Raw genomic sequence first — 144,179 nt, 5'->3', positions numbered from 1 at the left:
TGAAGGCGAGGAACACATGGAAGAGGAAGAGGTGATGGGCGAGCAAAAGTCAGAACATGAAGAGTATAATCATCCCCTCTCTGTTCGTGTTTGGTGGGAGGGGACGGAGGAAACAAGCATCAGAATTACCCAGCTGTCAACACCGCATGGGCTTGAACCTCATGAAAGAGCCGAACATATGAATGAGTTCTTGCTGCACTATCTGCAACATGATCCCAGTATAGATATGATTAAAAATAGTGCTTACTACTGGGTTGCCACTCTGTTAGATCCACATTATAAAAGTAAATTTTGCCAGATGCTTCCCGCCCTGCAAAAGGACCCACAAATGCTGGAGTATCGAAACATGCTTTTACACAACCTTAAAATAGGTTTCCCCCAAGCCAGCAGTGAGGCACACAGAGTTCATTGCAGCTCTACACTTTCAACCTCCGGCACGTCAATTCGTCAATGCCAAAATATTAGCAGCAGCAGTAGTGTAAGTGGCAGAAGCAATTTCTGTCAGTCCTTTCAGTCATTTTTTAGACCAGATCGTGCACCTGCACAACAGAGTACAAGTCTGACACATGGTGAATGACTGGAGAGGATGGTGCACTCCAGATTAAGTCTCCAGCTGCTGGGTTGGCTGTTGTTGAAGAGGTTTTGCTCTCCATTATACTACTTCTACTCTAGAGAAATTGATGCCACTTTGGTGGTTTTAGGCCTTAATTTATTTCACTTCTTGTCCGTTTTCGCCAACTCTGGGGGCTGTATACCCAGGCCTGTTATCTCTGACTTCTAGTCTGTTCCGCCACTCTGGGGGCTGTATACCCAGGCTCGTTCTTGTATCTTATTGCAGTAGCAGTTCCTGTCTGAACTGTATCCTAGCCTGTTACCTGTTTGTCTCTATGTCCGTACCTTCCCTTTTCCTGCAGTATCTGAACCTGCACCTACTCCAACTCGTTGTCTCTGTACTTCTGTTTGTGAGTTTTGTGTCCACTCGCTACTTCATAGTAAGTACCTTGTGTGTATTTGGTTCTGCTTGTCCCTTTTCCCTTCCTCCATATCTTCCTCCTGTGTTCTAGCCATCTTCCTGTATTTTCCAGTCTGTTCCATGTGAACAGAGCCCTGTCCTCTCTGCCTTGTCCACCGCACCTGCGGTTTCCCTCTGCTCTGCCTTACCCACCGCTCCGGTGGCTTCTCTCTGCTCTGACTGCCCACCGCTCCGGCGGCTTCTCTCTGCTCTGCCTTGCTCACTGCTTCGGCGGTTTCACTCTGCTCTGACTTGCCCACCGCTCCGGCGGCTTCCCTCTGCTCTGCCTTACCCACCACTCCGGCAGCTTCTCTCTGCTCTGACTTCCCCACCGCTCCAGCGGTTCCTCTCTGCTCTGACTTGCCCACCGCTCCGGCGGCTTCTCTCTGCTCTGCCTTGGCCACCGCTCCGGTGGCTTCTCTCTGCTCTGCCTTGCCCACCGCTCCGGCGGTTCCACTCTGCTCTGCCCTGTCCACCGCACCTGTGGTTTCTCTCTGCTCTGCCTTGTCCACCGCTCCAGCGGTTCCGCTCTGCTCTGCCTTGCCCACCGCACCTGTGGTTTTCGCTCCGCTCTGCTTGCTCACCGCACCAGCAGTTCCTCTCTGCTCTTCCTTGTCCCCCGCTCCAGCAGTTTCGCTTTACTCTGCTTGTCTATCGCATCTGCGGCTCTGTACCTGTCTCCCAGTCTGTACTGGACCCTATCCAGCCTGTGCTCCAACCTGCTAATACCTCCTTGTCTGCACTCCAGCCGTGCTTGCCAGTATCTCCCTGTCTGCATACCAGCCGTGCTTGCCAGTGCCCACCTGTCTGCATACCAGCCGTGCTTGCCAGTGCCCACCTGTCTGCATACCAGCCGTACTTGCCAATACCCACCTGCCGGTATGCCAGTTTAACCTGCCTGTTCCTGCATTCCCCAGTGTGGGTCAACAACTGTGACCGGGGTCTGACCTGGAGTCGCACCTGGTCCCTCTGCTCGGTTCCTCCTTGGTCCACGGAGTCGACTAAGCCGCCGTGCGACCTTGGTCGGATCGGGTTGATACTTAGTTACGCCCCTCCAGACACTCCTCGGTTCATGGTACAGTGGGATCACTAATCACGCTCACGCCAGTCAGTCTGGGAGGGAGCGTAACAACGCCGTGGAAAGTTACTCTAGTACTGGTAACTGGAAGTCTAAGAAACCGTGAGTAAACCCTGAGGACTGCATCTTACTGTCTCTGTGATCATTATCTGCGCCATCCTCTGCACTACACCACAGCAGCAACATCTACACTGCTCTGGAGCTAAGCACTACCTGTGGAGAGCTAAAACAACTCTGCTGCATTGACACCAGCTCCAGAGGACCTGCTCCGCAGCGGTGGCTCCCATTAGCCGCATACCACAGGTGGCGTCACAAACTCTGTACAAGAACTATAAATCCCCTGTAAATAATTCCCCTTTTGATTGACCGCCCTGGGTCACGGACTGGGTCACCGCCACTGTGACATCTCCTCTAGCAACGACCGGCCCGGCACCAAGTACCCCACGGCCCAGGGGGCGCGTCAATATTAGTAAATTATAGGCCTGCTATTTAAAACCATGGTTCTCTGTCAGACATATCACCTATAACAGTGTTCCAAAATCTGCCATTTTTGCCTTCCATTTCGTTACAGTGTGTCGGTCAAGCTATTCACACTAGGTCTCTGTGTAGAATAATATTAGTAAATTACAGGCCTGCTATTTAAAACCATGGTTCTCTGTCAGACATATCACCTATAACAGTGTTCCAAAATCAGCCATTTCTTCTGTTTTCATTTTGTTGCGGTGTGTCAGTCAAGCTATTCACACTAGGTCTCTGTGTAGAATAATATTAGTAAATTGCAGGCCTGCTATTTAAATCCGTGGTTCTCTGTCAGACATATCACCTATAACAGTGTTCCAAAATCAGCCATTTCTTCCATTTTCATTTCGTTGCAGTGTGTCAGTCAAGCTATTCACACTAGGTGTAGTATCGGCGTCTCTGTCCCCTGACAGGCAGAGACGCCATCCCCCTTACCGCCGCGCTCCCGGCCCGGCGTCTTCCGGCTCTCCTGCTGCTGCTGCCGTCACGTGCAGCTTCCCGGGCACTGTGCTTAGGGCACGCGCTCCCTCCATCTTAAAGGGGCCGCGCGCGCCGTCCTAAGGAGTCCCCGGCCAATGGCCGGAGGACCTCTCATATAAAAGGTACCTCCTCCAAAATGGAGGTGCCCGTGCAAGGTTGTAGCTTTGTGTCCTAAACTCTGCTTCAACCCTCAGACTGCTAGTCTGACTACAAGTCCAGTCCGCCAGCCTATCAGTCCAGTCCGCCAGCCTGACTACCAGTCCAGTCCGCCAGCCTGACTACCAGTCCAGACCACCAGCCTGACTACCAGTCCTGTCTGCCAGCCTGACTACCTGTCTCCGCCAGCCAAGTGCACTCTCCTGCCCAACGGTCTGCCTACTATCCAAACCCGCCAGTCTGTCTATGGGCCTGGCTTGCCTGCCTACCAGGAGAACGTACCAGTTACCTGCCGTGCCTATCAGCCAGCCTACCTGTAGGCTCCTACCAGTTACCTGCCGTGCCTATCAGTCAGCCTACCTGGAGGCTCCTACCAGTTACCTGCTGTGCCTACCCGGAGGCTCCTGCCAGTTACCCATGGGAGTCACCTGCTCTCATACAAGGACAGGCCCAGAGTAGCACCTGGTCCCTCTGCTCGGTCCTTCCCTGGTTCATGGAGTCGATTGTGCCACCGTGCGACCTTGGTCAGTCAGCACAGAGGTTCCACCACCCGGATCCGTAACAGTTTGCACGGGCCATGGAACCCGGTGGCGCCCAGGCTCCTTCGCTTACTGACCTGTACCAGGAGGTTTCTCGTCAGAGATCCCAACAGGAAACCATCCTGACCTACCTGCGGTCTATCAATACTCGCCTGGACACGCTGCCTGTCCCACCAGTGTCCGCCTCGAGTGTCACGCCCCTCTGGTCCCTCCTTGCACCGCAGCACAGAGGTTCCACCACCTGGATCCGTAACAGAGGGGCTGGGATATGCAAGGAAAGTAGGAAGGTAAGTAGGAGTAAAACATGTGCTAATAGTATTAAGTGTCTGCTGGCAAATGCAAGAAGTTTCACAAACAAAATGAATGAACTGGAGACTCTTATGTGGGTCACAGAATACGATGAAATGGGTATTACGGAAACCTGGGTGGATGAAATCCATGACTGGGTGACGAACCTAGAGGGCTACACTACATTTAGAAAGGACAGGAAAGACAGGTGATTTATAGAATGCAAGCAGTTGTTTATACATCGCATAGCAGACCCTGGGGAAATATACATCACATAGGATAGACAGACTTCTGTATATACATCATATAGAAGACTCTGAGGAAATATACATCACATTGGATACACAGACTTCTGTATATACATCACACAGGAGACACTGGGGCACATGCATCACATGTGACACCGGGACACATACACTGACGAACAAAAGGGTAACAATGTTTGAAACTATTGACTCTCAGGCTGCATATCGCACCATCCACTACTGCTTCTAATGTGAGACTACCATCATTTAATAGACAATCATCTTGGCTATCTCATACAAAAATTTGACTTACAACTATTAACATATGATTTGTTATGCAGATTCTTGTCATGTCACTGCATTGTTACTGTTTTGCTCCTGGTGGTCCAAACATCTTTTTCTTCCTATATAATACAAATACAACCTGTTCTCACATTCCCTAATAGCTCAGTGTGTCATTAGGTTGATTCCAAAGTGAAAGGTCACTGGAGACATGAAGATTTTCCAAGATATGAGAAACAACATCATCCAGCTCTTCAATAGTAGTATGGTGGCTCGTAAAAAGGTGAAGAAGTCTCGACTTCAATATCATCAAAAGAAGCTTTGGCTCGAGTTTGCAAAAAAGTACGAAAAGTGAACAGTAGAAGATTGGAAACGGGTGATTTGGAGCGATGAGACGAAAGTCAATAGACTAGGCTCTGATTAGTGCAAATGGGTCTGAAAAAAACATGGGAAAAAAGGAGATAACGGATCGAGAAATTGAAGGAACTGTCAAGTTTGGTGGAGGAAGCCTGTTAACATGGGGTTGTTTCACAACCAAAGGCATTGGGTAGTTGACCAGGATCCATGGTGGTCTCAATGCTGAACTATATGTGAGTATCCTACAAGAAGAATTAATTCGTACACTTGAATACTATAGGTATCAAAAGGACGACAAAAGTGTTCCAGCAGGACAATGACCAAAAGCATAAGTTGAGATTGGTGAAGAAATGGTTCAATGACAATGAAGTAGAGGTGCTGGATTGGCCCCCACAATCCCCAGACCTTAACCCAATTGAACACTTGTGGGTAGAGTTGAAGAAAAAGCAGTATACATACCCAAGTGAGTCAACGGGTATGCACCAACTTTAGAAACATGTAGAAGAGACCTGGGATCAGATTTTGGTCGCGACATGTTTGAATCTGTTCGAGATCATGCCCAGAAGGGTTCAGGCAATGTTGAAAGCCAAAACATGAATTTACAAAATGCTAACAAAATAATAAAAAATAAAATGTTGATTTTTAGGAGCAAAACAGTAACAATGTGTTATGCACACGCCCGGACTGACTGGCGTGTGCGTGATTTAGTGATTCCACTGTGCCATGAACCGGAGAATGCCTGGAGGGGCGTAACTAAGTATCCACCCGATCCGACCAAGGTCGCACGACGGCTATCGACGCTGTGCACCAAGGAGGAACCGAGCAGAGGGACGAGGTGCTACTCCAGGTCAGACCCCGGACACGGCTGTTGACCCACACCGGGGAATACAGGAACAGGCAGGTTAGGCTGGCACACAGACTGGTGGGTATAGGTAGGCACGGCTGGCGTACAGACCGGGAGGTACTGGCAAGCACGGCTGGTATGCAGACAGGGGGTACTGACAAGCACGGCTGGCGTGCAGACTGGATAGGGTCCAGTACAGACTGAGACTCAGGAACAGAACCGCAGATGCGGTAGACAAACAGAGCAGAGAGGAACCGCTGGAGCGGTGGGCAAGACAGAGCAGAGAGATACCGCCGGAGCGGTGAGCAAGACAGAGCAGAGAGGGACCGCCAGAGCGTGGGCAAGGCAGAGCAGAGAGGGGCCGCCGGAGCAGTGAACAAGGCAGAGCAGGCAGGAACCGCCTAAACGGTGAGAAAGGCAGAGCAGGCAGGAACCGCCGGAGCGGTGAGAAAGGCAGAGCAGGCAGTAACCGCCGGAGCGGTGAGCAAGGCAGAGCAGGCAGGAACCGCTGGAGCGGTGAGCAAGGCAGATCAGAGAAGACAGGGCTCTGTTCACATGGAACAGAAAGGAAGGGACAGGCAGAACCAGATACACACAAGGTACTTGCAATGAAGTAGCGAGTGGACTCTAAACTTCCAACAGAAGTACAGAGACATCGAGTGGGAGTTAGGTGCAGGTTCAGAGACTGTAGGAAAAGGGAAGGTACGGACACAGAGATAAACAGGCTAGGAGAGTGTACAGACAGGAACTGAGTGTTCAGACAGGAACTGACACTGCAGCGAGATACAAGAGCGAGTCTGCGTATGCAGCCCCCAGAATGGCAGACAAACAGACTAGAAGACACAGATAACAGATCTGGGTATACGGCCCCCAGAAGGCGGGACGAACAGGCTAGGAGCGTGTTCAGACAGGCCTGGGAATACAGCCTCCAGGAAGGCGGACAGGCAGGAAAAACAGAACGGGACCTGGCACATCAGAGGCTAGGATCTCTCTGAGGGTAAGAGTTGCTCAGGCACCTCCTAATGGGTGGAGGGGGTTTAAATATCCAGTGACTCACAGCAATAGGCTGGAGACGCATAAGGGGTGCGCCCACAGCAGCTATAAGAATCAGGAAGTAACCGGGCCGCCGCCCTAAGCAGTCAGTCAAGGGACATGCAAACAGCATGCACAGGAGCAGGAATAGCAGACTGGACAGACAGGTAAGATTGCGGTCTTGCATAGTGAGAGGTGGTGCACTATGCAAGTACGCCGCCAGGGATGTTACACAATGCAATGACATGACAAGAATCTGCATAACTAATCATATGATAAATAGTTGCAAGTGAAATTTATGTATGAGATATCCAAGATGATTGTCTATAAAATGATGGTAGTCTCATGTTTGAAGCAGTAGTGGATGGTGACATATGGAGCCTGAATTCAAAAGTACAAAATATTGTTACCCTTTTGCTTGTCAATGTACCTCTCATGGAGGGGTTGGGGGCATATATATATTATAGGAGAAGCTGAGGGCATATATTCACATCACAGGAGGGTCTGGGGAAAAATATACATCCACCACAAATCAGTGGTTCCCAGTGGAGCTCAGTTTGTACAGTAGTTATTTAAATTCTCCATAGTCAATGGGTAAGTCTCTTTCTCTTCTGTAGAGTGTAAGCTCTTATGATCAGTGGGGTTCTCTATCTCTTCTGAGTTAATGGGATCCTCGTTCTCTCTCTCCTGTGGAGTGTAAGCTCTTATGTTCAGTGAGGTTCTCTATCTCTCTCTCTTCTGTACAGTGTAAGCTGTTAAGATCAGTGGGGTTCGCTCTATCTCTTCTATAGAGTGTAAGCCCTTATGGTCTGCACGGTCCTCTAGCTCTCTTTTGAAGAGTGTAAGTGGGGTTCTTTCTCTCTCTCTCCTGTAGAGTGTGTGCAGTTATGGTCAGCGGGGTCCTCTATCTTTCTATCTTCTGTAGAGTGTAAGCTCTTATAGTCAGCGGGATCCTCTCTCCGATAGAGTGTAAGCTTTTATGGTCAGCGGGGTCCTCTCTCTCTCTTGTTGAGTGTAAGCGCTTATGGTCAACAGGTTCCTTTATCTCTCTCCTATAGAGAGTAAGCTCTTATGGTCAGCAGTGTCCTCTCTCTCTCTTCTCCCCCACATGTATTTTCTGAGCAATTACAAGCTTTCCAGTATTGAGATACACTGGAAATAATTTTTGGGGGGAAAATTCAGCAAAGCAGGCGAATTCGAATTTCAAAAGATCCACTCATCTCCAGTCATTATGACAATACTGGTGACTTGTCCTACTGTACAATACTGTCCTGTACGATACTGCTACACCTACAGTATTTGTCACTACCAATGGACAAAGACACAGGACTTCAGCCAATTCCAATGTTCCTTGCATGGGGCAAGGATGAAAATCAGAGTCTCTTTCATTCTGTCTGCATCTCACTCTAACCTTAAATAAACTAATTGTGTAACTTTTTAAAATATTACATAGCAGGAACAGTATATTAGAGAAATATAGTCATTAAGGGTGGAAAAATGCAAATATTTATGGCTAGTCACAAGGAAACTTCCGAATTTCCCACCAAGTGAATAAATTCATGTAATCTGCATCTCAATATAGCTCCACCATTAGTGAGGGGAGAGGTGTAGTCCGGCTTTACTTCTCAAGATTTGGTCTGCAGCTCTAACCCTTTATCTAAATGTCCTGACAGTGCCTTGTTTATGTCTAAATAAAACACTTTGGGGCCAAATCTTCAAGCCATTTTCACCAGAAAAGTGACCATCTGATTAAGATACTATGCACACAAAGAGGGGAAGAACCATGAAGCTCTTTGTCTCAACTCTAGGGCTAATTCAGACATTCATGCACATCGGTCTGATCTTGGACCACAATGCATGGACTGGCAGCGGGTCCAAGAGCTTTGGAGACAATTCATTAAGCCCTTTTCTTCAGAAAACTGTTCATCTGATTAAGAGACTATGCACACAAAGTAGGGAAGAACCATGAAGCTCTTTGCCTCTTAGCCTCAACTCAAGAGTAAAACCATTACATTTGTGTACCACTTAAAGAAGCATGTACCTCCAAAATTCCTGTGGTTGATTGTGAGAAAATAGTTTGAGACACTCCATGCATCTCTTGCACATACATTATATCGTGAAACGTCTATAAACGTTGATGATCTTCAGATCTTCCCTTTTGAAATGATAAGTAAGGTTTCTGCAGATTCAGGTTGGAAATATTTCCGATTATTGGCCATGGCTTTGGACTCGGAGGATAATTCGGGTGAACACGTTCCTTCTGTTTATGAGTAACAATTACCTGGAAGATAAATGTTATGAGAAAAAAGAACTGTGAGTGGATCGAGGGGCCACATGTCCTCAGAAGAACCTGCAATGGATAAATGAGTCTTACGTTGCAGTGAAAGATTTATAGCTGAGGGCATGTATCTCCATTACTTATCACAGGATTACGTTACATTTCAGATTCAGACATGCCTATATAAAAAAAAGAAAAAATCCTATTAAAGAAGGAAATACCAAATATTAAACGGTGCGTGCCCTAGAATACCTCTACAAACAGAAAAACCTACGAAAGTACTCACAACGAGCTTTTATTATTTAATGCAATCTTTATTAGAGAGAATATAAATGAAAAAATAAAAAATACATACACACATAGACACGAGGATATTTAAATATACATAAGTATATACACATACACTGTGTTCCAAATTATTATGCAAATAATATTTTCTCAGATTTTCCCAAATTACCTATATGAATTGCAGTCATTGTAATTTTCCAGTCAAATAACTATTAGAGTACAATTGAAAGGTTTTTGTACAAACTGCCTATGATAACAGTATATTTTTAAAAAAATAAAAAACTCAAACTGCACTCAAAATGCATGTTCCAAATTATTATGCACAGCAGAGTTTTCAACCTTTTCATTTTAATAAAGAACAAAAAAATTGTCATTTTTGAAATTATAAGCATTAGCAGGTTATTACAAACTGAAATCAAACAGTTTTCAACTCAAAACTTTATTCTAGGTGATGTTACATTTGCATATAGGACCCCTTGTTCGAAAGGAGCTTCTGAACTCTCTTGTCCATTGAATTCGTCAGGTTTTGGATGGTTTCTGCTTTAATTGTTTTGCACGAGGACAGAATACCCTCCCAGAGCTGTTGCTTAGATGTGAACTGCCTCCCGCCATCATAGACACTCCTTTTGATGATGCTCCAGAGGTTCTCAATGGGGTTGAGGTCAGGGGAGCATGGGTGCCACACCATAAGTTTGTCCCCTTTTATGCCCATAGCAGCCAGAGATGCAGATGTGTTATGTGCAGCATGAGACGGTGCATTATCATGCATGAAAATGATCTTGCTGCGGAATGCACGGTTCTTCTTCTTGAACCATGGAAGGAAGTGCTGTTTGAGAAACTCAACATACATTACGGTGTTCATCTTTACCCCTTCAGGCATCCTAAAAGGGCTGACAATCTCTCTCCCCATGATTCCAGCCCAAAACATTACTCCACCTCCTCCTTGTTAGCGCCGTAGCCGTGTTTGCATGGGGTGTCCATCAACCAGCCATCCTCCACTCCATCCATCTGGACCATCGAGATCATTTCATGCATGATAATGCCCCGTCTCATGCTGCACATAACACATCTGCATCTCTGGCTGCTATGGGCATAAAAGGGGACAAACTTATGGTGTGGCACCCATGCTCCCCTGACCTCAACCCCATTGAGAACCTCTGGAGCATCATCAAAAGGAGTGTCTATGATGGCGGGAGGCAGTTCACATCTAAGCAACAGCTCTGGGAGGGTATTCTGTCCTCGTGCAAAACAATTAAAGCAGAAACCATCCAAAACCTGACAAATTCAATGGACGAGAGAGTTCAGAAGCTCCTTTCGAACAAGGGGTCCTATGTGCAAATGTAACATCACCTAGAATAAAGTTTTGAGTTGAAAACTGTTTGATTTCAGTTTGTAATAACCTGCTAATGCTTGTAATTTCAAAAATGACCATTTTTTTGTTCTTTATTAAAATGAAAAGGTTGAAAACTCTGCTGTGCATAATAATTTGGAACATGCATTTTGAGTGCAGTTTGAGTTTTTTATTTTTTTAAAAATATACTGTTATCATAGGCAGTTTGTACAAAAACCTTTCAATTGTACTCTAATAGTTATTTGACTGGAAAATTACAATGACCGCAATTCATATAGGTAATTTGGGAAAATCTGAGAAAATATTACTTGCATAATAATTTGGAACACAGTGTATAAAAACAATGCGAGAGGGGGATGGGTATGTCCCAAACCAGTTCACAAATAATTATGTTATTACAAAAACCAGACTGGAAATTAATGCACTAGACACACAAAAAGCAGTGTTACCAAATTAGTTATATCATAAATATAAAATTCATTATAATTCATCCAAAATATGAGAGATATAATATATTTAATTGAATGTACAAATCCAAATATCAAATGCACTGAGTTCTACACCATATCATGAAATGCCATTCAATGTGATCGTAGAGTAAATTAATCAAAATATATTGTAAATGACACAGGGCCATAATTTACTCCATGTATCAGGAGTGAAATGCATTAATTTGCATGTTCAGTAGAGACATATAATAGAGCAGACATAAGCCGTCCTATGCTAATGTTACTCCACACATACGGAGTGCAGAGCATTAAATTGCATATTCAGATGAGGGCATACAAAATGTGCAGTGCAGGCATAAACAGTCCTATAGTAAATTAGCCAGAACCCCTTCACACCACTCCAACGCCGTTTCACTCCTGCTTCATCAGTTTGGGTTTTTAATAAGATAATTATTTGTGAACTGGTTCGGAACATACCCATCCCCCACTTGCATTGTTTTTATATGTGTATATATATATAGGTATTTTTACATGTCCTTGTGTCTGTGTGTGTATGTATTTTTTATTTTTTTATTTATATTCTCTCTAATATAGATTTATTTTTATATAGCGCCAACATATTCCGCAGCGCTTTTCACATACGTTATCATCGCTGTCCCCATTGTGGCTCACAATCTAAATTCCCTATCAGTATGTCTTTGGAGTGTGGGACGAAACTGGAGAACCCGGAAGAAAACCCATACAAACACGGGGAGAACATAAAAACTCCTTGCAGATGTTGTCCTTGGTTGGATTTGAACCCAGGACCCCAGCGCTGCAAAGCCCATTGTGAGTACTTTCATAGGTTTTTATGCCTATTATATAACCTGCAAATGGTGGAGCAGCTCAACTAACCTTTAAATAATTATGTGCTACTTATTAAAAGTTTATCTATGTTTTAGAAAGTTCATTCAATGGAAAAAACTCATTGGAAAACAAGTAGTGAAATAAAAGATATTCATAAAGGGTGGAAAAATGCAATTATTTTTGGTATTTGACCCTTAGACAGAGTAAAGGTTTTCCACTGTTAGGACTAAGGAGGAGTTGACTCTTGGGTCTTCAATAGTGATGAGCGTGCATGCTTGCTCCTGCTCTGTACTCGCCCGAGCATCTCACTGGTCAAGGTGCTGGGCGCTTGGCGAGTATTTCCGGGATGCTCAGGCGGATCTCGAGTCACCGCCCTGCATGTTTGGCGCTGTTTTAACAGCGAATAAACATGTGGGGATTGCCTGCCACTCACTGTAATGCCGCAGCCATGTTGGTTGTGGCATGACAGTGATTGGCTGGCCGCATAGCTTTATCGAGTCTATATCAGACACGGTGCCCCTATGCTCGTCACAGTCTACCCTTCCGACAGGCAGAGTAGGGACAGCTGCAAATGAGGGAGGAAGAGAATTGGCGGTTAATTAGTCAGGAATTAGATATTCCACAGCTATATAGACACATCTGAACTAACAGTCCTTCTAAAGACTAATGCAGCTGCTTATATTACTGGTGATGGCAGGAGTTAGGCAGGCAGAGTTTGTGGACACTGTATACAGCACAATAGGGTCCATTCCATGTGATGTCTGCTGCTGCTGTTACAGATATCCATAGCCCTACTTATCAGGGCTAATTTTTTTTGCTCTTAATCCTGATTATTTGCTTAAAAAACAATACAGTACTCCATGGTGAGACACACACTAGGGTCATTGATTCTTTTCTGAATATATCACTTCCGGCCGCACGGGGCATGTGTGAGCGTCACTTCCGGTGGTGCGTTCCAGCCTGGAATGCACGCCGCTAATGTCAGGCGCGCTCCTGTGTCCCTAATACAGAAAACACATGGGTGCATTATATGGCCACATGGCTGGGTTCTACTGCCCTACTATATGATTAATCGCACCTGAACTATTTCTATTTATATATCAGCACATGATCTGTCAGCACTTTACCCCTGAGGAAGCCACAGCAGTGGCATAACGCGTAGGGTCTGGCGTCCATTCCAGACTCTACTTTGAGATTGGAGACAATTTGCTGAGGTGTGTATGAGCATATATTTTATATGGCTATATATTTTTGAACTTAATCAATTCTTTATGTTTCTTATCAATTCCATATATATATACTAGAATCTCAGTTTGGAGGGTTCTTATACCATACAGACCCGTTAGCCTTCATATGCCCATACCCATGACTCCTATCTGTTTTCACACCAATAGGATCTCTAGAAGGGTGTCCCTTTTATAATCATCTATATTAGAAAACTGTTATGATTATTATACCTTTCTGTAAGGGGAATCTTTCACATGTTTTTTAATGGTTTTTAATATATGTGTGTCTTTTTCAATGAATAAAAACTATTTTGTATTATATTATTTTTTGTTGTTGTTATTATTCTATTGACATTAGGGTGTCTGGTGCCTTTTACATAATTTTTTCTTTCCTTGCAATACCATATCTCTAACGCCACCTAATAAAACCGTGGTCATCAGACGTGTTCCCATATTACTGCTGTAATAATCGTGACATTTTTTGGAGCATGCCAAATATTACACTCCAGTTAAAGTCTGCCAGTTGTGTGTTGTTCAACCTATTCACACTTAGTCACTGACCAATACCATATCTCTAATGCCACTGCCTAAAACCGTGGTCATCAGACGGGATCAGATATTACTGCGCTAATAATCCAGAATTTTTTGGTAGCGTGACAAATATTACACTCCACTTAAAGTCTGCCAATTGTGTGTTGTTCAAAACTATTTACACTTGGTCACTGGCCATTGCCAATACCATACTACAAGGCCACTGTACAAGGCCACTGCTTCCAGTCAGTTTGCCACCACCACCATCCTGTCTTCCACCCACACGGTCCAATCTCAGTAGCCCTGACTCTGGACCATATATTCCTCATCCTGATCCTCCTTCCTCCCACCTTGCCGAGTGCCCGGAGACAAGTGATTCCACACTTGGACACTCCGAAGAGCTGTTCACTTTCCCATTTATAGATTCGGGCCTTTCGCCTGGCCCGGTTCAAACGGGGCAAGAGGAGATCGCATGTAGTGATGCACAAATATTTGAGTAGCTACGGTCACACGAAGGCGACAGTGGGAAAGTGCAATTACTGTCGCAAGAGGTAGATGATGATGATGAGACAGAATTGCCAGCAAGTCAGGAGGAGGCCTAGGGTGCGTACATGGAAGACAAGGTGGTGGACGATTAAGTCACTGACCCAACCTGACAAGGTGACATGCATAGCGAAGACAGTACCACAGAGGGTGTGGGAGGCATAGCACCACAACAGGCAGGAACAAGCAGTGGGGTGGCCACAGACACAAGGCGGGCAACTGTTACCCGGAACACCAACAGGAGGAAAGTTGCAAGTCCAACTGTTAGGTCTTCCAGAGTCTGGCTCTTTTTTAAAGACTGTTCAGATAACCCCAAAAAGGCCATTTGCAACATCTGCTATACCAGCATCAGTAGGGGCAGCAAAACTACCAGCCTGACCACCACCACCATGCTTAGGCACATGACAGCAAAGCACTCGACTAGGTGGGCTGAAAACCTGAGTTCACAATCACTGTCTGTGGGAGACCCCACTGCCTGTTCCGCTGTTGTGCGTGCACGCCAATCCCCTGTCGAATGGCGCAGGCGAAGATGCCTCCCGCCCTGCACCTGTTATTGCACACTCGCAACCACGACCATCAGCAACTACGTCCACGTTCTTGTCCCAGTGCAGCGTTCAGTTGTCCCTACTCCAGTCTTTTGAAAGCAAGAGCAAATACGCAGCCAACTACCCACATTACACAGTGCTAAACTGCCACATTTCTCAAAAAATTGCACTTGAAATGTTGCCTTTTAGGCTCATGGAAACTGAATCTTTCCACAACCTTATGGCAGTGGCCGTCCCTCGGTAGCCAGTCCCAAGCCGCCACTATTTCTCCCGGTGTGCCTTCACTGCCATACACAAGCACGTGTCCCAGAACATTACCCGTGCCATCAATAACACAGTTACTCGGAAGGTCCACCTAACCATGGACACGTGGACAAGTGCTTGTGGCCAGGGATGGTACATCTCGCTGACGGCACATTAGTTTAATATAGTGGAAGCCGGGACCCAGTCAGACCCTGGGGCGGAACACGTCCTCCCGACGCCGAGGATTGTGGGCCCTGGGTCAATCAGGGTCACCCCCATATTATAAAGCTCCTGCACCTCCTCCTCCTCTTCAGCTTCCATCTCAGAAATGACCACATCAGTCGGAAGCTGGAAGCACTGCAGCACTGCCTCGGGCAAGTGGCAACAGGCTGTGCTGAAGCTAATATGCTTAGGGAACAAACTGCACACAGCTGAAGAGTTGTTGACAACTGTAACAGAGCAGGCAGATCTGTGGCTGTCACTGCTGAACCTTGAAGGGGCCGCGCGCGCCGTCCTAAGGAGTCCCCGGCCAATGGCCGGAGGACCTCACCATATATAAGGCACCTCCTCCAAAATGGACGTGACCGAGCAATGTTGTTGCAAAGCCTTTCAACTCTGCTTCAGCCCTCAGGTCCCGTTACCAGATACCTGCCAGATCTCTGCTTGATACCTTCCTGATTCCTGTCTATCTGCTTGCATACCTGCGGTCCGACAGTCTGCCTTCCAACACCTGTCAGTCTGTATATGGATCTGCCCGCCCGCTCACCTGGGAGCACTCACCTGCTACCTACCTGGAGGCTCCGCCGTCACTTGCCGTGACCACCTGCCTGTCCAGAGACTCTTGCCCGCTCACCTGGGAGCGCTCACCTGCTACCTGCCTGCTAGCCTACCTGGAGGCTCTGCCGTCGCTTGCCATGACCACCTGCCTGTCCAGAGACTCTTGCCCGCTCACCTGGGAGCGCTCACCTGCTACCTGCCTGCTAGCCTACCTGGAGGCTCTGCCGTCACTTGCCGTGACCACCTGCCTGTCCAGAGACTCTTGCCCGCTCACCTGGGAGCGCTCACCTGCTACCTGCCTGCTAGCCTATCTAGAGACTCTTTCCCTGCTGTCACTTGCCGTGACCACCTGCCTGTCTAGAGACTCTTACCCTGCTGTCACTTGCCGTGACCATCCGCCTGTCAAGAGACTGTCCCCGTCACTTGCCGTGACCTCCTGCCCTTCTACCCAGAGACTGTCCCTGTCACTTGCCGTGACTACCTGCCCTTCTACCCAGAGTCTGTCCCTATCACTTGCCGTGACTACCTGCCCGCCTTCCCTGGGAGCCACCCGCTTCCTTACAAGGACTGCCCCTTTGTATAGTTGCTCTGAGGTTCCACCTCCCAGACCCGTTACACGTGGCATGAACTGTCTCTCCATGTCTTGGAGGTCCTGGCCTGTCCTGCCGCTAGCGTTTTGTCAGAGTATGTTTTTAGAGTCGCCGGGGGCGCATCCACCCATCAACTGAAAATTCTGACAGGCTGACTCTTATCAAAATGAACTAGGGCTGGATTGGCTGAACCTTCAGCCAGGCATCGTCATGTGTGACAATGGCCGGACCCTGGTGGCGGCTCTGAAGCTAGAAAAGCTCGCACATGTACCATGCCTGGCCCATGTGCTCAACTTCGTGGCTCAGTGGTTTCTCAAAACCTACCTGAGATGCTTGTCAAAGTAAGCCATGTGTCTACCCATTTCAGAAAGTCAGCTACAGCTTCCTCCGCCCTCACCGCGCTTCAGCAGCGTTTGCAGCTTCCAGCTCACTGACTGGTGTTCGATGTCACCACGCATTGGAACTCAACCTTGCATATGTTGGGAAGGATTTGTGAGCAGCAGAGGGCAGTTGTTGAGTACCAGCTTCAACACGCCCATCAGTATTCAGGTCAGCCTCCCCACATAAGAGCTGATGAATGGGCATGGATGACTGACATCTGTGCCATCCTCCAAAACTTTGAGAACTTCACCAAGATGGTGAGCGGCGATGACACCATAATTAGCGTTACCATCCCACTTCTCTGTCTACTGAAACACTCGCTGCTCACAATTAAAGAGGAGGCATCACAGGGGGAGCACGATGAGATGGAGCAAGGAACTATGCAGGGTGATGTCACACAGCCCAACCTCATCTCAACATGGATTGGGTGATAATGAGGAGGAGGAGGAACAGCAGCTGGTTGCCTGCGCTACAGATGGTACTACCCAAATCACCTTCATACCATCTGTTCAGCGTAGATGGCCAGAAGATGAGCAAGAGAGGGAGAACGAGGAGGAGGACCGGGAGGAGAAGACAGACAGTCATTCTCTTGGTGAGCACAGGGAAGTCTTAGCTGTTGGCAGTCTGGCACACATGGCTGAGCTTATGTTCTGCTGCCTTTTACCGTGCCCCTCGCGTTGTACGCATTTTGACCAACACTAATTACTGGTTGGTCACCCTTCTAAACCTACACTACATGAAGAACTTTCCATCTCTCCTTCCAGTGGAGGAGAGGTCTAATACAATGTTGCAGTACCAGAAGGCCCTAGTTGAAGATTTATTTAAAAAATTCCCATCTGACAACGCTGGCGGCAGAGGCCACAGTTCCTTGGACAACCAAGTAGAGACAAGGGAGACACACACCAGATGCAGCAGAGGCAGGGGAACACTATAAAAGGTCTGGTACAGTTTTCTTAGACCCTCCCAGTGCTCAGGTCCTGCTGCGCGGGGTACACTGACAAGGAGGGAAAAGTTTTGAGAGATACTGAAGGAGTACCTTGGCAACTGTACCAGCATCCTCTGTGATTCTTCTGTGCCTTACAACTATTGGGTATCCAAGTAGAAAACAAAGAAATCCCAAACAAGCCACATCATAAGTAACCACAAAGACTCACGAATATCAAACCCTACAAAGCACCATTTTGAGTCAAATATAACCAGAATAACTCATAGCAATAATATAAAGATCTCATTTTATTAAATAACAAACTTACATTCATGAACATACATTAAAAAATTCACCGTGCTATTTAGCATTGGCGTATAAGGAAAATTCCTTTTTATTTAGACAAGGTATCAGCAACGGTTCACGACAAGAACAAGAGGACATATAGCGAGAAGCGAAAAATATCTGAGATTAATATATAGAACACAGATCAGGTACAGCTTGTCAAACAAAATGTCTATCAAAGTGCCACATGTAGTCACTATATCTATTGTAGTAGATCTAAAGGTCTCAATAATTAAGGCTGTCAGCCTACAATGTACACAATGGTCCATCAACCTATTGTCATAGCCAATTATGATAATCTGATTAGTCCTGGTAACTGTGTGACATGCCCCACAATATGAAATCCTTGTATACAATGTAATATGATCAACTAATCAGTATGTGTCAAAGTGATAAAGTGGAAAATGATAATCAATTGCACCACATCATTGTAATTATTACCTTCTCAGCGTCCTTCCCTGTCCAATTCAGAAGCACGCTGAGAAGGTAATAATTACAATGATGTGGTGCAACTGATAATCATTTTCAAAACTCACAATGAGTCACTATAACTTAGCGCAGTGCTTCACTATTGGGCTTTGACTAGTTGATTGCTGGATAGTCTCTGTGTTATACCCCTTGTATCCTTATCTCCTTACAGGAGATATTGGGTATCCAAGTTAGATATGTGGTGTAGCGTCGGCGTCCCTGCCTCCTGCTAGGCAGGGACACCGTACCCCTCACCTCTCCGCTCCGTGCCCGGCGGCTTCCTCCCGCTCTGCTGGCAGCGCGCGCTGCTTCCCGGCCTCTGTGCTTAGGGCGCGCGCGCTCCCCCTCTCTTAAAGGGGCCGCGCGCGCCGTCCTAAGGAGTCCCCGGCCAATGGCCGGAGGACCTCACCATATATAAGGCACCTCCTCCAAACTGGACGTGACCGAGCAATGTTGTTGCAAAGCCTTTCAACTCTGCTTCAGCCCTCAGGTCCCGTTACCAGATACCTGCCAGTTACCTGCCAGATCTCTGCTTGATACCTGCCTGATTCCTGTCTATCTGCTTGCATTCCTGCGGTCCGACAGTCTGCCTTCCAACACCTGTCAGTCTGTCTATGGATCTGCCCGCCCGCTCACCTGGGAGCACTCACCTGCTACCTACCTGGAGGCTCCGCCGTCACTTGCCGTGACCACCTGCCTGTCCAGAGACTCTTGCCCGCTCACCTGGGAGCGCTCACCTGCTACCTGCCTGCTAGCCTACCTGGAGGCTCTGCCGTCACTTGCCATGACCACCTGCCTGTCCAGAGACTCTTGCCCGCTCACCTGGGAGCGCTCACCTGCTACCTGCCTGCTAGCCTACCTGGAGGCTCTGCCGTCACTTGCCGTGACCACCTGCCTGTCCAGAGACTCTTGCCCGCTCACCTGGGAGCGCTCACCTGCTACCTGCCTGCTAGCCTATCTAGAGACTCTTTCCCTGCTGTCACTTGCCGTGACCACCTGCCTGTCTAGAGACTCTTACCCTGCTGTCACTTGCCGTGACCATCCGCCTGTCAAGAGACTGTCCCCGTCACTTGCCGTGACCTCCTGCCCTTCTACCCAGAGACTGTCCCTGTCACTTGCCGTGACTACCTGCCCTTCTACCCAGAGTCTGTCCCTATCACTTGCCGTGACTACCTACCCGCCTTCCCTGGGAGCCACCCGCTTCCTTACAAGGACTGCCCCTTTGTATAGTTACTCTGAGGTTCCACCTCCCAGACCCGTTACACGTGGCATGAACTGTCTCTCCATGTCTTGGAGGTCCTGGCCTGTCCTGCCGCTAGCGTTTTGTCAGAGTATGTTTTTAGTGTCGCCGGGGGCACATCCACCCATCAACTGAAAATTCTGACAGGCTGACTCTTATCAAAATGAACTAGGGCTGGATTGGGCCAAACTTCTCAACACCACCGGATGACTGCACCGGAACATAAACTGAAATCCAGTGGTTTTTTTGTTTTTTTTCTGGTGTATTCCAATCCAAATATGTGTGTCGTCTGCCTCCTTCTTCTCCTCCTCCTCCTCCACCACCATATCAACAGGGTGATCATGCTACCCTCGCTATAAATTTTTTAAGGATGTTTATGATGCCCGCATTAAGAATTTTGAGAGGCCTACCTCTAATATCCTTTGATTTATATATATGTATACCCCGCAAGGGGTAAATGTTTTTCAGCCTATGCACTTAGTGCATGAGGATTACTAGTTTAGGATACCCACTCCATAATAATGGGAAAAAATGTTTTCTGAGGCCCTCCACTATGTCTCTATAATGGAGTGCTTCCTTCTAATATTTGGCATCCCTTGCGCTTAGTGTACAGTCATGGCCAAAAGTATTGAGAATGAGACAAATAGTAATTTTTCCAAAGTTTACTGCTTCATTTTTTGTAATGGCAATTTGCATATACTCCTGAATGTCAAAGAGTGATCAGCTTAATAGCAATTACTGTACTTGCAAAGTCAATATTTGCCCAGAAAATGAACTTTAACCCCCAAAACACATTTCAACATCATTGCAGTCCTGCCTTAAAAGGAGCAGCTAACATCGTTTTAGTGATTGATCCATTAACACAGGTGTGGGTGTTGATGAGGACAGGGCTGGCGATCAATCAGTCATGATTAAGTAAGAATTACATCACTGGACACTTTAAAAGGAGGCTGGTTCTTGGTATCATTGTTTCTCTTCAGTTAACCATGGTTATGTCTAAAGAAACACGTGCAGCCATCATTGCACTGCACAGAAATGGCCTAACAGGGAAGAGTATCGCAGCTACAAAGATTGCACCTCAGTCAACAATCTATCGCATCATCAAGAACTTCAAGGAGAGAGCTTCCATTGTTGTCAAAAAGGCTCCAGGGCACCCAAGAAAGACCAACAAGCGCCAGGACCGTATCTTAAAACTGTTTCAGCTGCGGGATCGGACTACCAGCAGTGCCAAGCTTGCTCAGGAATGGCAGCAGGCTGGTGTGAGTGCTTCTGCATGCACTGTGAGGCGGAGACTCTTTGAGCAAGGGCTGGTTTCAAGGAGGGCAGCAAAGAAGCCACTTCTCTCCAGAAAAAACATCAGGGACCGACTGATATTCTGCAAAAGGTACAGGGAGTGGACTGCTGAGGACTGGGGCAAAGTCATTTTCTCTGATGAATCCCCTTTTCGATTGTTTGGGACATCTGGAAAACAGCTTATTCGGAGAAGAAGAGGTGAGCGCTACCACCAGTCTTGTCTCATGCCAACTGTAAAGCATCCTGAAACCATTCATGTGTGGGGTTGCTTCTCAGCCAAGGGAATCGGCTCACTCACAGTCTTGCCTAAAAACACAGCCATGAATAAAGAATGGTACCAGAATGTCCTCCAAGAGCAACTTCTCCCAACCGTCCAAGAGCAGTTTGGCGCCCAAAAATGCCTTTTCCAGCATGATGGAGCACCTTGCCATAAAGCAAAGGTGATAACAAAATGGCTCATGGAACAAAACATAGAGATTTTGGGTCCATGGCCTGGAAACTCCCCAGATCTTAATCCCATTGAGAACTTGTGGTCAATCATCAAGAGACAGGTGGACAAACAAAAACCAACAAATTCTGGCAAAATGCAAGCATTGATTATGCAAGAATGGACTGCTATCAGTCAGGATTTGGTCCAAAAGTTGAATTGCAGAGGTCTTGAAGAAGAAGTGGCAACACTGCAAATATTGACTTGCTGCATTAACTCATTCTAGCTGTCAATATAACCTATTGATACTCATAATATGATTGCAATTATATTTCTGTATGTGATATAAACATCAGACAAACACTAATAAAAACCAGAGGCCAGCAGATCATGTGAAAATATAATTTTGGTGTCATTCTCAAAACTTTTGGCCATGACTGTATACGATTTACCAGTCTAGGAGACCCACTCCTTAGTAATGGGAAAAAATGTAGTTGAGGGAACATTTTTTTGGAAACAAAAAGAGCCAGTGGATTTTATTAACCCCTTAAGGACACAGGATTTTCCATTTCTGCATTTTAGTTTTTTGCTCCCCTTGTTCCCAGAGCCATAGCGTTTTTATTTTTTGGTCAATATGGTTGTAAGAGGGCTTATTTTTTGCAGGGCGAGTTGTACTTTTGAACGACATTACTAGTTTTACCATATCGTGAACGGGAAAACGGGAAAAAAAATCCAAGTGCAGTGAAATTGCAAAAAAAGTGCAATACCACAGATGTTTTTTTTTTTTTTACCACGTTCACTGAATTCTAAAACTGACCTACCATTCTAATTCTCCGGGTCATTACAAGTTCGTAGATACCAAACATGTATAGGTTATTTTTTATTTAAGTGGTTAAAAAAAAATCCAAAGTATGCTTAAAAAAAAAAAAAAATGGCACCGTCTCCATTTTTCGGGATCTGGGACCGGGTGAGGGCTTATTTTTTGTGTGCCGAGCTGATGTTTTTATTGATACTATTTTGGGGCAGATCTGATGTTTTGAGCGCCCGTTATTGCATTTTATTGCAATGTTGCAGCTACCAAAAAACTTAATTCTGGCGTTTAGAATTTTTTTCTTGTTACGCCATTTTCCGTTCGGATTAATTCTTTCTTTATATTGATAGATCAGGCGATTCTGAACGTGGAGATACCAAATATGTGTATGTGGGTTTTTTTTTTTTAATTATTTTATTTTGAATGGTGCGAAAGAGGGGTGATTTAAACTTTTATATTTTTAAAAAAAAAATATATATTTTTAAAAACATTTTTTTTACACTTTTTGCATGCTTCTATAGTCTCCATAGGAGACTAGAAGCAGCAACTGTCCGATCACCTCTGCTCCATAGAGGTGATGAGCAGATCACCTCTATGTAGCAGAAATGCTCCTGTGCTATGAGCGCCGACCACTAGGTGGTGCCCATAGCGATCATTACATGACAACCATTGGGGTCTGCTGCAGACCCAGGGTTGTCATGCCCACCCATCAGTGACCCGTGATCATGTGGCGGGGTCACCGATGGGCGGGGTAAGTGACGCGCTTCCGGCAAGTCACTTACAGTGGCATTTAACTGGTTAACAGCCAGGGGTGGATCGCAATTCCACCCGCGGCTGCTGCGGGCACATGCCAGTTGTATAAATTAGCTGATATGTGCCCGGTTCAGTGCAGCCTCAGCGCCGGAGCCCTCACTGAACCAGGGGTGATGGCCTGAGGCATACTAATATGCCCCAGGCTTTAAAGGGGTTAATATATGATCCAGTGCCTTGTTGAGAGCTGTCAGGTGGTCGTCACATAGGGAATGCGCACACTGCTGATAGGATTTTACATCCGGGACAGGAGACTTTGTACAGAAAGTACAGAAAATCATGGTCTCCTCCACATCAGGCTGAGTAGATGCGAAATGCTCCACTGTATGCCCCAGCAGGGTTGATGAAATAACAGTCCTTGATGCTGCTATTTTACACTAAACTAATAGCTTTATTCAGGGATAATTCAAATAGATTATATTCTCTAATAATACTGCTCTTATCTGCAATTAGTGTAGGGTGAGCTGATAGCGCATTACAGGCATCTAGTCAGGGATTATTGCCTTCTAAATTATGATCCTTTCTTCTGCAACCTAACAAAAAAAATATCAAGGTAACATCTATTCTATTCCTTGTTAATACCACTGTTAGCTGCATTTAGTATAGGGATAGGTGCTCGGTATCATCTACTGGAAATAAGTTTTTATTCTGGTCTCATCTCTTCCACAGTCCATAACTTGATTGCTTTTTTCTATACACTCATTGACAGATTCATGTTTTTTACAGTGATCTGTACTCACAAATTCATCAAAGCAGGCAGGGTAGCTTGCGTTCCTCCAGAGTTTGTTACTGCCACGTACAAGAAAAAAAGCTTTTCAGGGCCGCTTCATTTCTATATTCTGCAATAGTACAGCTCTTAGCTGCAATTCATGTCGGATGAGCTGTCGCATGAGGGATAGCGTATTAAAGGCATCTATTCTATTCCCTATATATACTGCTGCTAGCTGAATTTAGTATAGGGATAGGAGCTGAGCATCATCTGCTGGAAATGAGCATTTATTCTAGTCACATACATCTCTTGCACATTCCATATCTTGATTGCTTTTTTTTCTCTACATTCATTGACAGATTTGTGATTTTTACAGTGATCTGTAAGAGGTAGTGGTGAGAGAGTTGACGCTGCAGGGGCTGAAATTCCACTTCAGAATTCTCCAGTGCTTTGTTTCCATCCATTTCTGTTTACTTCTTGAAGTATGTTTGGGGTCACTGTCCTGCTGGAAGACCCATGACCTAGGATGTCAACCCAGTTTTCTGACACTGGGTACTACATTGCGACCCTAAATCCTTTGGGAATCTTCACATTTCATGATGCCTTGTACACAGTCAAGGCACTCTGTGCCAGAGGCCGCAAAGCAACCCCAAAATATCTTTGAACCTCCTCCATATTTGACTGTAAGTACTGTGTTATTTTATTTGTAGGCTTCATTCCATTTACAGCAAACAGTAGAATGGTATGCTTTACCAAAAAGCTCTATCTTGGTTTCATCTGTCCACAAAACGCCTGTTGGCCCTCTAAAAATAGTGGATATAAAAAAGTAGGGAAAATGGAAAAGTCAACTCACCATAATACATTCAAGCTATTTTGCCAGGAAATTCTCAGAAATCTTCGCCCGGAGACATTCTAGTCTGGAAAGTAGGCACCACCCAGTTCAAAAAAAGAGAAAGAGAAAAATCCTCCAGCAAAAAAATAGATAAAATTTACACTCTTTATTAATCCATCAGGGGACAGTAAAAAACATGCAGACACCTCTTAGACATCCATGGAACACAATGAACCACCAAGTTTTCTTATAGATATACAAATGGAAATAAGAAGAGGTAGGGTAGCAATTAGGAATCACATGCACCTGAATTTAACCCTTGATTAGACAGAAAGCCTGAACAACTGGAACCAAGAAACAAACAAAAATAGTTAAAAAAGCACAAGCAATAATCAACATACATAAAAACCATGAATACATTAAAAAATAGTTAGTTATACTGTAAGATCAAATCTTGTCATTTATTTGAACCTAGGGGCACTCTAGTATGAAGTCTGAACATCCAAAACTTTCTTTGTTTCAAATTTTTCGTTTAAAGTTACTGTACCTCCTCTCTGAGGTCGATAGACCTTTTCAATCCCTAGAAATTTAAATGAATTTAAATCACCTCTGTGAACAGTAGAAAAATGTCTCGAAACTGCTGAAGTATTGAGTGCTGCCGGATTAACGGCATCCGATAGGTGTCTCCTTATTTTTTTCCAGCGGCCCCATCATGAAACCTACATATTGCACAGCACAATCAATACATTCCACCAGGTAAATTACTCCTGTTGCACAGCAATTAATGAAATTACGAATACCAAACTGCTGTTTGGACACAACAAATTTATTGTTTGTGTGATCAGCATATAAACAGGCTTTGCAATGATTATGACCAGACCTATCTAAACCTCTCAGAGTTAATCAGGTGGAAGATTTATTAGATCTTTTACTTTGAAAGTAACTGGGTGACAGAATATTAACTAATGTTAGTGTTGCACAGCTTCTGGATACCCACAGTTGCGGCATAAACTTCACAGAGCAGATTACATGGGATAACAAGCTTTTACTTCTCAGAACATGAGGTAAAGGAAAAAACGCACACAGTACTGCACCAGGAAGTAAAAGCAAAACAGAAAGTACAAGAGAGACTTTTTTTCTTTTACAATACAGTAAACAAGGAAACTTTACACAACATCGCCATCTACTGTCAGATCAGCATAAAGTCCTCCATCATACAAACAAAGAAGTCCACAACTGTTGCATATACCAACACCCTTTCTCAACAGTAAGGACTTATTCAGTCAAACCTAATTTCTTCATTAGTCTCTGATGTTTTTCAGAATTCAATGCCTTTGTGAAAATGTCTGCAGTCATATCTTCAGTTGGACAATATTCTAATTTCAGGATTCCTTGTTCCTGATGGTCCCTCAAGAAATGATACTTCACATATATGTGCTTGGTTCTTGGGTTAACTCTTTCCATCTGAGCAAGAACAAGACATCCCTGATTGTCCTCATTTATTTTTGTTGGTTCCAACTGAGCTTGTCCTAGGTCTGTTAGCAATTGTCTTAACCATAGAACTTCTTGACTCGCATGTGCTGCTGCAACATATTCTGCTTCTGTTGACGACAGCGTTACTATTGATTGTTTTTTACTAGTCCAACTAATTGGTCCACCTGAAAGACAGAAAAGATAGCCACTGGTAGATTTTCTGTCAGTTGGATCTCAAGCCCAATCTACATCAACGTATCCAGTTAAAATGCATTTATCACTTGTAGGCAGTTTCAGTTTAACATTGCTGGTTCCTTTCAAATAACGTATTACTCTCTTCTCAGCATTCCAATCAGCTTTATTTGGCTTGAACACTTTTCTACTCAGAATTCCTACTCCTGCTTCAATGTCTGGCCTTGTAACAGTCGCTAGTAACAGTAATTTTATGATCGCCATTCTGTACTCTTCATTATTTGGTAACACATTTTTCTCACTACTCATCTCTTTAAGATAATTAGTTTCCATTGGAGACTTTGCTGGTTTTGCATCCTTCAATCCAAATGTTTCGGTTATGTCTTGAATCATGTGATTTTGATTAAGTAGGAAACTTCCATCTTCTTCTCTTTCTATCTGTATTCCTAAGTACTGTTTCACATTTCCCAAGTCTTTGATCTCGAAATGTTGATTCAGGATTTTTAGTATGTCCTCTTTATCCCTTTCTTTTTCAAAACAAACTAAAATGTCATCAACATATATGAGTACATAGATCCATCTGTCCATTAGTCTTTTTTGTACAGGCAAGGATCAGCTTTGCTTCTTTTAAATTTTTCATTTGTGAGCACCTCCGTGATTTTATCATTCCACGCTTTAGCAGCTTGTTTTAAACCGTATATACTTTTCTGTAATTTGCAAACCATGTTTGGGTTACTTTCATCTTTGAATCCTGGAAGTTGTTCCAGGTCAATATCTTCTGTTCAACTTCCATTCAAAAATGCTGTCTTTATATCCAGATGTTTCAGTTCCATCTGTTTCATTGCTGCAACTGTAAGTAAAGTTCTTATTGTAGTATGTTTGACAACAGGAGCAAATGTTTCATCATAGTCTTCTCCATATTTTTGAGAATAACCTTTAGCTACGAGTCTTGCTCGGTATCGTTCAGCTGTGCCATCTGTTCGGTACTTTACTTTAAAAACCCGTTTACATCCTATAGCTTTTCTTCCTTCTGGTAATTCTGTTAGTGTCCATGTTTTTGAGTCATGCATGGATTTTATTTCTATTTCTGTTGCCTCTATCCATTTATTGGCTTCTTCTTCAGGAAGTCGAAATATGTCTTCCCAAAAGGTAGGCTCATAAATTTTACTTGTACTTGCCTTGTATGAAAGGCATATTGGTGGTTTTCCTTTGTTTTCTCTTATTGAACGTCTTGGTTCTGTGTCTGTTTGTAGTTGTATCTCTTCATTTTCAGTACTCTGTTTTTTTATTAATTTCAACTTCTTTTTCATCAGAAATTCCTTCAGCTATATCATTGCGGTTTTTCTCATTTTTTGTTTCCAGTGAAATAATAGTGTCTTCATTTAGATCCTCAATGAATGTCACACTGTTACTCACCATAACTCTGTCTGTTTTGGGATCTAGGATTCTATATCCTTTGCAATTTTCACTATATCCAAAAAATATTCCTTCCATGGACCTATTTTGAAGTTTGGAACGTTTTTCTGTTGGCATGAATACAAAAACTTTACAACTAAAAACTCTTAAATGATTTACACTTGGTTTCATACCTTGCCACAGTTCATATGTTGTTTTTTTTCAGTTTTCTAGAAAAAAGTCAGTTCTGTAGATAAGTAGCTGCCATTGCTGCTTCACCCCAATATTTATCTGATAGTTTGGAATCTGTCAGCATACACCTTATCATTTCAGTCAGAGTTCTGTTTTTCCTTTCTGCTACTCCATTTTGTTCAGGTGTGTATGGAACAGTCTTTTGATGCTTTATACCATTTTTTCTTAAGTAGTTTTCTATTTGGTGCCCTGTGAATTCACCTCCATTATAACTTCTAATGACAATTGGCTTCCTCTGAAACTTGTTATTCGACTCTGTCACGTAGTCTACTAGTTTATTGAAAACTTCGCTTTTGTTCTTGATCAAGTATGTGACTGTGTATCTTGAGTAGTCATCTATAAAAGTCACCATATATCTATTGCCTCCTGATCTAGTCACTTTCATGGGTCAGTATGCACCAAATCAAGTGGTCTTGTGCTTTTCATTTCACTTTCTTTAGGAATAGATATCCTTGTGGCTTTGGATTTTATACAACTTTCACATCTTATGGTAACTGAGCAATCAGATATCAATAGATCCTTTGTCAATTCTTTCCTTTGTAGCTCCATCATACTTTCAGGATGTCTGTGTCCTAGACGTCTATGCCACATGTGAATACAATTCTTGTGATCATGTGTACACAACTTCATCTGTTCCTTTAATGTGTCTAGATGATATAATTGTTCATCTGCCTTGACATTGGTTATTATTGTTTCCTGCTAGGATTGTACACTCATCATCAGTTTAGCATTCCTTGTCCAACACCTTCTGCAGTTATTTTGCTTCCATCTGCAAGTTAAATGGCTTCCTTTTTATTTAAATTACGTGCAGTAAAGAAATTTTTATTACTTTTCATGTGACTTGTTGCTCCTGAGTCAATAAACCAACCCAACGATGATTTCTTATCAGTCACTTTAAATGTGCCATTCCAATTACTTTCACATGAATCAGAAATTGTGTTTTTCACCTTCTGTGTATTCTCTTAATGATGTAATTTCTGTTGTTTTGCTTTCCATATAGTACAGTCTTTCTTTAAATGTCCTTTTTTCTTACATCTCTTTATTATAGGGTCTTTTTGATTCTGTAGCTTTTAGAGCATTTCCATTATCTTTTACAGTAGAAGAATCATTTGTTTGATATTCATCTATGAGTCTGGTCTTCACAAACTCTAATGTAATGTCTGTTTCAGGTCTTGTCTCTAGTGCATTTATCAAAGCAGTATATGAATCCGGTAAACTGCACAATAATATTGCTGCTACATGGCTTTCCTTAATATCTTCACCAATTGACCTCAGCTGTGATATCACTTCCATAATAGAGGATATATGCTTCTGCATGTCATAGTCTGCACTTAGTCTCATACTGTAAGGCTTTCTTAGCAGAAATAACTTGTGATTTAAGCTGGGTCTTTCATGTAGCTTTCTTAGTGCTTCCCACATTCACCAGACCTGAACCCAATCAAGATGGTTTGGGGTGAACTGGACCGCAGAGTGAAGGCAAAAGGGCCAACAAGTGCTAAACATCTCTGGGAACTCCTTCAAGATTGTTGGAAGACCATTTCCGGTGACTACCTCTTGAAGCTCATCAAGAGAATGCCAAGAGTGAGCAAAGCAGTCATCAAAGCAAATGGTGGCTACTTTGAAGAACCTAGAATATAAGACATATTTTCAGTTGTTTCACACTTTTTTGTTAAGTATATAATTCTACATGTGTTAATTCATAGTTTTGATGCCTTCAGTGTGAATGTACAATTTTCATAGTCATGAAAATACAGAAAAATCTTTAAATGAGAAGGTGTGTCCAAACTTTTGGTCTGTACTGTATATATATATATATATATATATATATATATATATATATATATATATATATATTATATGTAAATATATAAAACGATCAAATGCCCAAATTTATTATTGTCAGAAAAGAGATAACGTTCTTCCCATACTGCGACAACAATATTTGCCAAGGAGGGAGAACATTTTCCTCTCATACTCATCCCCCCTGGTCTGAAGAAAAAAATTAAAAGAAAAATAGTTATGTGACAACAGAAAAGAAACAGACATAAGTAAAAATGTCTGTATCTCATCCTTAGAAATACTATATTTCTTTAAGTAAAATTTCAGGCTAGAAATGGCTATATCGTGCGGTATCGAGGGATATAGATTGACCACATCACAACTAAGCCATTTGTAGTCTGTATGCCAAGAAAACTTATCCAGATATGTAACCAGAATTTTAGTATCCCTAAATAGACCCTGAATATTTTTGACAAGGGGCTGCAAGTAGAAATTGACCCATTCTCCCAGATTTTCATTAAGGCTCCCAATGCCTTCTATAATAGGTCTGAACAGGGGAGGGAAAACTAACTTATGCACCTTAGGGAGAGCATGATAGATCGGTATAACCGGATTAATATTGAAAAGATATCTTAACATCTATAGCTCCCAGAGAAACACCCTCACTCAATAATACCAATAATTCACTTTTAAATCTGGCTGTAGGATCTACTTGCAAAAGGATATAGGAATTAGTATTAGTATTTAGTATTTTTTTCTTCTTTTAATAATGATTTTTTTCTTCAGGCCAGGGCAGTGAGTATGGGAGGAAAATTTTCTCCCTACTTGGCAAATGTTGTTGTCGCAGTATGGGAAGAACGTTATCTCTTTTCTGACAATAATAAATTTGGGCATTTGATCGAATTTTACGGTCGTTATATAGATGATCTGGCCATAATATAGAAGGGTACAGAGGAGGAAGCTTCTAATTTTATGTCATATTCGTGCAATAATGAATTTAATCTGTCTGTTACACATACGTTTTCAATGAACAAAATGAATTATTAGGATGTGACTTTAGTAGGTATTTTATTATTATTGAACTGTTCAACGACATGGATAGGAAAATGCTCTTGCAAGAACATGATAAAACTAATCAAAGGAATATTTCTAGAACTTTTACGACACAATTTAGTCCCCTATTTTCTGATATTACGCTGTTTTAAGGGCATAATTAAGAAATATCTGCCTATGCTTAGTGAAGCTGCTAAAACAGCAGTGGTTTTGCAAAAAACAGACATCAGGTTTATAGCAACTAATGCACCATTATTAGCTAATATTCTGTCACCCAGTTACTTTCAAAGTAAAAGATCTAATAATTCTTCCACTTGGTTAACTCTGAGAAGTTTCTATAGGTGTGGTCATAATCCTTGCAAAGCCTGTTTATATGCTGATCACAGAAACAATAAATTTCAATTTGTTGTGTCCAAACAGAAGTTTGGTATTTGTAATTTCATTAATTGCTGTACAAAAGGAGTAATTTACCTGGTGGAATGTATTGATTGTGCTGTGCAATATGTAGGTTGCACGACGGGGCCGCTGAAAAAAAGAATAAGGAGACACCTATCGGATGCCATTAATCTGGCAGCACTCAATACTTCAGCAGTTTCGAGACATTTTTCTACTGTTCATAGAGGTGATTTAAGTTCATTTAAATTTCTAGGGATTGCAAAGGTCTATCGACCTCAGAGAGGAGGTAACTTTAAATGAAAAATTTTGAACAGAGAGAGTTTTTGGAAATTCAAACTTCATACTAGAGTGCCCTTAGGTTCAAATAAACGACAAGATTTGATCTTACAGTATAACTATTTATTAATGTATTCATGTTTTTTATGTATGTTGATTATTGCTTGTGCTTTTTTAACTTTTTGTTTGTTTTTTGGTTCCAGTTGTTCAGGCTTTCTGTCTAATCAACGGTTAAATTTCAGGTGCATGTGATTCCTAATTGCTACCCTACCTCTTCCTATTTCCATTTGTATATCTATAAGAAAGCTTGGTACTTCATTGTACACTTACCATGATTAAGGCATCCAGCTGAAACACGTCAGTCTGTGTTCCATGGATGTCTAAGAGGTGTATGCATGCTTTTTACTGTCCCCTGATGAATTAATAAAGATTGTACATTTTTATCAATTTTTTCGCTGGAGGATTTTTCTCTTCTCTATCTAAAAATAGTGGGGGCTGCCTGTTGGCTCTCTATAAATTGCGAGGGCCACCTGCTGGCTCTCCAAGTTTCAAACTTTACAATATTAATACGAAAAAGAAAATTTGCCCACCTCAGATGGATAAATTATATTGCAGTAGCAATATACGGCTATGCAAAGCACAGCCGGCTGCTGGCCCTCCAAAAATGCTTAGTGAAAGCCGGCTGCTGGTCCTCTAACATTAAAGTGAGGGCTGAATGCTGCCACTCTGACAGTAGTAAAGGCCGAATGCTGGCCCTCTACAAATATTGAGGGCCGTCTGATGGCCCTAAAAAATGCATAGTATCACGAATATAAGATGAAAGATTAAGCACATATGGCTGTAGATAGTAGTCAACATATTCACATGGTCTCTCACTTAAGCCTCCAATCCCCGCAACAATAGGTCTACGCGGGGGCACAGACAGGGTTTTATGGACCTTCGGAAGAAGGTAAAAAGTTGGAGTGGTTGGTTTAGGGGTGACTAAGAAATCTAGTTCACCCTTATCTATAATTCTCTCTCTGAAAGCTCCCTCTAAGAGAGAATCAAATTTCTGTTTAAAAACCACTGTGGGTTCTGAAGGAAGGGCCACATAGAAGGCTGTATTATGCAACTGTCACTTTGCCTCAGCAAGATACAATTCCACAGGCCACAATACTATATTATCTCCCTTGTCCGCCTCTTTAATGATGAACAAGGGATTCTGCTTAAGAGAGGTAATGGCCAGTTTCTGTTCCAACGAAAGATTTGCATCTTTGTTCTTAGCTAAGCTGAAATTTTCAACATCAAGGACAACAGCCCTAAAGAATGTTCGTATGGCTGGTACAGTACCTAGTGAAGGTGTTGCTTTAGAGGGGAGACGTGTATTAAACCTTCTCCTACTCAATGGTTCTTCATTTTCTCTCAACAAGTCCTTGAGGTCGCGGAAGACCTGGCACTCATCTGACGGTAGATCATCCAAAATGGAAGAATGCTGATACATATATTTGAACGTTAGATTTCTGCAACACAAATACGTATCCTTAATAAATGTAAATTTATCAAGTGCTTGCATAGGGGAAAAAGTAAGCCCCTTTTTCAGAACTGACCTTTCAACATTTGATAATACATGGTCAGATAAATTAATAATCTGCAATTCAGCTGGATGATCAGCAATTGCCCCGTCAGTTAACGCCTGTTCCCGCTCCTCAGGCGGTTGTGGAAAGGTGAAAAATTCCTGTGCCTGTTCTTTTTGGAGTTTTTGTGACCTCCACCTCTGCCCCTCACGTCTGTTGCACCTTCTGGGTCGCTGTTGTCTGTTGATAAAAAATCACTAGAAGAGGCATCACCCTCCTGAGTTTTATTATTTATCCACCTGTATTCGTATGTGCTCTTCTATTCCCAGAACGGGACAATCTGTACGCAGTATGATCATAGTCAAGTCTATCTCTTAAAAATTTCTGCTTCTTACCAGCAATGATTTCTTTTTCATAATGGTCTACGGTCTCCTTTAATTTAATATAAAGGGGCTGTACAAGTGACGCTTTGTCAAATGAGTCAATCTTGCCTTCACAAATGGTGATTTTTTGCTTCAACTCCACTAGCAATGCTTTGTTATGATGATAAGAGAACATTGCACCAAACCAGCTTCCCAGGTACTCCTGAAGTGTTGATCACACTCCGATGCCAGGAAGATTTGGACCCAAAGGCCTCTAGGGATAATAGACATTTTTAAATACTCCTTCAGGAAATTGGCATTCCACCACACCCGGATATAATTTTTGTGGAGTTTAAGTAGTTCCTCCGAAGTTGCTGTAAAATCATCATTAGCACCAATTGCAGCAGTGGTATGAAACAATGTGCATACTTGGTTCTTCCAGGCCATTTCCTTGGCCTCACCATAAAATGCCATGTCGGATATCCATATGCAAAGGCACAAATCAGAAAGACAGGAGAAGTCAATAAAGTTAATCAATAACTAACAATAAGAAGGTAAAATACCTATAATTTCACACTGTCAAAGAAGCATGCGCCACGATCCAATGGTGCATAATCCACCCAAAAATGTAGCAGAACCGAATGACCTGGTGTTATGGGTCCGGGTGGTGGAACCTCTGTGCCGCGGTACAAGGAGAGACCAGAGGGGCATAATTAAGTGCCAACCCGGACCGACCATGGCTACACGGCGGCTTAGTCAACTCTGTGAACTAAGGAGGGACCGAGAAGGTGGACCAGGTGCCACTCTGGGACTGACTTCGTGTGAGAGCAGGAAACTCCCACGGAACTGATAGCCGAAGCTGACAGGCACGGCGGGTGAGCTGGCAGTGCTGGAAGACAGACAGGCGGTCACGGCTGGTAGTCAGGCAGGCGGACACGACTGGTAGACAGGCTGGAGGGCACGGCTTGTAGACAGGCTGGTGGGCACGGCTGATAGACAGGCTGACGAGCAGCACAGGGACCTGAGGACTGGAGAGGCTGTTTAATGCAAAAAACTTCAAGATTGCACAGGCACCTCCATTTTGGAGGAGGTGCCTTATATAGGAGAAGTCCTCCGGCCATTGGCCAGGAACATTTTAGGATGGCGCACATGGCCCCTTTAACAGATCGGCTTATCAGCATGTCTCTTCATCCGCTCAGAGGATTGTAGCAGTGTCGTTTTAGTGTCCTCGCAAATGACCGAAAAGTCCCTGATGAGAGACTCCGCAGCAGGATTGTCAACAGAAGTAGAAACAGGAAACGGAATATTGGGATGCTGACCATACACCGCAAAGAATGGAGATTTAGCAGAGGATTCACTCACATGGATATTGTAGGAAAATTCGGTCCAAGGCAGGAGCTCCACCCAGTTGCTTTGGTGAACGTTGACGAAATGTCGAAGGAAACTAGTGACGATCTGATTGATACGCTCCACCTGACCATTGGACTGAGGATGATAGGCTGAAGAGAAGTCCAAAGCGACATTCAGCAGCTTACATGTGGCTCTCCAGAAGCGTGAAGTAAACTGAACTCCTCTATCCAAGACAATATGAAGAGGTAGGCCGTGGATACGGAAGATGTGAAGGATGAAGTCTTTGGCTAGCACTGGCGCAGAAGGAAGACTTGGCAAGGGAATGAAGTGGGCCATCTTGGAAAAGCGGTTAGCAACCACCCAAATGACAGTACAACCGGCCGATACAGGAAGATCTATGATGAAATCCATAGCGATATGCTGCCACGGGGCAGAAGGCACGGGTAGAGGAAGAAGTCGACCAGCCGAAGTTGTCTAGGCGCCTTGTTACAGCCACAGGAAGAGCAAGCAGACACAAAATCCACAAAATCCGGGAAATTAGCAGAAGCGTCTTCCTCGGACCGGAATGTCCAGCCAGTTTGGACAAATGACCCCAGAGTAAGACCTATCCGGAGCTGCCAAAAAGGTCTTACCAGGAGGAAGATGAGACAGGTCAAACGGGGCAACAGTCATTATTCTGGAGGGATCAATGATGTGTAAAGGCTCCTCCTCTTGATCGGTAGACAGGAAAGAGCCGGAGAGAGCGTCCGCCTTAATATTTTTGTCTGCTGGACGGAAATGGAGAGTGAAGTTGAAGCGAGCAAAGAACAGAGACCATCTGGCCTGACAAGGATTGAGTCATTGAGCGGATTGCAAGTAGGAGAGATTCTTGTGATCCATGTAGATGACCACTGGGTGCAAAGCCCCCTCTAGCAAGAACCACCATTCCTCCAAAGCCAGCTTAATAGCAAACAGTTCTCGATCTCCAATGGAATAATTGCACTCCGAAGGACGAGGACTTCTGGTTGAGAACTGCTCCGGCCCCAGAGGAAGAGGCGTCAACCTCTAGGAAAAACTGCTTGTTACAGTCAGGACGATGAAGCACCGGGGCAGAGGAGAAGGCTTGTTTCAAGGATACGAAGGCCGCCTCGGAAGTCCATTCCTTGGTATCAACCCCTTTGCAGGTCAGAGCAGAGATGGGAGCAGTCCGGGAGGAAAAATGAGAAATGAACAGGCAGTAATAATTAGCGAACCCCAGAAACCGCTGAATAGCCTTCAACCCCTCAGGTCGGGGCCATTTTAGAATGGCAGACACCTTTTCGGGATCCATCTTAAGCCCGGTCTCCGAGATTATGTATCCCAGGAAGGGAAGAGAAGTCTGTTTAAAGACGCATTTCTTGAATTTGGCATACAGACGATTGTTTCTGAACCCCTGCTATACCTGTCGAACACCTCTTCAATGCGAGGGCAAATAAGAAGAGAATACCAGGATGTTGTCCAAATATACTACCAGACAGCAGTATAGAAGATCTCGGAAGATATAATTCACCAGTTCTTGGAAGACTGCTGGTGCGTTGCAGAGTCCGAAGGTCATCATGCGGTACTCATAGTGGCCATCCTGAGTGTTGAATGTCATCTTCCACTCATCACCCTGGCGAATCCAGATCAGATTGTATGCATCATGGAGATCGAGCTTAGTAAAGACCTTGGCGTCCATGAGGCGGTCAGACAACTCCAAGATGAGAGGCAGAAAATACTCGTTTTTGTGATTTGATTTAGACCCCTATAGTTGATATATGGGCGAAGAGAGCCATCCTTCTTCTTGACGAAGAAGAATCCTGCTCCAGCCAGAGAAGTGGATTTCTGGATAAATCCCCTAGCAAGATTCTCTTTGATGTATTAGGACATGGCTTGGGTCTCGGCCAATGACAGGGGGTAAATTCGACCTCGGGGAGGTGAAGCACCAGGAATGAGGTTGATAGGACAGTCATACGGCCTATGTGGTGGTAGTGTCTCAACCTCCTTCTTGTCAAAGATGTCAGCGTAAGCCAGTAGGGTAGGGTGTAGGCAAGTTGGGCAAGTTAGCTGGAGTGGAAGGAAGTCGAGCAGGATGGACAGGAACCAAGCAAGTCTTGTGACACTCCTGACCCCAGCGGAGCACCTCTCCCGAACTCCAATTCAAAACTGGCTCATGTGTTTGAAGCCAGGGCAGTCCAAGCAGTAAAGAGTGGGAGAGGCCGGACAAAACATAGAAGGAGATTTTCTCTGAGGATAGTATTCCTACCTGAAGAACTACAGGCTCGGTGATGAACAACTTGGACTCTGAAAGGGCCCTCCCATCCACAGAGGAAACTGGTAACGTATCCGAAAGATGTTGAATAGGGATCTGATACTGCTCCACAATGGCCTGTTGGATGAGATTCCCAGCGGCACCGGAATCCAGATAGGCAGTCTCGAAGAAGTGTATCTTACCGCAGGTTATCGATACAGACAAAGTCAGGGATGGACAGGAAGAATTTTTGCCCAGGACGACCTCTCCAAGTGATCCTAGGCACTGGAGTTTCCCGGTCTCTCTGAACAAGAGCGGATTAGATGTTCCGAGCTGCCACAGTAAAAACATCTTCCCTCAGCGCAGCAGGCCTCCTGGCGAGACTTGCCCATCATAACCTGGTCTACCTGCATAATTTCAGGGGTGGAAGCCGAGGTAGAGGCCTGTAGAGAGACTGGCCTCTGGAAGGTTGGTGCAAGGCGCAGAGATTTTCTCTCACGGATGACCTCCTTAGAACACTCCTGGAACCGGATGTCGATCCGAGTGGCCAAATACGCCAGGTCATCCACGACCGGCTAATTTGTCCTTGATCCATCCATAAAGGCCCTCCCAAAAGGTAGACACCAGGGCCTCGTTGTTCCAGGCAAGTTCAGACGCGAAGATACGGAAACGCACTGTGTACTGGCCTACTGTGAGGTTCACTTGGCGTAGACGAAGAAGAGAGGAGGCAGTCAAGGATGTGCGGCCTAGTTCATCGAAAACTCTCCAGAATGTCGCAAGAAGGGGGGTTGAGCCACGCCAATGCCTCTCCGGTGAGATGAGACATGATAAACGCCATTTTAGCCTGGTCTGAAGCAAACTGATGAGCCAGGAGCTCAAAGTGCAGTGTGCACCGGTTGATGAAGCCCCGAAATAGAGCGGGTTCACCGTCAAAGTGTGGTGGAGCAGATAGTCGGGGTCCTAAGCTGGGTGTCACGGCGCCACCAGGTTGAGGTGCCACTGAAGGGGATGCCACTTGGTTAGAGGCGGACACAGCCAGGGTGGACAGCGCGTCCAAGTGGGAGCTAACAGTCCGCAGATAGGACAGGATCATATCCTGTTGAGACCTCTGGCGGGAGACCTCTTCGTACAAGTCAGAGAGCGAGGGAGCCTGAGAATCACCGGATTCCATGGCCCGTGCAAACTGTTACAGGTCCAGGTGGTGGAACCACTGTGCCGTAGTACAAGGAGGGACCAGAGGGGCGTAACTAAGTGCCAACCCGGACCGACCCTGGCTACACGGCGGCTTAGTTGACTCCGTGAACCATGGAGGGACTGGGAAGGTGGACCAGGTGCCACTCTTGGACTGACCTCGTGCGAGAGCAGGCGACTCCCACGGAACTGTTAGCCGAAGCTGTCAGGCACGGCGGGTGGGCTGGCAGTGCTGGAAAACAGACAGGCGGTCATGGCTGGTAGTCAGGAACGACTGGTAGACAGGCTGGCGGGCACGGCTGGTAGACAGACTGGCGGGCATGGTTGGTAGACTGGAGAGGCTATTTAATGCAAATAAACGTCAACATTGCACAGGCACCTCCATTTTGGAGGAAGCGCCTTATAAAGGAGCAGTCCTCCGGCCAATGACCAGGAACATTTTAGGACGGCGTGCGCGGCCCCTTTAAAAGATAGGGGGCGCGCACGTGCACGCTCTAAGTACAGTCCCCGGGGATCTGCGTGCAGAGCGCGCACCTCGGAAAGACATGGCGAGGGAGCCGGGAGGAGGAGCGGAGGATGACGGACCGGAGCCGCAACGGTAAGATCGGTGTCTCTGCCGGACGGGAGGCAGAGACGCCGACGCTACACCTGGCACCACACAATTTTATAGAAACGTTGTGCCCCAACACCCAAAAAAATGAATAAAAAAAGGAAAAAGGAGGGGTGTAGGAAAGGGCACCAAACATTCCGAATAACCCTGATAAATATCAATAGACAGCAATATTATAAAAAAATATAAACTTTATTAATACCATCCATAAACACCAACAAGTTAAAACATATTTAAAATCAGAAAAAAAACATTAGAAGAAAATCTCCTTATTGAATGTACTTATACAAATATATAAACATATAAGGTAGTGTATGCAAACTCCTCCCCCCTCTATGAATACATAAGACTATGGTGGATACAAAAAATATATACAAAATATGTATGCAAGTAATGCTACACCATAAATAGGCTTACAAATACAAACAGCATACCAAACCTTTGCAACAGTGAGTGCCTTCCTCCACCAAAATATGTATAGAGTAGCAAACAGAACCTTCAAGATATAATTTGCTTGGGAGGGACACCACAAGGAAATTTCAGTAATAGAATATGTATGCAATACATACCACCAATGTCCAAGGGGGGTGGGGAATAAGCTTCTGGAACCCTACGCATTACGCCACATGAGTATGGCTTCCTCAGGGGTACAATGCTTCTGTTAAGACCTACTGTATTTTCTGGCGTATAAGACTACTTTTTAACCCTTGAAAATCTTCACAAAAGTCAGGAGTCGTCTTATACGCCGGGTACCATCTTATAGTGCATATAATTCTGGTAATTTATAAGCCCTCCCTGTCTCCAAGACTATCAGAGTGGTAGCACATCCCTCTGGCCCGCCCTTGTATCCTATTACTGGTACCTGCCTCTCTGATCTCACTCCTGAGGACTGCAGTGACGAGGTGAGGGGGCGCCTCACTGGGAAAGTGTAAGTGAAGCAAGCTACATGCGTCTGGGACGCCCGGGGTATGGAAAAAAGAGAGCGGCACTGTGCCCAGAAAAACACGCCTCTTTCACTCGTCTGGCCCACCCTTATATTACCTCCTTCTCTGCCTCTCAGATCTCACTCCTGAGGACTGCAGTGAGGCGGAGCAGGCGCGCTTGTGCAAGATCTGAGAGGCAGAGAAGGAGGCAATACAAGGGCAGGCCAGACGAGTGAAAGAGGCGTGTCTTTCTGGGCACAGCGCTGCTCTTTCTCTTTTTTCCATACCCCGAGCTTCCCGGATGCCTGCAGCTTGCTTCACTTACACCTTCCCGGTGAGGCGCCCCCTCACCTCGTCACTGCAGTCCTCAGGAGCGAGATCAGAGAGGCAGAGAAAGAGGTACCGGTAATAGGATACAAGGGCGGGCCAGAGTGATGTGCTACAGCTCTGATAGTCTTGGAGACAGGGAGAGCTGGGCAGGCAGGGAGAGCTGACCAATCCAAGCAGGATTTGTATACAACAACCAGCCAATCGTTGGTAAGGTTCATCACTTTAAAATTACCATATTGAAATGAAATCTGATTTTTTTTTATATTTTTACCGTATGTGCGTTAAAAGAGGGGTAGTCTTGTATGGCGAGTATATCCAAAACTCTATATTTTAACTGGAAAAGTTGGGGGTCGTCTAATACATCCAGTCGTCTTATACTCCGGAAAATACGGTAGATGGTTTAAATAGTCAAAAATGCACCTGTCAATCTATTAACCACCAGACATCCGAAAAATCAGCACTGGATCTTAAACCAGGACAAAAGGTAAGTATGTCACGCCACCACAAAATAATTCCCAATCCATTACACTCTGATTCCACCCCACTATTAGCATCATACTGGGCTATAACGCTGAGTTATAACTCTGCCCATAAAGTAAATACAGGTAGAATTCTCTATATGGGGGGCATATAAATACTGTATAACCAATATGTCCAAAAACATATTAAGTCAGAGTATTTTATAATTTTATTACCGGCGTGCTTGTCATGCTGGACCGCACAGCCGAAAATTACGTCAAGTAGGTGGGATCCATACATAGCCAGCGTGCGTAAAACTCTGAACCGCACCGCCGAAGAAGACGTACAATGGGCGGACCCTACACATCTCCAGCGTGTGTATGACGCTGGGCAACAACTCCCGTAAGTGACACAAAGTGGGCAGAGCCCTTCTATCTGTCCTATGTGTGCCACACTGAACAGCAGCTCCGAAGGTGGCAAAACAAAGAGTGGTGAGTAAAGTGCCTGGAGCCTAAGCCAATGACATTGCAGCCAAAATTATGTTGCAGAATCTGTGTACTGTGTTCTTTTATTTGTAGGCTTCATTCCATTTACAGTAAACAGTAGAATGGTGTGTTTTACCAAAAAGCTCTATCTTGGTTTCATCTGTCCACAAAACGCCTGTTAGCCCTCTAAAAATAGTGGATGTAAAAGTAAGGAAATAGGGAAAATGGAAAAGTCAGCTCACCATAATACATTCAAGCTATTTTGCCAGGAAATTCTCAGAAATCTTCGCCTGGAGATGTTCTAGTCTGGAAAGTAGGCACACAGTTCAAAAAAAGAAAGAAAAATCCTCCAGTGAAAAAAATAGATAAAATGTACAAACTTTATTAATCCATCAGGGGACAGTAAAAAACATGCAGACACCTCTTAGACATCCATGGAACACAAACTGACACGTTTCAGCAGAATGCCTTAATCATGGTAAGTGTACAATGAACCACCAAGCTTTCTTATAGATATACAAATGGAAATAAGAAGAGGTAGGGTAGCAATTAGGAATCACATGCACCTGAAATTTAACCCTTGATTAGACTGAAAGCCTGAACAACTGGAACTAAAAAACAAACAAAAATAGTTAAAAAAGCACAAGCTGTTAGAACCCCCCTGTTTGTTTTTTCCATCTTGTGTTTTGCGGTCATCTGCCTTTATATTCCAGCTCCGCTGTTTTGGCTGTGCTGGACTTCAGTGTTTGACTGTTTCTCTAGCCTGGTGCTTCGGTACCTTTCTCTGTCAGTTCGCTTGGTCCTTCTGGGACCTCTAGTACCTTTTGTCAGTTTGTCTTTTTGTGTTCTGCAACAACTTCTCTGCTTAGGAGGTGTCCCATTTTTTGTCCCAGTCCTTAGTTCTTTTAGGGACCCCTCCCTTTATGCTATAGGTCTTCGTTCAGACTAGCCGAGGACTTAGGCGGGTCTGTTCGCTAGGAACAGGCAGCCCGCTACATCATAGGGATTCAGCTTAGTCTTACTGTAGGGACAGCTTTCCCCTATCTTTCCTTAGTGCATGTTGCAGATCATAACACAAGCAATAATCAACATACATAAAAACCATGAATACAATAATAAATACTTAGTTATACTGTAAGATCAAATCTTGTCGTTTATTTGAACCTAAGGGCACTCTAGTATGAAGTTTGAATATCCAAAAACTTTCTCTGTTTAAAATTTTTCGTTTGAAGTTACCTCCTCTCTGAGGTCGATAGACCTTTGCAATCCAAATTTAAATGAACTTAAATCACCTCTATGAACAGTAGAAAAATGTCTCGAAACAGCCGAAGTATTGAGTGCTGCCGGGTTAACGGCATCCGATAGGTGTCTCCTTATTCTTTTTTTCAGCGGCCCCGTCGTGCAACCTACATATTGCACAGCACAATCAATACATTCCATCAGGTAAATTACTCCTTTTTTACAGCAATTAATGAAATTACAAATACCAAACTTCTGTTTGGACACAACAAATTGAAATTTATTGTTTCTGTGATCAGCATATAAACAGGCTTTGCAAGGATTATGACCACACCTATAGAAACTTCTCAGAGTTAACCAAGTGGAAGAATTATTAGATCTTTTACTTTAAAAGTAACTGGGTGACAGAATATTAGCTAATAATGGTGCATTAGTTGCTATAAACCTGATGTCTGTTTTTTGCAAAACCACTGCTGTTTTAGCAGCTTCACTAAGCATAGGCAGATATTTCTTAATTATGCCCTTAAAACAGCGTAATATCAGAAAATAGGGGACTAAATTGTGTCGTAAAAGTTCTAGAAATATTCCTTTGATTAGTTTTATCATGTTCTCGCAAGAGCATTTTCCTATCCATGTTGTCTACCACACTAATCGCACGCATAAGATTTCTATTGGAATATCCTCTATGTATCAATCTATCGATAACTTTAATTGATTCAGTGGAAAAAAATTCTTCACGTGAACAATTCCTCTTGGTTCTATTTAGCTCACCCACAGCAATATTTTTAATAACGTGGGGAGGGTGACATGAACTAGCTCTCAGAATGGAATTAGTATCAGTTGATTTCCTATATGGATAAACATCAATCTTATTTGTTAATAAATTACCTACTAAAGTCAAATCCTTATAATTCATTTTGTCAATTGAACACGCATCTGTAAAAGACAGATTGAATTCTATTGCACAGATATAACATAAAATTAGAAGCTTCATCCTCCGTACCCTTCCATATTATGGCCAGATCATCTATATAAAGACCGTAATATTCGAACAATTGCCCAAATTTATTATTGTCAGAAAAGGGATAATGTTCTTCCCATACTGCGACAACAATATTTGCCAATGAGGGAGAAAATTTTCCTAAAGAAAAACATACAAAAAACAAGCTAAAATGGAAAAAATGTTAAGAAGCATTCTTTCCAGGGTAATGACTTGTATATAAGGCAACGAAATAAAAAAAATAAACTTATGGACTGTGGAAGACATTTATGCGACCAGAACTAACACTCATCTGTAGATGGTGATGATACCACCTAGCAGCAGCACCTGTTCCTATTGTAAATTCATCTAACAGCTTTATTGATACGGAATAGAATAGATTTAAAATGTTTTTGGGCAGCACCTGCAGCACACAGTATAAGGCAATAATACCTGTCTGTATCAGTGTAATACGCTATCCATACTGTGATACCTCACCCGTAAAAGAATTTCAGATAAGACAGTTAATATTCTAGAATATAGAATCTATTTGAATTGTCCTTCCCATTATTAAGGAGTGTGTCTCCTATACTGTTACTGCATATGCAACAATTTTAAGGGCTGACAAAAATTAGGACGCACTCCAATACACATTTGAAGAGACGTAAAAAAAAAATAAAAACACAGTAGGATCTTTCTTTAGTATAAAAACCAATGTAACCTCAATGTAATCACATTGTTCAGCTCCTGCACCTTCTCCTCCAGTTCGGCCTCCATCTCCGAAATGACCACATCAGTCTCAAGCTGAAAGCACTGCAGCACTGCCTTGGCCAAGTGGCAACAGGCTGTGCTGAAGATAATATGCTTAATGCTTAGGTGACAAACCGCCCACCACTGCAGAGTTGTTGAAAGCTGTAACACAACAGCCTGATATGTGGCTCTCACTGCTGAACATACAGCCAGGCATAGTCGGGTATGACAATGGGCGGAACATGGTGGGGGAGAAATGACAGCCGGAGTAGATACGGTTTCCCTCTATGCCAGTCCTTTCATCAAGCTAAAGAATATGGCTGTGGTGAAATACAACTCCCACTGAGAAGCTGTTTCTGATTGAAAAACATTGGGCCCACCAGAGGATTTGATTCTCAGGGCCCACCTTTCTTCCCTGCTCAAGAGCCCAATAGCAGCTGCAAAGTTAGCGCTATCATGAACTCTCCTGAAGGAGACACCAGGGCCCACCCGAGGATTCTCTGGTGGGCCCGTCCAACCCTGTCGAGAGGCAGCAAAGGAAAGCATGTGGGAAGGTTCCTGGACACTCTATGGCTGCTTTTTTACTGAGGTGGAAGCCCATGTAAGCACAGGGAGAACATACAAAAACCTTGCAGATGTTGTTCTTGGTGGGATTTGAACCCTGGACCCGAGTGCTGCAAGACTTCAGTGCTAACCACTGATCCACTGTGCTGCCCTCTCTGTTCTCCCTCTTATATCTAACATGCTGGAGAAACTTGCACCTACTGCCACTCAGTATCTAGAGCTCCTTTTTGAGAAACTAGTGTATTTGGGCAGAAGAAAAAGAAATTGTGGATGGCTTCACTACTGGTACTGGGGGCACTGCTATTACCATGGCGTCGTGCCAAAGTTCACTGGAAATATTCTAGGCTAGTTGGAGCCAAGCTGATTCCCATAGAAAAAAACAAGCAGCAAGCTAAGCAAATGGTGCCCTGAATCAACGTCACAACTTCACCTCGGCACTATGAAGTCTCCTGAAGGAGATGCCAGGGCCCACCGGAGGAGTCTCTGGTTCTCTGGTGGGCCTATCCAACCCTGCCGAGAAGTAGCCCTGGGGAAGAAAAGTCTGTGGGAAGGTTCCTGGACACTCTATGGCTGCTTTTTTACTGTGGACTGGCTCTAGCAATCTATAAGATTGCAATCTATGATCCCTTCACTGGCTCCCCATTGGCCAGAGACTTCAGTTCAAAACCGTAACCATGACATGAAAAGCCATCCACAACCTGTCTGCTTCATATATCTGTGACCTAGTCTCCCGGTACATACCTGCATGCAACCTCTGGATCGTCACGAGATCTCCTTCTCTACTCCCTTCTTTTCTCCTCTTCCCACAATCGCATACAAGATTTTTTTATGTGCATCCCTTCTACTCTTGAACTCTGTACCCCAACATATCAGACTCTCGCCTACTGTTGAAACCTTTAAAAGGAAACTGAAGACCCACCTCTTCTGACAAGCCTAGAACCTGCTGTAACCCTCGCTCCAACATACCGCTGCACGACCAGCTGTACCCTCACCTACTGTATCCTCACCCGTCCCTTATAGACTGTTTGTGCACCCTCACGGGCAGGGTCCTCTCTGCTCTTGTACCAGTCAGTGATCTCTTTTCACATGTAAAGCGCAATGGAATTAATGGCGCTATAATAATAAATAATAATAATTACACTACTTGTACTTTGGGTCAATTGATGGCACTTTCCTGGTGACTGCCTCTAAGTCGATGTGTTTTGGCAGCATTTGGTCCCGTTTGAAGGTGTTGTGTATATGTTTGGTTTTGGCACCCATTGAATCCAATGGCATTTGGCAATGTTCAGCGAATATTTGACAATTACATTGGCGAATATTGCAAAAACGGCGATTGTAATCCGAAACAAATATTGAAATATTCGCTCGTCTCTAATCAGAAACACCCTTAAAAAAATGATGTGGGTGTTGCATCACAGTCTCCCTGGTGATATGTTGGTGGAGGATGAGGAGAAGGAGGAGGGTGACATAAAATATACCTAAAGGATATACCTATGACTGGGTGTGAAGGAGTGCAAGGGAATAGACTCCCAAAAAAATAACCACTGGATTTCAGTTTATGTTTGATGCTATCATCTGGTGGTGTTGAGACGTGTGGGCCAATTCAGCCTTTGTTAATTTTTATAAGAGTCAGCCTGTCAGCATTTTCAGTTGACAGGCGGAAGCGCCTATCAGTTTGATCAGTTATAATGCCCCCGGCGGCACTAAAAGCCAACTCTGACAAAACGCTAGTGGCCAGGACCTCCAAGGCGTAGAAAGACAGTTCATGCCACGTGTCCAGCTTGCATCTTCCAAAACTTTTCCCTCCTTGTCAGAATACCCCGTGTATCAGGGCCTGGGTGCTGGAAGGGTCTGAGAAAACTGTCCCAGACCTTTGACAGCATTCTCCTGCCTCTGCCGCATCTGGTTTGTGTCTCCCCCACTTGCACTCCTTGGTTGTCCGATGAACTGTCTGACTGTGACCTCTGCCGCCAGAATTGTCAGATGGGAATTTTTTTTTGTTAGAATTCTTCAACAAGAGCCTGAACTTAATATCTCCAAAAATGAACTCCTTTGGTTTCCTTCCTCTACTAACCTACCTATACCTGACTTTGTAATTTCATTTAGCTGCTGCCGCTATAACTCCCACTCGGCACACCTGCTATCTTGGAGTCATATTTGACACACAACTTTCCTTTATTCAATATGGAAAATCACTCACTCGCTAATGTCACCTGCACCTTAAAAACTTCTCCAGAAGTCGACCTTTTCTAACCTTTGATACTGCAAAAACTCTTACTGTCGCTCTTATTCACTAGTGCAACTCTTCTCTAATCGTCTCCCCCTAAACAAACTGTCTCCTCTCCAATCCCTTCTGAATGCAGCAGCCAGGGTCGTATTTCTATCAAGCCGCTTCACAGACACTTCTACCCTGTGCCAGTCATTGCACGGATTAGGTTAAACAATCACTACAGAATACAATACAAACTCATCTCTCACCCACCAAGCTGTCCACAGTTCTGCAACGGCCTATATTTCTTCCCTCATTTCTGTGTATGACTCCTCCTGTGCCCTCCGTTCTGCAACTGATCTAAGACAGACATCCTCCTTAATCAGAATCTCACAACTCTGTCTCCAAGAATTCTCTTGTGCCGTGCCTGTTTTCTATAATGCCCAAAATGTGTACAACGCGATGGTCACGGTAAAGGCAGGGGAACATAAAGTCGGCTTTGTGTACCAGACTGCCAACTGCCAAGACTTCCCTGTCCTCACCAAGAGTACGACTGTCTATGTTCTCTTCCTCCTCCTCATTATCACCCAATCCGCGTTGAGATGAGATGAGACTGGGCTGGGTAGCATCACCCTATATAGTTCCTTGCTCTACCTGCAATGCCTCCTCTTTAATTGTGAGCAGCGAGTGTTTCAGTAGACAGAGAAGCGGGATGGTGACGCGAATTATGGCGTCATCACCACTCACCGTAGTCACATTGCACACCAGTCAGTGAGCTGGAAGCTGCAAATGCTGCTGAAGCCCTGCCAGGGTGGCAGAAGCTGTAGCTGACTTTCTGAAATGGGCACACACGTGGCGTACTTTCTGGCAGATCCGTGTAGATTTTGAGAAACTTCAGAACCACTAAGTTGAGCACATGGGCCAGCCATGGTACATGTGCGAGCTTGCCTAGCTTCAGAGCCGCCAACAGTTTCTCTGATACAGCTTTCAACAACTCTGCAATGGTGTGCGATTTGTCGCCTAAGCATACAGTCCTGCTTATTGCTATTGGCACACACGAAGTTTAAGTAATCTGGATTATGTCCTGAAAAAATGAATCAAGTGATGGAAATGGAGGCTGAAGAGGAAGACGAGGAGGTGGTGCAGGGGCAGTAGAATGTAGGGGCAACTCTGATTGACCCAGGGCCCGCAATCCTCTGCGTCAGGAGGACGTGTTCCGTTCCAGGGTCCCACTGGGTCCCGGCTTTCACAATATTAACCCAGTGGAATGTGTCAGTGAGATGAACCGTCCCTGGCCACATTCACTTGTCCTTGTGTTTGTGGTTAGGCGGTCCTTCCCAGTAAGTGCACTGGGGAGGGCACGGGTTATGTTCTGGAACCCATGCTTGTGGAAGGCAGAGACGATACCCGGAGAAATAGTAGTGGCTGTGGACAGAGTATGGACACCCGGCCGTCGCTGCCATGAGGTTGTGGAAAGCTTTGGCCTCCATGAGCCTAAAATTCAACATTTCAAGTGCAAGCAGTCCAGAAACGTGGCAGTTTAGTATTGCGGCCTGTGGGTGGGTGGCTGGCTGCATACTTGCGCTTGCATTCCAAGTAACAGAAGACTAAGCAGATGGTGTCCTCTATCATCATCTTGACCTCACCTTGGCACTGTGAACTCTCCTGATGGAGAAGCCAGGGCCCACCAGAGGATTCTCCGGTTCTCTGGTGGGCCCGTTCGACACTGGCGAGAAGCAGCCCTGGCTAAGAAAAGTGTGTGGGGAGGTTCCTGGACACACTATGGCTGTTGTGTTACTGTGGACTGACTCTGTACCGTCCCAGGCCACATTCACCTGTCCAAGTGTTTGTGGTTAGGCGGCGCTTCCCAGTAAGTGCACTGGGGAGGGCATGGGTAATGTTCTGGGGCTCGCGCTTGTGGAAGGCAGAGACGACACCGGGAGAAATAGTGGCGGCTGGGGACCGAGTATGAACACCCAGCCGCCGCCGCCATGATGTTGTGGAAAGCTTCCGCCGCCATGAGCCTAAAAGGCAACATTTCAAGTGCAAGCAGTCCAGAAATGTGGCAGTTTAGTATTGCGGCCTGTGGGTGGGTGGGTGGCTGGCTGCATACTTGCCCTTGCATTCCAAGGACTGTGGTTGGGACAACTGATCGCTGCAAAGGGACAAGGACGGTAATGGTTGCAAGTCTGCAATGACAGGTGCAGGGTGGGAGGCATCTTCAAATGGGCCATGGATAGGGGATTGGTGTGCACGCACATCAGCGGAAGAGGCAGTGGTGTCACCCGCAGACACTGTTTGTGGATCTTGGTGTTCGGCCCAGCTAGTCAGGTGCTTTGCTGTCATGTGACTGAGCATGCTGGTGGTGGTCAGGCTGGTAGTTTTGGTGCTCTTGCTGATGCTGGCCTGGCAGATGTTGCAAATGGCCTTTTTGGGGTTATCTGAACAGTCTTTAGAAAAAAAACAGACTCGGAAAAACCTAACAGTTATACTGGCAACTTCCATTGTGTTGGTGTTCCGGGGAGCAGTTGCCTGCCTTGTGTCTGTGGCCACCACACTGCTTGTTCCTGCCTGTTGTGGTGCTACGCCTCCCTCCCCCTGTGTGCTGCTGTCTTCACTTTCCAGGTTGGGTTAGTGACTTTATCATCCACCACTTTGTTTTCCACTTCCGCACCCTGGTCCTCCTCCTTTCTGTCCATTGTATCTCATCATTATCCACCTCTTGCGACAGTAATTGCACTTTTCCACCGTCACCTTCGGGTGACCATGGCTGCTCAAATCGCTACATGTGATTTTCTGTTGCCCTGCTCGAAGCTGGCCGGTCGAGGGGCCCAAATTTATCAATGGAAACGTGAACAGCTCTTGGGGTAACCCTGGACTCTAATCTCTCTTTCAAACCACATATCCAAGCTCTTTCCACTTCCGAGCGGACCGAGCGAGAGACCAGAATCTATAAATGGAAAGATGAACAAAACTCTTCGGCGTGTCCAAGTGTGGGATCCGTTGTCTCAGGGCATTCGGAATGGTGGGAGGAAGGAGGATCAGGGTGAGGAAGATGCCGACTCCAACTAAAAAATATCTCCCGGATCCGCACATTCCTCAACCACGAATCTACAAAAACACTAGTACACGTACTTATCATCTTCCTGCTCGACGACTGCAACCTCCTGCTCTGTGGCCTCCCTTCTAACACTCTTGCATTCCTCCAATCTATTCTAAACTCTGTTGCCCGACTAGTCCACCTGTCCACTCACTATTCCCTGGCCTCTCTTTTCTGTCAATCCATTCACTGGCTCCAGTTCAAAACCCTAACCTTGGCATGCAAAGCTATCCACAACCAGTCTCCTCCATACATCTGTGACCTAGTCTCCCGGTACTTACCTGCACACAACTTCCGATCCTCACAAGATCTTCTTCTCTACTCCCCTCTTATCTCCTCTTCCCGCAATCGCATACAAGATTTCTCCCATGCGTCTCCCCTTCTCTGGAACTCTCTACCCCACAATTTCTGACTTTTGCCTACTGTTGAAACCTTCAAAAAGCACCTGAAGACCCACCTCTTGCGACATGCGTACAACCTGCAGTAACCTTCGCTCCACCATACCACTGCACGACCAGCTCTATCCTCACCTACTGTATCATCATCCATCCTTTGTAGACTGTGAGCCCTCGCAGGCAGGGTCTTCTCCTCTCCTCTCCTGTACCAGTCGCTGTCACATTTTTGTTCAAGATTATTGTAATTGTTTTTGCGATGTATACCTCTTTTTCACATGTAAAGCGCCATGGAATAAATGGCGATAAAGTAATAATAATAATAATAATGTGGTCCAGACTCACATCTACTGAGACTGGACCGTGTGGAACACAGGGTGGTGGTGGTGGTGGCAAACTGACTGGAAACTTTATCTGCTATCCAACCAACTACCTTTTCACACTGCTCTGCCTCCAATAGTGGTGTTACGCGGCCCCCTAGAAATTGGGACAGGAAGGTAGTTCGACATGACGTGGGTGTTTGTTGTGCTCCCTCAATCAGGCACAGTTTCATCTTGCCCACAGCCTCTGTATGCACTATCACCATCACCATAACGTCCACTTCCTCGTCCCTTGACACACCTTGTTCATTTTAAATGGAGTGTAAGATTTGTCACGTTGCCAAAAATGTCTGTATTATTACCGCAGTAATATAGGATTACGTCTGATGACCACAGTTTTAGGCAGTGCTCTGGGAGTCAGAGATGCTTCCAGGCGTCTTCCCCATGCTGTTCCCATGTCACACACCACATGGCCAGATAAGGTAGTAAAATGTTAAAATTACATTTCCCAGTGAATGAATTTTCACGGTTGAAAGCAATACAAAAGTGCAAAAACGCATAAAAAACGCTACGTGTGAATATAGCCCAAGGTGTGGAGGAGCATTTTTGTTTTTGGTTATTTATTTTGCCTTATATACAAGTCATTAATCTGGAAAGGATGTTTCTTAACATATTTCCCAAGAAAATCCATTTTGGTTTAGTTTTTGTATGTTTTATTGTGTGTCCGTAAAAGTGGAGTAATACTCTGACCACATTGTTGACTGCAGTGACCTGGGAGTCAGAAATGCTTCCAGGGGTCTTCCCCATGCTGTTCCCATGTCATTTGAGCACTGTTCCCATCAATTTGGGCAATTTTTAGGCCGTCTGCAGACCGCCGGAGGGACCCACCTGAAAAATGCTCGAGTTTCCCATAGACTTATATTGGGCTCGTTGCTTGGGTCGAGTACTCGAGTATTCCAATTTTTCGACCCGAGTAACGAGTGCCCGAGCATTTTAGTGCTTGCTCATCACTATACACTTACCATGATTAAGGCATTCTGCTGAAACGTTTCGGTCTGTGTTCCATGGATGTCTAAGTGGTGTATGTATGTTTTTTACTGTCCCCTGATGGATTAATAAAGATTGTACATTTTTATCAATTTTTTCACTGGAGGATTTTTCTCTTTCTCTTTTTTTGATCTAAAAATAGTGGGGGCTCCCTGCTGGCCCCTCTATAGCCACCTGCTGGCCCTCCAAGTTTCAAACTTTACAATATTACTACGAAAAAGAAAATTTGCCCACCTCAGATGGATAAATTATATTGCAGTAGCAATATACGGCTATGAAAAGCACAGCCGGCTGCTGGCCCTCCAAAGATGATTAGTGAGGGCCGGATGCTGGCCCTCTACCATTAGAGTGAGGGCCGCCTGATGGCCCTCTAACAGTAGTGAAGGCCGAATGATGGCCCTAAAAAAAAAATTGTGACTTTCAGAGTCCCTCCTTCATAAATTAAACAGGATGGGACGGATCATGTCTCACACACTACATGGCCAGATAAGGTAGTAAAATGTTAAAATTACATTTACTGGTGAAAGTTTTTTTTCACCATTGAAAGCTTTACAAAAAAAATCTATCTTTTTCTCATCTGTCCACAAGACGCCTGCTAGCCCTCCAAGTTTCAAGCTTTACAATATTAATATTAAAAAGAAAATTTGCCCACTTCAGATGGACAAATTATTTTCTAGAAAGACTGTCGCACTTTTCCCGGACACACGTTGCACAGTGTCCGGAGGAGGAACCTGAAACCAGAGAAGTCGACGAGAATGTTTATATGAAAAGTTTTTATATATATATAATGTTTTACATGTTTTATATGTTCATATAAAAATTTTGTATGTTTTGGTGTTTTGTCTTACAGCCCGAGGACGTGCTGTGATTTACCAGGGGGGAATGTAGCACCCTGAGGATTCGGCTGCTACAGGGGTATTGCACCTCAACCCAGAGGTGTGATATTCCACTCCCGGGTAAGGAAGGAGTGTGGAACTGAGCTCAGATAGACTGCATGCACTACATACATCCCATTTCCGGGGAGCAGGCCGACGGCACTCCCACTTAGAAATGTGCAGGTGCGACCGAGCCTGTTCCTGGCTGGAGTGGGAGGGGGGAGGAACATCCCATGTAGTGTAGGGGCAGATAGGGGGAGCAGTCTGGGTAGTGATAGGAGCTCATTGGGTGCTGGTCACCTGAGCTCACACATAGAGGGATATATAAGGAGGGCACCAACTAGGATCAGGGTCAGACGCAGAGGAGCCTGTCAGACGCAGAGAGTCAGTCAGTGCAGAGGACAAGTCAGCAGGAGAGGAGGAGCGGAAGCTGGCAGAGGAGCAGCTGAAAGAAAGAGAGGCCCTGAAGAGAGAGAGTGGAGTGAAGAAAGACCCAGAGGGAGACAAAGAAGGGACCCAAGAACCCAAATTAGAGCACCGGGTGAGGAGTCAGCAAGAGGGTACCGGAACCCAAGCTGGTGGGGGTAAAGACATTCCCCAGCCAGAGACCGGAGACCGTGGGCAGTGTCTGTCACGGTCACCCACTACATTCACCCTGAAGGCACACCACAGGAAGGGTCAGGGAACCTAAGGCCAAAGGTTGCCCAACAGAAGGCCCGAGGGAGCTGGACTTAGGTGAATCACTGGTGGGGACGGCTGAAGAAAGGACAGAGGGGGAGCTCAGGGCCACGCTCCGGACTTGTTTGGGGGTTGGCCGGATCCAGGACCTGGTGGACGCAGCACGGCTCGGGTGGTCACTTGGAGCTAGAGTGACCAGGAACATCAGCAGTGAGTAAAACCCTTAACTGCACAACCCGACTCTGTCTTCCTTTATCATCTATGCTGCACCACCACAACCCCCATCCTCTGCGCCTGTCCCCTCTGAGGCTATACCCCTCCCGTTGGGGGTTATCCCACCAAGCTGCACATCCACCATCAGCCTCAGCGGACCCTGCTGCAGCGGCGGCCACAGTGACCGCATTACAACGGGTGGCGTAGTCGACACAAAAAGAACTCTAATAACATCAGTAAGGACTGCCACATAACACATAGCTTGACGCCCTGGGCACGGGACCGGGTCACAGCCGCTCGGAGACTACAACCCCCCATCTGATCCGGTGCCGGGTATTCCCCTCAAAAAGGAATATGTCCCAGGGGGCGCGTCAGACACCATGTCGCGTTTGGAGAGCCCTTGATGCGCCTAAACAGTGGAAACCCCCCAAAAGTGACCACATTTTGGAAACTAGACCCTTCAAGGATTTTATCAAGGCATATAGTGAACATTTTGAACCCAGAGGTATGACACAGAATTTGATAACATCATCATAGGTCATCAGATTGAATATGTTGTCATTAGTCTTGAGTGCAAGTGCTCGCAACTTGAGTTTGCATCAGGTACTCGGGTATGCACTATGTATTGCGGGTGCTTGAGTGACATGCTCGAGTCCCCACCCCGCATGTTTCCCGGTTGTTAGACACCCAAAAAAAAAACATGCAGGATTGCCCGTGCATGGCAGGCAATTCCCGTGTGTTTTTTTGGCTGTATAACAGCTGCTAAACATATGAGGTGGAGAATCTAGCATGTCACTCAAGCACTTGCGATACTCGGTGCATTCCCAATCACCCTATGCAAACTCAAGTAGAGAGCAATTGCGTTCAACACTAGTTGCCATATTGTCATCATTTTTTTTTCCTTACTTTTGAAAAAATCCCAACCCCAACACAACCCTAACTCCAACCCTAATCCTAACCGTAACCCTAACCCTAGCACAATCCTAACCCTAGCACAACCCTAACCTTAACCCTAACCCTAACACAATCCTAGCCCTAGTACAACAGTAACCCTAGAGTTTATTTTTTACACCATTCCTCGTGCGATATAAGTGATTAGAGGACTTTATTCCTCGGATTGGTGCGATTATAGCGATATCAGATTTATATCGGGTTTTTATGTTTGGCAGCTGTCACACACTAAAAACATTTTTTTGTAAAGACTAATTTTTCCATATTTTGTCCAACAGAGTCATGTAAGGGCTTGTTTTTTGCAGGACAAGTTGACATTTTTATTGGTACAATTTTTGGGCACGTGACATTTTTTGATCGCTTTCTATTCCGATTTTTGGGAGGCAGAATAAGCAAAAACCAACAATTCAGGAATTGTTTTTTTTCTTTTGTATGCCATTCCGCGTGTAGTAAAATTGATAAGGCAGCGTTATTCTTCGGGTCAGTACAGTGATACTACGTTTATATCTTTTTTTATGTTTTGGCACTTTTACCCAATAAAAATTATTTTATAGAAAAAAAAAATTTTTAGCATCGCTTTATTCTAAGAGCTATAACTTTTTTCTTTTTTGGCTGATGGAGATATAGGGCGGCTTGTTTTTTGCGGGACAAGATGATGTTTTCAGCAGTATCATTTTTATTTTCATTTTTTTATCACGTCTTATTTCGTTTTTTTGTTTGGTGGTATGATGATAAAGCATTGTTTTTTGCTTCATTTTTTATTTTATTTTTTTTTACCGTGTTCACTAAAGGGGTTAATTAGTGGGACAGTTTTATAGGTCAAGCCGTTACGGACGTGGCAATACCAAATATGAGTACTTTTATTGTTGTTGTTTTTTTTAGAAGAATATTTATTGATGGGTACAGTACATTTATATTTTTTTGGATTCTTTTTTCTTTTTTTCACTCTCTGACACTTTTTACACTTTGTCCCACTATGGGACTTTCATTTTTTACAGGCTGATCACTTGATTAGCATAGGGATGCAGCAGCAGAGTTTATCTCTATGCTATGCATAACTTCCTGATGCCTGGTGACCTGGATGTCGTCATGATGACATCGGGTCACCATGGCAATGATAGGGACCCAGCGCACACAGCGCGGGGTCTCATATCCAAGGTCAGAGGAGCTCTCTTACCTCTAGCATGCCCCGGAAATGCTGCGATCAACTTCGATCGCATTTCAGTGGTTAATGTGCTGGTAGCGGTGTGGGATCACACCTGGCAAATAGTACCAGGTGTCAGCTGATGGAATCAGCAGACACCCGGCGGCGTTTGGGCCCGCACCGCCTCTGGGTGGGCGCGATAGCCAGGGCATAATAATCCGTACCTGGTCATTAAAGCCCAGGGCGCAGGTACGTATTATTACACCCTGCGTCAGAATGGAGTTAATATTTATTTCTTGGTTCAACTTTTTACTAAATATTGATAGTTAAATAGGTATCCCTTTAGTAAATATTGCAGTCTGCTTTCATCTCTATTTTGTGTCGTTGTTTATTTTTAGTTAAAGGGGTTGTCCACTACTGGGACAACCCCTTCTTGATCTAAATGTTTGGCCCCGATAAAATAAAAAAGCTTATACTCACCTCCCATGCCAGCGCCGTTCCAGCTTTGTCGGCACTCAATCTCCCTGGGGCTCCCGTGCTGTTGTTGTGACATGTGAGCCTGGCGCCCAATCAGATCTGGCGTCATTGTCCCCACAATGAAGAAGTCCGGGCTGCAGCTGATCTCTAACTTCCTCTTCATGTTCAATTCATATGAAGGCAGGAATAGTGACACCAGATCTGATTCGGCACCTGGCTCACGTGTCATAACAACCACGTAAGAGGTTTGGGACCACGAGTGCCACCACCACTGGAATGGAGCCAACACAGGAGGTGAGTATAGGCATTTTTATTTAAGCAGGAGGTATGACAAGAAGTTGTCTAAGTAGTGGCAACTTCTTTAAGTATTGATCATATGGTTATAAATAGTGATGAGCGAGCATTAAAATGCTCAGGTACTCGTTGCTCGGGTCGAGCAAATTGGAATACTCGGGTGCTCGACCCGAGCAATGAGCCCAATGTAAGTCTATGGGAAACTCGAGCATTCTTCAGGCGGCCTACCCCCGGCGGTCTGCAGAGGGCCTAAAAATTGCCCAAATCGATGGGAACAGTGCTCAAATGACATGGGAACAGCATGGGGAAGACCCCTGGAAGCATCTCTGACTCCCAGATCGCTGCTGTCAACAACGTGGTCAGAGTATTACGCCACTTTTACGGACTCACAATAAAACATACAAAAACAAAACCAAAATGGATTTTCCTGGGAAATATGTTAAGGAACATCCTTTCCAGGGTAATGACTTGTATATAAGGCAAAATAAATAAACAAAAACAAAAATACTCCTCCACACCTTGGGCTATGTTCACACGTAGCGTTTTTGATGCGTTTTTGCACTTTTGCATTGCTTTCAACCAAGACAAATGCCAGGAAATGTCATTTTAATATTTTACAACATTATCTGGCCATGTGGTGTGTAACACATCATCAGACACATGCATACAGTGCTGAAAAGATATGGGAACAGCATGAGGAAGACCTCTGAAAGCATCTCTGACTCCCAGGTCACTGCCTAAAAGTGTGCCCATCATAAGTGATCCTTGGCGCATGCGTAGATGCCTCCCGCCATGCACCTGTCGTTGCAGACTTGAAACAATCACCGTCCACGTCCTTGTCCCACTGCAACGTTCAGTTGTCCCTACCCCATTCCTTGGAATGCAAGCGCAAGTATGCTGGCAGCCACCCACCCACCCACAGGCTGCAATACTATACTGGCAAATTTTTGACAGCTGCTTGCACTTGAAATGTGGCCTTTTAGGCTCGTGGAGGCGGAAGCTTTTCATAACCTCATGCCGGCGGCGGCCAGGTGTCCATACTCGGTCCCCAGCCGCCACTATATTTCCCGGTATCGCCTCTGCCTTCCACAAGCACGGGTCCCACAACATTACCCGTGCCCTCCCCAGTGCACTTACTGGGAAGGACCGCCTAACCACAAACACGTGGACAGGTGAATGTGACCAGGGACGGTACGGAGCCAGTCCACAACTTTTTTTGCTAAGAGTTGTATATAGCTCGGTGAAAGGACTGGCATACAGTAGAGGGAAATCGTACCTACCCTGCATGTCATTTCTCCCAGGAAGTCCAGTAATTGAGCTTGTTGCAGAAGCAATGGCAGCCCGTCCAACATTAACTCGCACTTGTCGGTGGTGCTTTCACACACACACACACACACATCTTTCTATGCGCATTTAATTTCTTGAATACACAGTTGGACAATGGCCTGATCTGTAATGTGTTTTGAGAAATAACATGCATAAGCATGGCCGATCCACATAAAAAAAGCAGCCATAGAGTGTCCGGGAACCTTCCCCCATACTTTTCTTAGCTAGGGCTGCTTCTTGGCAGGGTTGAAGGGGCCCACCAGAGAACCGGAGACTCCTCCGGCGGGCCCTGGCTTCTCCTTCAGGAGAGTTCATAGTGCCGAGGTCAGGCCATGATGATGATAGAGGCCACCATCTGCTTAGTTTTCTGTTACTTGGAATGCAAGTGCAAGTATGCAGCCAGCCACTCACCCACCCACAGGCTGCAACACTAAACTGCCAGATTTCTGGGCAGCTGCTTGCACTTGTAATATGGCCTTTTAGGCTTGTGGAGGCGGAAGCTGTCCACAATCTTATGGCGGCGGTGACCGGGTATCCATACTCGGTCCCCAGCCGCCATTATTTTTCCCGGTATCGTCTCTGCCTTCCACAAGCACGGGTCCCACAACATTACCCGTGCCCTCCCCAGTACACTTACTGGGAAGGACCGCCTAACCACAACACGTGGAAAGGTGAATGTGGCCAGGGACGGTACGGAGCTAGTCCACAACTTTTTTTGCTGACAGTTGTATTTAGCTCGGTGAAAGGACTGGCATAGAGGGAAACCGTATCTAACATGCGTGTCATTTCTCCCAGGAAGTCCTCTAAAGCTGCTTGCACTTGAAATGTGGCCTGAACATTACTGCTGGTAATTTTCTGTGGGAATTTGCTTGCCTCCTACCAGCCTGGAATATTTCCAGCAAACTATGGTACGAAGCCATGGTATTAGCACTGCCCCCAGTACCAGTAGCGAAGCCATCCCCAATTTCCTTCTCAGGAATTATATTTGGTAGAGTGGCTGCCCAAATACATTTTCTCACAAAGGAGCTGAAGATAGAGTGGCAGTAGGTGCAAGTTTCTCCAGTCTGTTAGATATTAGAGGGTGAACGGCAGCACATTGGATCAGTGGTTAGCAATGAAGCCTTGGAGCGCTGGGATCCTGGATTCAAATCCCAGCAAGGACCACATCTGCAAGGACTTTGTATGTTCTCCCCATGTTTGCATGTGTTTCCTCCTCAGTGAAAAAGCAGCCATAGAGTGTCTGGGAACCTTCCCACACACTTTTCTTAGCCAGGACTGCTTTTCAGCAGGGTTGGACGGTCCCACCAGAAAATCCTCTGGTGTGCCTTGGCTTCTACCTCAGGAGAGTTCATGATAGCGCTAACTTTGCAGCTGCTTTGGGGCTCTTGAGCAGTGGAGAAAGGTTAGCCCTCAGAATCAAATCCTCTGGTGGGCACAATGTTTTTCAATCTAAAACAGCTTCTCAGTGGGAGTTGTATTTCACCACAGCCATATTCTTTAGCTCGGTGAAAGGACTGGCATAGAGGGAAAAAGTATCTACCCTGGCTATCATTTCTCCGTCACCAGGTTCCGCCCATTGTCACACACGATCATGCCTGGCTGTATGTTCAGCGGTGAGAGCCATAGATCAGGCTGCTGTGTTACAGCTTTCAACAACTCTGCAGATCTGGGCGGTTTGTCAATTAAGCATTAAGCATGTTATCTTCAGCACAGCCTGTTGCCGCTTGGCCAAGGCAGTGCTGCAGTGCTGTCAGCTTGTGCCTGATGTGGTCATTTCGGAGATGGAGGAGGAGGTGCATGAGCTGAACAATGTGATTACATTGAGGTTAAATTGGTGACGCTGTTTTTTATACTAAAGAAAGATCCTATTGTTTTGTTTTTTTTATGTTATTTTTTAAGACAAATGCATTCACCCGGAAATGTCATTTTAACATTTTACAACCTTATCTGGCAATGTGGTGTATTACACATCATCAGACACATCCTGTTTTATTTATGATGGAGGGACTCTGAATGTCATAAAGCTTATTTTTATAGGGACATCAGACGACCCTTACTATTCTTAAAAGGCCAGCAGTAGGCCATACCTATTGCTAGAGAGCCATCAGCCGGCTATGCTTTGTTGTTCCCATTATTAACAAGTGGGTCTCCTATACTGTTATTGCATATCCAGTGACTGCAAGGGCTGCCAAAAATTTGGATGCAACCCAATACCCCTTTGAAGAGACATAGAGGAGGGTCTCAGTAAAAAAAATGTTCCCATTATAAAAGAGCGGGTCTCCTATAGTGGTAATGCCCATGCTGTGACTGCAAGGGCTGCCAAAATTTGGTAAAAACCCCACTAAGAATTTAAAGACACACAGAGCAGGGCCACAGTAACAAGGAACGACATGTTCCCATTAGAAAGGAGAGGGTCTGCTATACAGTTATAGGGTATGCAGTGAGTCCAATGGCTGACCAATTTTAGAAAAGACCCCACTAAGAATTTAAAGACACATGGAGAAGGGCCACAGTAACAAGGTACGACATGTTCCCATTAGAAAGGAGAGAGTCTGCTATACAGTTATAGGGTATGCAGTGAGTCCAACAGCTGACCAATTTTAGGAAAAACCCCACTAAGAATTTAAAGACACACGGAGCAGGGCCATAGTAACAAGGTACAACATGTTCCCATTAGAAAGGCGAGGGTCTGCTATACAGTTATGGGGTATGCAGTGAGTTCAACGGCTGACCAATTTTAGGAAAAAACCCACTAAGAATTTAAAGACACATAGAGCAGGGCCACAGTAACGACAGACTCCCAATTAGAAAGGAGAGAGTCTCCCATAGTGTTGGCCTATGCAGTGAATGCAAGGGATGCCAAAAATTTGGAGGCACTTCAATAACCCTTGGAAGAGACGTGGAGGAGGGCCTCATAAAAAAATATTCCCATTAGAAAGGAGCGGGCCTCCTATACTTGAAATGCCCATGCACTAAGTGTATGGGCTGACAAAGATTTACCCCTGGGGGGTATACATGAATATACTGTAGAAATTTTTTTTTTACGGGCATCATAAACACCCTTTAAAAAAATTATGTGGGTGTTGCATCCAGGACCACGGTCACCCTGGTAATATGGTGGTGGAGGATGAGGAGAAGGAGGAGGACGAGAGCAAATAGCCAAAATCAGAAAGCGTATACCCATGTGTGGGTGTGAAAAGATGCATGGGAATACACCTCCCAAGAAATGACACTGGATTTGAGTTTATGTTACGCTGCTATCATTCGGTGATGTTGAAAAGTCTGGCCCAATCCAGCCCTTGTTCATTTTTATTAGAGTCAGCCTGTCAGCATTTTCAGTTGACAGGCAGATGCGCTTATCAGTTATAATTCCACCAGCGGCACTAAAAATCCACTCTGATAAAACTATGGCGGCAGGGCAGGCCAGGACCTCCAAGGCATAGAGAGTCAGTTCATTCCACGTATCCAGCTTGGATACCCAATAATTATAAGGCACAGCGGAATCACGGAGGATGTTGGTAAGGTCGGCAAGGTACTCCCTCAGCATCTTCCCAAACTTTGCACTCCTTGTGAGAGTACCCCGCGCCTCAGGGCCTGTGCGATGGGAAGGTCTGAGAAAACTCTCCCAGAACTTTGACAGTGTTCCCCTGCCTCTGCTGGATTGAAGTTGTGTCTCTCTCGCCTGTACTCCTTGGTTGTCCAACGAAGTGTGCCCTCTGCCGCCAGCGTTTTTAGATGGGAATTTTTTTAATAGTTACGCAACAAGGGCCTTCTGGTACAGCCCCATTTTTGTACACCTGACCGCCTCAGGAATAAGAGATATAAAGTTCTCCTTCTAGCATGGGTCTAGAAGTGTCACCAACTAGTAATGACTGCCACTCAAAATTTTGAGAACGCAAGGGTCATGGGAAAGGCAGCGTAACATAAACTCAGCAATGCGTGCCAGACTACTAACAGGCAAGACTTCCGTGTCCTCACCAAAAGGATGACTGACCATGCTCTCCTCCTCCTCCTCCTCTCTGTCTTCTGGCCATCCACGCTGACGGTATGACAGCCGTGCAGGTAGTACCGTCTATAGTGCATGAAACTAGCTCCTGTCCTTCCTCCTCCTCCTCCTCATTGTCACCCAATCCACGTTGGGATGAGATGAGGATTGGCTGTGTGTAATCACCCTGTATTGTGCCTTGCTCCATCTCATTGTGCTCCGCCTGCAATGCATCCTCTTTGATTGTGATCAGAGAGTGCTTCAGAAGACAGAGAAGCGGAATGGTGACGCTAATTATGGCGTCATCGCCGCTCACCATCTTGGTGGAGTCCTCAAAGTTTTGGAGGATGGTACATATGTCTGACATCCATGTCCACTCCTGAGGTCTTATGTGTGGAGTCTGAACTGAATACCGACGGCCTTGTTGATGCTGGTACTACACAACTGCCCTTTTCTGCTCACAAATCCTTCCCAACATCTGCAGTGTAGAGTTTCAACGCGTGGGGACATCACACACCAGTCTGTGAGCTGGAAGCTGCAAACGCTGCTGAAACACTGCAAGGGCGGCGGAAGCTGTAGCTGACTTTCTAAAATGGGCACACAGACAGCGTACTTTAAGAAGCAGATCCGGCAGCTCCGGGTAGGATATGAGAAACCGCTGAACCACGAAGTTAAGCACATGGGCCAGGCATGGTATGTGTGTGAGCTCGCCTCGCCTCAGAGCCGCCATCAGGTTCCGGCCATTGTCACACACGACCATGCCTGGCTGTAGGTTCAGCGGTGTGAGCCACAGATCTGCCTGCTCTTTCAGCATTGTGCGGTTTTTCACCTAAGCATATTAGCTTCAGCACAGTCTGTTGCTGCTTGGCTGAGGCAGTGCTTCAAACTTGTGACTGATGTGTTCATTTTGGAGATGGAGGTTGAAGAGGAGGAGGCTGAGGAGGATGAGGTGCAGGAGCTGTAGACCGTGGGGGCAACCCTGATTGACCTAGGGCCCGCAATCCTTGGAGTCGGGAGGACATGTTCCATCCCAAGGTCCGACTGGGTCCCGGCTTCCACTATGTTAACCCAGTGTGCCGTCAGTGAGATGTACCGTCCCTGCCCACAAGCACTTGTCCACGTGTCCGTGGTTAGGTGGACTTTACCAGTAACTGCGTTGTTGAGAGCACGGCTAATGTTTTGGGACACGTGCTTGTGTAATGCGGGGACGGCACACCGGGAAAAATAGTGGCGGCTGGGGACCGAATACCGAGGGATGGCCGCCGCCACCAGGTTGCAGAATGCTTCCGTCTCCACGAGCCTAAAAGGCAACATTTCGAGCGCAAGCAGTCGTGAAATGTGAGAATTTAGTAGTGTGGCCTGTGGGGCGTTGGCTGCATATTTGCGCTTCCGTTCCAAGGACTGGGGCATGGACAACTGAACGCTGCGCTGGGACAAGGACATGGACGTGCTTCCCTGATGCTGCTACTTGAGAGTGTGCAACAACAGGTGCAGGGCAGGAGGCATCTTCGCATGCACCATGGATAGGGGATTGGCTTGCATGCACAAAAGCGGAAGAAGCAATGGTGCCACCCGCAGACACTGTTCCTGGACCATGGGGTTCGGCCCACAAAGTCGGGTGCTTTGCTGCCATGTGCCTGATCATGCTGGTGGTGGTCAGGCTGGTCGTTTTGCCACCCCTGCTGATGCTAGCCTGGCAGGTGGTGCAAATGGCCTTTTTGAGGTTATCGGCAGAGTCTTTAAAAAACAATCAGACTCGGGAAGACCTAACAGTTATACTGGCAACTTCCTTCGTGTTGGTGTTACGGGAAATGGTTGCCTACTGTAACATACCTGGTGGCGGGTTTGCATCGTGCACCATCTCTCACTATGCAAGATCACAAACTTTACCTTCAGTCCAGTCTGCTAGCCTGGCTTCTTTCCATGCTGTCTGTTTGTCTCTGTTCTGACTGCTTAGGGCGGCGGCCCGGTCACTTCTTGTTTCTTGTAGCTGCTGTGGGCACACCCCTAATGCGTCCTCAGCCTATTGCTGTCTGTCACTGGATATTTAAACCAGCTTCATCTGGAAGCTGGTGCCGGAGCAACATTAACATTCAGTGTACTCCTTGACTCTGAATGTGCCAAGTCCTGTTTTGTTTTTCCTGCCTGTCCGCCTTCCTGGAGGCTGTATTTCCAGGCCAGTCTGAACACGCTCCTAGCCTGATCGTCCCGCCTTCTAGGGGCCGCATACTTAGATCTGTTATCTGTGTTTCTTGCCTGTCTGTCCACCTTCCTGGAGGCTGTATTTCCAGGCCAGTCTGAACACGCTCCTAGCCTGTTCGTTCCGCCTTTTCTGGGGGCCGCATACCCAGACTCGCTCCTGTATCTTGCTGCAGTGTCAGTTTCTGTCTGAACACTCAGTCCCTGTCTGAACACTCTCCTAGCCTGTTACCAGTCTTTCTCTATGTCCGTACCTTCCCTTTTGCTGCAGTGTCTGAACCAGCACTTGGCTATACTTTGGCTCGTTCCTGTATTTTGTTGCAGTAACAGTTCCTGTCTGAACTGTCTCCTAACTTGTTACCTGTTTTGTCTCTATGTCCGTTTCCTCTCTTTTTCTGCAGAGTCTGAACCTGCACCTAACTCCTACTCGTTGTCGCTGTACTTTCGTTTGTGAGTTTGGAGTCCACTCGCTACTTCTTTGCAAGTACCTCATGTGTATCTGGTTCTGCTTTCCCTTCTAGTCTGTTCCGTGTGAAAAGAGCCCTGTCCCCTCTGCTCTGTTTTTGCTCACCGCTTTTGCGGTTTATCTCTGCTCTGCCTTTCTTACTGCTCCGGCGGTTCCTGCCCACTCAGCCTTGTCCACCGCATCTGCGGTTTCGTTCTGCTTTGCCTTGTCCACCGCATCTGTGGTTTTGCTCTGCTCAGCCTTGTCCACCGCACCTGCGGTTTCGCTCTGCTCAGCCTTGTCCACCGCACCTGCGGTTTCGCTCTGCTCAGGCTTGTCCACCGCACCTGCGGTTTCGCTCTGCTCAGCCTTGTCCACCGCACCTGCGGTTTCGCTCTGCTCAGCCTTGTCCACCGCACCTGCGGTTTCGCTTTACTCTGCTTGATTACCGCATCTGCGGCTTTGAACCCGTCTCCCAGTCTGTACTGGACCCTACCCAGCCTGTGCTCTAACCCACCTGTTCCTGTATTCCCCGGTGTGGGTCAACAGCCGTGTCCGGGGTCTGACCTGGAGTGGCACCTGGTCCCTCTGCTCAGTTCCTCCCTGGTGCACGGCGTCGTAGTTACGCCCCTCCAGGCACTCTCTGGTTCATGGCACAGTGGGATCACTAAATCTCGCACACGCCAGTCAGCCCGGGCGTGTGCATAACACACTGCTTCATCCTGCCTGTTTGGGTGCTCTGCCTCCCTCCCCCTGTGTGCTGCTGTCCTCGCTCTGCATGTCCTCCTGCCAGGTTGGGTCAGTTACTATATTATCCACTACCTCGTCTTCCACTTCCGCACCCTGGTCCTCCTCCTGACTTTTTGGCAATTGTGTCTCATCATCGTCCACCTCTTGTGACACTTTCCCACCGTCGCCTTCGTGTGACCGTGGCTGCTCAAATATTTGGGCATCGCTACACGCGATCTCCTCTTGCCCCGCTTCAAGTGGACCGGGCGAGAGGCCCGAATCTATAAATGGAAAAGTGACCAGCTCTTCAGAGTGTCCAAGTGTGGGATCAGTTGTCTCTGGGTACTCGGCATGGTGGGAGGAAGGAGGATCAAGGTGAGGAATATGCGGTCCAGACTCACGGCTACTGGGACTTGACCGTGTGGAAGACAGGGTGGTGGTGGTGGCGGCTAAGTGACTGGAAGCATTATCCGCTATCCAACCAACAACCTTTTGACACTGCTCTGGGTTCAATAGTGGTGTGCTGCGGTCCCCTAGAAATTGGGACAGGAAGATCAGACAAGAAGATGTGGGTGTTTGTTGTGGCACAATTTCGGCTTGCCAACGGCCTTGTTCTCGGCCTCTGCATGCACCATTATCATCACGTCCAGTTCCCCGTCCCTTGCCACATGCCTTGCCCATTTTAAATGGAGGACAGTATCTTCCACGCTCACTACAAATGACTGAGTTTGGAGCGAACTTATATGTGATCTGTGTGATGGAGAAAACAGAGTTTTAAATACGTGGCCTGTAGGTAAGTAGTTTGACCAGCAAACTGCGGTGAATTGCTTCACTGACACACTGAAAGAAATTTTTAATGGAAGCCAGAAATGGCAGTATTTTCTGACAACGTATATGTGATCCGTTTGACGGAGAAAAAAAAGTTTTAAATAGCTGGATTTCTAGCGCTCTAATATGGAAAGGACCTGGTTGTATTCTGCAGTGCCAACAAGCAAACGGCGCAGAAAAAACTGTGTTCTCTGGATTGCTTTTTAAGCAAATAATGAGGATTAAGATCCAAAGAAAAGTATTCCTGGCCCCTGAGACCTGTGCCTTTGTATAGAAATATCTAACAGCAGCAGAAGGCAGAATTGGAATGGAGCCTCTAGTGCTATATGCACTGCAGTCTGCTATATACACTGCCTGCCTATACACCCTGCCTGCCTGATATCTCTGCAGATGGATTAGTCCTCAGAAGGACTGCTTGTTAAGATGGATTTGTGTAAGGTATGGTTTTTCTCCCTACACTACCTAATACACAAGCAAATCTCTCCCTAGCTCAGCAGCACCTCTCCCTACACTGTCTGATTCCGGAGTGACTGTGATGAGCACAGTGGCGCCAGGTTTGATATAGACCTGATGATGCTGTGCAGCCAACTAATCACTGTAATGCCACAACCAACATGGCTACGGCATTACAGTGCATGGCAGTCAATCCCTGCATGTTCATTGTCTCTCTAAAGAGCGCCAAACATGCATGGAGGGGACTAGTGATGAGCGAGTATGTTTAGTTAACACTTTCGCCAAGTATACTTGGCCGAGCACCGAGTATTTATAGTGTGCTCGGGCTTTAAGTTTTCGTCACCATGATTTGCGACTGTTTGATAGATTTAATGCATGTGAGGAATGCTTGTTTTTCCAGCATTCCTCACATGTATTAAATCTGTCAAACAGTTGCAAATCATGTTCATGAAGCGACGAAAACTTAAAGCCCAAGCACGCTATAAATACTCGGTGCTCGGCCGAGTATACTTGGCGAAAGGGTTAACAAAACATACTCGCTCATCACTAGAGGGGACCCAAGTTCCCGCGCGAGCAAACCGGAAATACTCGGCGAGCGCCAAGCATCTTGAGCAGTGAGATGCTCGGGCGAGCACCGAGCAGTAGCGAGCATGCTCGCTCATCACTAGTTATAAACTTTTTGTAGTGTGCATTGTACTACCATGCAAATCTCAATCATGATTGACACATAGCTGCCAACTATCCTGTTTTATACCACGCGTGCCCGCTGCTAAAGGGAATTAATATTCACTCTTCTCCACGCCCATGGGAGTGGAGAGGAGTGAAAATTCATTCTCCTTAATATCGTACACTGTCAATCGCAACCGTCTGTAGCGGCACCGCGATCTTGTGTGCCCGCTATTAGAGAAAATGAATATTCACTCATGGGCCCATGGATGTGGAGAAGAGTGAATATTCATTCTCTTTAGTAACAGGCACAGAAGATAGCTGAGCTGCGGCCGTGCTGACAGTACGTGCTATTAAGGAGAATGACTATTCACTCCTCCCCAAGCCCATAGTCCCGGCATGGAGAGGAGTGAATATTGCCACAGCTCATCTCGGCATCTGAGGGCGCATGGCAGTGATGTCATGCGCTGCTCAGATGCTGATATCAGCTACTGACAGACAGAATGCAGAGGGCCATGCATACCAGGACTAGGTCTGAGGGGGCCATGCATGCCAGGATTCGATCTGCGGGGGCCATGCATACCAGGATTGAGTCTGAGGGGGCTATGCATACCAGGATTGGGGGTGAGGGGTGTCATGCATACCAGGATTGGGGATGAGGGGTGCCATGCACACCAGGATTGGGTCTGAGGGGGCCATGCATACCAGGATTGGGTCTTAGGGGGCCATGCATACCAGGATTGGGGATGAGGGGGACCATGCATACCAGGATTGAGCCTGAGGGGGCCATGCATACCAGGAATGGGGATGAGGGGGCCATGCATACCAGGAATGGGGATGAGGGGGCCATGCATACCAGGAATGGAGATGAGGGGGCCATGCATACCAGGAATGGAGATGAGGGGGCCATTCATACCAGGATTGAGGATGAGGGGGCCATGCATACCAGGATTGGGGATGAGGGCCGTCTGCTGAATGCACCTCATTACCAACGCCCCTCTGACAACTCCTCCTGCTAGGGGAGAAAGAAATGGTAAATGGGCGTGGATTGGGTGTGGCCAGGGGCATGGCCAAAAACTTGCAGCAGCGCGCTACGCGCGCCACATGATCTGTCCCTCTTTCTCTTCTTCAAAAGTTGGGAGGTATGATTGACATGATTGACTACTCGTGTTCAAATACAAGGGAATTGTGAAACTGTGTTTAATTGTAAAATACTGTGGAATTTGTTGATGCTATATAAATACTATTACTATTATTTATTATTACTGTGTGCATGGTAGACTGTCATGATTAGGCAGTCAGCAGTCCCATTGAGTGAATGCAGACTTTTCCTTTCCAGCCTGGAAAATCATTTTAATAAAGCAAATTGTGTGAAGTTATGTATTCGCTCCTCAACACTGAAATTGCAAAACCAAGAGGGAAAAGTGTTGTCCTTATGGAAATCACAGGATGGATAGACATGTTAATGATATGGAAATTATGAAAAATGGAAACAAAATTTTCAAAATATCTTGATTCATTCAGTATGGAGTATGAGCATCACATGCAGAAATTCTGGCACTTACAGCCTATTCTGCTATCAATGATGGTTGTCTGATGAATATTTTGCTGAGCTGAATGCACTTGGGCATTTAAATCATCAAGATCCGCTGCTGGCAGCTCCCCTTACAATCACTTACCAGTGACATCCCAGATTTGCTCCATGGGAGATAAGTTCAGAGACGCTGCAGGCCATGGTAGTACGTTTCGGCCATGCAGACTGCTCACAGTAGTATGAGCAACATGAGGCCTGGCGTGGTGTTGAAAAATATCTCCTGGGACACTGGTTCCATGAATGATCTATTCTATACTGCAAGTGAAATTGGACGTGACATACAGAGCCTAAGGCTTCAAATAGTGTCTACCTAAATCAGCAGAAGCTTTTTGCACGACATTGGGCTACAAGCCAGACATTAAACTACAGGTCTAACATTGACCTCATGCCATCGCTCTCAAAGGTGATCATGCTGCAGAGCTAAATGGTAGTTAAAGCTGGAATTGCGGTCTATCCCCTACAGCAATGACTCCTGATAGCAGCAGATTGGTCTAGAGACCACGTGGGCAACACCATGAAGAGGCCTTCACAAAGGAACGCCACACCAGTCCTATTTCTGGGCTTATGGTGTGGGGTGATATAATGTATGGCAGCCTGACCCTTCTAGTCTTCATCACAGATACACTAACAGCTCTGCATTGCATTGATTTGGTCGGCCATTTCTCCAAAGTGTCCCAGGAATCATTTTTCTACACAACAAGGATTGTATTTTTCATCATTAGCATATCAATAACATGTCTCTCCGTCCTGTGATTTCCATAATTTCAAGACTTTTCCTCCTTGGTGTTGCAATTTCAATGGTAAAAAGTGAATATGAAATATTAATTGATATAACAATTAATATACTGCATAATTAGGATAGGGGGCTTCCTCTAATCCTGTGAACAAGGTTCTGGAAAATGAAAACTTGCTCTGCGGAGCTTGGTCTTGCATGGAGCTGGGGTGCACATGCTCGGCCTACACTTCATTCATTGTTTATGGGATTGCTGGAAATATTGGAGCAATGTACTCGGCAGCCCCAAAGACGATGAATAGAGCCGAGGATAAGCATGTCCACCTCTGAGGACGGGCAACTCCACCTCCAAGGACGGGCAACTCCACCTCCGAGGACGGGCAACTCCACCTCCGAGGACGGGCATGTGCAACTCCGAGGACGAGCATGTGCACCTCCGAGGACGGGCAAGTCCACCTCCGAGGACGGGCATGTCCACCTCCGAGGACGAGCATGTGCAACTCCGAGGACGTGCATGTCCCCCTCCGAGGACGGGCAAGTCCACCTCCGAGGATGGGCATGTCCACATCCGAGGACGAGCATGTGCACCTCCGAGGACAGGCATGTCCCCCTCTGAGGACGGGCAAGTCCACCTCCGAGGACGAGCAATACAACCTCCGAGGACAGGCATGTCTCCACTTCCGAGGACGGGCATGTCCACCTCCGAGGACAAGCATGTGTGTAGCGCCGGCGTCCCTGCCCTCTGCTAGGCAGGGACGCTGTTCCCCTCACCTCTCTGCTCCGTGCCCGGCGTCCTCCTCCCGCTCTGCTGGCAGCGCGCGCTCCTTCCCGGCCACTGTGCTTAGGGCGCGCGCGCGCGCGCTCTCCCTCCCTCTTAAAGGGGCCGCGCGCGCCGTCCTAAGGAGTCCCCGGCCAATGGCCGGAGGACTTCACCATATATAAGGCACCTCCTCCAAAATGGAGGTGCCCGAGCAATGTTGTTGCACTGTTCACTACTCTGCTTCAGCCCTCAGGTCCCGTTGCCAGTTACCTGCCAGATACCTGCCAGATTCCTGCCAGCTTGCTGTCTTATTCCTGCCTGATATTCTGCTACCTGCCTGCTAGCCTGAGGTCCGACGGTCTGCCTTACTACTCCTGTCAGTCTGTCTAAGGACCAGCTTGCCCGCTCACCTGGGAGCGCACATCAACTACCTGCCTGCTTGCCTGAGGTCCGACGGTCTGCCTTCCAACTCTTGTCAGTCTGTCTATGGACCAGCTTGCCCGCTCACCTGGGAGCGCACATCTGCTACCTGCCTGCTAGCCTACCTGGAGGCTCTGCCGTCACGTGCTGTGACCACCTGCCTGTCCAGTGACTCCTGCCCGCTCACCTGGGAGCGCTCATCTGCTGCCTGTCTGCTAGCCTACCTGGAGGCTCTGCCGTCACGTGCTGTGACCACCCGCCTGTCCAGAGACTTCTGCCCGCTCACCTGGGAGCGCTCATCTGCCGCCTGTCTGTTGGTCTTCCTGGAGGCTCCGCCGTCACATGCTGTGACCACCCGTTTATCCAGAGACTCTCGCCTGCTCACCTGGGAGCTCACGTCTACCACAGGTCGTACCAACCCTTTACCCAGAGACTGCCCCGGTCACTTGCCGTGACCATCTGCCCGTTCACCCAGAGACTGCCCCGGTCACTTGCCGTGACCATCTGCCCGTTCACCCAGAGACTGCCCCGGTCACTTGCAGTGACCATCTGCCCGTTCATCCAGAGACTGCCCCGGTCACTTGCCGTGACCTCCTGCCCGTTCTTCTAGAGACTGTCCCGGTCACCTGCTGTGACTGCCTGCCTGGTCGCCACCCGCTCCCTTACAAGGACCGCCCCCTTGTATAGTAGCTCAGAGGTTCCGCCTCCCAGACCCGTTACAGTTTGCTCGGGCCATGGAACCCGGTGGCACCCAAGCTCCCTCGCTCTCGGACCTGTGTCATGAACTGTCCCGTCAGAGGTCCCAACAGGAGTCCATCCTGGGTCACCTGCGGAATGTCAATTCTCGCCTGGACACTCTGACTGCTCCGCCAGCAACCTCCGCCAGTGCCATGACTCGCAATCCGGCAGCTCCGCTGTCCACTAATACCATGGTATCCTACCCCGGACCCCGGCTTTCTGCACCTCCTCGCTTCGGAGGCGACTCCGCCCAGGCTCGGGGCTTCATAAATCAGTGCACCCTGCACTTTGAACTCCTGTCCCACCAGTTTAACTCCGACCGGGCCAAAATTGCCTTCATCATGTCCCATCTCACCGGGGAGGCCCTGGCCTGGCTAAATCCGCTATGGGAGAGAGGAGACCCCCTGGTGTCCGACTTGCCTGCCTTTCTCATGGCTTTCCGGAAAGTCTTCGACGAACCCGGACGGAAGACCTCATCCGCATCATCACTGCTACGCCTCCGTCAGGGAAGTCTCACCGTGGGCCAATATGCCATACGGTTCCGTACCCTTGCCTCGGAGCTGGCCTGGGATAACAACGCTCTGGTATCCGTCTTCTGGGAGGGTCTGTCCGGCCGTATTAAAGATGAACTTGCCGGTCGGGACATTCCTACCACTCTCGATGACCTAATAACTCTTGCCACCCGGATTGACCTACGGTTCCAGGAGCGTGCCAAAGAGGTCACCCGTGAGAGGAGGTTTCCACGTCTAGCTCCTACTTTTCAGAAATCCGTCTCTCCCCAGGTACACTCTCCTGAGCCTATGCAGGTCGACCAGACCAAGATGGTCAAAACCCGTCAGGACTTACGCCGTGCCGAGGGGAGCTGCTTCTACTGTGGCAGTAAGGAGCACCGCATCCGTGCCTGCCCGGAGAGGTCGGGAAACGCCTGTGTCTAGGTTCGCTCAGAGAGGTCGACCTAGACAAGAATAAATCCTCTCCATCTCTGCTGCTGTCAGTCTCAATCGTCTGCGGGGAGAACCGTTATTTCGAACTAGCCCAACTTGACTCTGGAGCAGCCGGGAATCTTATTTCACAGTCCCTGGTAGAGAAATACCGCATCCCCACCAAACCTCTGGCTGTACCCTTGTCTGTTGCTGCCGTGGATGGGGGTCTCTTACCACGCCCCATCCAACTCATCACCGAATCCATTACTCTGCAGGTGGGAATGCTGCATTCTGAGAGTATCTCCTTTCATGTTCTGCCTGGACTCTCTCACGCCCTCTTGCTAGGTCTACCTTGGCTCCAGAGACATGCACCCGTGCTTGTCTGGCAGACCGGAGAAGTCCTTCGCTGGGGACAGGACTGCCATAAGACCTGTCTGGTTCCCGTCCATCCCGTCCGTTCTTCTCCTACCCCAGCTAATCTACCTGGACTTCCGATTCCTTATTGGTCTTATGCTGATGTCTTTAATAAAAAGGAGGCAGAGACACTACCCCCTCATAGACCATACGACTGCCCTATCGACCTGTTACCTGGTACTACTCCTCCCCGTGGGCGTATTTATCCATTATCCGCTGCTGAGACCCGGTCGATGTCCGAATATATTGAGGAGAATCTGGCCAGGGGATTCATCCGGAAATCTACCTCCCCGGCGGGAGCAGGCTTCTTTTTCGTCAAAAAGAAGGACGGCTCTCTCCGTCCCTGTATAGACTATAGAGGCCTTAACCAGATCACGGTGAAGAATAAGTACCCCCTTCCGCTCATTCCGGAGTTATTTGATCGTCTGAGGGGGGCTAGAATCTTCACCAAACTGGACCTCCGTGGGGCGTACAACCTGGTTCGTATCCGTCAGGGGGATGAATGGAAGACGGCATTCAACACCCGGGACGGCCACTATGAATATCTGGTAATGCCCTTTGGTCTCTGTAACGCTCCTGCCGTCTTTCAAGAGTTGGTCAATGACATCTTCCGGGACCTTCTCTACTCCTGCGTAGTGGTGTACCTGGACGACATCTTGGTCTTCTCTCCGGATCTCCAGACTCACCGGAGGGACGTTCGTCAGGTCCTGCTCAGGCTCAGGCAGAATCACCTCTTCGCTAAACACGAGAAGTGCCTCTTTGAGCAGACCTCGCTTCCGTTTTTGGGCTACATTATTTCTCAGACCGGCCTACGAATGGATCCAGAGAAACTGTCTGCCATCGAGAAATGGCCTCGACCGGATGGGTTGAAGGCCATTCAGCGGTTCCTGGGCTTCGCCAACTACTACCGCCTCTTCATACCGCACTTCTCTTCCCGGACTGCCCCAATTTCCGCGCTCACCCGTAAGGGTACTAATCCCAAAGAGTGGCCGCCCGAAGCAGAGGAGGCCTTTCTTTCCTTAAAACAGGCCTTCTCTTCCGCCCCGGTGCTGCATCGCCCGGACGGCAACAAGCAGTTCTTCCTGGAAGTTGACGCCTCCTCCTCTGGAGCCGGAGCGGTACTTACTCAAAAATCATCTTCCGGGAGGATGGTAACTTGCGGCTTCTTCTCTAAACTCTTCTCCTCCTCAGAGCGCAATTATTCCATAGGAGACCGAGAGTTATTGGCCATCAAACTGGCATTGGAGGAGTGGCGTTACCTGCTCGAGGGGGCTCTTCACCCGGTAATAATTTACACTGACCACAAGAACTTGGCTTACCTCCAGCATGCCCAGAGACTTAACCCGCGCCAAGCCCGGTGGTCCTTGTTTTTTGCTCGCTTTGATTTTGTTCTTCATTTTCGCCCGGCTGACAAAAACGTCAAGGCGGACGCCTTGTCTCGATCCTTTCTGGTGTCTGATCTCGAGGAAGATCCGAAACACATCATCGATCCCGCCAGAGTAATGCAGGTGGCTCCCGTGAGTCTAAATCGTCTCCCTCCCGGAAAGACGTTCGTATCAGTACCTGATCGGGAGAAGATCCTTCACTGGGGTCACTCGTCTAAACTGGCTGGCCACGCCAGTCAGAAAAAGACGCTCCAGCTTATTACCCGGCACTACTGGTGGCCTACCCTGCACAAGGACGTAATAGACTTTGTTTCTGCCTGTGTGTCCTGCGCCCGCAACAAGGTTCCGAGACATCTGCCAGCCGGTCGCCTCCTTCCGCTTTCTGTACCTGCTGCCCCCTGGCAGTATATAGCAATGGACTTTATAACTGACCTCCCAGTCTCTGCCGGTTGTACGGTCATTTGGGTGGTCGCTGACCGCTTCTCCAAGATGGCTCATTTCGTTCCCCTGCCAGGCCTGCCGTCTGCACCCGAGCTAGCTAAAGACTTTATTCGTCACATCTTTCGTCTTCATGGCCTGCCCCTCCACATCGTGTCGGATCGTGGGGTACAGTTCACCTCACGCTTCTGGAGAGCCACTTGTAAACTGCTAGACGTCACCCTGGACTTCTCTTCCGCTTACCACCCACAGTCCAATGGTCAAGTGGAGCGGATCAATCAGAACCTGACCAGTTACCTCCGGCACTTCGTTAATGCCCATCATTCAGACTGGGTGGATCTCCTACCATGGGCCGAGTTCTCTTATAACAATCACGAGAGCGAATCCTCCTCCAAATCCCCGTTTTTTGTAGTCTTCGGTCAGCATCCTCGGATTCCTTTTCCTGTCTCCACCTCTGTGGACAACCCGGCTGCGGAATCTCTCGTTAGCAAATTTTCCTCCATTTGGGAGAGTACCCGATCCGCACTCCTTCAGTCGTCCGAACGGATGAAAAGACACGCTGACAAAAAACGCCTGGATCCTCCACAATTTCGTCCTGGAGATAAAGTCTGGCTCTCATCTAAATATGTCCGACTCAAGATACCTTCTTACAAGTTAGGGCCTCGGTTCATCGGTCCTCTGGAGGTCATCAGTCAGATCAACCCGGTGGCCTATAAATTGAAACTCCCGGCCAACTCACGGATCCCTAACTCCTTCCATGTATCTCTCCTCAAACCTGTGGTACTTAACTCTTTTTCCAAGTCTACAGGTACGCCTCCTGCTCCGGTTTCTGCTGAGGACGGGTTTGAGGTAGAGAACATTCTTGCCACCAAAAGGGTAAGAGGAAAGACCTTTTTTCTAGTAGATTGGAAGGGGTTTGGTCCTGAGGAGAGAACGTGGGAGCCCCGGGAGAACATCCATGCCCCGCTCATCCTTGCTAAATTTCTGTCTGGCCTAAAAAAGGGGGGGCCTAAAGGGGGGGGTACTGTAGCGCCGGCGTCCCTGCCCTCTGCTAGGCAGGGACGCTGTTCCCCTCACCTCTCTGCTCCGTGCCCGGCGTCCTCCTCCCGCTCTGCTGGCAGCGCGCGCTCCTTCCCGGCCACTGTGCTTAGGGCGCGCGCGCGCGCTCTCCCTCCCTCTTAAAGGGACCGCGCGCGCCGTCCTAAGGAGTCCCCGGCCAATGGCCGGAGGACTTCACCATATATAAGGCACCTCCTGCAAAATGGAGGTGCCCGAGCAATGTTGTTGCACTGTTCACTACTCTGCTTCAGCCCTCAGGTCCCGTTGCCAGTTACCTGCCAGATACCTGCCAGATTCCTGCCAGCTTGCTGTCTTATTCCTGCCTGATATTCTGCTACCTGCCTGCTAGCCTGAGGTCCGACGGTCTGCCTTACTACTCCTGTCAGTCTGTCTAAGGACCAGCTTGCCCGCTCACCTGGGAGCGCACATCAACTACCTGCCTGCTTGCCTGAGGTCCGACGGTCTGCCTTCCAACTCTTGTCAGTCTGTCTATGGACCAGCTTGCCCGCTCACCTGGGAGCGCACATCTGCTACCTGCCTGCTAGCCTACCTGGAGGCTCTGCCGTCACGTGCTGTGACCACCTGCCTGTCCAGTGACTCCTGCCCGCTCACCTGGGAGCACTCATCTGCTGCCTGTCTGCTAGCCTACCTGGAGGCTCTGCCGTCACGTGCTGTGACCACCCGCCTGTCCAGAGACTTCTGCCTGCTCACCTGGGAGCGCTCATCTGCCGCCTGTCTGTTGGTCTTCCTGGAGGCTCCGCCGTCACATGCTGTGACCACCCGTTTATCCAGAGACTCTCGCCTGCTCACCTGGGAGCTCACGTCTACCATCAGCCGCCACAGGTCGTACCAACCCTTTACCCAGAGACTGCCCCGGTCACTTGCCGTGACCATCTGCCCGTTCACCCAGAGACTGCCCCGGTCACTTGCCGTGACCATCTGCCCGTTCACCCAGAGACTGCCCCGGTCACTTGCCGTGACCATCTGCCCGTTCATCCAGAGACTGCCCCGGTCACTTGCCGTGACCTCCTGCCCGTTCTTCTAGAGACTGTCCCGGTCACCTGCTGTGACTGCCTGCCTGGTCGCCACCCGCTCCCTTACAAGGACCGCCCCCTTGTATAGTAGCTCAGAGGTTCCGCCTCCCAGACCCGTTACAATGTGCACCTCCGAGGACGGGCATGTCCACCTCCGAGGACGAGCATGTCCACCTCCGAGGACGGGCATGTGCACTCCTGAGGACGGGCATGTGCACCTCCGAGGACGGGCATGTGCACCTCCGAGGACGAGCAAGTCCACCTCCGAGGACGGGCATGTGCACCTCCGAGGACGAGCAAGTCCACCTCCGGGGACGGGCATGTGCACCTCCGAGGTCGGGCGTGTGCAACTCCGAGGAAGGGCAAGTCCACCTCCGAGGACGGGCATGTCCCCCTCCGAGGACGGGCAAGTCCACCTCCGAGGACGGGCATGTCCACCTCCGAGGACGGGCATGTCTCCACCTCCGAGGACGGGCATGTCTCCACCTCCGAGGATGAGCATGTCCACCTCCGAGGACGAGCATGTGCACCTCCAAGGACGAGCATGTCGCCCTCCGAGAACGGGCATGTGCACCTCCGAGGACGGGCATGTGCACCTGTGATGCAAACATTTGCACATTTTACATTACAGAAAGCACAAACAATTGAAAATATGAATGGTGTAACAGTTGGAATTGTAAAGTAATGATACAAAATGCAATAAAAAATATTTAAAATATAAAAATGTAAAATATTTAAGATATAAAAATGTAAAATACATTTTTTTAAAAAAAAAGATGCTCTAGTTTTCATGTCTCACACTACTAGGATACACTGTGCCAATCCCCATGGCCGCCATTACTATATTGTGCACAGTATTTTGCAGGGATCCACTGAGAGGAGCCACATGTGAACCATTTGCTTAGCACTGACAAGACGTCTTACTATTAATCTACATACTTGTAGTTATATAATAATGACTGAGGCACAATCAGTCCTCTGGCCGCCATAGTAACAAAGACAGTCACGTGACATATATGCCCAGGAGTGGGTGTGTTTGATGGAACCCAATCGACGGGCTTCGTCCTCTGGAAGGAAGACACAAGTAACTGGACACCGGAAGAGACGTATTAGCTACCGTGGAGCACGCCGGGATTTGTAGTTCCATCCAGTTTCCTGACGTTGTGCAGCTCTCAGGACATAAGGTGAGAATGTCAGAGTGTTGTGGGCGTCCTCTGTGCCTTCTATAGGGGGCAGCACAGTGTGAGCTCCAGACCTCATTATATTTATGTGTCCAGACATATTGGGGGACACAGGGGTCGTGCATTGCACAAGTGTGAGTATTTCTGCAGATTAGTACATATCACAGGTGTATATGGGTCACTGACAGCAGTATTTAGTGACCAAACAGAGGTGATTGCCAGCTCTTGTGTCTACACTTTCATTCTTCCTGGTGACACGCCCCTTCTGCACTTTTTTTAAAGGGATTTTCCATTTTTCTGAGACCAGTCCCGAGTTCTGCAGCTTTCAAACACGTTGTTTTATTTTCTCCTTATCTGCAAGATGTCCGCTTGCTGCTGGTGAATAGAAACATTCCGGAGCGAATCCACTGAGAGTTTGTTACAATGTGTCAGTGTCTAAAGTAGTGTCCTCTCCAAGAAACTGCAAAAAAATTATATACAGTGATTAAATCCTAGTTGTTTGTCGTCTGTAACTGTGGAGACACAGTGGTCTGCCTAGGAGCTGTGTACACCAAATGGCATATACATATAATTTTATTACAAATTTCCTATTTTTTTTCCCCACTTAAGAGTTTAAAGGGAGTGTCCAGCCTTAGGCTACAAGTACACTATTCATATACTTGGGGTCACATGACCGCCATCACTGTGCAATCCTCACGATGCAAAGTGCGCACAATGTGACTGCAGACTTGTGAATCCTCACATCATGTGCGCTGTGAGGAACCTCCAGGGCAGTTACGTGACCACAGGTATGCGATATGCACACTTCCGGCCACATTCCGACTAGACGTGTCCAGCCTCGCTCAGTACACCTGCAGTCAGTGAGGCTGCACACGTCTACTTGGCACGTCACTGCATGTACGCTAATCGTATACTTGGGGTCACATGACCGCCGGCACTGTAGAATCCTCACGATGCAAAGTGCGCACAATGTGACTGCAGACTTGCAGCTTAGGGCCGGACAGCCCCTTTAATCACTTGTGTAATAATACCCTCTCTTTTCCTCTATCAGCTCCACCTGCTGTGAATTCTAGTCCTCCGATCATGCTGCGGGTGAGAGTGCAGCATCTGCTGTGGGGGAAGATCTGCCGAAAATGTTGTTCTGAGAGGAGCCATCAAACCTTACATCCAGAATGGTCAGCCCTGGCCAAGAAACAGCTAAAAGGCAAAGATCCGGAGAGCCTAAGATGGCACACACCGGAGGGCATAGTAATAAAGCCTCTGTACACCAAGAGGGACACCACAGAGCTCCCCGAGGAGCTACCAGGGGTCAGTCCATTCACCCGAGGCCCGTACCCCACCATGTACACACACAGGCCCTGGACCATCCGGCAGTACGCCGGCTTCAGCACCGTGGAGGAGAGCAACAAGTTCTATAGGGACAACATAAAGGGTAAGGAGACCATTACCTTATGAGGGTTTTACAATGGAGTTCAATGATGGAAACAAATTCTGGACTATCAGACTTTCCGTATTATTGGATGGCGGATTAACCTCTTAGCAGCCAGCATTTTCTGCTTTTACATTGGCCAGGTAGGATTATTCTTCCGATGTGCCATCGTTTTGCTACGGCTCTTCACGAGGCGACCCTACTCCATAATGCAATCATAGGGGTCCAATGGTTTCCTTTGGCAGCCAGGAACCCAATGAAGACTCCTAGGGCCACCAGAAGCATCTGCTTAATAGGGCACGGCACAAAATTTTTTGTATATCACAAAAATGAGAATACAAAAAGATGATAGCCTCCCAAGAAGAAAGTTAAATTGCTATTGCATAATAAACTATGGGAATAAAAAAATGGCGGGATCGCTGCTTCTCTGCGCTTCCAACCCCCAAAATAGAAAATGTTAAACATTTCTCAATCAATTATATGGATCCTAGGAAGAATGGTAGCAATAAAAACTTTAGTGTATCCTAAAAACACAAGCCATTATAGGGCGGTGCTAACGGAAAAAAGGAAAAAAGTTATGGCTCTCGAGATGCTGCTACCTAAAGATGACTTTATTTTTTCTATAAAACCTCTTTTAGGCTGTGTAAATGGAAAAAAAAGCAGCAAAACCTCTGCTGTCACTTTTTTCGGCAGTTTTGTTGGAAAAATACTTTTCCCAATTTTAAACCAGAATGTCTCTATCCTCATATGAGCAGGGATATTAGAACAGTTTAATTAAATTAGTAATATGTGTAAAAGTAAACAATGCCCTACCAACTCCGTGTCCTACCAATCTGTCAGGTAAATAAAGCCCTACCAATATGTAAAAGTGAACAATACCCCACCAACTCAGTGCCCTACCAATGTGTAAAAGTAAACAATGCCTGTCCAATTCATCTTTTTTTGTTCAGAGTAGTCACTATTTTTTCAGACTTAAAAAAAACAATTTCCCCTAAATAATTAGATCAAATTGCCCTGTTTTCCAAATACGTTTTATAGCGTCACATACGTCTTCATTGGTGCCCTAACACCATGTATTGTTCGTGTCTGTATGGTCGAATCAAACCTGAACTTTGGGATCCTGAAAAATGCATGAAAACACAGCTAAATCAGCTTTTTGTCTGCAGCTTTTTTTTACTGCCAAGAGATCGAGGTTTTTGATGCCGCAAAAGAGCAATGTGTGAACATAGCCTTAATTGAACAAAAGCACTAAAAGGAAGAAAAAAAAGAGAATATTGTATAGCCGTGATGGTCTGTGTCTCTGTTCCAAGTTTTGCGCTTGAGTCTCATGGTTCCTGGTTTTGTTTTGCGCTTGAGTCTCATGGTTCCTGATTTTGTTTTGCTCTCGAGTCTCATGGTTCCTGATTTTGTTTTTGCTCTCGAGTCTCATGGTTCCTGGTTTTGTTTTGTTCTCGAGTCTCATGGTTCCTGGTTTGATTACTGGTTTTCTCCCTGATATTTGCACTTGATTCTCTTGCAGCCGGTCAGCAGGGATTATCCGTGGCTTTTGACCTGGCCACCCATCGAGGATACGACTCGGACAACCCTCGGGTTCATGGAGATGTGGGCATGGCCGGGGTGGCCATCGACACAGTAGAAGACACCAAGATGCTTTTCGATGGCATTCCCCTGGAGAAGATGTCCGTGTCCATGACCATGAATGGCGCCGTCATCCCCATCCTGGCTATGTTTGTGGTCACAGGGCAGGAGCAGGGCTGTCCTCAGGAGAAGCTGACCGGGACCATCCAGAATGACATATTGAAGGAGTTTATGGTCAGGAACACCTATATATTTCCTCCAGGGCCGTCCATGAAAATCATCGCCGACATCTTCCAGTACACATCCCAGGTGAGGAAACCATGGATGATTATCCCGGCTGCAGCCCGAACCCCGGTCTTCTCCGCTTACGTGCCTGTACGGCTGCACACACATGGCCGTGTTTCACTGTCTTTATAGGGACCTTACCGGCCACAGATCTCCTGTGATGTCACCACTGCAGCCAATCACAGAGCTCAACTGCTCCTGCTGTCCACATCAGCAGGTCCACTGAGCTCAGTGATAGGCTGCAGTAGTGACATCAGGCCGTCAGCTCACATCACCGCTGAAGCCAATCAGTGGACCTGCTGATTTGGACGGCACGAGCCGTTGAGCTCTGTTATTGACTGCAGTGGCGATATGAACCAAGCCACTGCACTCTGTGATTGGCTGCAGCGATTTTGGGAGCTGCCAACGTGATGTCACCACTGCACCCAAAACACTGAGGGTTGTGGTGAGGGTTGAGTGACTATTACTTGTCTTATTGCTTTTGGGGTACACGTTCTAAAGATGGAAAACCCCTTTAAATTTCAGCTCACCAAGAACGAGGGTATTTTTATCAGCTTCACTGTCCATAAGTCCTACAGGGACTATGGGGGCGATGTTGTATTGTGATTAGAGGGTCTTCTACTACCTGACTCTGTTAGCCAGGGTCTCCTTCCTCTTGCGGTGTAGAGGCCACAGCACACAGCCCTATTCCACCAAGCAGCACGAACGCTCCTGAGCGGCCTCTTTTCCCTCAAGAGCTAGTGCTCGCTGGTGTGTGACCACCATGTCATTGTCAGTGGGGCCGTGGGGTTCTGCTGTCAGTGGGGCCGTGGGGTTCTGCTGTCAGTGGGGCCGTGGGGGTCTGCTGTCAGTGTGGCCGTGGGGTTCTGCTGTCAGTGTGGCCGTGGGGTTCTGCTGTCAGTGTGGCCGTGGGGTTCTGCTGTCAGTGGGGCCTGGGGGGCTGCTGTCAGTGGGGCCTGGGGGGCTGCTATCTCCTAGAAGGCTGGATGTCTCCTCCTCAGTTTCTGCAGACATAAGTGCAGCTCCTCTCCTGGTACAGATCAGGCAGTGTCTCAGCACTGCTCTGCTCCTAACATTTCCACCCTGATTTACCTCTCACCAGCACATGCCAAAATTCAACTCCATCTCAATCAGCGGCTATCACATGCAGGAAGCTGGAGCCGACGCTGTCCTGGAGCTGGCGTATACCGTAGCAGATGGCCTGGAGTACTGCCGGACAGGACTGACAGCCGGGCTCACAATCGATGAGTTTGCACCTAGGTAAGAACTATAACCAGTGACTTTATGTAATGTATGTACACAGTGACTGCACCAGCAGAATAGTGAGTGCAGCTCTGGAGTATAATACAGGATGTAACTCAGGATCAGTAATGTAATGTTTGTACACAGTGACTGCACCATCAGAATAGTGAGTGCAGCTCTGTAGTATGATACAGGGTGTAACTCAGGATCAGTACAGGATCAGTAATATAATGTATGTACACAGTGACTGCACCAGCAGAATAGTGAGTGCAGCTCTGGAGTATAATACAGGATGTAACTCAGGATCAGTACAGGATCCGTAATGTAATGTATGTACACAGTGACTGCACCAGCAGAATAGTGAGTGCAGCTCTGGAGTATAATACAGGATGTAACTCAGGATCAGTACAGGATCAGTAATATAATGTATGTACACAGTGACTGCACCAGCAGAATAGTGAGTGCTGCTCTGGAGTATAATACAGGATGTAACTCAGGATCAGTACAGGATCAGTAATGTAATGTATGTACACAGTGACTGCACCAGCAGAATAGTGAGCGCAGCTCTGGAGTATAATACAGGATGTAACTCCGGATCAGTAATGTAATGTATGTACACAGTGACTGCACCAGCAGAATAGTGAGTGCAGCTCTGGAGTATAATACAGGATGTAACTCAGGATCAGTAATGTAATGTTTGTACACAGTGACTGCACCATCAGAATAGTGAGTGCAGCTCTGTAGTATGATACAGGGTGTAACTCAGGATCAGTACAGGATCAGTAATATAATGTATGTACACAGTGACTGCACCAGCAGAATAGTGAGTGCAGCTCTGGAGTATAATACAGGATGTAACTCCGGATCAGTAATGTAATGTATGTACACAGTGACTGCACCAGCAGAATAGTGAGTGCAGCTCTTGGGATAATACAGGATAAGTAAAGTAATGTATGTATTTTGGATTTTGTGCTTTGCACCCGCTCAGGTTGTCCTTCTTTTGGGGCATTGGGATGAATTTCTATATGGAAATTGCAAAAATGCGAGCAGGTCGGAGGCTGTGGGCACATCTTATTGAGAAGAACTTCCAGCCCAAGGACAAGAAGTCTCTGTTGCTGCGTGCACACTGCCAGACGTCTGGGTGGTCACTTACAGAACAGGTGAGGACCCTCGAATAGTCAGAGCTTCACTTGTAGACGCTGATGCAAGAAGGAGCCGTTCTGTGCGATGATGGCAGGACAAGTGAAACAAGTTTACAAATAGTCTTAAAGGGGTTTTCCCACGAACAAAAGTTCATTTTAAGCAATAGCTCTTGGAATAATAATAAGTTCCACAATTGGATGTGTTTAAATAAAATGTTCCTGTGCTGAGATAATCTTATAAATGTGCCCCTGCTGTGTACTGTGTAATGGCTGTGTCTGACCGTGCAGGACCATAGTCTGATCATACCACATCTCCTGGGCAGGGGAGGAAGCAAAAGAGTAAACAGACAGGACAGCACGGGATCACAGCTGATTCTTTCTGTGAGGTACAAAATTTCACTGCCTCTTTGTAAACAATGTTTTACTTCAAAGAAATTACAGCAGGGGATCACAGCTGATTCTGTCTGTATACTCTTTTGCGTCCTCCCCTGCCCAGGAGCTGTGGTATGATCAGACTATGGTCCTGTACGGTCAGACACAGCCATTACACAGTACACAGCAGGGGCACATTTATAAGATTATCTCAGCACAGGAACATTTTATTTAATCACATCCAATTGTGGAAGTTATTATTATTCCAAGATCTATTGATGGAAATCAACTTTGTTCATGGGAAAAGCCCTTTAAATAGAAATCTATCGTTCGGGGTCTACAGCTCCTCTGCAAACCTATATGTCTACATAGTCACAGTTTGTTACCACGTCTACACATAGCTATGCATGTGGACTGTAGAAACCCGACGATAGAATATTTTAGGATGCATTTATGTATCTGGTGACATGATTGTCATACATCGGCAGGACCCGTACAACAACGTCATTCGCACTGTGATCGAAGCCATGGCCGCAGTGTTCGGGGGCACGCAGTCGCTCCACACTAACTCGTTTGATGAGGCCTTAGGTCTGCCCACCGTGAAGAGCGCGCGGATCGCCCGTAACACCCAGATCATCATTCAGGAGGAGTCCGGGATCCCTAAGGTGGCGGACCCCTGGGGGGGCTCCCACATGATGGAGTGCCTCACCGAGGACGTGTACCAGGCGGCTCTGAAGGTGAGGTTGCATCCGCGTGTGCAGATGTAGCAGAGCCGGTCTTACCCTCAGCTACATCTGCATTTGTCCATTGACCAGGGATTTTTTTTTTTTTTTTTTTTTTTGACACGTCTTCTTGATGCTGTCGCTATTGGTGGTGGCATCATCTAAGGGGTTAAGTTTTTACGTCTGTTTTCGATAATAATAATAATAGTGTTACATTTTTATTTTATTTTAGTGCTTTTAAAAAAATTAAAAAAAAATCAGAACTTTTTTAAAGAAATTGTTGTTTTTGCTGTCATTTTGTCAGGATCATAACACATTTATTTATTATTTCTACTGACTAAGCCATGTGAGGGCTCTTTTTATTTTTCTGCTGAGTTGTAGTTTTTATTGTTATTATTTATTTTATTTGCATTTTTTTTTCCTTAAGTTTGCTTAGTGGACTTGAACATGTGATCATTTATTCACTTGTACTAAATACTGTAATTCTATAGAATTGCCTTATACAGGACAACTAATTATCCCCTATCAGGCATCGCCTCCGGCTGTGCTTCAGGGGAGTACAAAGATGGCAGTGAAGGTTGCTTCTGGCTGCCATGGAAGCCATCAGCACACAGATCTCATCCATTTAAATTCTGCTGTCAGATATCAACAGCTTTCTCCAGTGATATTACCTTTACTACCCTAAATTAAAGTTCATCCCACAAGTGCTGTATAGCGGTATTATTTAGGGACTGTTTTATGTTGGTGCACTATAGTCATTATATATCACTTGGGCGCTATATGACGGTATTATGTCAGACCATCTCTATCCTCGTTGGTTGGTCAGCAGCTTTAACCCTTTGCCTTCTCTTCCCCATACCCTTGTGTCCTACCCCAGCTCATTAATGAGATAGAAGAGATGGGTGGAATGGCTCGAGCCGTGGCCGAGGGAATCCCAAAACTGCGGATAGAGGAGTGTGCGGCCCGGAGACAAGCCAGGATTGATTCAGGTGAGAGGTGACATGGCAGCGTATTCCTGTAATGCGTCAGCGTTTATGGATCTTGTACGGTAACAGCACAAAATGATGATGACTTTATCATTACATCTCTGTAGAAAGGAATTGTGCACTTATTTGCTGACATTAATGGAGCCTAAAAATGTTCCCATACTTTCAGACAGTGCTATCTTTTATGTATTTATTTTACTTTATCTACATTCCCTATCACTAAGGGTATGTGCTCACGTAGCGTTTTACAAGCGTATTTGATGCGGAATTTCCGCTGCGGAAACGCTTGTAAAACGCTATGTAATCCGCACCCCATGGTCCCCAATGAGAATCCGCAAGTTCTATGCCCATGCTGTGGATTTTTCCGCAGCGTTTTTGATGCGCACAAAAATCCGCAGCATGTCCATTAATTTTGCGTTTCCGCATGCGGAATTGCCTTTTCAATGGAGTAAAAAACGCATGGCAATTCCGCACGTCAAAAACGCTTGCGAAACTCCGCATGCGTTTTTCCGGGAAAGGACATGCGCAAATTTTCCGCTTCATTTCCGCAACGTGGGCACATAGCCTGACTCTTTGTCGTGTGGGAGGAAACTGGAGGACCCAGAGGAGAAGGTATCTCACACCATCCTTATTGAAAAAATGACCAAGTATGGAATGGACCAGGCAACTGTTAGGTGGATTCATAACTGGCTTAGTGATCGGACTCAAAGGGTGGTTGTAAATGGCTTCACATCCAGCTGGATGAATGTCTCAAGTGGGGTACCACAGGGCTCCGTCCTGGGACCTGTATTGTTCAACATCTTTATCAATGATTTAGATGAAGGAATTGAGGGTAAACTGATTAAATTTGCTGATGACACAAAGCTAGGAGGGATAGCTAATACTAGAGAAGAGAGAGAGAGGATTCAAAAAGACCTAAATAAACTGGAGCAGTGGACAGCAACCAACAGAATGGTTTTTAACAGGGAAAAATGCAAAGTACTACATCTGGGCAATAAAAATGAAAAAAGCATATACAGAATGGGAGAAATAGAGCTAAGCAACAGTACATGTGAAAAAGACTTAGGTATACTAATAGATCATAGACTGAACATGAGTCAACAGTGTGATGCAGCAGCAAAAAAGGCAAATACAATTCTGGGATGTATTAACAGAAGCATACAGTCTAGATCACGTGAAGTCATTATCGGTCTTTACTCCTCTTTGGTCAGACCTCATCTGGAATACTGTGTACAGTTTTGGGCACCACATTTTAAAAAAGACATAGACAAACTGAAGCAAGTTCAGAGAAGAGCGACCAGAATGGTGACTGGTCTGCAAACCATGTCCTATGAGGAACGGTTGCAGGATTTGGGAATGTTTAGCTTGCAAAAAAGAAGACTGAGAGGAGACTTAATAGCTGTCTACAAATATGTCAAGGGCTGTCACATTGTAGAAGGATCATCTTTATTCTCATTTTCACAAGGAAAGACTAGAAGCAATGGGATGAAACTAAATGGGAGGAGACACAGATTAGATATTAGAAAAAACTTTTTGACAGTTAGGGTGATTAATGAGTGGAACAGGCTGCCACGAGAGGTGGTGAGTTCCCCTTCAATGGACGTCTTCAAACAGAGGCTGGACAGACATCTGTCTGAGATGATCTAGTGAATCCTGCTTTGAGCAGGGGGTTGCACCAGATGACCCAGGAGGTCCCTTCCAACTCTACCATTCTATGAAACCCACGCAAACACGTAGAGAACATACAAACTACTTGCAGATGTTGTCCTTGGTGGGACTGGAACCCAGGAACCCAGCGCTGCAAAGCTGCAGTGCTAACCACTGAGCCACCGTGCTGCCTACTGTGCAGTGCTGACCACTGAGCCACCGTGCTGCCTACTGTGCAGTGCTGACCACTGAGCCACCGTGCTGCCTACTGTGCAGTGCTGACCACTGAGCCACCGTGCTGCCTACTGTACAGTGCTGACCACTGAGCCACCGTGCTGCCTACTGTACAGTGCTGACCACTGAGCCACCGTGCTGCCTACTGTACAGTGCTGACCACTGAGCCACCGTGCTGCCTACTGTACAGTGCTCACCACTGAGCCACCGTGCTGCCTACTGTACAGTGCTGACCACTGAGCCACCGTGCTACCCCTTATTTTATTTTTACCTCTGAAAAATCACTCCAACGTACCAAGCATAAGGTGTCTCCCTTTTGTGTTACTTGCTGTTCCCCTATCTGTTGTCAAAGTGCAATCTGCCTGTAGCAGCCAAGACATCTCGCTACAGGAGGTGGGGGCGGGTCGTCGTCTCGCTACAGGAGGTGGGGGCGGGTCGTCGTCTCGCTACAGGAGGTGGGGGCGGGTCGTCATCTCGCTACAGGAGGTGGGGGCGGGTCGTCGTCCCGCTACAGGAGGTGGGGGCGGGTCGTCGTCTCGCTACAGGAGGTAGGGGCGGGTCGTCGTCTCGCTACAGGAGGTGGGGGCGGGTCATCTCGCTACAGGAGGTGGGTCTTATGTTTACAGGAATTGGGGGCAAGTCGTTATCTTAATGCAAGAAATGGGGGTGGGTCTCTACAGGAAGTGGGGGGGCAGGTCGCCTGTCTCCCTACAAGAAGTGAGGGCTTGTGTCTGTGTCGCTACAGGAATAGTGGGCGGGTCTTCGTTTCTCTGCACAAAGAGTGGGCGGGTCATTATTTCTGTACAGGAAGTGGGGGGCGGTCTTTGTCTCTCTACAATAAATGGGCACGGTCACTGTCTCTCTATAGAAAGTGGGGGCCGGTGTCTTTCTCTCCATGCTCCTGCTCTCCTGTCTGTCAAACTCCAGAGTGGCTGTCTTTCAGCTCAGTGCAAGAATTCATAGGACAATGTCAGAAAGAATGCATGCAGGGAAGTGATGGGAAAGGAAGTTCCCATACTTATAGTGCTGTCAGAATGCTGAAGAAGAACTGCCCAACAAAAAGGAGTAAATAGTCAAGTTACAGAGCAGTGACTGCATCTGGTCAAATTAGACTGGTCTATGCAGCAAATGCAGTTTTTTTTTTTTCCCTTTATAGGGATTGAATGCAGCATGATCAGGCATTACTACAAGTTTTGTGTGACCAGAGGGATACTCCTGGGCACTGGCCTTGAGTTTTACGAACAGTGGTGACAGCAAATTTTACAATTTAGTCCTTGGATATAAAGGACGCAATGCATTTGCTGAATATGACCAGCAGGTGGCAGTATTGTATTATAAATCTAACAGCCATAGGGCATTCTAACTACCAGCTCTGCTACATCTGCGCTATCTGGATAAATAATAGACACTGGCATTGTGGGGTGCTACTTGGAAGGATGAGTTTTGGTTTAAAGCTCATGGACCTCAGAGTAAAACATGCACCTTAGACACCATTACAACAAATATTTATTGATTTGCTAGCACCAATAGAGCTGCCAGTGTCAGTCTGAAATTCTACTCCTGAACCAGGAGGCTCAGGGTGAATATTATGACTATTACATCCATGAATCAATCAATGATTTAGTAATACGATTCCATCTGCAGGTTCTGAAGTGATCGTCGGTGTCAATAAGTACCAGCTGGAAAAGGAGGAGACGGTGGAAGTCCTCGCCATTGATAACACCGCTGTCCGCAACCGACAAATTGAGAAGCTGAAAAGGGTAAGAAGAAGCGTAAAGGGTGTAATAAAGGCCACCGGTGCCTCATAAATTATACCGCCACGAGTCCTAGAGATGCAGATAACCTGCCGCCCCCCCGACTAATGTCCCCGGAGGGCGGATGTGGCTGTGACCTGAGAATAGTTTACAGGTATCATATGTGGAATTGGATGTCTCTGCTCATGTACATATTATCCCCATAAGGATCAGGACACTTAAGTAGTTATATTCTTGTACATAGGGCAGTATTATAGTAGTTATATTCTTGTACATAGGGGGCAGCATTATAGTAGTTATATTCTTGTACATAGGGGCAGTATTATAGTAGTTATATTCTTGTACATAGGGGCAGTATTATAGTAGTTATATTCTTGTACATAGGGGCAGTATTATAGTAGTTATATTCTTGTACATAGGGGCAGTATTATAGTAGTTATATTCTTGTACATAGGAGCAGTATTATAGTAGTTATATTCTTGTACATAGGGCAGTATTATAGTAGTTATATTCTTGTACATAGGGGGCAGTATTATAGTAGTTATATTTTTGTACATTGGGGCAGTATTATAGTAGTTATATTTTTGTACATTGGGGCAGTATTATAGTAGTTATATTCTTGTACATAGGGGGCAGTATTATAGTAGTTATATTCTTGTACATAGGGGCAGTATTATAGTAGTTATATTCTTGTACATAGGGGCAGTATTATAGTAGTTATATTCTTGTACATAGGGGCGGTATTATAGTAGTTATATTCTTGTACATAGGAGCGGTATTATAGTAGTTATATTCTTGTACATAGGAGCAGTATTATAGTAGTTATATTCTTGTACATAGGAGCAGTATTATAGTAGTTATATTCTTGTACATAGGAGCAGTATTATAGTAGTTATATTCTTGTACATAGGAGCAGTATTATAGTAGTTATATTCTTGTACATAGGGGCAGTATTATAGTAGTTATATTCTTGTACATAGGGGCAGTATTATAGTAGTTATATTCTTGTACATAGGGGCGGTATTATAGTAATATTCTTGTACATAGGAGCGGTATTATAGTAGTTATATTCTTGTACATAGGAGCAGTATTATAGTAGTTATATTCTTGTACATAGGGGCGGTATTATAGTAGTTATATTCTTGTACATAGGAGCGGTATTATAGTAGTTATATTCTTGTACATAGGGGCGGTATTATAGTAATATTCTTGTACATAGGAGCGGTATTATAGTAGTTATATTCTTGTACATAGGAGCAGTATTATAGTAGTTATATTCTTGTACATAGGGCAGTATTATAGTAGTTATATTCTTGTACATAGGAGCAGTATTATAGTAGTTATATTCTTGTACATAGGGCAGTATTATAGTAGTTATATTCTTGTACATAGGGGCAGTATTATAGTAGTTATATTCTTGTACATAGGGGCAGTATTATAGTAGTTATATTCTTGTACATAGGAGCAGTATTATAGTAGTTATGTTCTTGTACATAGGGGCAGTATTATAGTAGTTATGTTCTTGTACATAGGGGCAGTATTATAGTAGTTGTATTCTTGTACATAGGAGCAGTATTATAGTAGTTATATTCTTGTACATAGGGGCAGTATTATAGTAGTTATGTTCTTGTACATAGGGGCAGTATTATAGTAGTTATATTCTTGTACATAGGGGCAGTATTATAGTAGTTATATTCTTGTACATAGGGGCAGTATTATAGTAGTTATATTCTTGTACATAGGGGCAGTATTATAGTAGTTATATTCTTGTACATAGGAGCAGTATTATAGTAGTTATATTTTTGTACATTGGGGCAGTATTATAGTAGTTATATTTTTGTACATTGGGGCAGTATTATAGTAGTTATATTCTTGTACATAGGGGGCAGTATTATAGTAGTTATATTCTTGTACATAGGGGCAGTATTATAGTAGTTATATTCTTGTACATAGGGGCAGTATTATAGTAGTTATATTCTTGTACATAGGGGCGGTATTATAGTAGTTATATTCTTGTACATAGGAGCGGTATTATAGTAGTTATATTCTTGTACATAGGAGCGGTATTATAGTAGTTATATTCTTGTACATAGGAGCAGTATTATAGTAGTTATATTCTTGTACATAGGAGCAGTATTATAGTAGTTATATTCTTGTACATAGGAGCAGTATTATAGTAGTTATATTCTTGTACATAGGGGCAGTATTATAGTAGTTATATTCTTGTACATAGGGGCAGTATTATAGTAGTTATATTCTTGTACATAGGGGCGGTATTATAGTAATATTCTTGTACATAGGAGCGGTATTATAGTAGTTATATTCTTGTACATAGGAGCAGTATTATAGTAGTTATATTCTTGTACATAGGGGCGGTATTATAGTAGTTATATTCTTGTACATAGGAGCGGTATTATAGTAGTTATATTCTTGTACATAGGGGCGGTATTATAGTAATATTCTTGTACATAGGAGCGGTATTATAGTAGTTATATTCTTGTACATAGGAGCAGTATTATAGTAGTTATATTCTTGTACATAGGGCAGTATTATAGTAGTTATATTCTTGTACATAGGAGCAGTATTATAGTAGTTATATTCTTGTACATAGGGCAGTATTATAGTAGTTATATTCTTGTACATAGGGGCAGTATTATAGTAGTTATATTCTTGTACATAGGGGCAGTATTATAGTAGTTATATTCTTGTACATAGGAGCAGTATTATAGTAGTTATGTTCTTGTACATAGGGGCAGTATTATAGTAGTTATGTTCTTGTACATAGGGGCAGTATTATAGTAGTTGTATTCTTGTACATAGGAGCAGTATTATAGTAGTTATATTCTTGTACATAGGGGCAGTATTATAGTAGTTATGTTCTTGTACATAGGGGCAGTATTATAGTAGTTATATTCTTGTACATAGGGGCAGTATTATAGTAGTTATATTCTTGTACATAGGGGCAGTATTATAGTAGTTATATTCTTGTACATAGGAGCAGTATTATAGTAGTTATATTCTTGTACATAGGGGCAGTATTATAGTAGTTATGTTCTTGTACATAGGGGCAGTATTATAGTAGTTGTATTCTTGTACATTGGAGCAGTATTATAGTAGTTATGTTCTTGTACATAGGGGCAGTATTATAGTAGTTATGTTCTTGTACATAGGGGCAGTATTATAGTAGTTATATTCTTGTATATAGGGGCAGTATTATAGTAGTTATATTCTTGTACATAGGGGGCAGTATTATAGTAGTTATATTCTTGTACATAGGGGGCAGTATTATAGTAGTTATATTCTTGTACATAGGGGGCAGTATTATAGTAGTTATATTCTTGTATATATGGGCAGTATTATAGTAGTTATATTCTTGTATATAGGGGCAGTATTATAGTAGTTATTGTAGCACCCTGAGGATTCGGCTGCTACAGGGGTATTGCACCTCAACCCAGAGGTGTGATATTCCACTCCCGGGTAAGGATGGAGTGTGGAACTGAGCTCAGATAGACTGCATGCACTACATACATCCCATTTCAGAGGAGCAGGCCGACGGTACTCCCACTTAGAAATGTGCAGGTACAACCGAGCCTGTTCCTGGCTGGAGTGGGAGGGGGGTGGTACATCCCATGTAGTGTAGGGGCAGATAGGGGGAGCAGTCTGGGTAGTGATAGGAGCTCATTGGGTGCTGGTCACCTGAGCTCACACATAGAGGGATATATAAGGAGGGCACCAACTTAGATCAGGGTCAGTCAGCTGCAGAGGACAAGTTCAGACGCAGAAAGTGAGTTGGAGAGGAGAGAGAAGGAAACAGCAGCCCTGGAGAGAGAGAGAGTGGAGCAGAGAAAGACCCAGAGGGGGAAGACTGAAGGGACCCAAGAACCCAAATTAGAGCACCGGGTGAGGAGTCAGCATCAGGGTACCGGAACCCAAGCTGGTGGGGGCAAAAACTATCCCTAGCCAGAGACCGGAGATCGTGGGCAGCGTTTGCCACGGTCACCCACCATATTCACCCCGAAGGCACACCACATGAAGGGTCAGGGAACCCAGGGCCAAGGGTGTCCCAACAGAAGGCCCGAGGGAGCTGGACCTAGGTGAATCACTGGTGGGGACGGCTGAAGAAAGGACAGAGGGAGAGCTCAGGGCCACGCTCCGGACTTGTTTGGGGGTTGGCTGGATCCAGGACCTGGTGGACGCAGCACGGCTCGGGTGGTCACTAGCAGCTGGAGTGACCAGTACAACATCTGCAGTAAGTAAACACCCTTAACTGCACAACCCGACTCTGTCTTCACTGCCGGCTGCACAGCACCACCACAACCCCCATCCTCTGCGCCTGTCCCCTCTGAGGCTATACCCCTCCCGTTGGGGGTTATCCCACCAAGCTGCGCATCCACCATCAGCCTCAGCGGACCCTGCTGCAGCGGCGGCCACAGTGACCGCATCACAACGGGTGGCGTAGTCGACACAAAAGAACTTTAGTAACATCTGTAAAGCTGCCACATAACACTGAGCTTGACGCCCTGGGCACGGGCCGGGTCACAGCCGCTCGGAGACTACAACCCCCCATCTGATCCGGTGCCGGGTATTCCCCTCAAAAAGGAATATGTCCCAGGGGGCGCGTCATTATATTCTTGTACATAGGGGGCAGTATTATAGTAGTTATATTCTTGTATATATGGGCAGTATTATAGTAGTTATATTCTTGTATATAGGGGCAGTATTATAGTAGTTATATTCTTGTATATAGGAGCAGTATTATAGTAGTTACAGTCATATGAAAAAGTTTGGGCACCCCTATTAATCTTAAGCTTAATGTTTTATAAAAATTGGTGTTTTTGCAACAGCTATTTCAGTTTGATATATGTAATAACTGTTGGACACAGTAATGTTTCTGCCTTGAAATGAGGTTTATTGTACTAACAGAAAATGTGCAATCTGCATTCAAACAAAATTTGACAGGTGCATAAGTATGGGCACCTCACCAGAAAAGTGACATTAATATTTAGTAGATCCTCCTTTTGCAAAAATAACAGCCTCTAGTCGCTTCCTGTAGCTTTTAATGATTTCCTGGATCCTGGATGAAGGTATTTTTGACCATTCCTCTTTACAAAACAATTCCAGTTCAGTTAAGTTTGATGGTCGCCGATCATGGACAGCCCTCTTCAAATGATCCCACAGATGTTCAATGATATTCAGCTCTGGGGACTGGGATGGCCATTCCAGAACATTGTAATTGTTCCTCTGCATGAATGCCTGAGTAGATTTGGAGCGGTGTTTTGGATCATTGTCTTGCTGAAAGATCCATCCCCTGCGTAACTTCAACTTTATCACTGATTCTTGAACATTATTGTCAAGAATCTGCTGATACTGAGTGGAATCCATGCGTCCCTCAACTTTAACAAGATTCCCGGTGCCGGCATTGGCCACACAGCCCCAAAGCATGATGGAACCTCCACCAAATTTTACTGTGGGTAGCAAGTGTTTTTCTTGGAATGCTGTGTTTTTTTGCCGCCATGCATAACGCCTTTATGTATGACCAAACAACTCAATCTTGGTTTCATCAGTCCACAGGACCTTCTTCCAAAAAGAAATAGGCTTCTTCAAATGTGCTTTTGCATACCTCAGCCGACTCTGTTTGTGCGTACTTGCAGAAACGGCTTCTTTCGCATTACTCTCCCATACAGCTTCTCCTTGTGCAAAGTGCGTTGTATAGTTGACCGATGCACAGTGACACCATCTGCAGCAAGTTGATGCTGCAGCTCTCTGGAGGTGGTCTGAGGATTGTCCTTGACTGATCTCACCATTCTTCTTCTCTGCCTTTCTGATGTTTTTCTTGTCCTGACACTTCTGGCCTTAACAAGAATTGTCCCTATGTTCTTCCATTTCCTTACTATGTTCCTCACAGTGGAAACTGACAGGTTAAATCTCTGAGACAGCTTTTTGTATCCTTCCCCTGAACAACTATGTTGAATAATCTTTGTTTTCAGATCATTTGACAGTTGTTTTGAGGAGCCCATGATGCCACTCTTCAGAGGAGATTCAAACAGGAGAACAACTTGCAAGTGGCCACTTTAAGTAGCTTTTCTCATGATTGCATACACCTGGCTATAAAGTTCAAAGCTCAATGAGGTTACAAAACCAAAAAAAGTGCTTTAGTAAGTCAGTAAAAAGTAGGCAGGAGTATTTAAAACAAGAAAATGATAAGGGTGCCCATACTTATGCACCGGTCAAATTTTGTTTGAATGCAGATTACACATTTTCTGTTAGCACAATAAACCTCATTTCAAGGCAGAAACATTACTGTGTCCAACAGTTATTACATATATCAAACTGAAATAGCTGTTGCAAAAACACCAATTTTTATAAAACATTAAGATTAATAGGGGTGCCCAAACTTTTTCATATGACTGTATATTCTTGTACATAGGGGGCAGTATTATAGTAGTTATATTCTTGTACATAGGGGCAGTATTATAGTAGTTATATTCTTGTACATAGGGGCAGTATTATAGTAGTTATATTCTTGTAAATAGGGGCAGTATTATAGTAGTTATATTCTTGTACATAGGAGCAGTATTATAGTAGTTATATTCTTGTACATAGAGGCAGTATTATAGTAGTTATATTCTTGTACATAGGGGCAGTATTATAGTAGTTATATTCTTGTACATAGAGGCAGTATTATAGTAGTTATATTCTTGTACATAGGGGCAGTATTATAGTAGTTATATTCTTGTACATAGGGGCAGTATTATAGTAGCTATATTCTTGTACATAGGGGGCAGTATTATAGTAGCTATATTCTTGTACATAGGGGGCAGTATTATAGTAGCTATATTCTTGTATATAGAGGCAGTATTATAGTAGTTATATTCTTGTACATAGGGGGCAGTATTATAGTAGTTATATTCTTGTACATAGAGGCAGTATTATAGTAGTTATATTCTAGTACATAGGAGCAGTATTATAGTAGTTATATTCTTGTACATAGAAGCAGTATTATAGTAGTTATATTCTTGTACATAGGAGGCAGTATTATAGTAGTTATATTCTTGTACATAGGAGCAGTATAATAGTAGTTATATTCTTGTACATAGGAGGCAGTATTATAGTAGTTATATTCTTGTACATAGGAGCAGTATAATAGTAGTTATATTCTTGTACATAGGGGGCAGCATTATAGTAGTTATATTCTTGTACATAGGGGGCAGCATTATAGTAGTTATATTCTTGTACATAGGGGCAGTATTATAGTAGTTATATTCTTGTACATAGGGGCAGTATTATAGTAGTTATATTCTTGTACATAGGGGCAGTATTATAGTAGTTATATTCTTGTACATAGGAGCAGTATTATAGTAGTTATATTCTTGTACATAGGGGGCAGCATTATAGTAGTTATATTCTTGTACATAGGGGCAGTATTATAGTAGTTATATTCTTGTACATAGGGGCAGTATTATAGTAGTTATATTCTTGTACATAGGGGCAGTATTATAGTAGTTATATTCTTGTACATAGGGGCAGTATTATAGTAGTTATATTCTTGTACATAGGAGCAGTATTATAGTAGTTATATTCTTGTACATAGGGGCAGTATTATAGTAGTTATATTCTTGTACACTACAGCCCACTTTCCTTTTGCGGATCGGTGCTGAGCTTTGGCAGGCATGATGACATCAATGTACCTACAGGCTGCATTTCTTTTATACAGAGGAATAAGGACTGTTTCTTTTAGGGGCAGTTTGAGGAACAAATAGGGGTACTTTTAATTTTGGGGTCACCGTTGGTGATGCAACATCATCATATGAATCTGTGCTATATATATGTTTTCTTACGATGGTGGGGAATGAGGGTCGTATTTCTTACATAGTCTTTTTCTCTAGACCCAGTGATTAATATTACATAATCTGCAGCTTTAATACATTAGCAGTTTAATACCATTATTTCTTTCGGACGTCGATTTTTGGCTTTATAGTGGGACGTACAGCGGCAATTCACACACACCGCCACCTGCCGCCAACGTTCACCTTCTCATACCTGTAATTAGCATGTATTGAAAAAAGCCGCATCCACTGGTCAAGATTTACCAAGGATTGTAATTATTTTTTTCTTTTATCTTTCCCGTAAATTGTTTTCCTAAATTTAGGAAAAAGGCTTCTATCCGCAGTTTTATTTTCTAGTCTCCTCATTGAACTTTTCATTTCAAAATCAAAGACGGAACTCCAGAGAATCTGACTTCAAAGTTTCTGTAGTCTGTTACCATAGAAATACTTCGTTCTGTATCGGAGCTGTGCACCTAGGACGGCAGTGGATTTTTAATACAGACTGTTTTCAAAAGTTGCTTTTTTTTTTTTTTTCACTTTAGATGTACTTCTACCAGGCACGAAAAAAGCAGCCACAGACGGTTCCTCCTGGGCGGAACATAATATTGTAATATGCTGATTGTACAATGTCTGTCTCTCAGGTGAAGGCGAGCAGAGACGGGGCCGCTGCAGAACGCTGTTTGGCTGCAATTACTGAATGTGCTGCAACTGGCCAGGGAAATCTCCTGGGACTCGCAGTGGAAGCCGCCCGTGCCAGGTGACCCTTTCATTTACTTTAATCTAGTAACAATGAGACAGATATTTAATTTTGCAGTCCTGCTATAATCAGCCTGCGCTGCCTGTCCTTGAAGGGATTGTTCACTACTCTGACAATCCCTTCTCAATTGCTGTATTCCCTCATGTAAAATAAAAATAGGCTATACTCCCTTCCAGCAACGCCGTTTCAGGGTCTCCTGGGGCTTGCGGTACGCTATTATGTCATGCAAGCCCAGCAGCTAATCACTTTCATTTCCTTTGGATGAAGCTGACACCCAGAAGAGTTACAAATGCTGTTGCTGCTGTCTTACCTCCTCCGAATGTCTACTACATGGAGTGAAACCGGTCGCTGATTGGTTGCAGGGCTCACATGACCTAACAACATCACATGATCCTCGGGAGGCCTGGCACAGACTGCGTTGGCACTGCCAGAAGGGGAGGATAGGCTGTTTTTATTCTAAACTGTGGTATCATCGTTATTGAGAAACGGATGTCCGAATAATGGACAACCCATTTAATAACCAAAGAATGGATGGGTCACTGCCTCCCAAAAGGTCAACATACTCCTCCTCTGCTGCATTCATCATTTTTGGGCTACAGGAAGCTCGATTCCTGATCACAACAAGAATTGTATATGAAGACATAGAAACATTTTTCTATCTTTAGCGTCTAGTAAAACAGCAAAGAGTTAGTTTCTGTGACTGCCGCTGTTCAGAATAATCTATCCTGTGTGTAACCAAGAGGAATAATACTTTCCTGCTCCCCTGTCTCTATGTAGCCCATATTCAGCAGCAGCATGTAGGACATTATACAGCAGTGTAGCTGTGAATACAGCGATGTGGTGAGAAAAACACTTACTAGAAAGCAGCAGCATTATCTGTCTCATTCTGCTCCTCCCCCCTTCCCATAGACTTCAATAGGCCGCTGGTATCTGATCCCTCAGTGAGCGGGCATCCCCTCTTGTTTTCAGCAAGGATATTGACCTGTTTTTCTGAGTAAATAATGAGTTTAGGAGGCAGGGGCAGGGAAATGGGCTCATAAGTAGAGAAAGGAACAGATACAGTCATGGCCGAACATATTGGTACCTTTTGAAATTGTAACATAAAATGAAGTATTTTTACCAGGAAATTATTGCAAATTCCACATGTTTTATTATACACGTGTTGTGTTTCCTTTGTGTATCTTGCAAGAACACAAAAAAAAAAACAGAAAAAGGCAAATTGGACATAATTTCACACAAAACCCCAAAAATGGGCTGGATCTTTCCAGAATTGTGGGTAAATAACTTTGTTTCTAGCATGTCTATGGGGTGCATTATACTACTATGGATGTCTATGGGGTGCATTATACTACTATGGATGTCTATGGGGGTGCATTATACTAGTATGGATGTCTATGGGGGTGCATTATACTAGTATGGATGTCTATGGGGTGCATTATACTAGTATGGATGTCTGTGGGGTGCATTATACTAGTATGGATGTCTATGGGGTGCATTATACTACTATGGATGTCTATGGGGTGCATTATACTAGTATGGATGTCTATGGGGGTGCATGATACTAGTATGGATGTCTATGGGGGTGCATTATACTAATATGGATGTCTATGGGGGTGCATTATACTAATATGGATTTTTATGGGGGTGCATTATACTAATATGGATTTTTATGGGGGTGCATTATACTACTATTATTGACTATGGAGAGTGCATTATACTTTATGGATGACTATGGGGAGTGCGTTTATACTTCTTCTATGTGTTCCACTGGTGAGTATAATAAAATTTAATCAGGATGGGGTGAGGGCGGGGGCCCTGGTACAAATCTTACACTGGTTCCCATCAGACTAATAATTACGCTACTGGTGCCATCAATTTTGTCTTTTTTCTCCAGGTTTTTTTTTTTTTTTTTTTTTTGTGTGATTCCAATACAAAGGAAATAAACGTGTATAACAAAACATGTGTAAATGCCATAATTTTCTGGGAGAAATACTTAATTTTCTTGAACAATTTCAAGGGTGCCAACACTTTCGGCCATGACTGTATATATAATATTCACTTCATACTATTGATTTGTGGAAAATTTGTTGAAATCATAATTACCATTTCATAAATAATTGCCCTTTTCGTCTTTTTTTTTTTTTTTGCTAATAGTATGGTTATTGTTGGGTCCTGGACAGATTAGGAAAAGTTGAAGATGGGGCTGCTAAAATGATGGTTGTGTACAGTTTACTCCGTTCATTGAATAGATCATAAAAAGGAAAACATTTGCAATTTATTTTCTTTTAAAAAGAATTTTCTTACATAGTATGGTGCCATATAGCGTTCACAGTGTATGTGCACATCCATCTGATAAGCTGAGTGTTGGTGGTCACACATGCTCCGTCACTGTCCTCACTGCCAAGTCTCAGCATAATGAGTAACTGTACTTTAGGCAGCTAATAGAGCTTCCTGTGCTGCTTGTCAGAAAGTGTCACGCAAGGTGAGGGAAGAAACTAGTGTACAAAGAGGGGGAAGGGAGCCCAACAACTAGGGAAAGGGGTAGTGGAGACCCCTAGGCTGATCTAATATCACCCTAGCTCCCCAATCGTCCCTAAATAGGTTCCGCACCTATCGCTGAGCAGGAAACCTAATCCCTGAATGTCCCTAGAGCTAGGCCTTAGATAGGGAGAGGACGGGGTGAACACTAGTCAGGCTCCACTGCAACTAAAGACAACAAGGTAAACAAACAAAGGGGATACACTTAGCTAGAGAAGACACCAGAGAGATAAGGCCAACTGTCCTCCAAGGGAACACCAAGAAGAAAATGGCCAACTATTAGTACTCCAGTCCAGGCCTTGAGAGAGGAACATAGATCTATCACCGGCGACTCTCTGGAGACACTGAGAGTTTTTAACTACCAAGCAAGAGTGTGTCTATTAGCAGCAGAAGGTGGAGGTCGCTGATGGGTCCTAAAGGGAGAAGGATATCACTACACTACAGAGATGAGAGGATCAAGAAGGCGTCTGCAATGCCAAGCGCAGTGACCTTCTACAGACGGATCCAGAGCGACTGTCTGTCTCACTTGATACAGCCGTGACGGAAAGGAGTGGTGCACCCGCAGTATAGCAGAGTGGACTCCTTCTGTAAGAGAAGCAGGAAGGAAACCGTATTATCAGCTGCCAGAGGGGGAAGCAGTCTGACTGTAACTGGAGCAACAAAGATGACATAGAAGCAGAATATAATAAACTAGATGGTGGCCCGATTCTAACGCATCGGGTATTCTAGAATATGTATGCGGCCGACCGGGCGCAACTAATCAGCAAAGCAGTGTTTAAATGGGTTGCGCACTACTTTAAATTAACCCCCCAATGTATCCCCCCGGGGCCCCTAATGAATTTTGGAGGACCGGTTAGCGAGGCCGCCGGTCTGGGTACTTCTGCTGCGAGTAGCCGGGAGATGACCGGCTAGCACAGGGTGAGCGGGTGAGCGTGGGAGCGGGTGAGCGTGGGAGCGGGTGAGCGTGGGAGGGTGAGCGTGTGAGGGTGAGCGTGGAAGCGTGTGAGGGTGAGCGTGGGAGCGTCCGAGCGTGACCGTCAGAGCGTGAGCTTCATAGCGTGAGCGTCCGAGCGTGAGCGTCCGAGCGTGAGCTTCATAGCGTGAGCTTCATAGCGTGAGCGTCCGAGCGTGAGCGTCCGAGCGTGAGCGCGTGAGCTTCATAGCGTGAGCTTCATAGCGTGAGCGTCCGAGCGTCAGAGCGTGAGCATGTGAGCGTCCGAGCGTGAGCGTCCGAGCGTGAGCGTCCGAGCGTGAGTGTCAGAGCATGAGCGTGAGCGTCAGTGTGTGAGCGTGAGCATCAGAGCGTGAGGGTGTGAGGTTGAGCGGGTGAGGGTAAGCCGCTAACGGCCGACATCTTGTTCTCAAATCCCGCATCGCTGATTGGCCGCGGCCTGACCAATCAGCGACGTGGGATTTCCTAGACACACAGACAGACAGACGGGATAAGACAATTATATATATTAGATGAGGTATTTTTATGCTAAGAAACACTGGTTCACATTTATCAAGTAGTTTACTCCACTTTTTCGTTTAAGTTTGTTCCCAAAAATGTACAAATTCTGTAAAATTTCCTACTCTAATGCATCATAATCGCCAAAAAAGATGAAAATGTGTCTCATGTACTACCATGAGGGACGTGTGGGCCAACAACTTTTAGACCAGTATAAATTTTTTGATTTTTATAATTATTAATTTACGACAGTCAAAAATTCAGTAGATTAAGTGTTTTTTTTTGTTTTTTTTTAAATAAATTTTGCTGAAATTTACTCTAGTGACTAGCGTATAAAATGCCAGTCTTAATAAATCTGCACTAGTGTCTATAAATATTCCTGGGGGCATCCTGCCAGTTAGCAGTTGGCATGTCGTCTCCCATCGTTGTGGGCCAGTGCGGTGTCATTTTACCTTCCTCGTCCGGGTTTGTGACCCCTGACCCCTCCATTTCGGCAGAGTAATTGGATTGACAGTGAGCGACATTTCCGGGCCACAGCCACAGCTTTCCTAAAATCCTGACCGGCAGCTTTGACGAGAAACACCACCGTACACCAATTAATGCATCTCCTCCAATCAATAGAGGTCTTCTCTTGCTTTTTTTTTTTTTTTTAAAAAAAGGGTTATGTACTGTATCCTGCGCATTGAAAATCATACTGACCCGAAAAACCATAATGCTTGGTATTTTTTACTGCCCAATGATCGACATAGAAAGAAAACAAAACAAAAACGATGGCGGAATTTGAGGTTTTTTTATTTTTTCTCTCTATTTCACCAAACTTGGATTTTTTTTTCTCTCCATTTTTTTTCAATAAATTCAATGGTAAAATCGATTGTTGCCATTCAAAACTACAACTCTTTTCAAGGCAAGGCACATCCCCTCCCCCACCTCCCAGCAGAAGGAGATTTATATATTGGCGCCTCGAAGTGATGAATCTCGTAGAGGTTGATCATTTTTTTTTTAATCTTCTTTCACTCGACAGTCTTCTGTATAAAAATCAGATTCCAATGCTTTCCTGGAGTCTTGTTCAGTAGCAGATGCTATTTGCTGTCGTATGGGCGTATGTGATGGATGGTTGTACAAGTCCGAGGTCTGAGGCCGGAAAGTTCATGCAATGCAGAAAATGGCCATGTGTCAAAGCAAACACCACTATAGAGAGAAGGTGGTGGAACAGGGACAAACAGAGAGGCCAAAATTTCACTACAGCAGATCTTGTCGCATTCAGCTCCCTGCAGCAGTCAATGTGATTTGTCAAAGCCCTTAGACTCATCCAGAGGAAGACACACCCCTTGGACTCCTTCAGAGTAAGGCACACCCCTCAGACTCAATGTGAGGCTCACCCATGAGACCCGTTCATGTGCCAAACGAGGTCTCTTCTGAACTGAGGAAATAAAAGGAAAACCAGGCATTGCTGATGATTAAAACCCTGCTCAGAAAAGATGAGGATAAGGGTGCTAAGCCTTGGAGGGCGCACCACACACACCCACGCACCCCAATGTATAATACAATTTTTTTTATTTTTTTTTATTTATTTGTAGTCTACTAAGGGCCAGCTCGATCTCTAATAAAAGAGAAAATATACTAAAAACAGACATTTGAATGAGCCCTGAGGGACACTAGTCGGACTGGTTCAGAGCAACGTTCGCCCCTCGGACTGGTTCAGAGCAACGTTCGCCCCTTGGACTGGTTCAGAGCAACGTTCGCCCCTCGGACTGGTTCGGAGCAACGTTCGCCCCTCTGACTGGTTCGGAGCAACACCCGCTCCTCGAACTGGTTCGGAGCAACATCCGCCCCTCGGACTGGTTCGGAGCAACGTCCGCACCCGGGGGGAGGGGCAACGGCCGCCCCTCGGGCCCGTTCGGAGCAACGGCCGCCCCTCGGGCCCGTTCGGAGCAACGGCCCTCCCGTCGGGCCCGTTCGGAGCAACGGCCCTCCCGTCGGGCCCGTTCGGCGCAACGCCCTCCCGTCGGGCCCGTTCGGAGCAACGCCCTCCCGTCGGGCCCGTTCGGAGCAACGCCCTCCCGTCGGGAGAGTTCGAAGCAACGCGCGCCGGTTGGTCTCGCTCTAAGCCAGGTGTGCCGGTCGGAGGCTCTCTCGGAGCCAGACGCGCCGGTCGGGTGCTTGCTTGGAGCCAGGTAGGCTTTTTTGTTGCATCTTCCTGTGTTCCCAACAAAAATTACGGACATTTTTTTTTTTTAAGAGGTGGAGATATTTGGGAGGTGGAAGAGTGGATTCCCTAATCTGGACCTGCCACTAATAGAAGGAGTATATTGCTGCTGAGTAAAGGTCTCATTGGGCGCTATGTAATGCTTCACAAGGAAACCAAATTAATCTCATGGATTTAACAGTTTAGCAAAGATGGTTCTAGAAGCATGATCTTCCATGAGTAGATATTCACCACGACACCTGTTCAGTTTACAGTACAGACCAAAAGTTTGGACACACCTTCTCATGTAAAGATTTTTCTGTATTTTCAGGACTATGAAAATTGTACATTCACACTGAAGGCATCAAAACTATGAATTAACACATGTGGAATTATATACGTAACAAAAAAGTGTGAAACAACTGAAAATATGTCTTATATTCTAGGTTCTTCAAAGTAGCCACCTTTTGCTTTGATGACTGCTCTGCACACTCTTGGCATTCTCTTGATGAGCTTCAAGAGGTAGTCACCGGAAATGGTCTTCCAACAATCTTGAAGGAGTTCCCAGAGATGCTTAGCACTTGTTGGCCCTTTTGCCTTCACTCTGCTTTCCAGCTCACCCCAAACCATCTCAATTGGGTTCAGTTCTGGTGACCGTGGAGGCCAGGTCATCTGGCGTAGCACCCCATCACTCTTTCTTGGTCAAATAGCCCTTACACAGCCTGGAGGTGTGTTTGGGGTCATTGTCCTGTTGAAAAATAAATGATGGTCCAACTAAACGCAAACCGGATGGAATAGCATGCCGCTGCAAGATGCTGTGGTAGCCATGCTGGTTCAGTATGCCTTCAATTTTGAATGAATCCCCAACAGTGTCACCAGCAAAGCACCCCCACACCATCACACCTCCTCCTCCATGCTTCACGGTGGGAACCAGGCATGTAGAGTCCATCCATTCACCTTTTCAGCGTCGCACAAAGACATGGTGGTTGGAACCAAAGATCTCAAATTTGGACTCCTCAGACCAAAGCACAGATTTCCACTGGTCTAATGTCCATTCCTTGTGTTCTTTAGCCCAAACAAGTCTCTTCTGCTTGTTGCCTGTCCTTAGCAGTGGTTTCCTAGCCGCTATTTTACCATGAAGGCCTGCTGCACAAAGTCTCCTCTTAACAGTTGTTGTAGAGATGTGTCTGCTGCTAGAACTCTGTGTGGCATTGACCTGGTCTCTAATCTGAGCTGCTGTTAACCTGCGATTTCTGAGGCTGGTGACTCGGATAAACTTATCCTCAGAAGCAGAGGTGACTCTTGGTCTTCCTTTCCTGGGGCGGTCCTCATGTGAGCCAGTTTCTTTGTAGCGCTTGATGCTTTTTGCAACTGTACTTGGAGACACTTTCAAAGTTTTCCCAATTTTTTGCACTGACTGACCTTCATTTCTTAAAGTAATGATGGCCACTCGTTTTTCTTTACTTAGCTGCTTTTTTTCTTGCCATAATACAAATTCTAACAGTCTATTCAGTAGGACTATCAGCTGTGTATCCACCAGACTTCTGCACAATACAACTGATGGTCCCAACCCCATTTATAAGGCAAGAAATCCCACTTATTAAACCTGACAGGGCACACCTGTGAAGTGAAAACCATTTCCGGTGACTACCTCTTGAAGCTCATCAAGAGAATGCCAAGCGTGTGCAGAGCAGTCATCAAAGCAAAAGGTGGCTACTTTGAAGAACCTAGAATATAAGACATATTTTCAGATGTTTCACACTTTTTTGTTAAGTATATAATTCCACATGTGTTAATTCATAGTTTTGATGCCTTCAGTGTGAATGTACAATTTTCATAGTCATGAAAATACAGAAAAATCTTTAAATGAGAAGGTGTTTTCAAACTTTTGGTCTGTACTGTACATGGATGGTCCAAACTGGAGAGTCCCTTTTAAGTAAAAGTCTTTCTACGGGAACCATTTCATATTGTATAAACCATTCTTTAGCAGAGATTACAATGAAATGTCATCTGGTCAAAACTGTAATGAAATCATTATTATTATTGTAAATCCAGATTCCACACAGGCGATAATCCTAGATGGAACACAATGTCTGCGGAAGATTCTTATCTGTTACTGTCAGTCCGAGATAAGAAATGTCACAGAGGCCTGCGTAATTATTAGCATATTATCTATCACACCCTGCCATAACCGTGCGGACAAGGGGATATATAGGGTCCTGCTGTTAGCTGACTCCAATGCTAAAAACAACAATACAAACCTGATGACTGTGATAGAACAGGTGTTATATTTCAGGTATAAACTTGTACAGTTGTGAACATAAGAGATTTGTGTTATAACAACTATTTCTTGTACACAGGAGCAGTATTATAGTAGTTATATTCTTATACATAGCAGTATTCTAGTAGTTATATTCTTATACATGGGGGCAGTATTATAGTAGTTATATTCTTGTACATAGGGGACAGTATTATAGTAGTTATATTCTTATACATAGGAGCAGTATTATAGTAGTTATATTCTTGTACATAGTATTATAGTAGTTATATTCTTGTACATAGTATTATAGTAGTTATATTCTTGTACATAGGGGGCAGTATTATAGTAGTTATATTCTTGTACATAGGGGGCAGTATTATAGTAGTTATATTCTTATACATAGCAGTATTATAGTAGTTACAGTGCCTACAAGTAGTATTCAACCCCCTGCAGATTTAGCTGGTTTGATAAGATGCAAATAAGTTAGAGCCTTCAAACTGCAAACGAGAGTAGGTTTTATGAACAGAAGCATAAATCTTACAATCCAAAAAGTTAAGTTGCTCAGTTGAATTTTAATACATTTTAAACATAAAAGTGTGGGTCAATTATTATACAACCCCTATGTTTAATATTTTGTGGAATAACCCTTGTTTGCAATTACAGCTAATAATCGTCTTTTATAAGACCTGATCAGGCCGGCACAGGTCTGTGGAGTTATCTTGGCCCACTCCTCCATGCAGATCTTCTCCAAGTTATCTAGGTTCTTTGGGTGTCTCATGTGGACTTTATTCTTGAGCTCCTTCCACAAGTTTTCAATTGGGTTAAGGTCAGGAGACTGACTAGGCCACTCCAACACCTTGACTTTTTCCCTTTTGAACCAGGCCTTGGTTTTCTTGGCTGTGTGCTTTGGGTCGTTGTCTTGTTGGAAGATGAAATTACGACCCATCTTAAGATCCTTGATGGAGGAGCGGAGGTTCTTGGCCAAAATCTCCAGGTAGGCCGTGCTATCCATCTTCCCATGGATGCGGACCAGATGGCCAGGCCCCTTGGCAGAGAAACAGCCCCACAGCATGATGCTGCCACCACCATGCTTGACTGTAGGGATGGTATTCTTGGGGTCGTATGCAGTGCCATCCAGTCTCCAAACGTCACGTGTGTGGTTGGCACCAAAGATCTTTATCTTGGTCTCATCAGACCATAGAACCTTGAACCAGTCTGTCTCAGAGTCCTCCAAGTGATCATGAGCAAACTGTAGACGAGCCTTGACATGACGCTTTGAAAGTAAAGGTACCTTACGGGCTCGTCTGGAACGGAGACCATTGCGGTGGAGTACGTTACTTATGGTATTGACTGAAACCAATGTTCCCACTGCCATGAGATCTTCCCGGAGCTCCTTCCTTGTTGTCCTTGGGTTAGCCTTGACTCTTCGGACAAGCCTGGCCTCGGCACGGGAGGACACTTTCAAAGGCTGTCCTGGCCGTGGAAGGCTAACAGTAGTTCCATAAGCCTTCCACTTACGGATGATGCTCCCAACAGTGGAGACAGGTGGGCCCAACTCCTTGGAAAGGGTTTTGTACCCCTTGCCAGCCTTGTGACCCTCCACGATCTTGTCTCTGATGGCCTTGGAATGCTCCTTTGTCTTTCCCATGTTGACCATGTCTGAGTGCTGTTCATAAGTTTGGGGAGGGTCTTAAATAGTCAGAAAAGGCTGGCAAAAGAGATCTTTAATCCACACATGTGAAGCTCATTATTCTTGGTGCCTGAACTACGTCTTAATACTTTAGGGGGACCAAACAGAATTCTTGTGGTTTGAGGGGTTGAATAATAAATGACACTCTGAATTAACTTTTTACGTTTTAAAAAAAAAAAAAAAATAATAATAATAATTTGCTGCAGTGCGTTTCCCACTTCCAGGCTGATCTACAGTACAAATGTCACAATGCCAAGTTAATTCCGCATGTGTCAACCAGCTAAATCTGCAGGGGGTTGAATACTACTTGTAGGCACTGTATATTCTTATACATAGGGGGCAGTATTATAGTAGTTATATTCTTATACATAGGGGACAGTATTATAGTAGTTATATTCTTGTACATAGGGGACAGTATTATAGTAGTTATATTCTTGTACATAGGGGCAGTATTATAGTAGTTATATTCTTGTACATAGGGAGCAGTATTATAGTAGTTATATTCTTGTACATAGGGGCAGTATTATAGTAGTTATATTCTTGTACATAGGGGGCAGTATTATAGTAGTTATATTCTTATACATAGGGGACAGTATTATAGTAGTTATATTCTTATACATAGGGGACAGTATTATAGTAGTTATATTCTTGTACATAGGGGACAGTATTATAGTAGTTATATTCTTGTACATAGGGGACAGTATTATAGTAGTTATATTCTTGTACATAGGGGACAGTATTATAGTAGTTATATTTTTGTACATAGGGAGCAGTATTATAGTAGTTATATTCTTGTACATAGGGAGCAGTATTATAGTAGTTATATTCTTGTACATAGGGGCAGTATTATAGTAGTTATAGTATTGTACAACCCCTGGCAAAAATCATGGAATCACCGGGCTCGGAGGATGTTCATTCAGTTGTTTAATGTTGTTGAATAATAGCAGATCACAGACATGGCACAAAACTAAGTCATTTCAAATGGCAACTTTAGGGCTTTAAGAAACACTAAAAGAAATCAAGATTAAAAATGTTGTGCTAAGTAAGGGTAATTTTTTCAGACCAAGTAGAGGGAAAAAATTATGGAATCACTCAATTCTGAAGAAAAAATTATGGAATCATGAAAACAAACACACAAAAGAACACTCCAATACATCACTAGTATTTTGTTGCACCACCTCTGGCTTTAATAACAGCTTGCAGTCTCTGAGGCATGGACTTAATGAGTGACAAACAGTACTTTTCATCAATCTTGCTCCAACTTTCTCTGATTGCTGTTTCCAGATCAGCTTTGCAGGTTGGAGCCTTGTCATGGACCATTTTCTTCAACTTCCACCAAAGATTTTCAATTGGATTGAGATCCGGACTATTTGCAGGCCATGACATTGACCTTATGTGTCTTCTTTCAAGGAATGTTTTCACAGTTTTTGCTCTATGGCAGGATGCATTATCATCTTGAAAAATGATGTCATTATCCCCAAACATCCTTTCAATTGATGGGATAAGAAAACTGTCCAAAATATCAATGTAAACTTTGGCATTTATTGAAGATGTAATGACAGCCATCTCCCCAGTGCCTTTACCTGACAAGCAGCCCCAGATCAGCAATGACTGTGGAAATTCGCATGTTCTCTTCATGCAGTCATCTTTATAAAGCTCATTGGAACGGCACCAAACAAAAGTTCCAGCATCATCACCTTGCCCAATGCAGATTCGCGATTCATCACTAAATATGACTTTCATCCAGTCATCCACAGTCCACGATTGCTTTTCCTTAGCCCATTGTAACCTTGTTTTTTTCTGTTTAGGTGTTAATGATGGCTTATGTTTAGCTTTTCTTTATGTAAATCCCATTTCCTTTAGGCAGTTTCTTACAGTTCGGTCACAGACATTGACTCCAGTTTCCTCACATTCATTCCTCATTTGTTTTGTTGTGCATTTCCTGCTTTGGAGACATATTGCTTTAAGTTTCTGGTCTTGACGCTTTGATGTCTTGGTCTACCAGTATGTTTGCCTTTAACAACCTTTCCATGTTGTTTGTATTTGGTCCAGAGTTTAGACACGGCTGACTGTGAACAACCAACATCTTTTGCAACATTGTGTGATGATTTACCTTCTTTTAAGAGTTTGATAATCCTCTCCTTTGTTTCAATTGCCATCTCTCGTGTTGGAGCCATGATTCACATCAGTCCACTTGGTGCAACAGCTCTCCAAGGTGTGATCACTCCTTTTTAGATGCAGACTAACTAGCAGATCTAATTTGATTCAGGTGTTAGTTTTGGAAATGACAATTTTCTGGGTGATTCCATAATTTTTTCCCTCTGCTTCGTCTGAAAAAAATTACCCTTACCGAGTACCACATTTTTTTCTTGATTTCTTTTAGTGTTTCTTAAAGCCATAAAGTTGCCATTTGAATGACTTTAGTTTTGTGCCATGTCTGTGATCTGCTTTTTTTTCAATAACATTAAACAACTGAATGAACATCTTCCGAGCCTGGTGATTCCATAATTTTTGCCAGAGGTTGTAGTAGTCATATTCTTGTACATAGGGGGCAGTATTACAGTAGTTATATTCTTGTACATAGGGGGCAGTATTATAGTAGTTACAGTTGTGCTCAAAAGTTTACATACCCCGGCAGAATTTTTGCTTTCTTGGCCTTGTTTCAGAGAATATGAATCATAACAAAAAAACTTTTTATCCACTCATGGTTATTGGTTGGATGAAGCCATTTATTGTCAAACTACTGTGTTTTCTCTTTTTAATGACCCCGATCAAAAGTTCACATACCCTGGTAATTTTGGCCTGATAACATGCTCAGAATTTGACACAAATGGGTTTGAATGGCTACTAAAGGTAACATCCTCACCTGTGACCTTGTTTGCTTGTAATTAGTGTGTGTGTGTGCATAAAAGCTGAGTGAGTTTCTGGGATCCAGACAGACTCTTGCATTTTTCATCCAGCCCACTGACGTTCCTGGATTGTGAGTTATGGGGAACGCAAAAGTATTGTCAACGGATCTATGGGAAAAGGTAGTAGAACTGTATAACACAGGAAAGGGATACAAAAAGATACCAAGGAATTAATAATGCCAGTCAGCAGCGTTCAAACTGTGATTAACAAATGGAAAATCGAGGGCTCTGTAAAAACCAAACCACGGTCATGGAGACCAACAAAAATTTCGGCTACAACTGCCAGGAAAATTTGTTCGGGATGCAAAGAAAAACCCACAAATAACATCAGCTCTCTGAAAACTAGCGGTGTGGCTGTTTCAAGTTTCCCAATAAGGAGGCACTTGAAGAAAAATGGGCTGCATGGTCGAGTCGCCAGAAGAAAGCCATTACTGCGCAAATGCCACAAAGTATCTTGCCTACAATATGCCAGACAGCACAGAGACGAGCCTCAAAACTTCTGGAACAAGGTAATTTGGAGTGATGAGACCAAAATTGAACTTTTTGGCCACAACCATAAATGTTACATTTGGAGAGAGGTCAACAAGGCCTATGATGAAAGGCGTACCATTCCTACAGTAAAGCACGAAGGTGGATCGCTGATGTTTTGGGGATGTGTGAGCTACAAAGGCACAGGAAACTTGGTAAAAGTTGAAAGAAATATGAATGCTGCTCGTTATCAGCAAATACTGGAGGCAAATTTGCACTCATCAGCCCGGAAGCTGCATATTGGACGTTCCAACATGACAACGATCCAAAACACAAGGCCAAGTCGACCTGTGATTGGCTACAGCAGAACAAAGTGAAGGTTCTGGAGTGGTCATCTCAGTCTCCTGACCTCAGTATCATTGAGCCACTCTGGGGAGATCTCAAGCGCGCAGCTCATGCTAGACAGCCCAGGAATTTACAGGAACTGGAGGCTTTTTGCCAAGAAGAAAGGGCAGTTTTACCATCTGAGAAAATAAAGAACCTCATCCACAACTACCACAAAAGACTTCAAGCTGTCATTGATATTAAAGGGGGCAATACACGGTATTAAGAACTGGGGTATGTGAACTTTTGATCAGGGTCATTTGGATGTTGTTTTTGGTTGTCATTAAGATTTAAAAAGAGAAAACACAGTAGTTTTACAATAAATGGCTTCACCCAACCAATAACCAAGAGTGCAGAAAAAGTTTTTTTGTTATCATTCATATTCTCTGAAACAAGGCCAAGAAAGCAAAAAGTCAGCTGGGGTATGTAAACTTTTGAGCACAACTGTATATTCTTTGTAAGGTTTGGTACTCACTCGGCTGCTGTTGAGGTAGGCACAGTAGCGTTTTCAGGGAAAACCAGGCTTGTTTATTAAATAGCATAAACCGCTCAGGAAGCAAAACAAAAACACAGCCTTTCCCGGCATAAAGTGTAAACACAAAGTAAAACATTCGTACAAGGTTGCGGGTTCGCCCGCTCAAGTTACATTCCAGTCCTTAGGTCCTTAAGCAGACCAACACTCTGGAGATCCACACATCTCCAGACACAGGCACTGAATGAGACACTCGGCCTCCATTTTATACACACACCCCCCAAATGTGAGCAGCCAATCCCACCCGTCTCTTATGACCGCTCGTAAAAACCGGCCCTGATACGCCCTATTAACCCCCTCAGCACTATGTGTGCTGCAGCATGCTTTCCCGGTTTTACATCACTGAAGCTACCAACCTCGGTGATTCATATCTCCCCTGAAGGACATGTCCAGCGGCCATGCTAAATACCCCCTGCCCTCCCGTCTGCCCAAAGCCGGGGGGTTGGCAACTTCTGCTAACATACAGTGGACCCTTGATAATGCATCAGCATTGCCAGGCAGTTTCCCAGGCCTGTTCTCTACCTGGAAGCTGAACTCCTGAAGAGCTAGGAACCACCAGGTTACTTGAGCATTGTTCCCCTTCTTCCCGCTCATCCACCTTAGTGGGGCATGGTCTGACACCGGCCTGAACTTCCTGCCTAAGCTGTAGTATCTTAGGGTGTCCAGCGCCCACTTGATGGCCAAACATTCCTTCTCCAATATGGAGTAATTTCTCTCACAAGACGTCAGCTTCTGGCTTAAATACATTATGGGGTGCTGTTCGCCGTTAATCTCTTGTGAAAGGACAGCACCCAGCCCGACTTCTGATGCGTCCGTCTGGACCACAAACTCCTTCAAGAAATCCGGTGTCACCAACACCAGCTGTTTACACAGAGCTTGCTTGAGTTCCTGGAAGGCCGTTTCTGTTTCTGGAGACCACTTGGCCATTGCCGATTTTGTCCCTTTTAGGAGGTCTGTCAAAGGGGCGGCTGTCATGGCAAAGTTAGGGATGAACCGGCAGTAGTAGCCCACGATTCCCAGGAACGCTCTGAAATGCTTTTTTGAGAGCGGTTGTGGCCAACCCCGGATCGCTTCAATTTTATTTAATTGGGGCTTTATCACGCCTCTCCCTTCGACATAGCCCAAATATCTGGCTTCCTCCATGCCCATGGCACATTTCTTCGAGTTGATGGAAAACCTCACCTTCCATAGAGCATCGAATATCGCCTAGACTGTGGTCAGATGGCTACCCCAATCCTGGCTGTAGATCATGATATCATCCAGGTAGGCTGCTGCATACTTCTTGTGGGGAGCTAGAATCCGGTCCATGGCTCTCTGGAAGGTAGCTGGTGCTCCTTGCAACCCAAATGGCATCCTGGTGTATTGGAAGCACCCATCTGGCATTGAAAAGGCTGTCTTCTCCTTGGCCTCTTGGGACATAGGGTTCTGCCAATACCCTTTTGTGAAGTCAAGGGTGGTAATGTACCTGGCCGGCCTTAGTCTCTCAATTAGTTCATCTACCCTGGGCATTGAGTATGAATCAAACTTCAGTTTGCTATAGTCATTGCAGAACCGCCATTCTCCATCTGGTTTCGGCACTAAGACTATGGAACTGGACCAGTCACTCTTGGACTCTTCGATGACCCCCAGATTCATAATGCGCTTCACCTCCTTCGAGATTACCTCTCGGCGGGCTTCAGGAATCAGATATGGCTTCATATTCACTCGGACATGAGGCTCCGTAAGTACCTCATGCTCTATGACCTGAGTACAGCCCGGTAGATCCAGGAACAGGTCCCTGTTCCGCTGCAGCATTTCTCGGCATTGTTGCTTCTGGGCACGTGACAGCGACTGTGCCACCTTGACTTCCTCCACGTCTGTTTCAGTCTTCGCCATCAAACATGGAGCTTCCACAGGCTCCCTGTCTCGCCACACCTGGTAGGGCTTTCTTCTCCCAGGTTGGTGGACCCTATAGTTGACGTAACCAAGCTTCTCAATCACTTCATAGGGGCCGTGCCACTTGGCCAGGAACTTGCTCTCCACCGTAGGTACCAGCACTAGTACCCGATCCCCAGGGTTGAAGTTTCTCACCCTCGCTGATCTATTGTACACCCTCGACTTTGCCTCTTGTGCTTTGAGGAGGTGTTCTTTCAGAATGGGCATCACCTCTGCAATCCTGTCTTGCATCTGGGCCACATGTTTGATTACACTCCTGTAGTTTGTAGACTCCACCTCCCAGGTCTCCTTTGCTACGTCCAGGAGTCCGAGGGGGTGTCTGCCATATAACAGCTCAAACGGGGAGAACCCTGTAGAGGCCTTTGGGACTTCTCTAATGAAGAACAGCAGGTACTGCAGTAGACTGCCCCACCAGTCCCGGCCGTTTTTCTCGACGACCTTCTTTAACATTGCCTTCAAGGTTTTATTAAACCTCTCCACTAAGCCATCTGTCTGGGGGTGATAGACTGAGGTCCTGAGTTGTGTGATTTTTGCAGGGTTTTGCCCAACTCCCGCATCACCCTTGACATAAATGGGGTCCGTTAAGATCTCTTTAGGCAACCCCGTTCTAGAGAAGATGTGGACCAACCCCCGGGCTATACGCATTTGGCCGAGGAGTTACGTAGTGGGGCGGCCTCCAGATACCGTGTAGCATAGTCCAGTACCACCAGGATATACTGATGTCCATGGCTATGCGATCAAATGGCACCTCAATGATTGGCAACGGCACTAAGGGGCTACGGAAGTGGGCTACTGGGGAGGTCAGCTGGCAGATGGGACATGACCTACAGTAATTTACAATTTCTCTGTGAGAACCGGGCCAGTAGAACCTCTGGAGGATCCTTTCTTGGGCTTTTTCTACCCCCAGGTGACCACCTAAGACATGTGCGTGGGCCATATCTAACACCCTGCGTCTGTACGGCCCTGGCACTAGTAACTGCTCAATTACCTCCCCTCTGAGCTTGGTGATCCGATATAGTAACTACCCATTTACAGCAAAGTACGGATATCGGGTGTCAGCCCCCGGCTCTTCTCACTGTCCTGAATGGTGTTATCATTATCAAACGCCCCTTTTTAGAGTCCAGTCTCTGAGCTGGGCGGTTCCAAAGTTTCTTCCAGACACCTCCAGCTCAGAGATGTTGGCCTCTGGGGATGCTGCTGCTGCCTCATCCTTATCCCCCAACAAGCACACAAAAAGGAAACCTGGTTGTTGTCTGGACAACCTGGTTTCCTCCCTTTCTCCCACAAGTCCCAAAACAAGGCAAAGTCCCGCCCTATTATAACAGGGTGCAACAGGTCCTTGACTACGCCCACCTCATGGGATTCGCGCCACAGTCTGTGTCTATGACCACTTGGGACACAGGGTAGTCTTTAGCGTCCCCATAGATACGACGGACGCCAACCTTTTTCCCCGGAGCCAGCCGATGAAACTGTGGCTCTTACTAGGGTTACCAAACTCCCCAAGTCTAACAGAACAGTCACTTGCACTCCATTCACTGATACGAGACATGCCTGCGGTCCCTCGCCTGGTTGAGAAATAGCATTGCAGGCTGAATAAGCAAAGTACGAACAGTGCCCTCCTGCACTGCAGTCCATTGGCAACGGGCGGATATGTGACCTGGGGTATGACATCTCCAACATACTACGTTATGGGGCGGGACCTTGGGCTGCAACTCAGATCCCTCCTGGGCTCTAGTACGCCCCCCAGATGTGGCTCTACAACTTTAGCTAATCCCCCTCTTTTGGGTGTCCGCCCCCTTTTGGGAACCCCAGTATGGAGACGCTACAACCCCTGATTCCCCAATGAACTCTCTATGGCCTGGTACTTTTCCACCAACCCCGCCAGGTCATCGGCATTGCGGGGATCCCCCTGGGCAACCCAGGATTGCACCGGCCTCAGAAGGGAGTGTATGAACCTGTCTATGACTACCCTCTCCACCATCTGTGCTCGGGAGGAAGATTCAGGTTGCAACCACTTTTGGACCAGGTGTAAGAGGTCGAACATTTGGGACCGGGGAAGTTTGTCACTGCAATAGGCCCAGTGGTGCACCCGTTTCGCCCTGCCAGTCAGAGTCACTCCCAAGCGCGCCAAGATCTCAGTTTTTAATTTGGGATACTCTTTTGCGTCCTGCAAGGCCAAGTCATAATAAGGTTTCTGCGGCTCTCCCATTAAATATGGCGCCAAAACCTCCGACCACTGCTCCGGAGGCAATTTCCCTTGCTCTGCCACCCTCTCAAAGACCGTCAGGAACGCCCCGAAGCCATCACCCGGGGTCATCTTTTGCAATGCTCTCCTTTACCGTCATCACCTGGAGTGTGGGGGTGGCGCGGTTGCCCTGCCACAGGTCACCTCGGCCAGGAGCTCCATCTGCTGCTTGTGCTGTAGTTGCTGCATCTGCTGTTGATGCTGCTGCTGTGCAAGCTGCTGCTGTTGCAACTGCTGTTGATTAGCCTGCACCAGTTGCTTAATCAGCTCCTCCATGCTGTCGGACGTCCCTTGCTGGCTGGCGGCCTTCACCCAGGACATTAAACGGTTTTCTGTAGCAGTCACACTGCCCTTTGGGATTCGTGCCCGTGCTTCTAGCACCAATTGTAAGGTTTGGTACTCACTCGGCTGCTGTTGAGGTAGGCACAGTAGCGTTTTCAGGGAAATCCAGGCTTGTTTATTAAATAGCATAAACCGCTCAGGAAGCAAAACAAAAACACAGCCTTTCCCGGCATAAAGTGTAAACACAAAGTAAAACGTTCATACAAGGTTGCGGGTTCGCCCGCTCAAGTTACATTCCAGTCCTTAGGTCCTAACACAGACCAACACTCTGGAGATCCACACATCTCCAGACACAGGCACTGCATGAGACACTCGGTCTCCATTTTATGCCCACACTCTGGGGTTGGGATATGTGAGCAGCCAATCCCACCTGTCTCTTCTGACTGCTCGTAAAAAATGGCCCTGATATGCCCTATTAACCCACTTGGCACTGTGTGCTGGAGCATTCTTTCCTGGGTTTACTTCACTGAAGCTACCAACCTCAGTGATACATATCTCCCCTCAATGACATGTCCGGCGGCCAGGTCATATCTTGTACATAGGAGCAGTATTATAGTAGTTATATTCTTGTACATAGGGGCAGTATTACAGTAGTTATATTCTTGTACATAGGGGCAGTGTTATAGTAGTTATATTCTTGTACATAGGGGTCATTATTATAGTAGTTATATTCTTGTACATAGGAGCAGTATTATAGTAGTTATATTGTACATAGGAGCAGTATTATAGTAGTTATATTGTACATAGGAACAGTATTATAGTAGTTATATTCTTGTACATAGTTGCAGTATTATAGTAGTTATATTCTTGTACATAGGAGCAGTATTATAGTAGTTATATTCTTGCACATAGGAGTAGTATTATAGTAGTTATATTCTAGTACATAGGAGTAGTATTATAGTAGTTATATTCTTTTACATAGGCGTCATTATTATAGTAGTTATATTCTTGTACATAGTTGCAGTATTATAGTAGTTATATTCTTGTACATAGGAGCAGTATTATAGTAGTTATATTCTTGCACATAGGAGCAGTATTATAGTAGTTATATTCTTGTACATAGGAGTAGTATTATAGTAGTTATATTCTTGTACATAGGAGCAGTATTATAGTAGTTATATTCTTGTACATAGGAGCAGTATTATAGTAGTTATATTCTTGTACATAGTTGCAGTATTATAGTAGTTATATTCTTGTACATAGGGGGCAGTATTATAGTAGTTATATTCTTGTACATAGGGGCAGTATTATAGTAGTTATATTCTTGTACATAGGAGCAGTATTATAGTAGTTATATTCGTGTACATAGGAGCAGTATTATAGTAGTTATATTCTTGTACATAGGAGCAGTATTATAGTAGTTATATTCTTTTACATAGGGGTCATTATTATAGTAGTTATATTCTTGTACATAGGAGCAGTATTATAGTAGTTATATTCTTGTACATAGGGGCAGTATTACAGTAGTTATATTCTTGTACATAGGGGCAGTGTTATAGTAGTTATATTCTTGTACATAGGGGTCATTATTATAGTAGTTATATTCTTGTACATAGGAGCAGTATTATAGTAGTTATATTGTACATAGGAGCAGTATTATAGTAGTTATATTGTACATAGGAACAGTATTATAGTAGTTATATTCTTGTACATAGTTGCAGTATTATAGTAGTTATATTCTTGTACATAGGAGCAGTATTATAGTAGTTATATTCTTGCACATAGGAGTAGTATTATAGTAGTTATATTCTAGTACATAGGAGTAGTATTATAGTAGTTATATTCTTTTACATAGGCGTCATTATTATAGTAGTTATATTCTTGTACATAGTTGCAGTATTATAGTAGTTATATTCTTGTACATAGGAGCAGTATTATAGTAGTTATATTCTTGCACATAGGAGCAGTATTATAGTAGTTATATTCTTGTACATAGGAGTAGTATTATAGTAGTTATATTCTTGTACATAGGAGCAGTATTATAGTAGTTATATTCTTGTACATAGGAGCAGTATTATAGTAGTTATATTCTTGTACATAGTTGCAGTATTATAGTAGTTATATTCTTGTACATAGGGGGCAGTATTATAGTAGTTATATTCTTGTACATAGGGGCAGTATTATAGTAGTTATATTCTTGTACATAGGAGCAGTATTATAGTAGTTATATTCGTGTACATAGGAGCAGTATTATAGTAGTTATATTCTTGTACATAGGAGCAGTATTATAGTAGTTATATTCTTGTACATAGGGGCAATATTCTAGTAGTTATATTCTTGTACATAGGAGCAGTATTATAGTAGTTATATTCGTGTACATAGGGGGCAGTATTATTGTAGTTATATTCTTGTACATAGGGGCAGTATTATAGTAGTTATATTCGTGTACATAGGGGGCAGTATTATTGTAGTTATATTCTTGTACATAGGGGCAGCGTTATAGTAGTTATATTCTTGTACATAGTAGCAGTATTATAGTAGTTATATTCTTGTACATAGGGGACAGTATTATAGTAGTTATATTCTTGTACATAGGGGCAGTATTATAGTAGTTATATTCTTGTACATAGGGAGCAGTATTATAGTAGTTATATTCTTGTACATAGGGGACAGTATTATAGTAGTTATATTCTTGTACATAGGTGCAGTATTATAGTAGTTATATTCTTGTATATAGGAGCAGTATTATAGTAGTTATATTCTTGTACATATGAGCAGTATTATAGTAGTTATATTCCTGTACATAGGGGGCAGTATTATAGTAGTTAATTCTTGTACATAGGGAGCAGTATTATAGTAGTTATATTCTTGTATATAGGAGCAGTATTATAGTAGTTATATTCCTGTACATAGGGGGCAGTATTATAGTAGTTATATTCCTGTACATAGGGGGCAGTATTATAGTAGTTAATTCCTGTACATAGGGGGCAGTATTACAGTAGTTATATTCTTGTACATAGGGGTCAGTATTATAGTAGTTAATTCCTGTACATAGGGGGCAGTATTATAGTAGTTAATTCTTGTACATAGGAGGCAGTATTATAGTAGTTATATTCTTGTATATAGGAGCAGTATTATAGTAGTTATATTCTTGTACATAGGAGCAGTATTATAGTAGTTATATTCTTGTACATAGGGAGCAGTATTATAGTAGTTATATTCTTGTACATAGGAAGCAGTATTATAGTAGTTATATCCTTGTACATAGGAGCAGTATTATAGTAGTTATATTCTTGTACATAGGGAGCAGTATTATAGTAGTTATATTCTTGTACATAGGAAGCAGTATTATAGTGGTTATATCCTTGTACATAGGAGCAGTATTATAGTAGATATATTTTTGTACATAGGAGCAGTATTATAGTAGATATATTTTTGTACATAGGGGCAGTATTATAGTAGTTATATTTTTGTACATAGGGGCAGTATTATAGTAGTTATATTTTTTGTACATAGGAGCAGTATTATAGTAGTTATATTTTTGTACATAGGGGCAGTATTATAGTAGATATATTTTTGTACATAGGGGCAGTATTATAGTAGTTATATTCCTGTACATAGGGGGCAGTATTACAGTAGTTATATTCTTGTACATAGGGGTCAGTATTATAGTAGTTAATTCCTGTACATAGGGGGCAGTATTATAGTAGTTAATTCTTGTACATAGGAGGCAGTATTATAGTAGTTATATTCTTGTATATAGTAGCAGTATTATAGTAGTTATATTCTTGTACATAGGAGCAGTATTATAGTAGTTATATTCTTGTACATAGGGAGCAGTATTATAGTAGTTATATTCTTGTACATAGGAAGCAGTATTATAGTAGTTATATCCTTGTACATAGGAGCAGTATTATAGTAGTTATATTCTTGTACATAGGGAGCAGTATTATAGTAGTTATATTCTTGTACATAGGAGCAGTATTATAGTAGTTATATTCTTGTACATAGGGAGCAGTATTATAGTTGTTATATTCTTGTACATAGGGGGCAGTATTATAGTAGTTATAGTATTGTACATAGGAGCAGTATTATAGTAGATATATTTTTGTACATAGGAGCAGTATTATAGTAGTTATATTTTTGTACATAGGAGGCAGTATTATAGTAGATATATTTTTGTACATAGGGGCAGTATTATAGTAGATATATTTTTGTACATAGGGGCAGTATTATAGTAGATATATTTTTGTACATAGGGGCAGTATTATAGTAGTTATATTCTTGCACATAGGGGCAGTATTATAGTAGTTATATTCTTGTACATAGGAGCAGTATTATAGTAGTTATATTCTTGTACATAGGAGCAGTATTATAGTAGATATATTTTTGTACATAGGAGCAGTATTATAGTAGATATATTTTTGTACATAGGAGCAGTATGATTTGAAGGTATATTCTTGTATGAGGGGCAGTGTTACAATAGATGCCATATTACGCAGTGTTTCTATTGTGCTTCATCCCTTGCTGATGTCCTGACTTCCTCCTAGGTGCACTGTGGGAGAAATCACAGATGCGATGAAGAAGGTGTTTGGTGAGCACAAAGCCAGCGATAGAATGGTGAGCGGAGCGTATCGCCAGGAGTACGGGGAGAGTGAAGAGATCGCCTTTGCTCTCAAGAGGTAAAAACAAAGGAAAAAGCACATTGTGTTAATTGTAAGGGTGAATTGTGAACCTTCTCCAAGGTCATCGTCATTAGGGTAGATACATTTCTGCCACCAGTAGCGCCATGCCTTTTTTTAAGACCACGCTCCTTATGTTGGTGGCCACTTCCATTTTATAACATTCCTGCTAAGAATCCCAGTAAGTATCTGCACGTTGTCAGTTATCTCTGAAGGGTTAATGACCAGTAAAGCTCTGCTGCGTCTATCAACAGTAGCTGTAGTTTGTTAGCTGCACAATTGCCCTCTTCCACACTGTGTTACCAGCTTCATGAAATAACCAGTCCAGCTCTGCTACATCTGTGTACCAGAATAGTAGTAGTGAGTTTGTCACTCAGCAGTTTGGGGTTCTGTTATTCTTGGGTTGTGAAAACCCCTGTGTGTTATTACCTAATGTAGGTAAATGTAGTCCACTAGCGGCAAATTGTAACTGAGCGCTTGGAAGATTTGAGTGACAAATCCATCTCTTGTACATTGGTCTGCAGATGTAGCAGTGCTGAGTTTCATCTTTGCAGCATTAATCATTGAGCGCAGCTCCTGCTGCTGCCACACTCTGTCAGAACGGTGGTACTGATGCCTGAGGCCCCACTGATCTGACGGATACGGGAAGAGCGCACACGGCATCGGGGATGTTCCTCCACTTCTCACAAATTCCCTTTCTGTTTTTCTCACGCACTCTCTCTTTTCTATGTCTTCTCTCTCTCTCCCTCTCCCTCTCTCTCTCCCTTTCAGTCTGACTCCTCTTTCTGTCTCTTTTATTTGTCTCTTTCACAATCTCCCATTTCTAGCTCTCTCGTGCATCCCTTTGTCTGCCTGTCTGTATATTTTCATGTTTCTCTGTCTTTGTCCCATTCTCCCTAACTGTATCTCCCTCACACTCCGTTACACTTATACTAACATTCAGTGTCCCTCCCTAACGTTCTTATACACCCTCTCTCTCATTGGCTCTCTGCCTCTCATAATCTCTCTTGCAGGCACTCTCTTTCATGTGGGTGCCCTGCCTCCCTCTCTCTTTGGCACTGGCGTTGTGCCTCCCTCCCTCTCTCTTTGGCACTGGCGTTGTGCCTCCCTCCCTCTCTCTTTGGCACTGGCGTTGTGCCTCCCTCCCTCTCTCTTTGGCACTGGCGTTGTGCCTCCCTCCCTCTCTCTTTGGCACTGGCGTTGTGCCTCCCTCCCTCTCTCTTTGGCACTGGCGTTGTGCCTCCCTCCCTCTCTCTTTGGCACTGGCGTTGTGCCTCCCTCCCTCTCTCTTTGGCACTGGCGTTGTGCCTCCCTCCCTCTCTCTTTGGCACTGGCGTTGTGCCTCCCTCCCTCTCTCTTTGGCACTGGCGTTGTGCCTCCCTCCCTCTCTCTTTGGCACTGGCGTTGTGCCTCCCTCCCTCTCTCTTTGGCACTGGCGTTTTTGGCATCGTCCAGCTAGCTCTTGATTCCAGCTCACCTGCCTGTAATGCTTCTCCATTACCAGGAAGCCCGGCGCATGCGCAGTGCTCACTGTAGTCCCCTATATGTGGTCGTCCTCTTTTCTGTATGTCTGCAGTGTGACACTTCTGCTGATGGTAAGTTTTGTGGGATCATTTATTGCAGAGTTGAGTGCTTTATGGAAAGAGAAGGACGAAGACCTCGTCTGCTTGTCGCCAAAATGGGTCAAGACGGCCATGATAGGGGAGCGAAGGTTATCGCCACAGGGTTTGCTGACCTCGGCTTTGATGTGGACATCGGACCCCTTTTCCAGGTGACCTGTTATAATTAATACTAATTGCTGCTCTCTTCATCCTCCTGACTTGTCTGCTATATTAACTCCTCCCATGTATGTCACACCATCTCAGCTGTTCGGGCCACCGCCTAAAGAGTCCGGTTACTGTTAGCAGCCAATTTTCAATTTTGCCCTTTCACTTTCCCTCTTTTTTTTCAAGAGCCATAACTTTTATATTTTTCCATCTACTTAGCAATAGGAGGGCTTGATTTAGTTTTTTTTGCAGGACGAGTTGTACTTTTGAATAATTAACTTTTTTTGTTTGCTTTTATGGCGTTCACAGGACTGTAAAAATCATGGTGTACAATCATGGCGCTAACAAACTTGTATAGGATTTTTTATTATTTTAGCGGTTTATATACACTGCTCAAAAAAATAAAGGGAACACTCAAATAACACATCCTAGATCTGAATGAATGAAATATTCTCATTGAATACTTTGTTCTGTACAAAGTTGAATGTGCTGACAACAAAATCACACAATAATCATCAATGGAAATCAAATTTATTAACCAATGAAGTCCTGGATTTGGAGTCACCCCCAAAATGAAAGTGGAAAAACCCACTACAGGCTGATCCAACTTTGATGTAATGTCCTTAAAACAAGTCAAAATGAGGCTGAGTATTGTGTGTGGCCTCCACGTGCCTGTATGACCTCCGTACAACGCCTGGGCATGCTCCTGATGAGGCTGAGTATTGTGTGTGGCCTCCACGTGCCTGTATGACCTCCCTACAACACCTGGGCATGCTCCTGATGAGGCTCAGTATTGTGTGTGGCCTCCACGTGCCTGTATGACCTCCCTACAACGCCTGGGCATGCTCCTGATGAGGCTGAGTATTGTGTGTGGCCTCCACGTGCCTGTATGACCTCCCTACAACACCTGGGCATGCTCCTGATGAGGCTCAGTATTGTGTGTGGCCTCCACGTGCCTGTATGACCTCCCTACAACGCCTGGGCATGCTCCTGATGAGGCTGAGTATTGTGTGTGGCCTCCACGTGCCTGTATGACCTCCCTACAATGCCTGGGCATGCTCCTGATGAGGCTGAGTATTGTGTGTGGCCTCCACGTGCCTGTATGACCTCCCTACAACGCCTGGGCATGCTCCTGATGAGGCTCAGTATTGTGTGTGCCTCCACGTGCCTGTATGACCTCCCTACAACGCCTGGGCATGCTCCTGATGAGGCTCAGTATTGTGTGTGGCCTCCACATGCCTGTATGACCTCCCTACAACGCCTGGGCATGCTCCTGATGTGGCTGAGTATTGTGTGTGGCCTCCACGTGCCTGTATGACCTCCGTACAACGCCTGGGCATGCTCCTGATGAGGCTGAGTATTGTGTGTGGCCTCCGTGCCTGTATGACCTCCCTACAACGCCTGGGCATGCTCCTGATGAGGCTGAGTATTGTGTGTGGCCTCCACGTGCCTCTATGACCTCCCTACAACGCCTGGGCATGCTCCTGATGAGGCTGAGTATTGTGTGTGGCCTCCACGTGCCTGTATGACCTCCCTACAACACCTGGGCATGCTCCTGATGAGGCTCAGTATTGTGTGTGGCCTCCACGTGCCTGTATGACCTCCCTACAACGCCTGGGCATGCTCCTGATGAGGCTGAGTATTGTGTGTGGCCTCCACGTGCCTGTATGACCTCCCTACAACACCTGGGCATGCTCCTGATGAGGCTCAGTATTGTGTGTGGCCTCCACGTGCCTGTATGACCTCCCTACAACGCCTGGGCATGCTCCTGATGAGGCTGAGTATTGTGTGTGGCCTCCACGTGCCTGTATGACCTCCCTACAATGCCTGGGCATGCTCCTGATGAGGCTGAGTATTGTGTGTGGCCTCCACGTGCCTGTATGACCTCCCTACAACGCCTGGGCATGCTCCTGATGAGGCTCAGTATTGTGTGTGCCTCCACGTGCCTGTATGACCTCCCTACAACGCCTGGGCATGCTCCTGATGAGGCTCAGTATTGTGTGTGGCCTCCACATGCCTGTATGACCTCCCTACAACGCCTGGGCATGCTCCTGATGTGGCTGAGTATTGTGTGTGGCCTCCACGTGCCTGTATGACCTCCGTACAACGCCTGGGCATGCTCCTGATGAGGCTGAGTATTGTGTGTGGCCTCCGTGCCTGTATGACCTCCCTACAACGCCTGGGCATGCTCCTGATGAGGCTGAGTATTGTGTGTGGCCTCCACGTGCCTCTATGACCTCCCTACAACGCCTGGGCATGCTCCTGATGAGGTTGCGGATGGTCTCCTGTGGGATCTCCTCCCAGACCTGGACTAAAGCATCCGCCAACTCCTGGACAGTCTGTGGTGCAACGTGACGTTGGTGGATGGAGCGAGACATGATGTCCCAGATGTGCTCAATCGGATTCAGGTCTGGGGAATGGGCGGCCAGTCCATAGCTTCAATGCCTTCATCTTGCAGGAACTGCTGACACACTCCAGCCACATGAGGTCTGGCATTGTCCTGCATTAGGAGGAACCAAGGGCCAACCGCACCAGCATATGATCTCACAAGGGGTCTGAGGATCTCATCTCGGTACTTAATGGCAGTCAGGTTACCTCTGGCGAGCACATGGAGGGCTGTGCGGCCCTCCAAAGAAATGCCACCCCACACCATTACTGACCCACTGCCAAACCGGTCATGCTGAAGGATGTTGCAGGCAGCAGATCGCTCTCCACAGTATCTCCAGACTCTGTCACATCTGTCATGTGCTCAGTGTGAACCTGTTTTCATCTGTGAAGAGCACAGGGCGCCAGTGGCGACTTTGCCAATCCTGGTGTTCTGTGGCAAATGCCAAGCGTCCTGCACGGTGTTGGGCTGTGAGCACAACCCCCATCTGTGGACGTCGGGCCCTCATACCACCCTCATGGAGTCGGTTTCTAACCGTTTGTGCAGACACATGCACATTTGTGGCCTGCTGGAGGTCATTTTGCAGGGCTCTGGCAGTGCTCCTCCTGTTCCTCCTTGCACAAAGGCGGAGGTAGCGGTCCTGATGCTGGGTTGTTGCCCTCCTACGGCCCACAAGAGGTATTTTGTTTTCATTGAAAAAAATGAAAAAAAAAAAAGTATTAAAAATATTTAAAATAATAAAATATAAGTATGTGTGTGTGTGTGTGTGTGTATGTATATATATTATATTTCTAAGTTTGAATCACTTCCCCTCCAAAGATAAAAAAATGAATATATATATTTATTAGAATATATTTTTATTTTTTTAACTTTTTTCTTTTATTAGTCTTTCACCTTTTTGTTACTTTTCGCCATGGGTTTTTTTTTCATGTTGCACCATATACTGCCATATTTTTCAAATAATCCCTTATGAAGCCCAGCCACAAACGGGGGCTTGTGCCCCGCATTCTCCCCACACAACACAGCTGATCTCCTTATCAGCTCTGGAAGGTCTGAAGTTTGGTCCCTTCAATCATATTGTGGATGGACATGGGGCACGATGGAATGGTATGGACAGAGTATTGGAAGGGAAATTCAGAAATAATCATGTCCTTGGAGACTAATAGGAGCTGATGTTGTAGCTCAGGCTGACACAATCGCTGCTTCGGGCACATCTTCCCTTTAAATTATCTTCCCAATAGCAGGACCATTATATTCGAGGGAGTCACATAGAGGGCATCCCTCTATTCCTGCCCCCCGAGGTGCAGTCACACATTAGTGTTGTGATGACGAACCGATTACCAGGTCATTAACACTTTGTGTTCGGCAATTTTTTAATATTTTTTTCTTATTATTTTCTTAAAGTAAATCATACAAATGACATGAGACAAGTTTCTTCTCACCACTCTCCATTTTAAGATATTAGTGATCACTTACTTTGCTGTGAACCAGGGTTGTTGCCTTGGTCTAACATTTTTGGGATAATCAACGTAGTGACGGCACATCAGGAATTAGTTTCTGACTTCTAAAGTAACTGCTCTGAATGCTAAGAAATCGGCCGAACAGTCAGGAATAGAGGTCAAAGTAGTCTCTAAGAATAAAGCCCTTTAGGCTTATAATTCAGAGATTTCCTACTTTTTATGGTTGTGAAATAGATGCGTGGGCGGAGTTTGGCCTGAGGGAGGCGTGAAATCTTGTTATTCATGGGTGGGCTGCTACCTCTAAAAGGAAAACTTTTTTTTTTTTTCCCCCAGATCCACAGGATAATGAAACACTTTCATGATATAACATCAGACTATAACCTTGTTGGAGGCCCATGAGGCAGAGTCCCTTGCGCTCACTGCGTTCTCAGCAATGAGTGAAAAATTTTGTTAAATTTCCAGGTGGAGTTTTCTGTAACAGTTGCTTTTATCCACAGCATATCCGTCATCAGACCTCATAATATAAACTACAGTCATGAATACATTTTTTGGACCCAATGGGACTGCTGTACTTACTTTTAATGAGTGCATGATCCTGATTCTAAAAGGAGCATTTTATGAGTCCAGCTATAGATTGAGAGAGCACATGAGTCCAATTGTACTCCGTTTCTGCCCACCTAGCCTGACTGACAGCTGCAGCTTGTACTGAGCAGGATGAGATCTCAGCAGGGAGGAGGGACACTGAGAAGCTGTCAGTCTAGTTAGGTGGGCAGAGATTCAGCAGCAGGGAGGAGGGACACTGAGGAGCGGTCAGTCTAGTTAGGTGGGCGGAGATTTAGCAGCAGGGAGGAGAGGGTACTGGGGAGCATTCAGTCAAGCTAGATCAGTGGAGATGTAGCAGCAGGGAGTCATTGAGAAGCTGTCAATCAGACTCGACAGCGGGAGATTAAGTTTAGTCTTTCATAAAGGCTTATACAGCCAGTTTGACCTACATTTTCACAGTACACCTGCCTTATCAGGTCTAGGAGATTTATTTCAAGGGACCCTCTCTGCTTGGTTTTCCAGATGCAAGTAGTGGTCTGGCTGAATAGGCCCTTGTGCCACATTAACAATGATACCTTTTTTGTAGCGATCCAATGCTCCAGTCAGGAGAAATCTACTGTAGAAGTCCTATGCAAATCAGAGAGGAAGTGCTTTGGGGGCGTGTCAGTTTACTTGGAATAAGCAGTCTAAGTGCAAGGACACGCCCCCGCAGAGCTCTTCTTGACTGATTTGCATATATCTCTAAACTAGATTACTCATTGGATCGTTACAAAAATGATCATTTTTATTTTGGCACAAGCACCTATTCAGCTTTACCAGTAACGTGCTGACAGGCAGGGCTGTGGAGTCGGTGTCCATTTTGGTGGAGTTGGAGTCGGTATAAAATCGACTGACTTTGACTCCTAAAATATATAATAAATTGGGTACAGTAGTTCAATGCAGGATGTGCTGTGTTTTTTTTCATAAGAATTTGGGAAAGTTATGAAAAGTCTTTAGAAATGTTTGCTCTGTTCCTGTTCTAAGGATCTCGGCTTTTAGTTGAGATGAATCTGAGCTGCACTTTATGTACATGCTGAGTAGTGACCAGTGCTGTGGAGTCAGAGTTGGAGTAGAAAGTCAGGGAAATTGAGTGAGTAGTCAGGACAGTTGTTTGGCTTACCGACTCCACAGTTCTGCTGACAGGTTCACTTTACATGTACTGTGGGTACGGAAAGTATTCAGACCCCTTTAAATTTTTCACTCTTTGTTTCATTGCAGCCATTTGGTAAATTCTAAAAAGTTCATTTTTTTCTCATTAATGTACACTCTGCATCCCATCTTGACTAAAAAAATAGAAATGTAGAAATTTTTGCAAATTTATTAAAAAAGAAAAACTGAAATATCACATGGTCATAAGTATTCAGAACCTTTGCTCAGTATTGAGTAGAAGCACCCTTTTGAGCTAGTACAGCCATGAGTCTTCTTAGGAATGATGCAACAAGTTTTTCACACCTGGATTTTGGGGATCCTCTGCCATTCTTCCTTGCAGATCCTCTCCAGTTCCGTCAGGTGTACGGAGAGGATGGTGAACGTTGGTGGACAGCTATTTTCAGGTCTCTCCAGAGATGCTCAATTGGGTTTAGGTCAGGGCTCTGGCTGGGCCAGTCAAGAATGGTCACAGAGTTGTTCTGTAGCCACTCCTTTGTTATTTTAGCTGTGTGCTTCGGGTCATTGTCTTGTTGGAAGGTGAAGCTCCGGCCAAGTCTGAGGTCCAGAGCACTCTGGAAGAGGTTTTCATCCAGGATATCTCTGTACTTGGCCATATTCATGTTTCCTTCAATTGCAGCCAGTCGTCCTGTCCTTGCAGCTGAAAAACATCCCCATATCATGATGCTGCCACCACCATGTTTCACTGTTGGGATTGTATTAGGCAGGTGATGAGCAGTGCCTGGTTTTCTCCACACATACCACTTAGAATTATCACCAAAAAGTTCTATCTACGTCTCATCAGACCAGAGAATCTTATTTCTCATAGTCTGGGAGTCCTTCATGTGTTTTTTAGCAAACTCTATGCGGGCTTTCATATGTCTTGCACTGAGGAGAACAACAGATTCGACCTCAAGGCTGTGAGGTCTAAAAGATAGGGGGAGGTTGAAAAACAAGTGCAGATCTAAGTGTAGATTTTCTATGTAGGTTAAAAAAGAAATAGGTTTTAGGCTCACCTTTAAATTATCTTGTAATATTGCATGTCGACCTCACAGTTCTATTTCAATATCCAGCTCCTCAGGTATGCAGCTTCGTCACAGGTGTGACAGGATCTCTCAGCCAGGGATCCGTAGGATAGGATTCAGAATAAAGTACCCGATAGGACTAGCGCTCCCAGACTTGCAAGGATTGGAAAATTAACTCTTGGTCTTCAAAAGGTTTATTTCACTCTGTTTTCTCAATATAGTCTATATTAAAACAATAAAACAACGCGTTTCGGCTATGAAAATAAAAAACACATAGCCTTCTTCAGGTATGCATACCTGAAGAAGGCTATGTGTTTATGTTTATAGCCAAAACGTGTTGTTGTTTTAATATATACTATATATAGCGCTAGTCCTATCGGGTACTTTATTCTGAATCCTTGCACTGAGGAGAGGCTTCCGTCGGGCCACTCTGCCATAAAGGCCCAACTGGTGGAGGGTTGCAGTGATACTTGACTTTGTGGAACTTTCTCCCATCTCCCTACTGCATCTCTGGAGCTCAGCCACAGTGATCTTGGGTTTCTTCTTTACCTCTCTCACCAAGGCTCTACTCCCATGATTGCTCAGTTTGGCTGGACGGCCAGGTCTAGGAAGACTTCTGGTGGTCCCAAACTTCTTCCATTTAAGGATTATGGAGGCCACTGTGCTCTTAGGAACCTTGAGTAATGCAGAAATTCTTTTGTAACCTTGGCCAGATCTGTGCCTTGCCACAATTCTGTCTCTGAGCTCCTTGGGCAGTTCCTTTGAGTTCATGATTCTCATTTGGTCTGACATGCACTGTGAGCTGTGAGGTCTTATATAGACAGGTGTATGCCTTTCCAAATCAAGTCCTATCAGTTTAATTAAACACAGCTGGACGCCAATGAAGGAGTAGAACCATCTCAAGGAGGATCACAAGGAAATGGACAGCATGTGACTTAAATATAAGTGTCTGAGCAAAGGGTATGAATACTTATGACCATGTGATATTTCCGTTTTTCTTTTTTAATAAATTTGCAAAAATTTTCTGATTTCTGTTTTTTTCAGTCAAGATGGGATGCAGAGTGTACTTTAATGATAAAAAAAATGAACTTTTTAGAATTTACCAAATGGCTGCAATGAAACAAAGAGTGAAACATTTAAAGGGGTCTGAATACTTTCCGCACCCACTGTACATTATGTGCCAAGTTTGGGTGTATGGAGAGGACTCAGGAACTGGTTGCTGACTGTGTTATAAAGGCAGCATCTGCCCATAACTGCAGTGACCAGAGTACAGACGGAAGCCACAAAGGTGAAGATTTGCTGCTGCAGCAGGAAGGGGTTAAGTGGTACATGGTGGTCCATTTTCTGTAGGCTCTATAACTGTAGCTCAGAGGATATTTGGAGAAGAGCAGAGTATATAGACTCACTGTAGATCTGTGTTTCCACGTGATGTATTTCGTTATGTATAGAATAATCCGGCTTACCTACTGTGATGAATGAGAAATCTTTCCTCCTAATCTTTTCTCAGACGATTGCTCATTTACTCTGGTCTAACATTCCCTGACTTACACACGGGAGGATGTCGCGGGGTCTCCAGTATATGAGTAATTCATAGTGTATATAGAGATGTAAATCTTCAGGTGGCTGTAGGGAACGGCGCACGTTTCAATACCTTAATACTGAGTTCTCTTCTTTTTGTTTTTTTCTATATGGGTTTTAGTGAGGGTTGTTTTTTTTATTTAAGTTTCTGAATGTTAAGATTTAGATTTCCGCTGTTTGGCCGTCTAATTCTGCTGGGTAAATGAAGCATTATATACAAACTATTCACATGAGTGGCTGACCATGTAGTGCGCTGACAGGCTGGGGCAGCTAGAGGAGGAACTTTGGCAGTCAAAGCAGAAAGAGGTACTAAGTACCACTGTAAACCCAAGTACTGGGGGCCCCAAAGTTGGGCCCCGCTTGTGCCAGCAGTATTATTTTTCTCTTTTCCAAGAAGAGGAATCCGTTTTGTTCTGTGCATGCGCTGATCCTGGTGCAAGCACACTGCGCATGCGCTGGTCTTGATATAAACACACTGCGCATGTCCTGATGCAAGCACACTGCGCATGCGCTGGTCCTGATGCAAGCACACTGCGCATGTGCTGGTCCTGATGCAAGCACACTGCGCATGTGCTGGTCCTGATGCAAGCACACTGCGCATGTGCTGGTCCTGATGCAAGCACACTGCACATGCGCTGGTCCTGATGCAAGCACACTGCGCATGCGCTGGTCCTGATGCAAGCACACTGCGCATGTGCTGGTTCTGATGTAAACACATTGTGCATGCGCTGATCCACTCCTATACTATATAAGCACAATCGGCAGTAGAATATAGTAGCTATTAGGTGCATGAGCTGTGTACTTGCCCTCTTCTGAGCACAGGATTCGATTTTGTTCTGCACAGGCTTCGGTTTTGATGCAAATACATCGCGTGTGCTGGTTCTCTCAGGTACTATATAACCGCCATCAAAAGTAGAACACAGTAGATGTCTGGCACATGCTCTGCGGATTGCTCTTTTCTGGGTACATTAATCAGTTTTGTTCTGCACAAGCGCTCGATGCGAACACACTGCAAGTGTGCTAGTTCTCTCCTGTACTGTGTAAGCTACCTCAACACTGTAGAATAAATTTAAATAATTGGTGCATGTGCGGTGAGCTTGTCCTCTTTTGGATAGTGGAATCCGTTTTGATCTGCGCATGCACAGTGTGCTTGTCCTATTGCGGGTAGTGGAATTAGTTTTGATTTGCGCATGCACAGTGTGCTTGTCCTATTGCGGGTAGTGGAATCCGCTTTGCTCTGTGAATGTACAGTGTGCTTGTTCTCTTGTGGGTAGTGGAATCAGCTTTGCTCTGCACATGCGCAATGTGCTTGTTCTCTTGTGGGTAGTGGAATCAGTTTTGCTCTGTACATGCGCAGTGAGCTTGTCCTCTTTTAGGCAGTGGAATCAGTTTTGCTCTGTGCATGCGCAGTGAGCTTGTCCTCTTTTAGGCAGTGGAATCAGTTTTGCTCTGCGCATGCACAATGTGCTTGTTCTCTTGTGGGTAGTGGAATCAGTTTTGCTCTGCTCATGCGCAGTGAGCTTGTCCTCTTTTGGTCAGTGGAATCAGCTTTGCTCTGCGCATGCACAATGTGCTTGTTCTCTTGTGGGTAGTGGAATCAGTTTTGCTCTGCTCATGCGCAGTGAGCTTGTCCTCTTTTGGTCAGTGGAATCAGCTTTGCTCTGCGCATGCACAATGTGCTTGTTCTCTTGTGGGTAGTGGAATCAGTTTTGCTCTGCTCATGCGCAGTGAGCTTGTCCTCTTTTGGTCAGTGGAATCAGCTTTGCTCTGCGCATGCACAATGTGCTTGTTCTCTTGTGGGTAGTGGAATCAGTTTTGCTCTGTATATTCTCAGTGAGCTTGTCCTCTTTGAGGCAGTGGAATCAGTTTTGCTCTGCGTATGCGCAGTGACCTTGAGCCGATTCTGATACAAACACATTGCCATATCCTGGGTCTCTCCTGTACTATCAACAGTAGAATACAAGCAGATGACTCGTGCATGCGTTGTGGATTTCTCTGTTCTGCGTACAGGAATCCCTGTTATTCTCTTCAGGCACTGGTCTTCATGCAAACACACTGCACATGATCTGGTTCTGTGCTGTACTGCATAAGCGCCATCAGCAATAGATTACGGTAGCTATCTGGCTCATTTGCACTATGTATGTAGTGGAATCAGTTTTGCTCTGTGCATGCACCAGTCTTGATGCCAACAACACTGCACATGCTCTGATTCTCTGCTGTACTGTGTAAGCGCCACCAACACTGTAGAACAAATTAAATATTCAGCACATGCGCAGCGTGTTTTCCTCTTTTTGGAGAGTGGAATCAATTTTGCTCTGGACATGAGCCGATCCTGATACAAACACATTGCGCATATAGTGGGTCTCTCCTGTACCACATAAGCGCTATCAACCGTAGAATACAGTAGATGCCTGGTTCATGCGTTGCGGCTTGCTCTCTTCTCTGTACAGGAATCAGATTTGCTCTGCGCATGTACCGGTCCTGATGCAAACACCCTGCGCATGTGCTGGTTCTCTACTGTACTGCATAAGCGCCATCAGCAATAGAATACAGTAGGTACCCGATACAGCCACTTTGCGTTTGCCAACTTCTAGGGAATAGAATAAGTTTTGCTCTGCGCATGCACCGGTCCTGATGCAAACACATTGACCATGCACTGGTACCATACAAGCACAATTGTCTGCATCAGTCAAACAGAAAAAAAAGATTGTCCTGGGGGTGCCTAACTGATTGTGGACCTAAAACCGACATGATTATAAAAGAAGAAGCCTGTCCTTATCTATTCAGTGAAGAATACTGGATGCTCGCATGCCAGCCGGCAAATTATCTGTAGACGTGCCATCACCAGCGTCGCTCACCTCCCAACGCAGAAGTGAACGGAGTTGGACTAACCCCCTTTTGACTTGTCTGTCTCCAGATGATTATAAGTTCTCAGCCTTCTCTTCTTTTAAGCTTCATTTTTTATTTTTGCTAATTTGTAGAAGTAAAATCTTTCTAACTGGAAACCATCAACAAGTATGATACTTTGAAATAGATAGTAAAAAAATGTTAAAGTTGGTCAGGAATATGTAAACAGCCAGTTGTCGGGAGTTGTAATATCGTCGCTGATCCGTGTCTACTATTCTTATGCACTTTTATTGTTTATTCTCACTGGGATTAAGCTGCCGACTAAATGTGTCCGGCACGGTGGGTGTAGTCTGAGGCTCGTGTAGACCGGCCGATCTCCGCCCACTAACGAGCATTGGTTAATTATGCACAAGCGGGTCGGCGCTCATTTACGGCCCTCTTAGAACAATCGTACAGTTCTGTCGGCACGTGTTGCCCCCATAGAGCGTGCATGTTATCAACAGCACGTCTCCAGTTTACACAGTTTGATGTGCTGCCGACAAAGACAATTTAATGGCCATCACTAACAATCCAATCGGGCAACGATTGAGCTTTCGTCTCTTTTTTTTTTTAGCCGATCAGCGACGTGTTCTAATGAAAGCTCGTTTGCCCATTATCAGTCGCTGTAAATTGCCCTTTTGCTCAATTTGGCACCTAATCGTAGAAAGGGTCTTTCCTGTAGAGCCGCGGGCACAGACTGGTGACAATGTGCGCCATCATCTGCCTCCTACGACACGCAACAGGGGCAGCTTTTTAGCCATTTTTTTTTTTTTTTACTCCCAAGCGATTTTCTATTTTTCGCTTTTATTTTTTTCTTCCCCCTTCTTCCAAGAGCCATAACTTTTTTATTTTTCTGTTAATATAGCCGTATGAGGGCTTGTTTTTTGCGGGACGAGTTGTACTTTTGAATAACTCAATTCATCTTACCATATAGTGTACTGGAATACGGGAAAAAAATCTCAAGTGCGGTGAAATTGCAAAAAAAAAGTGCAATTCCGCAATGTTGTTTTTTTTTTTTTTTTTTTTTTTTATTTACCATTTTTTATATATATGGTAAAACTGACCGGCCAATATGATTCCCCAGGTCAGTACGAGTACGCAGATACCAAACATGTATAGATTGGGTGTTTTTTTTTTTTTATTTAAGTGCTGAAAAACAAATTCAGAAACTTGTCAGAAAAACAAATTGCTTATGTCGCCATTTTCCGAGAACTGTAACATATTCATTTTTTGGGATCTGGGGCCGGGTGAGGGCTTATTTTTTTCCCCCGAGCTGACTTTTTATTGATACCATTATGGGGTAGTTTTGATGTTTTAATCACCTCTTATTGTATTTTACTGCAATGTTGAGGCGACCAAAAAAACGTAATCCTGGCGTTAAGAGTATTTTTCTCGTTACGCTGGTTACCGATCGGATTAATTTACTTTGTTTTGACGGCATTTCTGAACGCAGCGACACCAAATATGTGTACTTTTTTTTTTTTTTAATTGTATTCTTTTTAATGAGTTAAAAGAGGTGATTTGAAATTGTGTTGTTTTTTTTTATTTACCGTGTGTGTATGTATATATGTGTGTGTGTATGTGTGTGTATATATATATATATATATATATATATATATATATATATATATATATATATATATATATATATATATATATATATATATATATATATATATATATATATATATATATATATATATATAATATATTTTAAAACTTTTTTTTTTTTTTTTTTTTTTTTTTTACTGTATTTAATAGTCCCCCTAGGGGACTTGAAGCTGCGATCGTCCGATTGCCTGTGCTACACATAGCAGGGCTTCGCAACTGCTATGTATAGCCAAAATCATGATCTCCTATGAATGCCGGCCACGAGCCCGCGTTCACAGGAGGATTGTAATAACAGGCACGGGGGTCTTCAGCAGACCCCCAGCTGTCATGTCAACCCATTGGCTCCCCACGATCACGTGACGGGCTCAATGATGGGCGGGATCAATTAAGCTCTTCCAGTCTGCGCATGTTCTATGCCACTGTCATCGGCTGTGGGTGAATCTCGGCTGTTAGAGGCACATGACAGCTGATGAAATCAGGCATCAAGTGCGGGGAAAGATGCGGGTTCAGCGTATAAGGCCGCATCAAAGACAGGGACACCACTGATGATGGGTATATGTACGCGAAGGGGTTTTAAAGGGTGCAGAACACATACTAAGTTTTGCTTTATTGTAAGGACTCGTAGAAAACATCCATATTACGTCATAATCGGGTTCCCATACACGTACCTACATGATCTTCCCCCGAACGAGCATGGTGCGGTAGTACATTGCTACTTTGTGTAACTTTTTTGTTGTAAAACTTTTTCATGTGTTTTTCAATATTTGCGCAGGGGATTTGGAGCTTTGTAAAAACCCATTTACGTACATGATAAAGAGACATTAAGAAATTAATCATAATGTTTAAGCGTCACGCATCCCCGAGCGCCATCGATTTCATACATATTTTACTGCACAATACTAAATAAACAGATATAATATTAGAAGTGTGAAAGTCATTCATTTGTGAAGGTGCAAATTAAATAAAAAAAGACTAAAATCACATATAATTTTGGAATAAATATTTTATGGGGCGACAATCTGCCGGACTGACCTGACGTTTTTATAATTTATTATTTAATATAGGCAGGTTAATGGCTGGACTTAAGTGCTAATGGCAATTTCCTCTCCATTCTGCATGACTTACTCCAGTTCCCTAAAATTTTATTAGTTATGAGTCAAGGAAAGACGGATATGACTTATTGTATAGTGATAGAAAAGCTCAGGACTGTAGGAAAGAGGGGTGGTCACTGCTATAAGACATGTAACTGCGCCTGCACAAGTGTCCTTCCTTACCTTTCTCTTTGGCTTGATATTTCCTAAGAGTAACACAATATTCTCAACTTAAAAAAAAAAAGTCTGTGATACTCTGTCGGGAGAGGTTTATGCACTATGGTTTTGAATGCGGCCACCCAGTGGTTGTGATGGGAATTGCAGCCTGTAGAGGAATTCTCCAACAGGGTAATTTGTCCATAATGAAATCAGCAGAAAGTTACAGGTGGTCACACTTGTACATTAGTTGTCATCTAACTTTCATAAACTTTTTTTTTTTTTCTAGGAAAGATTTGTTTTTACTGGGTAATGTTTTTGTTTTGTTTTTTTTTTTCAAATGGAATCTGTCACAAGGTTTTTGTTATGTAATCCGAGAGCAGCTGGATGTAGGGCGATGTATCACGTACTAGGCCACTTGCTGTAGTTTTGATAAATCCCTGTTTTCTCTGCGCAAATCTAGCAGTGCTCTGAATGCTGAGCTGTGTATAACTCCGCCCCCACACCTGATTGGCAGCTTTCACAAGTGTACACAGAAAACTACCAATCAGTGGTGGGGGGGTGGAGCTTGACTACCTGACATCAGGTTTTCTAGTCCCGTAGTGATAATCTCCTGCTGATAAAACTGTGATTTTACTAAAACTACAGCTAGCAGCTCAGTAAGTGACACATTGGTGGAATCAGGGTCTCTGTCTCTACATTAGGTATCAAAAACCTAGTGACAGATTCTCTTTAAAGGAACATTTTTTAAAATGAAATACATTGTGTTTTATCTACTGCAGGGCGAATCATGGGACAGGGAGTGGCCCCTCCGGCCCACCCTAGTAATAACACCGCATATCCGTTTTAGTTGGAGTGCTCCTTTTTAAGTTTAGAATTTCTTCAGGGGTCCGGACATTGTTTTGTTTTTTTTTTGGCAAAATAGACGGTGACCCCCATTTCTCAGCTCTTGGGTCCTGCTGGGCGCTAGGGTTACATATTAATAGCTTTTAATTCTTCCTCCTCCATCAGACTCCTCGGGAGGTGGCACAGCAGGCCGTGGACGCAGACGTGCACAGCGTAGGTGTGAGCACGCTCGCCGCAGGCCACAAAACTCTCGTCCCGGAGCTCATCAAAGAACTGGGTGCCCTAGGACGACCCGACATACTGGTGATCTGTGGAGGAGTCATCCCACCCCAGGTAAGCTGACAACCTGCTGGCTTATACATGCTTATGGTTTTTATTTATTTCACACTTAGTGAGTTTACAGTGGGCTTGTGCTTATGCACAGCAGCCTGTCGGAACAGGCAGAGCTGCAGTGTAAAGCATAGGAAAGGCTCAAAAGCAGCAGCCTATGAGACAGGAGGTTGATTTTTCAATTCTGTTAGATAATGGAGCTGAGCCCCTTGGACTTTTTCATGAATCACTCTGCCGGAAAAAGCCGAGCCCTGTACTCTGCAGCCACAGAAAATGGAAAAAGAGTGGAGGCCGAGCATTCTCACCTCCAATCCATTCAGAACAGGACTGCAAAGTCCTACAATTGAAGTTCCAGAGTTCTGATCATGAGATTGCTGGGGGTCTTACCGGTCCCCCCCCTCCCCCAACCCCCAGTGATCAGCAAGTTATTCCCTATGGTTAGGGGATAACTCAATTTTTTTCAGGAATAACCCTTAAAGACTAGAACTCTCCTGCATGGCGGCCTTCTATTTATTAGCCTGATTCATATATGTTTCCAGACTAGCGTACTCTGTTTTTTTGGGGGGGTTTTTTCTTACACAGACCTGAGGTTCCTGTGCAAAATAGCCCTCGTGAACTAGCACATACAGTCATGGACGAAAGTGTTGGCACCCTTGAAATTGTTCCAGAAAATTATTACAATTCCACATGTTTTGTTACACACGTTTATGCCTTTGTCTGTAATGGAACAACACAAAAAAAACCAGAGGAAAAAAAAAAGCAAATTGGACAAAATTTCGCACAAAACCCCAAAAATGGGATGGACAATATTATTGGCACCTTTCTAAAATTGTAGGTAAACGACTTTGTTTCAAGCATGTGAACCTCGTTCAAACTCACCTGTCTGAGGACTGGAGAACCAAAATAGTTGTAACCTTCAGATTGTTGATACTGTTCAACTCCATCTTCAGAGATCTTGATGTTCCTTTGTCCACGGTGCGCAACATAATCAAGAAGTTTACAACCCGTGGCACTGTAGTTAATCTCCCTGGACGTGACGGCAGAGAAATTGATGAAAAGTTGCAGGATAGTCCGGATGGTGGATAAGCAGACCCAATCGAGTTCCAAAGAAATTCAAGCTGTCCTGCGAACTATCCGTCGACATTTGAATCTAATGAAGCGCTATGGCAGGAGGTTCAGGAGACAGCTGACAGAGACATAAAAAAAGCTAGACTGCAGTTTGGCAAAATGTACATGAGTAAGCCAAGATCCTTCTGGGAAAAGCATCTTATGCACAAATTAGACCAAGATAAAGCTTTTTGGTAAAGCACATCATTCTGCTTACCAAAAACAGAATGAGGCCTACAAAAAAAAGAACACAGTACCTACCAAATATGGTGGAAGTTCAAAGATGTTTTGAGGTTGTTTTGCTGCCTCTGGTTGCCTTGACTGTGTGCAAGGCATTATGAAATCTGAAGATTACCAACGGATTTTGAGTTGCAATGTATTGCACAGTGTCAGAAAGTTGGGTTTGGGTCATGGGTCTTCCCAGTAGGACAATGACCCCAAATATACTTTAAGAAGCCCCCAGAAATGGATGGAAACAAAGCGCTGAAGTGGCAGCAATGAGTCTGGATCTAAATCCCATTGAACACCTGTGGAGAGATCTTAAGCTTGCTGTGGGGAGAAGGCGCCTTCAAGTATGAGAGACCTGGAGCAGTTTGCAAAAGAAGAGTCCAAGATTCCAGCTGAGAGGTGTAAGAAGCTGATGGTTATAGGAAGCGATTGATTGCAGTTATTTGTTCCATAGGGTGTGCAACCAAATTTTAAGTTGAGGGTGCCAACAATTTTGTCCGTCCCATTTTTGGAGTTTTTGTGTGAAATTTTGTCCAATTTGCCTTTTTTTCTCTGTTTTTTTTTTTGTGTTGTTCCAATACACACAAAGAAAATAAACCTGTGTATAACAAAACATGCGGAATTGCAATAATTTTCTGGGAGAAATACTTCACTTTCTGAAACAAATTAAAGGGGGCCAACACTTTTGGCCAAGACTGTAGGTGAACATTGGGTCTGTGGGTTTCTGAATGTACCCAGATACAGATAGTTGGTAATACAGTAATATGTCTCATGAAAAAAAAGTTTCTTATGTGATGTGCAATGAAACAAAACAAAACGCTGCTCAACTATTTCTCAAATTGCCCCAGTAACAAAAGTAGCCAGCAAATCATTCTTGTATGGTAGGCAATCGCTTACAATGCAACTCCCTAACCTATATAAGTGATTAGAGCTTCACTTTACACAACTTGTGATATTGACTTGTTACCCGACTATAGATTGGTTTTCTCACTACTTGCCCCACGTCCGATTATAATCAGACGTGGGGCAAGTTTTAATTGCTGAGGGTCCCAATTAATTTCTGGGGGACAGCAATTAATTCTACATTAAAAGTAGAATTAATACGACCCCTGATTTCCCCGCACTTGATAATTGATTGTACTTTTAATAGGGAGCAGTGTTTGGACTCTGGTTTCATGTGAGGATAGAAGAGAGGCCAGGGTTGCACAGGGGTTAATATTCCTTTTCTGGCCGTCTGTGATATAGCCGGAGACCACGGCTGTAATATGTGAGATGTAACTCTGCAATTATGTACGAGAAGCCGAGCTGACGGCAAGAAAGTGCATGACGCTTATCCCAGCGCCCAGAGAAGCAGAAAGCTGAGACATTCACGCTGCCAGGAATCACACTCACAATATTCTAAGTTATATATTAATAATTTAATTATATATATATATATACACAGTACAGACTAAAAGTTTGGACACACCTTCTCATTTAAAGATTTTTCTGCATTTTCATGACTATGAAAATTGTACATTCACCCTGAAGGCATCAAAACTATGAATTAACACATGTGGAATTATATACTTAACAAAAAAGTGTGAAACAACTGAAAATATGTCTTATATTCTAGGTTCTTCAAAGTAGCCACCTTTTGCTTTGATGACTGCTTTGCACACTCTTGGCATTCTCTTGATGAGCTTCAAGAGGTAGTCACCGGAAATGGTCTTCCAACAATCTTGAAGGAGTTCCCAGAGATGCTTAGCACTTGTTGGCCCTTTTGCCTTCACTCTGCGGTCCAGCTCACCCCAAACCATCTCGATTGGGTTCAGGTCTGGTGACTGTGGAGGCCAGGTCATCTGGCGTAGCACCCCATCACTCTCCTTCTTGGTCAAATAGCCCTTACACAGCCTGGAGGTGTGTTTGGGGTCATTCTCCTGTTGAAAAATAAATGATGGTCCAACTAAACGCAAACCGGATGGAATAGCATGCCGCTGCAAGATGCTGTGGTAGCCATGCTGGTTCAGTATGCCTTCAATTTTGAATAAATCCCCAACAGTGTCACCAGCAAAGCACCCCCACACCATCACACCTCCTCCTCCATGCTTCACGGTGGGAATCAGGCATGTAGAGTCCATCCATTCACCTTTTCTGTGTCGCACAAAGACACGGTGGTTGGAACCAAAGATCTCAAATTTGGACTCATCAGACCAAAGCACAGATTTCCACTGGTCTAATGTCCATTCCTTGTGTTCTTTAGCCCAAACAAGTCTCTTCTGCTTGTTGCCTGTCCTTAGCAGTGGTTTCATAGCAGCTATTTTACCATGAAGGTCTGCTGCACAAAGTCTCCTCTTAACAGTTGTTGTAGAGATGTGTCTGCTGCTAGAACTCTGTGTGGCATTGACCTGGTCTCTAATCTGAGCTGCTGTTAACCTGCGATTTCTGAGACTGGTGACTCGGATAAACTTATCCTCAGAAGCAGAGGTGACTCTTGGTCTTCCTTTCCTGGGGCGGTCCTCATGTGAGCCAGTTTCTTTGTAGCGCTTGATGGTTTTTGCAACTGCACTTGGGGACACTTTCAAAGTTTTCCCAATTTTCAGACTGACTGACCTTCATTTCTTAAAGTAATGATGGCCACTCATTTTTCTTTATTTAGCTGCTTTTTTCTTGCCATAATACAAATTCTAACAGTCTATTCAGTAGGACTATCAGCTGTGTATCCACCTGACTTCTGCACAACACAACTGATGGTCCCAACCCCATTTATAAGACAAGAAATCCCACTTATTAAACCTGACAGGGCACACCTGTGAAGTGAAAACCATTTCCGGTGACTACCTCTTGAAGCTCATCAAGAGAATGGCAAGAGTGTGCAAAGCAGTCATCAAAGCAAAAGGTGGCTACTTTGAAGAACCTAGAATATAAGACATATTTTCAGTTGTTTCACACTTTTTTGTTAAGTATATAATTCCACATGTGTTAATTCATAGTTTTGATGCCTTCAGTGTGAATGTACAATTTTCAAAGTCATGAAAATTCAGAAAAATCTTTAAATGAGAAGGTGTGTCCAAACTTTTGGGTCTGTACTGTATATAATATGGTCCTTGTCTAGATACTGCAACTCTAGCACTGAGTGCAGTGCTGACAGATTGTATATATTGATACTGACACCACCCCACCCACCCCAGTGCCAGAGTTGCAGTATCTGTATCTTGGCAAAGACTCCATTAGATTTTTGTCTCAGTAGTGTTGCACTGTTTTTCCCATCACCCTATAAAAGTATTAGACATTAGAGGCCCTAAGCCCTGAGGCTGCACTACTGAGAGATGCTCATGACAATCTATCTGCCAGGTGCATTGTTGTCCTGCAGACCATGTGTGCAGTTACAACCCCAGGATCATCATCATCATCCTATGTATGTGATAATGCAAAATGCCTGTGGATATTAAAGGGGTTATTCTTGACTTTAACATTGATGGCCTCTCCTTAGGATAGGTCATCACTATCTGATCTTTGGAGGTACTACGACCGTCACCCTTGCCGATGAGCTGTTCCCGATGCCAGATGGAAATGCTTAGTTGCAGAGCTGCTCATCAGATATTGATGACCTATCCTTAGGCTAGGCCATCAGTGTAAAAGTCCCAGACAGCCCCTTTAATGAAAAAGGCTATTTAGATCCACAGACTGGTCTCATTTACATCAGAACCTCTCAGGCTTTCACCTTTAAAGGGCCATATTTAACACCTTCCCGTAAGTGGACATAATGTATGACTAGTGGATGGCATGGGCAGAGACGTTTGTTCCCATGATGTGCTCTGCCGCTGACCTTCCACAACATCGGCCCGGCTTTGAGCTCCCGTTGATCTTGGATGCTAATCCCTTAGATTCTATGGTCAATAGAGACCATGACACCTAAGGGTTTGACAAAAGAGGTGGCCAGTGTACAATCATTTCGGTGGCACTTGTAGACCTGACAAAGACCTACAAGATCTGCCCTAAATGTGACAATGTACTTTAAGTCCCAGACTGGCTGTATCCATAAGGGACCATATATCTACCCATCAAATAGGGCAAATGTTCTGTCATGCCGGGGTCCTCAGAAAGGCAAATTTCAAAGCAAGAGAGACCCCCAAGAGAGTTCTTCCTCCCTTGTTGAAGGTTTGGATTCTGTGCTTCTCCCATTACGTTTTTGTTTTTTTATTGGCAGGATTATGAGTTCTTGTACAACACTGGAGTATCCAGTGTGTTCGGACCTGGAACCCGAATCCCCAAAGCTGCAGTACAGGTCATCGATGACATAGAAAGAAGCCTGGAAAAGCGTCAGCAGTCATTATAACTCAGTGATGGACTCCATATTGCCCCTTATTGTAGTGCTGACTCTTGAGCCAAGTCGGTGGACTCTTGAAGAACATCATGGTTGTAAGACGATTTTCTATATCAAAAGACTTTAAGCCTTGTGGTATCAAATGTGATCGGATAATTGCTGATTGTGAGAACCTCATTACATGTACAATCTTAATTTAAAAATAAAATGCACCCTTTTTTTAGTAAGTTTTTGTCATTTTTATATATATATATATATATATATATATATATATATATATATATATATATATATATATATAATAATATAATATAATTAATATACACATACTCTGCTCAAAAAAATAAAGGGAACACTTAAACAACAGAATATTACTCCAAGTAAATCAAACTTCTGTGAAATCAAACTGTCCACTTAGGGAGCAACACTGATTGACAATCAATTTCACATGCTGTCGTGCAAATGGAATAGACAATAGATGGAAATTATTGGCAATTATCAAGACACTCTCAATAAAGGTGTGGTTCTGCAG

The 144,179-nt window shown here is 44.9% G+C and overlaps 1 protein-coding gene across 1 annotated transcript; it reads left to right on the top strand.

Annotated features, from left to right (window-relative positions):
* Nucleotides 1–77,457: 77,457 nt before the first annotated feature.
* On the top strand, nucleotides 77,458–143,874 carry MMUT (methylmalonyl-CoA mutase). Its single transcript, XM_073673948.1, has 13 exons — nucleotides 77,458–77,612; nucleotides 78,661–79,041; nucleotides 80,558–80,925; nucleotides 82,004–82,161; nucleotides 83,132–83,303; nucleotides 84,146–84,394; nucleotides 85,257–85,368; nucleotides 88,891–89,006; nucleotides 97,468–97,583; nucleotides 121,012–121,143; nucleotides 122,767–122,914; nucleotides 137,842–138,009; nucleotides 143,531–143,874. The coding sequence occupies exons 2-13, from the start codon at nucleotides 78,693–78,695 to the stop codon at nucleotides 143,657–143,659; spliced, it is 2,217 nt and encodes a 738-aa protein (XP_073530049.1). The 5' UTR covers nucleotides 77,458–77,612; nucleotides 78,661–78,692; the 3' UTR covers nucleotides 143,660–143,874.
* Nucleotides 143,875–144,179: the final 305 nt, after the last annotated feature.

The sequence above is a fragment of the Phyllobates terribilis genome, unplaced genomic scaffold (genome assembly GCF_046119375.1).
Source record: "Phyllobates terribilis strain yellow unplaced genomic scaffold, ASM4611937v1 Scaffold_3__8_contigs__length_932513732, whole genome shotgun sequence".
In the NCBI taxonomy this organism is placed as follows: Eukaryota; Metazoa; Chordata; class Amphibia; order Anura; family Dendrobatidae; genus Phyllobates; species Phyllobates terribilis.
The sequence above is the reverse complement of the archived record's forward strand: the minus strand, read 5'-3'. Positions and strand labels throughout refer to the sequence as shown.

What these genes read in the sequence shown, in the direction of transcription:
- MMUT (XM_073673948.1), top strand. Translation starts at nt 78,693, where the DNA reads ATGCTGCGGGTGAGAGTGCAGCATCTGCTGTGGGGGAAGATCTGCCGA. An exon ending in GGTGGTCACTTACAGAACAG is followed by an intron (nt 83,304 to 84,145) that starts GTGAGGACCCTC and finishes ATACATCGGCAG; the next exon opens with GACCCGTACAACAACGTCAT. An exon ending in TGTACCAGGCGGCTCTGAAG is followed by an intron (nt 84,395 to 85,256) that starts GTGAGGTTGCAT and finishes GTCCTACCCCAG; the next exon opens with CTCATTAATGAGATAGAAGA.